The 101,365-nt window shown below is 45.4% G+C and overlaps 1 protein-coding gene across 1 annotated transcript; it reads left to right on the forward strand.

The window, feature by feature from the left end:
- Positions 1–7,494: 7,494 nt before the first annotated feature.
- EMILIN1 (elastin microfibril interfacer 1) lies at positions 7,495–83,555 on the forward strand. The gene is made up of 7 exons (XM_075849272.1): positions 7,495–7,617; positions 33,368–33,582; positions 36,261–38,435; positions 56,485–56,610; positions 57,169–57,186; positions 80,233–80,367; positions 81,976–83,555. The coding sequence occupies exons 1-7, from the start codon at positions 7,532–7,534 to the stop codon at positions 82,308–82,310; spliced, it is 3,090 nt and encodes a 1,029-aa protein (XP_075705387.1). The 5' UTR covers positions 7,495–7,531; the 3' UTR covers positions 82,311–83,555.
- Positions 83,556–101,365: the final 17,810 nt, after the last annotated feature.

Genomic DNA, 101,365 nt, shown 5'->3' on the forward strand with positions numbered 1-101,365 from the left:
TCACCTCTGATACATATGCTATAATCTCTCCTGATATCACCTCTGATACATATGATATAATCTCTCCTGATATCACCTCTGATACATATGCTATAATCTCTCCTGATATCACCTCTGATACATATGATATAATCTCTCCTGATATCACCAGATACATATGATATAATCTCTCCTGATATCACCTCTGAAACATATGATATAATCTCTCCTGATATCACCTCTGATACACATGATATAATCTCTCCTGATATCACCACTGATACATATGATATAATCTCTCCTGATATCACCTCTGATAGACATGATATAATCTCTCCTGATATCACCTCTGATACATATGATATAATCTCTCCTGATGTCACCTCTGATACACATGATATAATCTCTCCTGATATCACCTCTGATACATATGCTATAATCTCTCCTGATATCACCTCTGATACATATGCTATAATCTCTCCTGATATCACCTCTGATACATATGATATAATCTCTCCTGATATCACCTCTTATACACATGATATAATCTCTCCTGATATCACCTCTGATAGACATGATATAATCTCTCCTGATATCACCTCTGATACACATGATATAATCTCTCCTGATATCACCTCTTATACACATGGTATAATCTCTCCTGATATCACCTCTGATACACATGATATAATCTGATATCACCTCTGATAGACATGATATAATCTCTGCTGATATCACCTCTGATACATATGATATAATCTCTCCTGATATCACCTCTGATACACATGATATAATCTCTCCTGATATCACCTCTGATACATATGATATAATCTCTCCTGATATCACCTCTGATACACATGATATAATCTCTCCTGATATCCGCTCTGATACATATGATATAATCTCTCCTGATATCACCACTTATACACATGATATAATCTCTCCTGATATCACCTCTGATACATATGATATAATCTCTCCTGATATCACCTCTTATACACATGATATAATCTCTCCTGATATCACCTCTGATAGACATGATATAATCTCTCCTGATATCCGCTCTGATACATATGATATAATCTCTCCTGATATCACCTCTGATACATATGATATAATCTCTCCTGAAATCACCTCTGATACATATAATATAATTTCTCCTGATATCCTCTTATCTCTATACCAGTCCCTTCTATATCCTGAGTATCCTCCATTCTCCCCAGGACATATTATCTCTATGCCAGTCCCTTCTATATCCTGAGTATCCTCCATTCTCTCCCAGGACATGTTATTTCTATACCAGTCCCTTCTATATCCTGAGTGTCCTCCATTCTCTACTCCAGGACATGTTATCTCTATACCAGTCCCTTCTATATCCTGAGTATCCTCCATTCTCTCCTCCAGGACATGTTCTCTCTATACCAGTCCCTTCTATATCCTGAGTATCCTCCATTCTTTCCTCCATGACATGTTCTCTCTATACCAGTCCCTTCTATATCCTGAGTATCCTCCATTCTTTCCTACATGACATGTTATCTCTATACCAGTCCCTTCTATATCCTGAGTATCCCTCATTCTCTCCCCCAGGGCATGTTATCTCTATACCAGTCCCTCCTATATCCTGAGTATCCTCCATTCTCCCCCCAGGACATGTTATCTCTATACCAGTCCCTCCTATATCCTGAGTATCCTCCATTCTCTCCTCCAGTACATGTAATCTCTATACCAGTCCCTTTTATATCCTGAGTATCCTCCATTCTCCCCCCAGTACATGTTATCTCTATACCAGTCCCTTCTATATCCTGAGTATCCTCCATTCTCTCCTCCAGGATATGTTCTCTCTATACCAGTCCCTTCTATATCCTGAGTATACTCCATTCTCTCCTCCAGGACATGTTATCTCTATACCAGTCCCTTCTACATCCTGAGTATCCTCCATTCTCTCCTCCAGGACATGTTATCTCTATACCAGTCCCTTCTATATACTGAGTATCCTCCATTCTCTCCTCCAGAACATGTTATCCCTATACCAATCCCTTTAATATCCTGAGTGTCCTCCATTCTCTCCTCCAGGACATGTTATCTCTATACCAGTCCCTTCTATATACTGAGTATCCTCCATTCTCTCCTCCAGAACATGTTATCCCTATACCAATCCCTTTAATATCCTGAGTATCCTCCATTCTCTCCTCCAGGACATGTTCTCTCTATACCAGTCCCTTCTATATCCTGAGTATCCTCCATTCTCTCCTCCAGGACATGTTATCTCTATACCAGTCCCTTCTATATCCTGAGTATCCCTCATTCTCTCCTCCAGGACATGTTATCTCTATACCAGTCCCTTCTATATCCTGAGTATCCCTCATTCTCTCCTCCAGGACATGTTATCTCTATACCAGTCCCTTCTAAATCCTGAGTGTCCTCCATTCTCCCCCAGTAAATGTTATCTCTATACCAGTCCCTTCTATATCCTGAGTATCCCCCATTCTCCCTCCAGGACATGTTATCTCTATACCAGTCCCTTCTATATCCTGAGTATCCTCCATTCTCTTCCCCAGTACATGTTATCTCTATACCAGTCCCTTTTATATCCTGAGTATCCGCCATTCTCCCCCCAGGACATGTTATCTCTATACCAGTCCCTTCTATATCCTGAGTATCCTCCATTCTCTCCCCCAGGGCATGTTATCTCTATACCAGTCCCTCCTATATCCTGAGTATCCTCCATTCTCTCCCCCAGGGCATGTTATCTCTATACCAGTCCCTTCTATATCCTGAGTATCCTCCATTCTCCCCTCAGGACATGTTATCTCTATTCCAGTCCCTCCTATATCCTGAGTATCCTCCATTCTCTCCTCCAGGACATGTTATCTCTATACCAGTCCCTTCAATATCCTGAGTATCCTCCATTCTCTCCCCCAGGACATGTTATCTCTATACCAGTCCCTTCTATATCCTGAGTATCCTCCATTCTCCCCAGGACATATTATCTCTATGCCAGTCCCTTCTATATCCTGAGTATCCTCCATTCTCTCCCAGGACATGTTATTTCTATACCAGTCCCTTTTATATCCTGAGTATCCTCCATTCTCTCCTCCAGGACATGTTCTCTCTATACCAGTCCCTTCTATATCCTGTGTATCCTCCATTCTTTCCTCCATGACATGTTCTCTCTATACCAGTCCCTTCTATATCCTGAGTATCCCTCATTCTCTCCCCCAGGGCATGTTATCTCTATACCAGTCCCTCCTATATCCTGAGTATCCTCCATTCTCCCCCCAGGACATGTTATCTCTATACCAGTCCCTCCTATATCCTGAGTATCCTCCATTCTCTCCTCCAGAACATGTTATCCCTATACCAATCCCTTTAATATCCTGAGTGTCCTCCATTCTCTCCTCCAGGACATGTTATCTCTATACCACTCCATCTATATCCTGAGTATCCTCCATTCTTTCCTACATGACATGTTATCTCTATACCAGTCCCTTCTATATCCTGAGTATCCCTCATTCTCTCCCCCAGGGCATGTTATCTCTATACCAGTCCCTCCTATATCCTGAGTATCCTCCATTCTCCCCCCAGGACATGTTATCTCTATACCAGTCCCTCCTATATCCTGAGTATCCTCCATTCTCCCACCAGGACATGTTATCTCTATACCAGTCCCTTCTATATCCTGAGTATCCTCCATTCTCCCCCAGTACATATTATCTCTATACCAGTCCCTTCTATATCCTGAGTATCCTCCATTCTCCCCCAGTACATGTTATCTCTATACAAGTCCCTTCTATATCCTGAGTATCCTCCATTCTCCCCCCCAGGACATGTTATCTCTATACCAGTCCCTTTTATATCCTGAGTATCCTCCATTCTCCCCCCTGGACATGTTATCTCTATACCAGTCCCTTCTATATCCTGAGTATCCTCCATTCTCCCTCCTGGACATGTTATCTCTATACCAGTCCCTTCTATATCCAGAGTATCCTCCATTCCCCCCCCCCCAGGACATGTTATCTCTATACCAGTCCCTTCTATATCCTGAGTATCCTCCATTCTCGTCCCTGGACATGTTCTCTCTATACCAGTCCCGTCTATATCCTGAGTATCCTCCATTCTCCCCCCAGTACATATTATCTCTATACCAGTCCCTTCTATATCCTGAGTATCCTCCATTCTCCCCCCTGGACATGTTATCTCTATACCAGTCCCTTTTATATCCTGAGTATCCTCCATTCTCCTCCAGGACATGTTATCTCTATACCAGTCCCTTCTATATCCTGAGTGTCCTCCATTCTCTCCTCCAGGACATGTTATCTCTATACCAGTCCCTTCTATATCCTGAGTATCCTCCATTCTCCCCCAGGACATGTTATCTCTATACCAGTCCCTTCTATATCCTGAGTGTCCTCCATTCTCTCCTCCAGGACATGTTATTTCTATACCAGTCCCTTCTATATCCTGAGTGTCCTCCATTCTCTCCTCCAGGACATGTTATTTCTATACCAGTCCCTTCTATATCCTGAGTATCCTCCATTCTCTCCCCAGGACATGTTATCTCTATACCAGTCCCTTCTATATCCTGAGTATCCTCCATTCTCTCCTCCAGGACATGTTATCTCTATACCAGTCCCTTCTATATCCTGAGTGTCCTCCATTCTCCTCCAGGACATGTTATCTCTATACCAGTCCCTTCTATATCCTGAGTATCCTCCATTCTCTCCCCCAGGACATGTTATCTCTATACCAGTCCCTTCTATATCCTGAGTATCCTCCATTCTCCTCCAGGACATGTTATCTCTATACCAGTCCCTTCTATATCCTGAGTATCCACCATTCTCCCCACTGGACATGTTATCTCTATACCAGTCCCTTCTATATCCTGAGTATCCTCCATTCTCCCTCCTGGACATGTTATCTCTATACCAGTCCCTTCTATATCCTGAGTATCCTCCATTCCCCCCCCCCCCCAGGACATGTTATCTCTATACCAGTCCCTTCTATATCCTGAGTATCCTCCATTCTCGTCCCTGGACATGTTATCTCTATACCAGTCCCGTCTATATCCTGAGTATCCTCCATTCTCCCCCCAGTACATATTATCTCTATACCAGTCCCTTCTATATCCTGAGTATCCTCCATTCTCCCCCCTGGACATGTTATCTCTATACCAGTCCCTTTTATATCCTGAGTATCCTCCATTCTCCTCCAGGACATGTTCTCTCTATACCAGTCCCTTCTATATCCTGAGTATCCTCCATTCTCCCTCCAGGACATGTTATCTCTATACCAGTCCCTTCTATATCCTGAGTATCCTCCATTCTCTCCTCCAGGACATGTTATCTCTATACTAGTCCCTTTTATATCCTGAGTATCCTCCATTCTCCCTCCAGGACATGTTATCTCTATACCAGTCCCTTCTATATCCTGAGTATCCTCCATTCTCCCCCAGGACATGTTATCTCTATACCAGTCCCTTCTATATCCTGAGTGTCCTCCATTCTCTCCTCCAGGACATGTTATTTCTATACCAGTCCCTTCTATATCCTGAGTATCCTCCATTCTCTCCTCCAGGACATGTTATTTCTATACCAGTCCCTTCTATATCCTGAGTATCCTCCATTCTCCTCCAGGACATGTTATCTCTATACCAGTCCCTTCTATATCCTGAGTGTCCTCCATTCTCCCACCAGGACATGTTATCTCTATACCAGTCCCTTCTATATCCTGAGTATCCTCCATTCTCTCCCCCAGGACATGTTATCTCTATACCAGTCCCTTCTATATCCTGAGTATCCTCCATTCTCCTCCAGGACATGTTATTTCTATACCAGTCCCTTCTATATCCTGAGTATCCTCCATTCTCTCCCCCAGGACATGTTATCTCTATACCAGTCCCTTCTATATCCTGAGTATCCACCATTCTCCCACCAGGACATGTTATCTCTATACCAGTCCCTTCTATATCCTGAGTATCCTCCATTCTCTCCCCCAGGACATGTTATCTCTATACCAGTCCCTTCTATATCCTGAGTATCCTCCATTCTCCTCCAGGACATGTTATCTCTATACCAGTCCCTTCTATATCCTGAGTGTCCTCCATTCTCCCACCAGGACATGTTATCTCTATACCAGTCCCTTCTATATCCTGAGTATCCTCCATTCTCCTCCAGGACATGTTATCTCTATACCAGTCCCTTCTATATCCTGAGTATCCTCCATTCTCCTCCAGGACATGTTATCTCTATACCAGTCCCTTCTATATCCTGAGTATCCTCCATTCTCCTCCAGGACATGTTATCTCTATACCAGTCCCTTTTATATCCTGAGTATCCTCCATTCTCCCCCCAGTACATGTTATCTCTATACCAGTCCCTTCTATATCCTGAGTATCCTCCATTCTCTCCCCCACGACATGTTATCTCTATACCAGTCCCTTCTATATCCTGAGTGTCCTCCATTCTCTCCCCCAGGACATGTTATCTCTATACCAGTCCCTTCTATATCCTGAGTGTCCTCCATTCTCTCCCCCCAGGACATGTTATCTCTATACCAGTCCCTTCTATATCCTGAGTATCCTCCATTCTCTCCCCCACGACATGTTATCTCTATACCAGTCCCTTCTATATCCTGAGTATCCTCCATTCTCTCCCCCACGACATGTTATCTCTATACCAGTCCCTTCTATATCCTGAGTGTCCTCCATTCTCTCCCCCAGGACATGTTATCTCTATACCAGTCCCTTCTATATCCTGAGTATCCTCCATTCTCTCCCCCACGACATGTTATCTCTATACCAGTCCCTTCTATATCCTGAGTGTCCTCCATTCTCTCCCCCAGGACATGTTATCTCTATACCAGTCCCTTCTATATCCTGAGTATCCTCCATTCTCTCCCCCACGACATGTTATCTCTATACCAGTCCCTTCTATATCCTGAGTGTCCTCCATTCTCTCCCCCACGACATGTTATCTCTATACCAGTCCCTTCTATATCCTGAGTGTCCTCCATTCTCTCCCCCAGGACATGTTATCTCTATACCAGTCCCTTCTATATCCTGAGTGTCCTCCATTCTCTCCCCCCAGGACATGTTATCTCTATACCAGTCCCTTCTATATCCTGAGTGTCCTCCATTCTCTCCCCCAGGACATGTTATCTCTAAACCCATCCTTTCTATAGCACCCCCGGTGCTGAGGCCTTGTAGATGCTGGGCATGGACAGAGATGACATATTTCCCAGTGTGGGCGCTCTTCTTGATACCACCCCACAACCCTGCTCCTCAATGTCTTCCCGTTCTCTGTCCTCTGAGAATAGGGACATATTTGTCAATGTTTCCAGTTTGGGATGACTGGTTGTAGGACTGAAGTTTAGGGATGGGCTTTACTGCATCAGTGTTTGCTTTTTCCTTTCTTTGTACTATGGATTTGGCCCCATCTAGGGTCCAGTGTTTGTTATATTTTGGTCTTCTGCCCTGGTTTTTGTCGTGATATGATCCTTGTGTTTCATTTGCAGGAACTGGTGTGCATATGTTGTGACCCGGACGGTTTCCTGTATGGTGGAAGATGGAGTGGAGACCTACGTGAAGCCGGAATATCAGCCATGTGTCTGGGGTCAGATCCAGTGTCCTCGCACCGTCCTGTGAGTAGAAGGGACTTTAACGTTTTCTATTCCCCATATTCTGTCACTCTGAATGCTGCTAAACTTGTGGGACATGAGACGGTCTCGGCTGTAGACAGAACCCCCTGTCCCGCCAATACAGGGGACACCGGAGACTTCTAACAGGAACACTCCAGGCAAAAGAGGGCGGAGCAGGACATCTCACTTTGGTCCTTTATTGAAGGCTTGTGTCGTGCTCCGCCCCTCTGACTCGGCACAGTGTGTCAGTTTTGCCTGGAGTGCTCTTTTAAAGTCTTCTGATTGTTTTTTCTGACTGAAATTAGTTTATTGGACTCAAACAATTCATGACATGTCATTTGTGCATTTCAATAATTTCTCTTCAGATAATTTACAGCTGATGTTTTGAGGAATCATTTCAGGGATATCACGGGCGCCATTTAATATATAGATCTCACCCCCAAAATGGACAAAACCTCATGCCCTTGAGCCCTGAGAAATGCACATATAACGTATATGTATCCACAGGGTGTAGCGCTCTGCCGCAATGACATCACCCATGTTCTGCACAAATCTCTTATTTATAACAAACAAGTGTCAGACAAAGAGCCGCAAAGTTACTAGCAAAGAAGAGGTTAACTTCAAAGCTGCCACAGATGGTGGATGAAACTACTCTGCAACTAAAGCTTACACTCTACAGGAGAGGGGACCCCGCTGACCATAAGAGCTTACACTCTACAGGAGAGGACCCCGCTGACTATAAGAGCTTACACTCTACAGGAGAGAGGACACTGCTGACCATAAGAGCTTACACTCTACAGGAGAGAGGACCCCGCTGACCATAAGAGCTTACACTCTACAGGAGAGAGGACACTGCTGACCATAAGAGCTTACACTCTACAGGAGAGAGGACACTGCTGATCATAAGAGCTTACACTCTACAGGAGAGAGGACACCGCTGATCATAAGAGCTTACACTCTACAGGAGAGACACTGCTGACCATAAGAGCTTACACTCTACAGGAGAGGGGACCCCGCTGACCATAAGAGCTTACACTCTACAGGAGAGAGGACACTGCTGACCATAAGAGCTTACACTCTACAGGAGAGAGGACCCCGCTGACCATAAGAGCTTACACTCTACAGGAGAGAGGACACTGCTGACCATAAGAGCTTACACTCTACAGGAGAGAGGACACTGCTGATCATAAGAGCTTACACTCTACAGGAGAGAGGACCCCGCTGACCATAAGAGCTTACACTCTACAGGAGAGAGTGCTAACCATAAGAGCTTACACTCTACAGGAGAGGGGACCCCGCTGACCATAAGAGCTTACACTCTACAGGAGAGAGGACCCCGCTGACCATAAGAGCTTACACTCTACAGGAGAGAGGACCCCGCTGACCATAAGAGCTTACACTCTACAGGAGAGAGGACACTGCTGACCATAAGAGCTTACACTCTACAGGAGAGGGGACCCCGCTGACCATAAGAGCTTACACTCTACAGGAGAGACACTGCTGACCATAAGAGCTTACACTCTACAGGAGAGACACTGCTGACCATAAGAGCTTACACTCTACAGGAGAGAGGACCCTGCTGACCATAAGAGCTTACACTCTACAGGAGAGAGGACACTGCTGACCATAAGAGCTTACACTCTACAGGAGAGAGGACACTGCTGACCATAAGAGCTTACACTCTACAGGAGAGAGGACCCCGCTGACCATAAGAGCTTACACTCTACAGGAGAGAGGACCCTGCTGACCATAAGAGCTTACACTCTACAGGAGAGATACCGCTGACCATAAGAGCTTACACTCTACAGGAGAGAGGACTCCGCTGATCATTAGAGCTGACGGAGCAGCCTCGTGGAGAGCTTACTAATATAATTCCACAGAAAGCTGGTGGTCAGTGTTGTAAGTGGCAGAGAGCAGCGGCATTAGTAGATCTGCTAGACAGAACGATCACGTTGTCTGCAGCATTTGAGGTGGATTACAGTGGAGCCGGTCTGTTTAGTGGAATGCAAGTTAATAGCAAGTTTTCGTATTCGAGATGAGACACGATCGGGACTAGTAATGTAGCAGTGTCCTTCTCCTACTCCAGCCTCTGTTCTCCCCATCTTCCGCTCGCTGTTCTTTTCTTCCGCTCGCTGTTCTTTTCTTCTGGTCACTGTTCTCTCCCCCTTCAGTTTCTGTTCTCCTCCAGCTCCATTCGATATCAGGGACCTAGAACCTCCTGTGTCCCAGGCAGTAGAACTTCTCATTGAACTATCTGGGATGTTGGACAGCTCCACTGCTAAATCTATTGTCTATGTTTTCTTGAATTCTGATACTTAAGATTCCTTGCCTTGATTACCTCATCCGTCTTACCCTTTTGGCTTGCTATTAAAGCCTGGCCATTGCACTTATTCCTTGGAAGACTAATGAGCAACTGCCTCTAGTCTAGTTCATTGTTGCCTCATCGGCCTCCTCTGGTTGCCATTCCCCTCTTGCTCTCATCGCTGTTCTCCTCCTCCTCCTGCTGTTGTCACTTTTTTTCTCCAGCTCCAGTCGTTTTTCCCGTCCTTCTCTGGTCACCATTTTTCTCCTCCTGTCCAGTTGCTGTTCTCCTCCTCCTCCTCCTGCTCTCATCACTGTTCCCCTCCTAGTGTTGTCGCTGTTCTTCTCCTGCTCCAGTTGCTGTCCAGTTGCATTTTCTTTCTCCTCCTTTTTATCTCTGTTTTCCTCCGCCTTTTGCTCTGATCGCTGTTCTTCTCCTGATCTGGTGGCTGTTCTCGTCCTTCTCATGTCACCATTCTTCTCCTCCTGTCGGGCCGCTGTTCTCCTCCTCCTATGGTTGGTGTTCTATTCCTATTCTTGCTCCCATCGCAGTTCTCCTCCTCTTATTGTTGTCGCTGTTCTCGTCCTTCTCTGGTCACCATTCTTCTCCTCCTGTCCGGTTGCTGTTCTCCTCCTCGTGTTGATGTCGCTGTTCTCGTCCTTCTCTGGTTACTATTCTTATCTTCCTGTCCAGTTGCGGTTCTTCTCCTTCTCTGGTCACGATTCTTCTCCTCCTGTCCGGTTGCTGTCCTCCTCCTCCTGTTGTGGTTGCTGTACTCGTCCTTCTCTAGTCACTATTCTTTTCTTCCCGTCTGGTTTCTGTTCTTGTCCTTCTCTGGTCACTATTCTCCTCCTGTCTGGTTGCTGTTCTCTTCCTCCTCCTCCTCCTCCCCCTCTGGTTGCCATTCTCCTCCTCCCGCTCTCATTGTTGTTCTCCTTCTCCTCCTGCTCCACTCGCTGCTTATTATCATCCACCTTCCAGGTTGTTTCAACCACTGCACTCTGAATCTACTTCTAGACCTTGACAGAAAATTCTGGCCTCAATATGGAGTTCCCTGGAATAAGACCTTTGACAACTATGAGGCAACAAATTGCTTAACTTCAAGCATCTGGCACCACTTATCAAGAAAAATCTTTTCAGCTGCAAAATCTACAAAGAGAGATTATTGAATTGCAAAAATAACTTCATGATGTGCATTGCTCCGCCGCAGATCCAAGTTCACGCATACCACCACCATCATTTTCAGTGGTCATCATCGCATGCGGTCACCATTATTGAGGTTCCCTTAATCAATGCCTCATATATTTTCAATGCAACCTGCTCCATTTATCAAGGAAAGGAAGAAATAATTTATAATCAACTCCTGATCGATAAAGCTGCAGTGCAAGCGTCTCCTTGTGTAAAAAGAATAATAATCCTCTGGAAAGTTTGGACTCACTGCTATGAAAAAAGTTTCTGATGATCCTAATGGTTGTGCCACGGCTGGAGCCAAACGACATGATCTGTGACAAGGAAGATGATGGATACACAGCAGAACTCCACCGCTGGGCAGTAATACCACGTGGGATCTACCGGGCCAGAAGAACCAATTTTGGTGAGGGCTTTTAGTGCAAGTGGTGGATGAACTTCCCAGAGTGGAAACCAGAGGAGTTGAAGAACTTAACTTAGTTGTGCATTTGATTTGATCAGAGACTGAAACAAAGGAAAGACTGTGGGCAGTGGAAATAATCCTGTCTTCTCCTTCGGCCAATTAACACTAAAGACCCAGCAAAGTACTGAATCTCTATCTGAACCTATGCAAATTGATGTTATTCCAAAACCTCTTACTACAGCAGAAAAAGAGAGACAACAAACAGAAAATCTGTGCCATTATTGTGGGGGTTCAGGGCACTCTGCCGATTATTGCTGAAATAAGATCCCCAGGACGATCGCTGTCACTGATGTAAAAGAACGGATGAACCGGGAGACCTCTGATCTGTAAAAATACATGAAGTTTCTCCTCTGACGCAGGGTGAGAAGGTGTCGAGGGTTTGCACAATTTAGACAGCTGCGGACAAACACCAGAAAGAAACTTCTGCCTTTTATGTTGGGGAAAAAGTGTGGCTTTCCACACAAATGTAAAGCTGCAAGTACTTTCTCCAGAATTGGGCCAGAAATCTATTGGGCCATTTAACTTTCTGCTGAAATGAATGAGGTTACTCTTCGTGTACGACTCTCTGAGACTCTGATGATGCATCCGGGTTTTACTGCTCTTTCTTTAAGCCATTTCGGGTTAACCCTATTCCGCGCCGCCTTTTGCCTACTCCACCACCAGTGGTTGTTCAAGGTGAAGATAAAGATGTTACTGGAAATATTTTGGTCCCTAGAATCTATCAGAATAAGCAGCAGTGTTTGATCCAGTGGAAGAGATATGCTCCTAGGCTAAAAAAAGGAATCTGAAATATTCTAACAAGCCGGCCCCTTGGACATCTTGTAAGAGAAAGTTCTGTTAGGAGTCTGACCAAGAAATGACTGTGTCCCAGGCAGCAGATCTTCTCATAGAACTATCTGGGATGTTGGACGGCTCCAATGCTGAATCTATTGTCCAGTTTCTCTTGATTATTGCCTCCTAAAAATCATTGCCTTGCTTACCTAAGTAGTCTCATCCTCTACTTTCTATACTGTATCCAGGCCTTCGCTTTTTCTCCTTGCCAGGCTATTGAGCTTCCTGCCTCTAGTCTAGTTCATTGCTGCCTTACTCTGCAGACAACGGCTGCTTATTTGTGTATTAAATGTGGTTTATTTCCTGACCCGTCTCTGCATTACGTACAAACTGTTGCCACTTATCTGTGTACCGATCTTGAATTGCTTCCTTGCCACGTCTCTGCCTAATGCTTGAAAATTTTGCCACTTATCTTTGTGCTGAACCGGGACTGTTACTTCACTAATCCTGCTATTATCACACGCCTTCCAGGTTGTTTCAGCCACTTGACTCCTTGACATCCTCCTCCTGCTCTGGTCATTGTTCTTCTCCTCCTCCTCCTGCTGTGCCAGCTGCTGTACTCATTCTTCTCTGGTTGCTGTTCTCCTCTTTCTTCTGTAGTCACTGTTCTACTCCTCCTCTCATTGCTGTTCTGCTCTTTCCATGTCACTGTGCTTCTCCACCTCTTACACCAGTCCTTATTCTTCTCCTGCTCCAGTCCTTATTCTTCTCCTTCACTGGTCGCTGTTTTCCTATAGTCACCATTCTACTCGTACTCTGATTGCTATTCAGTACCGCTAGATTCACTGTTCTCCTTTACCTTCAGTTGCTGTTCTCCTATTCCTGTCGTTGTTCTCCTGTTCCTGTCATTGTTCTCTTGTTCTTGCCGTTGTTGTTCTCCTCCTCCTCCTCCTTCTGTCACTGTTCTCCTTTGGTTGATGGTTTCGTCCTGCTCCGGTTGCTGTTTATCTCCTACTCCTCCTCCGCCAGTCACTGTTGTCCTTCTACAGTTGCTGGTCTCCTCCTTTTATGGTCACTGTTCTCCTCCTCTGGTCGTGGTTCTCCTCCTGCTCCATTCCATGTTCTCCTTCTCCTCCTGCTGTGGTCATTGTTTTTCTCCGCCACCTGCTCCGGTCACTGTCCTTGTCCTGCTCTGGTCGCTGTTCTCCTCCTTCTGATCCAGTTGCTGCTCCAGTCGCTGTTTTGCTCATCCTTCTCCGGTCGCTATTCTCCTTCTACTATTGTCGCTGTTCTCCTCCAGTCACTGTTCTTCTCCTCATCCAGTCGCTGTTCTCCTAATCCATTCACTGTTATGCTCCTCCTCCTCTTCCAGTCACTGTTCTCCTCCAGTCGCTGCTCTCATCCTCCTCTTGCTTCCATCGTTGTTCTCATCTTTATGCTCTAGTTGCTATTTTCCACTTCCTGGTCTCATCGCTGTTCAACTCCTTTTCCTCCTCTGGTCGTTATTCTCATCCTCCTTCCTTCATTATTATTCTCCTCCTCCTGTTTTGGTTGCTGTTCTCCTACTCCTCCTGCTCTGGTCTCTGTTCTCCTCCTCCTCCTCCTGTTTTGGTTGCTGTTCTCCTACTCCTCCTGTTTTGGTTGCTGTTCTCCTCCTGCTCTTGTCACTGTTCTCCTCCTCCTGCTCTGGTCGCTGTTCTACTTCTCCTCCTGCTCTGGTCGCTGTTCTCCTCCTCCTCCTGCTCTGGTCGCTGTTCCCCTCCTCCTCTTGCTCTGGTCGCTGTTCTCCTCCTCCTCCTGCTCTGGTCACTGTTCTCCTTCTCCTCCTGCTCTGGTCGCTGTTCTCCTTCTCCTCCTGCTCTGGTCGCTGTTCTCCTTCTCCTCCTGCTCTGGTCGCTGTTCTCCTCCTCCTCCTGCTCTGGTCGCTGTTCTCCTCCTCCTCCTGCTCTGGTCGCTGTTCTCCTCCACCTCCTGCTCTGGTCGCTGTTCTCCTCCTCCTCCTGCTCTGGTCGCTGTTCTCCTCCTCCTCCTGCTCTGTTCGCTGTTCCCCTCTTCCTCTTGCTCTGGTCGCTGTTCTCCTCCTCCTCTTGCTGTGGTCGCTATTCTCCTCCTCCTCCTGCTCTGGTCGCTGTTCTTCTCCTCCTGCTCTGGTCACTGTTCTCCTCCTCCTGCTCTGGTCGCTGTTCTACTCCTCCTCCGGCTCTGGTCGCTGTTCTACTTCTCCTCCTGCTCTGGTCGCTGTTCTCCTCCTCCTCCTCCTGCTCTTGTCTCTGTGCTCCTCCTCCTCCTGCTCTGGTTGCTGTTCTCCTCCTCCTGCGCTAGTCGCTGTTCTCCTTCTACTCCCGCTCCGGTTGCTTTTCTTCCACTCCTCCTCCTTCTCTGGTCGCTGTTCTCCTCCTGCTCTGGTCGCTGTTCTCCGCCTCCTCCTGCTCTGGTCGCTGTTCTACTCCTCCTGCTCTTGTCTCTGTCCTCCTCCTCCTGCTCTAGTCGCTGTTCTCCTCCTCCTCCTGCTCTGGTCGCTGTTCTCCTACTCCTGCTCTGGTCGCTGTTCCCCTCCTCCTCTTGCTCTGGTCGCTGTTCTCCTCATCCTCTTGCTCTGGTCGCTGTTCTCCTCCTCCTGCTCTGGTCGCTGTTCTCCTACTCCTGCTCTGGTCGCTGTTCCCTTCCTCCTCTTGCCGTGGTTGCTGTTGTCCTCCTTCTGCTCTGGTCGCTGTTCTTCTCCTTCTGCTCTGGTCGCTGTTCTTTTCCTCCTTCTGCTCTTGTCGCTGTTTTCCTCCTTCTGCTCTTGTCGCTGTTCTCCTGCTCCTCCTGCTCTGGTCGCTGTTCTTCTCCTCCTGCTCTGGTCGCTGTTCTTCTCCTTCTGCTCTGGTCGCTGTTCTTTTCCTCCTTCTGCTCTTGTCGCTGTTTTCCTCCTTCTGCTCTGGTCGCTGTGCTCCTCCTCCTTCTGCTCTGGTCGCTGTGCTCCTCCTCCTCCTGCTCTGGTTGCTGTTCTCCTCCTTCTGCGCTGGTCGCTGTTCTCCTTCTACTCCCGCTCCAGTTGCTTTTCTTCCACTCCTCCTCCTTGTCTGGTCGCTGTTCTCCTCCTGCTCTGGTCGCTGTTCTCCGACTCCTCCTGCTCTGGTCGCTGTTCCCCTCCTCCTCCTGCTCTTGTCTCTGTGCTCCGCCTCCTCATGCTCTGGTCGCTGTGCTCCTCCTCCTCCTGCTCTGGTTGCTGTTCTCCTCCTCCTGCTCTGGTCGCTGTTCTCCTTCTACTCCCGCTCCGGTTGCTTTTCTTCCACTCCTCCTCCTTCTCTGGTCGCTGTTCTCCTCCTCCTCCTTCTCTGGTCGCTGTTCTCCTCCTCCTGCTCATGTCGCTGTTCTCCTCCTCCTGCTCTGGTCGCTGTTCTTCTCCTCCTCCTGCTCTGGTTGCTGTTCTCCTCCTCCTCCTGCTCTGGTTGCTGTTCTCCTCCTCCTCCTGCTCTAGTCGCTGTTCTCCTCCTCCTCCTGCTCTTGTTGCTGTTCTCCTCCTCTTCCAGCTCTAGTCGTTGTTCTCCTCCTCCTCCTGCTCTAGTCGCTGTTCTTCTTCTCCTCCTCCTCCTGCTCTGGTCGCTGTTCTCCTCCTTCTCCTGCTCTGGTCGCTGTTCTCCTCCTCCTCCTGCTCTGGTCGCTGTTCTCCTTCTCCTCCCGCTCCGGTCGCTGTTCTTCTCCTTCTCCTCCTGCTCTGGTCGCTGTTCTCCTCCTCCTACTACTCTGGTCGCTGTTCTCCTTCTCCTCCTCCTCCTGCTCTGGTCGCTGTTCTCCTCCTTCTCCTGCTCTGGTCGCTGTTCTCCTCCTGCTCTGGTCGCTGTTCTCCTTCTCCTCCTGCTCTGGTCGCTGTTCTCCTCCTCCTCCTGCTCTGGTCGCTGTTCTCCTCCTCCTCCTGCTCTGGTCGCTGTTCTCCTCCTCCTGCTCTGGTCGCTGTTCTCCTTCTCCTCCTGCTCTGGTCACTGTTCCCCTCCTCCTCCTGCTCTAGTCGCTGTTCTACTCCTCCTGCTCTGGTCGCTGTTCTTCTCCTTCTCCTCCTGCTCTGGTCGCTGTTCTCCTCCTCCTACTACTCTGGTCGCTGTTCTCCTTCTCCTCCTCCTCCTGCTCTGGTCGCTGTTCTCCTCCTTCTCCTGCTCTGGTCGCTGTTCTCCTCCTGCTCTGGTCGCTGTTCTCCTTCTCCTCCTGCTCTGGTCGCTGTTCTCCTCCTCCTCCTGCTCTGGTCGCTGTTCTCCTCCTCCTCCTGCTCTGGTCGCTGTTCTCCTCCTCCTGCTCTGGTCGCTGTTCTCCTTCTCCTCCTGCTCTGGTCACTGTTCCCCTCCTCCTCCTGCTCTAGTCGCTGTTCTACTCCTCCTGCTCTGGTCGCTGTTCTCCTCCTCCTCATGCTCTGGTCGCTGTGCTCCTCCTCCTCCTGCTCTTGTTGCTGTTCTCCTCCTCCTGCTCTGGTCGCTGTTCTCCTTCTACTCCCGCTCCGGTTGCTTTTCTTCCACTCCTCCTCCTTCTCTGGTCGCTGTTCTCCTCCTCCTCCTTCTCTGGTCGCTGTTCTCCTCCTCCTGCTCATGTCGCTGTTCTCCTCCTCCTGCTCTGGTCGCTGTTCTTCTCCTCCTCCTGCTCTGGTTGCTGTTCTCCTCCTCCTCCTTCTCTGGTTGCTGTTCTCCTCCTCCTCCTGCTCTGGTCGCTGTTCTCCTCCTCCTCCTGCTCTGGTCGCTGTTCTCCTGCTCTTCCTGCTCTGGTCACTGCTCTCCTCTTCCTGCTTTGGTCGCTGTTCTCCTCCTGCTTTGGTCGCTGTTCTCCTCCTGCTTTGGTCGCTGTTCTCCTCCTGCTCTGGTCGCTGTTCTCCTGCTCCTCCTGCTCTGGTCACTGATCTCCTCTTCCTGCTTTGGTCGCTGTTCTCCTCCTGCTTTGGTCGCTGTTCTCCTCCTGCTTTGGTCGCTGTTCTCCTCCTGCTCTGGTTGCTGTACTCCTCCTCCTGCTCTGGTCGCTGTTCTCCTCCTCCTGCTCTGGTTGCTGTTCTCCTCCTCTTCCTCCTGCTCTGATCGCTGTTCTCCTCCTCCTGCTCTTGTTGCTGTTCTCCTCTTCCAGCTCTAGTCGTTGTTCTCCTCCTCCTCCTGCTCTAGTCGCTGTTCTTCTTCTCCTCCTCCTCCTGCTCTGGTCGCTGTTCTCCTCCTTCTCCTGCTCTGGTCGCTGTTCTCCTCCTCCTCCTGCTCTGGTCGCTGTTCTCCTTCTGCTCTGGTCGCTGTTCTCCTTCTCCTTCTGCTCTGGTCACTGTTCTCCTCGTCCTCCTGCTCTGGTCGCTGTTCTCCTTCTCCTACTGCTCTGGTCGCTGTTCTCCTCCTCCTCCTGCTCTGGTCGCTGTTCTCCTCCTCCTCCTGCTCTGGTCGCTGTTCTCCTCCTCCCCCTGCTCTGGTCGCTGTTCTACTCCTCTTTCTGCTCTGGTCGCTGTTCTCCTCCTCCTGCTCTGGTCACTGTTCTGCTCCTTCTGCTCTGGTCGCTGTTCTTTTCCTCCTTCTGCTCTTGTCGCTATTTTCCTCCTTCTGCTCTGGTCGCTGTGCTCCTCCTCCTCCTCCTGCTCTGGTCGCTGTGCTCCTCCTCCTCCTGCTCTGGTTGCTGTTCTCCTCCTCCTGCGCTAGTCGCTGTTCTCCTTCTACTCCCGCTCCGGTTGCTTTTCTTCCACTCCTCCTCTGGTCGCTGTTCTCCTCCTGCTCTGGTCGCTGTTCTCCGCCTCCTCCTGCTCTGGTCGCTGTTCTCCTCCTCCTCCTGCTCTGGTCGCTGTTCTCCTCCTCCTCTTGCTCTGGTCGCTGTTCTCCTCATCCTCTTGCTCTGGTCGCTGTTCTCCTCATCCTCTTGCTCTGGTCGCTGTTCTCCTCATCCTCTTGCTCTGGTCGCTGTTCTCCTCCTCCTCCTGCTCTGGTCGCTGTTCCCCTCCTCCTCTTGCTCTGGTCGCTGTTCTCCTCCTCCTCTTGCTCTGGTCGCTGTTCTCCTCCTCCTCTTGCTCTGGTCGCTGTTCTCCTCCTCCTGCTCTGGTCGCTGTTCTCCTACTCCTGCTCTGGTCGCTGTTCCCTTTCTCCTACTCCTGCCCTGGTCGCTGTTCCCTTCCTCCTCTTGCTCTGGTCGCTGTTGTCCTCCTCCTGCTCTGGTCGCTGTTCTTCTCCTCCTGCTCTGGTCGCTGTTCTTTTCCTCCTTCTGCTCTTGTCGCTGTTTTCCTCCTTCTGCTCTGGTCGCTGTGCTCCTCCTCCTCCTGCTCTGGTCGCTGTGCTCCTCCTCCTCCTCCTGCTCTGGTTGCTGTTCTCCTCCTTCTGCGCTGGTCGCTGTTCTCCTTCTACTCCCGCTCCGGTTGCTTTTCTTCCACTCCTCCTCCTTGTCTGGTCGCTGTTCTCCTCCTGCTCTGGTCGCTGTTCTCCGACTCCTCCTGCTCTGGTCGCTGTTCTCCGACTCCTCCTGCTCTGGTCGCTGTTCCCCTCCTCCTCCTGCTCTGGTCGCTGTTCTTCTCCTCCTACTTCTCTAGTCGCTGTTCTACTCCTCCTGCTCTTGTCTCTGTGCTCCGCCTTCTCATGCTCTGGTCGCTGTGCTCCTCCTCCTCCTGCTCTGGTTGCTGTTCTCCTCCTCCTGCTCTGGTTGCTGTTCTCCTCCTCCTGCTCTGGTCGCTGTTCTCCTTCTACTCCCGCTCTGGTTGCTTTTCTTCCACTCCTCCTCCTTCTCTTGTCGCTGTTCTCCTCCTCCTCCTTCTCTGGTCGCTGTTCTCCTCCTCCTGCTCATGTCCCTGTTCTCCTCCTCCTGCTCTGGTCGCTGTTCTTCTCCTCCTCCTGCTCTGGTTGCCGGTTCTCCTCCTCCTCCTGCTCTGGTTGCTGTTCTCCTCCTCCTCCTGCTCTAGTCGCTGTTCTCCTCCTCCTCCTGCTCTAGTCGCTGTTCTCCTCCTCCTCCTGCTCTGGTCGCTGTTCTCCTCTTCCTGCTTTGGTCGCTGTTCTCCTCCTGCTTTGGTCGCTGTTCTCCTCCTGCTCTGGTTGCTGTACTCCTCCTCCTGCTCTGGTTGCTGTACTCCTCCTCCTGCTCTGGTCGCTGTTCTCCTCCTCCTGCTCTGGTCGCTGTTCTCCTCCTCCTGCTCTGGTTGCTGTTCTCCTCCTCTTCCTCCTGCTCTGATCGCTGTCTCCTCCTCCTGCTCTTGTTGCTGTTCTCCTCCTCTTCCAGCTCTAGTCGTTGTTCTCCTCCTCCTCATGCTCTAGTCGCTGTTCTTCTTCTCCTCCTCCTCCTCCTGCTCTGGTCGCTGTTCTCCTCCTTCTCCTGCTCTGGTCGCTGTTCTCCTCCTCCTCCTGCTCTGGTCGCTGTTCTCCTCCTCCTCCTGCTCTGGTCGCTGTTCTCCTCCTCCTACTACTCTGGTCGCTGTTCTCCTCCTTCTCCTCCTCCTCCTGCTCTGGTCGCTGTTCTCCTCCTTCTCCTGCTCTGGTCGCTGTTCTCCTCCTGCTCTGGTCGCTGTTCTCCTCCTCCTCCTGCTCTGGTCGCTGTTCTCCTCCTCCTCCTGCTCTGGTCGCTGTTCTCCTCCTCCTGCTCTGGTCGCTGTTCTTCTCCTCCTGCTCTGGTCGCTGTTCTTTTCCTCCTTCTGCTCTTGTCGCTGTTTTCCTCCTTCTCCTCTTGTCGCTGTTCTCCTGCTCCTCCTGCTCTGGTCGCTGTTCTTCTCCTCCTGCTCTTCGCTGTTCTTTTCCTTCTGCTCTGGTCGCTGTTCTTTTCCTCCTTCTGCTCTTGTCGCTGTTTTCCTCCTTCTGCTCTGGTCGCTGTGCTCCTCCTCCTCCTGCTCTGGTCGCTGTGCTCCTCCTCCTCCTGCTCTGGTTGCTGTTCTCCTCCTTCTGCGCTGGTCGCTGTTCTCCTTCTACTCCCGCTCCGGTTGCTTTTCTTCCACTCCTCTTCCTTGTCTGGTCGCTGTTCTCCTCCTGCTCTGGTCGCTGTTCTCCGACTCCTCCTGCTCTGGTCGCTGTTCTCCGACTCCTCCTGCTCTGGTCGCTGTTCCCCTCCTCCTCCTGCTCTGGTCGCTGTTCTCCTCCTCCTGCTCTGGTCGCTGTTCTCCTTCTCCTCCTGCTCTGGTCGCTGTTCTCCTTCTCCTCCTGCTCTGGTCGCTGTTCTCCTCCTCCTCATGCTCTGGTCGCTGTGCTCCTCCTCCTCCTGCTCTGGTTGCTGTTCTCCTCCTCATGCTCTGGTCGCTGTGCTCCTCCTCCTCCTGCTCTGGTCGCTGTTCTTCTCCTCCTGCTCTGGTCGCTGTTCTTTTCCTCCTTCTGCTCTTGTCGCTGTTTTCCTCCTTCTGCTCTGGTCGCTGTGCTCCTCCTCCTCCTGCTCTGGTCGCTGTGCTCCTCCTCCTCCTCCTGCTCTGGTTGCTGTTCTCCTCCTTCTGCGCTGGTCGCTGTTCTCCTTCTACTCCCGCTCCGGTTGCTTTTCTTCCACTCCTCCTCCTTGTCTGGTCGCTGTTCTCCTCCTGCTCTGGTCGCTGTTCTCCGACTCCTCCTGCTCTGGTCGCTGTTCTCCGACTCCTCCTGCTCTGGTCGCTGTTCCCCTCCTCCTCCTGCTCTGGTCGCTGTTCTTCTCCTCCTACTTCTCTAGTCGCTGTTCTACTCCTCCTGCTCTTGTCTCTGTGCTCCGCCTCCTCATGCTCTGGTCGCTGTGCTCCTCCTCCTCCTGCTCTGGTTGCTGTTCTCCTCCTCCTGCTCTGGTCGCTGTTCTCCTTCTACTCCCGCTCTGGTTGCTTTTCTTCCACTCCTCCTCCTTCTCTGGTCGCTGTTCTCCTCCTCCTCCTTCTCTGGTCGCTGTTCTCCTCCTCCTGCTCATGTCCCTGTTCTCCTCCTCCTGCTCTGGTCGCTGTTCTTCTCCTCCTCCTGCTCTGGTTGCCGGTTCTCCTCCTCCTCCTGCTCTGGTTGCTGTTCTCCTCCTCCTCCTGCTCTAGTCGCTGTTCTCCTCCTCCTCCTGCTCTAGTCGCTGTTCTCCTCCTCCTCCTGCTCTAGTCGCTGTTCTCCTCCTCCTCCTGCTCTGGTCGCTGTTCTCCTCTTCCTGCTTTGGTCGCTGTTCTCCTCCTGCTTTGGTCGCTGTTCTCCTCCTGCTCTGGTTGCTGTACTCCTCCTCCTGCTCTGGTCGCTGTTCTCCTCCTCCTGCTCTGGTTGCTGTTCTCCTCCTCTTCCTCCTGCTCTGATCGCTGTCTCCTCCTCCTGCTCTTGTTGCTGTTCTCCTCCTCTTCCAGCTCTAGTCGTTGTTCTCCTCCTCCTCATGCTCTAGTCGCTGTTCTTCTTCTCCTCCTCCTCCTCCTCCTGCTCTGGTCGCTGTTCTCCTCCTTCTCCTGCTCTGGTCGCTGTTCTCCTTCTCCTGCTCTGGTCGCTGTTCTCCTCCTCCTCCTGCTCTGGTCGCTGTTCTCCTCCTCCTCCTGCTCTGGTCGCTGTTCTACTTCTGCTCTGGTCGCTGTTCTCCTTCTCCTTCTGCTCTGGTCACTGTTCTCCTCGTCCTCCTGCTCTGGTCGCTGTTCTCCTTCTCCTACTGCTCTGGTCGCTGTTCTCCTCCTCCTCCTGCTCTGGTCGCTGTTCTCCTCCTCCTCCTGCTCTGGTCGCTGTTCTACTCCTACTGCTCTGGTCGCTGTTCTACTTCTCTTTCTGCTCTGGTCGCTGGTTCCCTCCTCCTGCCCTGGTCACTGTTCTTCTCCTACTGCTATGGTCACTGTTCTGTTCCTCCTGCTCTGGTCGCTGTTCTCCTTCTCCTCCCGCTCCGGTCGCTGTTCTTCTCCTTCTCCTCCTGCTCTGGTCGCTGTTCTCCTCCTCCTACTACTCTGGTCGCTGTTCTCCTCCTTCTCCTCCTCCTCCTGCTCTGGTCGCTGTTCTCCTCCTTCTCCTGCTCTGGTCGCTGTTCTCCTCCTGCTCTGGTCGCTGTTCTCCTCCTCCTCCTGCTCTGGTCGCTGTTCTCCTCCTCCTGCTCTGGTCGCTGTTCTTCTCCTCCTGCTCTGGTCGCTGTTCTTTTCCTCCTTCTGCTCTTGTCGCTGTTTTCCTCCTTCTGCTCTTGTCGCTGTTCTCCTGCTCCTCCTGCTCTGGTCGCTGTTCTTCTCCTCCTGCTCTTCGCTGTTCTTCTCCTTCTGCTCTGGTCGCTGTTCTTTTCCTCCTTCTGCTCTTGTCGCTGTTTTCCTCCTTCTGCTCTGGTCGCTGTGCTCCTCCTCCTCCTGCTCTGGTCGCTGTGCTCCTCCTCCTCCTGCTCTGGTTGCTGTTCTCCTCCTTCTGCGCTGGTCGCTGTTCTCCTTCTACTCCCGCTCCGGTTGCTTTTCTTCCACTCCTCCTCCTTCTCTGGTCGCTGTTCTCCTCCTGCTCTGGTCGCTGTTCTCCGACTCCTCCTGCTCTGGTCGCTGTTCTCCTTCTACTCCCGCTCCGGTTGCTTTTCTTCCACTCCTCTTCCTTGTCTGGTCGCTGTTCTCCTCCTGCTCTGGTCGCTGTTCTCCGACTCCTCCTGCTCTGGTCGCTGTTCTCCGACTCCTCCTGCTCTGGTCGCTGTTCCCCTCCTCCTCCTGCTCTGGTCGCTGTTCTCCTCCTCCTGCTCTGGTCGCTGTTCTCCTTCTCCTCCTGCTCTGGTCGCTGTTCTCCTTCTCCTCCTGCTCTGGTCGCTGTTCTCCTCCTCCTCATGCTCTGGTCGCTGTGCTCCTCCTCCTCCTGCTCTGGTTGCTGTTCTCCTCCTCCTCCTGCTCTGGTCGCTGTTCTCCTTCTACTCCCGCTCCGGTTGCTTTTCTTCCACTCCTCCTCCTTCTCTGGTCGCTGTTCTCCTCCTCCTCCTTCTCTGGTCGCTGTTCTCCTCCTCCTGCTCATGTCGCTGTTCTCCTCCTCCTGCTCTGGTCGCTGTTCTTCTCCTCCTCCTGCTCTGGTTGCTGTTCTCCTCCTCCTCCTGCTCTGGTTGCTGTTCTCCTCCTCCTCCTGCTCTGGTTGCTGTTCTCCTCCTCCTCCTCCTGCTCTGGTTGCTGTTCTCCTCCTGCTCTGGTTGCTGTTCTCCTCCTCCTCCTGCTCTGGTTGCTGTTCTCCTCCTCCTCCTGCTCTAGTCGCTGTTCTTCTCCTCCTCCTGCTCTGGTTGCTGTTCTCCTCCTCCTCCTGCTCTGGTTGCTGTTCTCCTCCTCCTCCTGCTCTGGTCGCTGTTCTCCTCCTCCTCCTGCTCTAGTCGCTGTTCTCCTCCTCCTCTGGTCACTGTTCTCCTTCTCCTCCCGCTCCGGTCGCTGTTCTTCTCCTTCTCCTCCTGCTCTGGTCGCTGTTCTCCTCCTCCTACTACTCTGGTCGCTGTTCTCCTTCTCCTCCTCCTCCTGCTCTGGTCGCTGTTCTCCTCCTTCTCCTGCTCTGGTCGCTGTTCTCCTCCTGCTCTGGTCGCTGTTCTCCTTCTCCTCCTGCTCTGGTCGCTGTTCTCCTCCTCCTCCTGCTCTGGACGCTGTTCTCCTCCTCCTGCTCTGGACGCTGTTCTCCTCCTCCTGCTCTGGACGCTGTTCTCCTCCTCCTCCTGCTCTGGACGCTGTTCTCCTCCTCCTGCTCTGGTTGCTGTTCTCCTCCTCCTCCTTCTCTGGTCGCTGTTCTCCTCCTCCTCCATCTCTGGTCGCTGTTCTCCTCCTCCTGCTCATGTCGCTGTTCTCCTCCTCCTGCTCTGGTCGCTGTTCTTCTCCTCCTGCTCTGGTTGCTGTTCTCCTCCTCCTCCTTCTCTGGTTGCTGTTCTCCTCCTCCTCCTTCTCTGGTCGCTGTTCTCCTACTCCTGCTCTGGTCGCTGTTCTCCTACTCCTGCTCTGGTTGCTGTTCTCCTCCTCCTGCTCATGTCGCTGTTCTCCTCCTCCTGCTCTGGTCGCTGTTCTTCTCCTCCTCCTGCTCTGGTTGCTGTTCTCCTCCTCCTCCTGCTCTGGTTGCTGTTCTCCTCCTCCTCCTGCTCTAGTCGCTGTTCTCCTCCTCCTCCTGCTCTAGTCGCTGTTCTCCTCCTCCTCCTGCTCTGGTCGCTGCTCTCCTCTTCCTGCTTTGGTCGCTGTTCTCCTCCTGCTTTGGTCGCTGTTCTCCTCCTGCTCTGGTTGCTGTACTCCTCCTCCTGCTCTGGTCGCTGTTCTCCTCCTCCTGCTCTGGTTGCTGTTCTCCTCCTCATCCTCCTGCTCTGATCGCTGTTCTCCTCCTCCTGCTCTTGTTGCTGTTCTCCTCCTCTTCCAGCTCTAGTCGTTGTTCTCCTCCTCCTCCTGCTCTAGTCGCTGTTCTTCTTCTCCTCCTCCTCCTGCTCTAGTCGCTGTTCTCCTCCTCCTCCTGCTCTGGTCGCTGTTCTCCTCCTCCTCCTGCTCTGGTCGCTGTTCTCCTTCTCCTCCCGCTCCGGTCGCTGTTCTTCTCCTTCTCCTCCTGCTCTGGTCGCTGTTCTCCTCCTCCTACTACTCTGGTCGCTGTTCTCCTTCTCCTCCTCCTCCTCCTGCTCTGGTCGCTGTTCTCCTCCTTCTCCTGCTCTGGTCGCTGTTCTCCTCCTGCTCTGGTCGCTGTTCTCCTTCTCCTCCTGCTCTGGTCGCTGTTCTCCTCCTCCTCCTGCTCTGGTCGCTGTTCTCCTCCTCCTCATGCTCTGGTCGCTGTTCTCCTCCTCCTCCTGCTCTGGTCGCTGTTCCCCTCCTCCTCCTGCTCTAGTCGCTGTTCTACTCCTCCTGCTCTGGTCGCTGTTCTCCTCCTCCTCATGCTCTGGTCGCTGTGCTCCTCCTCCTCCTGCTCTTGTTGCTGTTCTCCTCCTCCTGCTCTGGTCGCTGTTCTCCTTCTACTCCCGCTCCGGTTGCTTTTCTTCCACTCCTCCTCCTTCTCTGGTCGCTGTTCTCCTCCTCCTCCTTCTCTGGTCGCTGTTCTCTTCCTCCTGCTCATGTCGCTGTTCTTCTCCTCCTCCTGCTCTGGTTGCTGTTCTCCTCCTCCTCCTTCTCTGGTTGCTGTTCTCCTCCTCCTCCTGCTCTAGTCGCTGTTCTCCTCCTCCTCCTGCTCTGGTCGCTGTTCTCCTCCTCCTCCTGCTCTGGTCGCTGTTCTCCTTCTCCTCCTGCTCTGGTCGCTGTTCCCCTCCTCCTCCTGCTCTAGTCGCTGTTCTACTCCTCCTGCTCTGGTCGCTGTTCTCCTCCTCCTCATGCTCTGGTCGCTGTGCTCCTCCTCCTCCTGCTCTTGTTGCTGTTCTCCTCCTCCTGCTCTGGTCGCTGTTCTCCTTCTACTCCCGCTCCGGTTGCTTTTCTTCCACTCCTCCTCCTTCTCTGGTCGCTGTTCTCCTCCTCCTCCTTCTCTGGTCGCTGTTCTCCTCCTCCTGCTCATGTCGCTGTTCTCCTCCTCCTGCTCTGGTCGCTGTTCTTCTCCTCCTCCTGCTCTGGTTGCTGTTCTCCTCCTCCTCCTTCTCTGGTTGCTGTTCTCCTCCTCCTCCTGCTCTAGTCGCTGTTCTCCTCCTCCTCCTGCTCTGGTCGCTGATCTCCTGCTCTGGTCACTGCTCTCCTCTTCCTGCTTTGGTCGCTGTTCTCCTCCTTCTTTGGTCGCTGTTCTCCTCCTGCTTTGGTCGCTGTTCTCCTCCTGCTCTGGTCGCTGTTCTCCTGCTCCTCCTGCTCTGGTCACTGCTCTCCTCTTCCTGCTTTGGTCGCTGTTCTCCTCCTGCTTTGGTCGCTGTTCTCCTCCTGCTTTGGTCGCTGTTCTCCTCCTGCTCTGGTTGCTGTACTCCTCCTCCTGCTCTGGTCGCTGTTCTCCTCCTCCTGCTCTGGTCGCTGTTCTCCTACTCCTGCTCTGGTTGCTGTTCTCCTCCTCCTGCTCATGTCGCTGTTCTCCTCCTCCTGCTCTGGTCGCTGTTCTTCTCCTCCTCCTGCTCTGGTTGCTGTTCTCCTCCTCCTCCTGCTCTGGTTGCTGTTCTCCTCCTCCTCCTGCTCTAGTCGCTGTTCTCCTCCTCCTCCTGCTCTAGTCGCTGTTCTCCTCCTCCTCCTGCTCTGGTCGCTGCTCTCCTCTTCCTGCTTTGGTCGCTGTTCTCCTCCTGCTTTGGTCGCTGTTCTCCTCCTGCTCTGGTTGCTGTACTCCTCCTCCTGCTCTGGTCGCTGTTCTCCTCCTCCTGCTCTGGTTGCTGTTCTCCTCCTCTTCCTCCTGCTCTGATCGCTGTTCTCCTCCTCCTGCTCTTGTTGCTGTTCTCCTCCTCTTCCAGCTCTAGTCGTTGTTCTCCTCCTCCTCCTGCTCTAGTCGCTGTTCTTCTTCTCCTCCTCCTCCTGCTCTGGTCGCTGTTCTCCTCCTCCTCCTGCTCTGGTCGCTGTTCTCCTCCTCCTCCTGCTCTGGTCGCTGTTCTCCTTCTCCTCCCGCTCCGGTCGCTGTTCTTCTCCTTCTCCTCCTGCTCTGGTCGCTGTTCTCCTCCTCCTACTACTCTGGTCGCTGTTCTCCTTCTCCTCCTCCTCCTCCTGCTCTGGTCGCTGTTCTCCTCCTTCTCCTGCTCTGGTCGCTGTTCTCCTCCTGCTCTGGTCGCTGTTCTCCTTCTCCTCCTGCTCTGGTCGCTGTTCTCCTCCTCCTCCTGCTCTGGTCGCTGTTCTCCTCCTCCTCATGCTCTGGTCGCTGTTCTCCTCCTTCTCCTGCTCTGGTCGCTGTTCTCCTCCTGCTCTGGTCGCTGTTCTCCTTCTCCTCCTGCTCTGGTCGCTGTTCTCCTCCTCCTCCTGCTCTGGTCGCTGTTCTCCTCCTCCTCCTGCTCTGGTCGCTGTTCTCCTCCTCCTCATGCTCTGGTCGCTGTTCTCCTTCTCCTCCTGCTCTGGTCGCTGTTCTCCTCCTCCTCCTGCTCTGGTCGCTGTTCTCCTCCTCCTCATGCTCTGGTCACTGTTCTCCTCCTCCTCCTGCTCTAGTCGCTGTTCTACTCCTCCTGCTCTGGTCGCTGTTCTCCTCCTCCTCATGCTCTGGTCGCTGTGCTCCTCCTCCTCCTGCTCTTGTTGCTGTTCTCCTCCTCCTGCTCTGGTCGCTGTTCTCCTTCTACTCCCGCTCCGGTTGCTTTTCTTCCACTCCTCCTCCTTCTCTGGTCGCTGTTCTCCTCCTCCTCCTTCTCTGGTCGCTGTTCTCTTCCTCCTGCTCATGTCGCTGTTCTTCTCCTCCTCCTGCTCTGGTTGCTGTTCTCCTCCTCCTCCTTCTCTGGTTGCTGTTCTCCTCCTCCTCCTGCTCTAGTCGCTGTTCTCCTCCTCCTCCTGCTCTGGTCGCTGTTCTCCTCCTCCTCCTGCTCTGGTCGCTGTTCTCCTTCTCCTCCTGCTCTGGTCGCTGTTCCCCTCCTCCTCCTGCTCTAGTCGCTGTTCTACTCCTCCTGCTCTGGTCGCTGTTCTCCTCCTCCTCATGCTCTGGTCGCTGTGCTCCTCCTCCTCCTGCTCTTGTTGCTGTTCTCCTCCTCCTGCTCTGGTCGCTGTTCTCCTTCTACTCCCGCTCCGGTTGCTTTTCTTCCACTCCTCCTCCTTCTCTGGTCGCTGTTCTCCTCCTCCTCCTTCTCTGGTCGCTGTTCTCCTCCTCCTGCTCATGTCGCTGTTCTCCTCCTCCTGCTCTGGTCGCTGTTCTTCTCCTCCTCCTGCTCTGGTTGCTGTTCTCCTCCTCCTCCTTCTCTGGTTGCTGTTCTCCTCCTCCTCCTGCTCTAGTCGCTGTTCTCCTCCTCCTCCTGCTCTGGTCGCTGATCTCCTGCTCTGGTCACTGCTCTCCTCTTCCTGCTTTGGTCGCTGTTCTCCTCCTTCTTTGGTCGCTGTTCTCCTCCTGCTTTGGTCGCTGTTCTCCTCCTGCTCTGGTCGCTGTTCTCCTGCTCCTCCTGCTCTGGTCACTGCTCTCCTCTTCCTGCTTTGGTCGCTGTTCTCCTCCTGCTTTGGTCGCTGTTCTCCTCCTGCTTTGGTCGCTGTTCTCCTCCTGCTCTGGTTGCTGTACTCCTCCTCCTGCTCTGGTCGCTGTTCTCCTCCTCCTGCTCTGGTCGCTGTTCTCCTCCTCCTGCTCTGGTTGCTGTTCTCCTCCTCTTCCTCCTGCTCTGATCGCTGTTCTCCTCCTCCTGCTCTTGTTGCTGTTCTCCTCCTCTTCCAGCTCTAGTCGTTGTTCTCCTCCTCCTCCTGCTCTAGTCGCTGTTCTTCTTCTCCTCCTCCTCCTGCTCTGGTCGCTGTTCTCCTCCTCCTCCTGCTCTGGTCGCTGTTCTCCTTCTCCTCTGGTCGCTGTTCTCCTTCTCCTTCTGCTCTGGTCACTGTTCTCCTCGTCCTCCTGCTCTGGTCGCTGTTCTCCTTCTCCTACTGCTCTGGTCGCTGTTCTCCTCCTCCTCCTGCTCTGGTCGCTGTTCTCCTCCTCCTCCTGCTCTGGTCGCTGTTCTCCTCCTCCCCCTGCTCTGGTCGCTGTTCTACTCCTCTTTCTGCTCTGGTCGCTGTTCTCCTCCTCCTGCCCTGGTCACTGTTCTTTTCCTACTGCTCTGGTCACTGTTCTGCTCCTCCTGCTCTGGTCGCTGTTCTTCTCCTTCTCCTCCTGCTCTGGTCGCTGTTCTCCTCCTCCTACTACTCTGGTCGCTGTTCTCCTCCTTCTTCTGTCGCTGTTCTCCTCCTGCTCTGTTCGCTGTTCTCCTTCTCCTCCTGCTCTGGTCGCTGTTCTCCTCCTCCTCCTGCTCTGGTCGCTGTTCTCCTCCTCCTGCTCTGGTCGCTGTGCTCCTCCTCCTCCTGCTCTGGTCGCTGTGCTCCTCCTCCTCCTGCTCTGGTTGCTGTTCTCCTCCTCCTGCGCTAGTCGCTGTACTCCTTCTACTCCCGCTCCGGTTGCTTTTCTTCCACTCCTCCTCCTTCTCTGGTCGCTGTTCTCCTCCTGCTCTGGTCGCTGTTCTCCGCCTCCTCCTGCTCTGGTCGCTGTTCTTCTCCTCCTCCTGCTCTGGTCGCTGTTCTTCTCCTCCTCCTGCTCTGGTCGCTGTTCTCCTCCTCCTCCTGCTCTGGTCGCTGTTCTCCTCCTCCTCTTGCTCTGGTCGCTGTTCTCCTCATCCTCTTGCTCTGGTCGCTGTTCTCCTCATCCTCTTGCTCTGGTCGCTGTTCTCCTCATCCTCTTGCTCTGGTCGCTGTTCTCCTCCTCCTCCTGCTCTGGTCGCTGTTCCCCTCCTCCTCTTGCTCTGGTCGCTGTTCTCCTCCTCCTGCTCTGGTCGCTGTTCTCCTCCTCCTGCTCTGGTCGCTGTTCTCCTTCTCCTCTTGCTCTGGTCGCTGTTCTCCTCCTCCTCTTGCCCTGGTTGCTGTTGTCCTCCTTCTGCTCTGGTCGCTGTTCTTCTCCTCCTGCTCTGGTCGCTGTTCTTTTCCTCCTTCTGCTCTTGTCGCTGTTTTCCTCCTTCTGCTCTTGTCGCTGTTCTCCTCCTCCTCCTGCTCTGGTCGCTGTGCTCCTCCTCCTCCTCCTGCTCTGGTCGCTGTTCTTCTCCACCTGCTCTGGTCGCTGTTCTTCTCCTTCTGCTCTGGTCACTGTTCTTTTCCTCCTTCTGCTCTTGTCGCTGTTTTCCTCCTTCTGCTCTGGTCGCTGTGCTCCTCCTCCTCCTGCTCTGGTCGCTGTGCTCCTCCTCCTCCTCCTGCTCTGGTTGCTGTTCTCCTCCTTCTGTGCTGGTCGCTGTTCTCCTTCTACTCCCGCTCCGGTTGCTTTTCTTCCACTCCTCCTCCTTGTCTGGTCGCTGTTCTCCTCCTGCTCTGGTCGCTGTTCTCCGACTCCTCCTGCTCTGGTCGCTGTTCTCCGACTCCTCCTGCTCTGGTCGCTGTTCCCCTCCTCCTCCTGCTCTGGTCGCTGTTCTTCTCCTCCTACTTCTCTAGTCGCTGTTCTACTCCTCCTGCTCTTGTCTCTGTGCTCCGCCTCCTCATGCTCTGGTCGCTGTGCTCCTCCTCCTCCTGCTCTGGTTGCTGTTCTCCTCCTCCTGCTCTGGTCGCTGTTCTCCTTCTACTCCCGCTCTGGTTGCTTTTCTTCCACTCCTCCTCCTTCTCTGGTCGCTGTTCTCCTCCTCCTCCTTCTCTGGTCGCTGTTCTCCTCCTCCTGCTCATGTCCCTGTTCTCCTCCTCCTCCTTCTCTGGTCGCTGTTCTTCTCCTCCTCCTGCTCTGGTTGCCGGTTCTCCTCCTCCTCCTGCTCTGGTTGCTGTTCTCCTCCTCCTCCTGCTCTAGTCGCTGTTCTCCTCCTCCTCCTGCTCTAGTCGCTGTTCTCCTCCTCCTCCTGCTCTAGTCGCTGTTCTCCTCCTCCTCCTGCTCTGGTCGCTGTTCTCCTCTTCCTGCTTTGGTCGCTGTTCTCCTCCTCTTCCAGCTCTAGTCGTTGTTCTCCTCCTCCTCATGCTCTAGTCGCTGTTCTTCTTCTCCTCCTCCTCCTCCTGCTCTGGTCGCTGTTTTCCTTCTCCTGCTCTGGTCGCTGTTCTCCTCCTTCTCCTGCTCTGGTCGCTGTTCTCCTCCTCCTCCTGCTCTGGTCGCTGTTCTCCTCCTCCTGCTCTGGTCGCTGTTCTACTTCTGCTCTGGTCGCTGTTCTCCTCCTCCTCCTGCTCTGGTCGCTGTTCTCCTCCTCCTCCTGCTCTGGTCGCTGTTCTACTCCTACTGCTCTGGTCGCTGTTCTACTCCTCTTTCTGCTCTGGTCGCTGGTTCCCTCCTCCTGCCCTGGTCACTGTTCTTCTCCTACTGCTATGGTCACTGTTCTGTTCCTCCTGCTCTGGTCGCTGTTCTCCTTCTCCTCCCGCTCCGGTCGCTGTTCTTCTCCTTCTCCTCCTGCTCTGGTCGCTGTTCTCCTCCTCCTACTACTCTGGTCGCTGTTCTCCTCCTTCTCCTCCTCCTCCTTCTCTGGTCGCTGTTCTCCTCCTTCTCCTGCTCTGGTCGCTGTTCTCCTCCTGCTCTGGTCGCTGTTCTCCTCCTCCTCCTGCTCTGGTCGCTGTTCTCCTCCTCCTGCTCTGGTCGCTGTTCTTCTCCTCCTGCTCTGGTCGCTGTTCTTTTCCTCCTTCTGCTCTTGTCGCTGTTTTCCTCCTTCTGCTCTTGTCGCTGTTCTCCTGCTCCTCCTGCTCTGGTGGCTGTTCTTCTCCTCCTGCTCTTCGCTGTTCTTCTCCTTCTGCTCTGGTCGCTGTTCTTTTCCTCCTTCTGCTCTGGTCGCTGTTCTTTTGCTCCTTCTGCTCTTGTCGCTGTTTTCCTCCTTCTGCTCTGGTCGCTGTGCTCCTCCTCCTCCTGCTCTGGTCGCTGTGCTCCTCCTCCTCCTGCTCTGGTTGCTGTTCTCCTCCTTCTGCGCTGGTCGCTGTTCTCCTTCTACTCCCGCTCCGGTTGCTTTTCTTCCACTCCTCTTCCTTGTCTGGTCGCTATTCTCCTCCTGCTCTGGTCGCTGTTCTCCGACTCCTCCTGCTCTGGTCGCTGTTCTCCGACTCCTCCTGCTCTTGTCGCTGTTCCCCTCCTCCTCCTGCTCTGGTCGCTGTTCTCCTCCTCCTGCTCTGGTCGCTGTTCTCCTTCTCCTCCTGCTCTGGTCGCTGTTCTCCTTCTCCTCCTGCTCTGGTCGTTGTTCTCCTCCTCCTCATGCTCTGGTCGCTGTGCTCCTCCTCCTCCTGCTCTGGTTGCTGTTCTCCTCCTCCTGCTCTGGTCGCTGTTCTCCTTCTACTCCCGCTCCGGTTGCTTTTCTTCCACTCCTCCTCCTTCTCTGGTCGCTGTTCTCCTCCTCCTCCTTCTCTGGTCGCTGTTCTCCTCCTCCTGCTCTGGTCGCTGTTCTCCTCCTCCTCCTCCTGCTCTGGTCACTGTTCTCCTCCTCCTCCTCCTGCTCTGGTCGCTGTTCTCCTCCTCCTCCTCCTCCTCCTGCTCTGGTCACTGTTCTCCTCCTCCTCTGGTCACTGTTCTCCTCCTCCTCCTGCTCTGGTCACTGTTCTCCTCCTCCTCCTGCTCTGGTCACTGTTCTCCTCCTCCTCCTGCTCTGGTCACTGTTCTCCTCCTCCTCCTGCTCTGGTCACTGTTCTCCTCCTCCTCCTGCTCTGGTCACTGTTCTCCTCCTCCTCCTCCTGCTCTGGTCACTGTTCTCCTCCTCCTCCTCCTGCTCTGGTCACTGTTCTCCTCCTCCTCCTCCTGCTCTGGTCGCTGTTCTCCTCCTCCTCCTGCTCTGGTCGCTGTTCTCCTCCTCCTCCTGCTCTGGTCACTGTTCTCCTCCTCCTCCTGCTCTGGTCACTGTTCTCCTCCTCCTGCTCTGGTCACTGTTCTCCTCCTCCTCCTGCTCTGGTCACTGTTCTCCTCCTCCTGCTCTGGTCGCTGTTCTCCTCCTCCTCCTGCTCTGATCGCTGTTCTCCTCCTCCTCCTGCTCTGGTCACTGCTCTCCTCCTCCTGCTCTGGTCACTGTTCTCCTCCTCCTCCTGCTCTGGTCACTGTTCTCCTCCTCCTCCTGCTCTGGTCACTGTTCTCCTCCTCCTCCTCCTGCTCTGGTCACTGTTCTCCTCCTCCTCCTCCTGCTCTGGTCACTGTTCTCCTCCTCCTCCTCCTGCTCTGGTCGCTGTTCTCCTCCTCCTCCTGCTCTGGTCGCTATTCTCCTTCTCCTCCTGCTCTGGTCGCTGTTCTCCTACTTCAAGTTCCACTGACCTCCATAACAGTCTGAAAAAACATCTGTCATTCTAGGATTAAAAAAAAAAAAAATCATGTTGGCAACCTTTCTGCTTGCACCTACTGTCTGTGGTCATCTTGGTGTGGTTTTTCATTTAGCTCTGTCCTGTGGTCCATGTATAGACAGTATGTATACACAACCCTGTGCATCGCCACCTAGTGGATGATCTGGAAACTGACCAATCTCCTCCAGTGCAGAGGACAAGGTTTACTCTTCTGAGAGTTGAAGGCCTTCCCTTTGCAGGAATCTCCTGGACATTCTGGCAGAGTAGACATCTACGTGAGCACATATAATGAGATTCTGGTCATAAACTTCTATAGTAACTTCCATGTCACCAGTTTCTGATAATCTTCCACCATAACTACCCATAACTACCCATAACTACCTGCTTCCACAAGGTGATGTGGTCTCAGCACAAGGGTCCTGCTAGGAGCTGTACTATTTCATTAGAAGCATCCATTATTCTTTATAGTTATTATTGGCTTTGACCACAAAACCCATAGACTGCTCTCTTATTTTAGGTACCGCAGCTTCATGAGACCCCGATACAAAGTAGCCTACAAGACCCTGTCGGACATGGAATGGAAGTGTTGTCATGGATATTCAGGAGATGACTGCATGGAGGGACCAGCAAATGGAGCTCAGGTCACAACCAGTAGACCTAGGCCAAGGCCTGTAAGACCCAACATTTCTGGATCCAGTGGAGGAAGTCATCTTAGTGGCTCTGGAGGTGAGGGTAAGTCTAACTCTGCTGTGTCCACGCAGTATGTGGGCAGCACTACTAACAGGCTTAACAAAGTCAAGAAACAACATAGGGGGACATCAGAGAAGTTCCTCCTTTTGTGCTCCCCTGAACCCCCCTGCACTCCCCTGACTCCCCCCCTGCACTTTCCTCAGACCCCTACTGTGTTCCCCTGGCTCCCCCCTGCACTCCACTGACCCCCCCTGTGCTCCCCTGACTCTCCCTTCTGCACTCCCCTGACTCCCCCTTCTGTGCTCCCATGACTCCCCCTTCTGTGCTCCCCTGACTCCCCCTTCTGTGCTCCCTTTACTCGCCCTTCTGTGCTCCCCTGATTCCCCTTATGTGCTCCCCTGACTCCTCCTTTGGTACTTCCCTGACTTCTCCTTCTGCGCTCCGCTGAACCCCCCCCCCCTGTGCTTCCCTGATTCCTCCTTCTGTGCTCCTCCTTCTGTGCTCCCCCTTCTGCGCTCCCCTGACTCCCCCTTCTGCGCTCCCCTGACTCCCCCTTCTGCGCTCCCCTGACTCCCCCTTCTGCGCTTCCCTGACTCCTCCTTCTGTGCTTCCCTGACTCCTCCTTCTGTGCTTCCCTGACTCCTCCTTTGTGCTTCCCTGACTCCTCCTTTTGTGCTTCCCTGACTCGCGCCTTCACTCCCCTGACTCACCCCCTTCGCTCCCTTGACTCCTCCTTCTTGCTCCCCTGACTCCTCCTCCTTCTGTGCTCCGCTGACTCCTCCCCATTCTGTGCTCTCCTGACTCTTCCTCCTTCTGTTCTCCCCTGACTGGGCCCCGACTCTCCTCCTTCTGTGCTCCCCTGACTCTCCTCCTTCTGTGCTCCCCTGACTCCTCCTCCTTCTGTGCTCCCCTGACTCCTCCTCCTTCTGTGCTCCCCTGACTCCTCCTCCATCTGTGCTCCCCTGACTCCTCCTCCTTCTCTGCTCCCCTGACTCCTCCTCCTCCTTCTGTGCTCCCCTGACTCCTCCTCCTCCTTCTGTGCTCCCCTGACTCCTCCTCCTCCTTCTGTGCTCCCCTGACTCCTCCTCCTCCTTCTGTGCTCCCCTGACTCCTCCTCCTTCTGTGCTTCCCTGACTCCTCCTTTTGTGCTTCCCTGACTTGCCCCTTCACTCCCCTGACTCGCCCCCTTCGCTCCCCTGACTCCTCCTCCTTCTGTGCTCCGCTGACTCCTCCCCATTCTGTGCTCTCCTGACTCTTCCTCCTTCTGTGCTCTCCTGACTCGCCCCCGACTCTCCTCCTTCTGTGCTCCCCTGACTCTCCTCCTTCTGTGCTCCCCTGACTCCTCCTCCTTCTGTGCTCCCCTGACTCCTCCTTCTTCTGTGCTCCCCTGACTCCTCCTCCTTCTGTGCTCCCCTGACTCCTCCTCCTTCTGTGCTCCCCTGACTCCTCCTCCTTCTGTGCTACCCTGACTCCTCCTCCTTCTGTGCTACCCTGACTCCTCCTCCTTCTGTGCTCCCCTGACTCCTCCTCCTTCTGTGCTCACCTGACTCCTCCTCCTTCTGTGCTCACCTGACTCCTCCTCCTTCTGTGCTCACCTGACTCCTCCTCCTTCTGTGCTCACCTGACTCCTCCTCCTTCTGTGCTCACCTGACTCCTCCTCCTTCTGTGCTACCCTGACTCCTCCTCCTTCTGTGCTCCCTGACTCCTCCTCCTTCTGTGCTCCCCTGACTCCTCCTCCTCCTTCTGTGCTCCCCTGACTCCTCCTCCTTCTGTGCTCCCCTGACTCCTCCTCCTCCTTCTGTGCTCCCCTGACTCCTCCTCCTCCTTCTGTGCCCCCTGACTCCTCCTCCTTCTGTGCTCCCCTGACTCCTCCTCCTTTTGTGCTCCCCTGACTCCTCCTCCTTCTGTGCTCCCCTGACTCCTCCTCCTTCTGTGCTCCCCTGACTCCTCCTCCTTCTGTGCTCCCCTGACTCCTCCTCCTTCTGTGCTCCCCTGACTCCTCCTCCTTCTGTGCTCACCTGACTCTCTTCCTTCTGTGCTCCCCTGACTCCTCCTCCTTCTGTGCTCCCCTGACTCCTCCTCCTTCTGTGCTCACCTGACTCCTCCTCATTCTGTGCTCCCCTGACTCGCCCCAGCGCTCCCATGACTCTCTTCTGTACATCCCTGACTACTTATTTCCATTGTAAATCTAGTCAGTAATTTAATTGCTATTGGAAACTACCCCTAAGGCTGTTGCGACATCTGAGGACCGCTGTTGTGATTCTCTTCTGACAATAGGGTTTTTCTTTCATCTGTACATTATATATATATATATATATATGATATGAGCACATTGCCTCACAGCTTCGGACAGATGAGCTTCTCGGACCCTTTCTACTCATTCTCGACTGTCCCCCGCCCCCCTGTTTCCTGGCCCCTCATCCGTGTACTGAATTCTCCACCTGTCTACATGTTCCAATCCTTGTTCTTCTGCCTGATCTGTGGTTCCTTACAGTTCACTTTCTGATTTCCCTCTCACTGCAGCTTCTCTCTGGGTTCTGTCTTCTCATCAAGCTTCCAATCCTCCCAAATCTCATGTTGTCATCAGACCATCAGACACAAGACAATATGAGGTATTACCAGGTCTCACTCTCTCACTGTCGGGGGTGCCTGATGTGTAAGTTGCTGTCCATGTAGTAATACTCTCTACAGGCCTAATAAACTCTTGTGGTTTCTGTCAGGTCAAGGAGACTCTGAGAAAGTGAAGCAACTGGAGGACAAGGTGCAACGTCTGACCAAAGATCTTCAGACCTTACAGTCCACATTGCAAGGGATGAATGAGAAATTCCAGTCTGAGATTCGTCTGACTGTGGAAAATGTGTTGAACGGGAAGCAGCCAGCAGATTCTGCCTCCGGCCAATCTGACATGTCTGAAAAACTGAATGACATCCAAACTCTACTAACAAACCTGGACAAAAAGGTGAAGGACCATGACCAAGAGCTTGGACACCTGAACAACGCAAACGGCAAGCAGCCTGGAAGCTCTGATATCATTATAGACCTGAAAGGAGACATCCTACAAGAAGTGGACAGAAGGATGCAGCATTCCTGTTCTGCGTGCCTCACCGGAGTGGAGGGCTTCCGGAATCAGCAGAATGAGGACAGAGACCGCATGCGTGGGCTGGAGAAACTCATCAACTCTGTGGACCAGAGAAACAGGGAAGCCGTGCAGAACATTCAGTCTCATGTGGTGGAGCTGACATCACGTCGGCCTAAGGATTGCTGCGTGGAAGTTGCTGATCTGCGCAAAAGAGTAGGTGAGGCCGAAAGGAGAGCAGACACCTTGTCAGGATCTGTTGTTGCCCTGACCGTCCGTCTAGACAGGGAACTAGGGGAAGGGGACAACAATGAGATCAGCCAAGTGGGCACTAACCTGAATAGCCGCCTGTCAGACATTGAGGGGCGCATGAACACCACTACAAGGACCTTGGAGGAGCATTATTACCACTACAGAGATGAGATGACAAATCATTTCCAGGATGAGATAGATAAACTCAAAGATGATTTGAAGAATCGTATTCAAGGCAATGACTACAAAATTACCATCCTTCTATCAGAACTCGGCAACAGCTCGGGCTTCCGAGATGTAACGGAGCAGAAAATGGTTGATTTCTCTCACGATATTAACACCCTGAAAGATCGGGTTGGAAAAAATGAAGATCACATTAAAAAGGTCGGTGAAGATGTCCAGGTCCTCAGACACCAGGTGACCAGCACCGTCCAGCATTGCAGGGATCAGTGCAGCAAGCAGAGCTCAGACGTCACAGAAACGGTCTCTGATTTAGAAAACAGGGTGAAGCAGAACTCCGATCAGATCCAGATGGTCTATTCTGATATCACCGAACTAAGAGTGTCCGGCGGCAAGGTGCAAGGAACACTCAACGGCTTAGACAATCAGATGACCAATGTCAAAGCCGCCGTGGATGCCAGAGGAGAGTCCTTCACAAAGTTATTCAATGACCTAAAAGAGGCTCAGGACAGATTTACATCTACCATCTTATATGATCTGGACAGGTTTGATGCCAACATTGCTCAGTATCAGAATGACACCAACGGGAAGATGCTAGATATGGAAAATGATATCGCATCCCTTACAAAGATGATCCAGTTTGACTATAGGAGCTGTGGGCAGGTGTGCTCCAACCTGCAAGAGGAAGTGGGCAAGTTAAAGGAGCAGGTGGAGGAATGCACGGCCACCTGCCAGGCGATCCACAGGAAAGCAGAGGAGGGCCTGAGTGGCTCCAACAAACCTCTGGACGGCTTTACAGTCTTTGGAGGAAGCTCTAGTGGAGAACTGAAGCAGTTACAGGGAGAACTTTCCAACATCATTGTGACATTTACTTCTTTAAACGACAGTGTCAAGGACCTGCAAGAAAGTTTCGAGAAACACGAAACCGACATCCATGATCTGGGGACAACCAAGCACAAACTAATCTCTGAGATTAATAAACTTCAGGAGGAGGTGACTGAGCACATCAAGGACAACACGGAAAAGTTTGATCTCTTCCACAAGGAAATCAACAGTTTTGGCAGCATGGTGATAGAGGAGACCCAGGAGTGCAGACGTTCTTCTGGAGGACTGGAGGACAGAGTCTCGAAGCTGGAGAACATCTGCCTCAAGCTCGATACAGTCTCAGGCAGCCTGCACAAGATAAAGGAGAACCTGAACCAGCATGTGTCCGGCCTGTGGAACTGTGTGCAGGAGATGAACAGCACCGTCAGGACTCACACCGCCTGGTTTGAGAAACTTCACACTAACCAGCTCAATGGCATCAATGGCAGATTAAACACTCTGAACAACTCCATGCTGATCCTGTCCTCCGAGGTCCAGAACTTCACTCTTCAGGACTTTGTGGGTAAGACACAGGAGTTCATTATAAGAACAGGCCCAATGGAGGCGGTGGAAATGTCAACCCCATAAAGCCCTCCATCACATACTCATACTAGAGAGAATATTGTATAATACTCATGTAATACTCATACAATACTCATGTAATACTCATACTAGAGAGAACATTATATAATACTCATGTAATACTCATGTAATACTCATACTAGAGAGAACATTGTATAATACTCATGTAATACTCATACTAGAGAGAACATTATATAATACTCATGTAATACTCATACTAGAGAGAATATTGTATAATACTCATTTAATACTCATACTAGAGAGAACATTATATAATACTCATGTAATACTCATGTAATACTCATACTAGAGAGAACATTATATAATACTCATGTAATACTCATGTAATACTCATACTAGAGAGAACATTATATAATACTCATGTAATACTCATACTAGAGAGAACATTATATAATACTCATGTAATACTCATACTAGAGAGAACATTGTATAATACTCATGTAATACTCATACTAGAGAGAACATTATATAATACTCATGTAATACTCATGTAATACTCATACTAGAGAGAACATTATATAATACTCATGTAATACTCATACTAGAGAGAACCTTGTATAATACTCATGTAATACTCATACTAGAGAGAACATTGTATAATACTCATGTAATACTCATACTAGAGAGAACATTATATAATACTCATGTAATACTCATACTAGAGAGAACATTATATAATACTCATGTAATACTCATAGAATACTCATACAATACTCATGTAATACTCATACAATACTCATGTAATACTCATACTAGAGAGAACATTGTATAATACTCATGTAATACTCATACTAGAGAAAACATTGTATAATACTCATGTAATACTCATACTAGAGAGAACATTATATAATACTCATGTAATACTCATACTAGAGAGAACATTGTATAATACTCATGTAATACTCATACTAGAGAGAACATTATATAATACTCATGTAATACTCATACTAGAGAGAACATTATATAATACTCATGTAATACTCATACTAGAGAGAACATTGTATAATACTCATGTAATACTCATACTAGAGAGAACATTGTATAATACTCATGTAATACTCATACTAGAGAGAACATTGTATAATACTCATGTAATACTCATACTAGAGAGAACATTGTATAATACTCATGTAATACTCATACTAGAGAGAACATTGTATAATACTCATGTAATACTCATGTAATACTCATACTAGAGAGAACATTGTATAATACTCATGTAATACTCATACTAGAGAGAACATTGTATAATACTCATGTAATACTCATACTAGAGAGAACATTGTATAATACTCATGTAATACTCATACTAGAGAGAACATTATATAATACTCATGTAATACTCATACTAGAGAGAACATTATATAATACTCATGTAATACTCATACTAGAGAGAACATTATATAATACTCATGTAATACTCATACTAGAGAGAACATTGTATAATACTCATGTAATACTCATGTAATACTCATACTAGAGAGAACATTGTATAATACTCATGTAATACACATGTAATACTCATACTAGAGAGAACATTATATAATACTCATGTAATACTCATACTAGAGAGAACATTGTATAATACTCATGTAATACTCATACTAGAGAGAACATTGTATAATACTCATGTAATACTCATACTAGAGAGAACATTATATAATACTCATGTAATACTCATACTAGAGAGAACATTATATAATACTCATGTAATACTCATACTAGAGAGAACATTATATAATACTCATGTAATACTCATACTAGAGAGAACATTATATAATACTCATGTAATACTCATACTAGAGAGAACATTGTATAATACTCATGTAATACTCATACTAGAGAGAACATTGTATAATACTCATGTAATACTCATACTAGAGAGAACATTGTATAATACTCATGTAATACTCATACTAGAGAGAACATTGTATAATACTCATGTAATACTCATACTAGAGAGAACATTGTATAATACTCATGTAATACTCATACTAGAGAGAACATTATATAATACTCATGTAATACTCATACTAGAGAGAACATTATATAATACTCATGTAATACTCATACTAGAGAGAACATTATATAATACTCATGTAATACTCATACTAGAGAGAACATTGTTTAATACTCATGTAATACTCATACTAGAGAGAACATTATATAATACTCATGTAATACTCATACTAGAGAGAACATTATATAATACTCATGTAATACTCATACTAGAGAGAACATTGTATAATACTCATGTAATACTCATACTAGAGAGAACATTATATAATACTCATGTAATACTCATGTAATACTCATACTAGAGAGAACATTGTATAATACTCATGTAATACTCATACTAGAGAGAACATTATATAATACTCATGTAATACTCATACTAGAGAGAATATTGTATAATACTCATGTAATACTCATACTAGAGAGAACATTATATAATACTCATGTAATACTCATGTAATACTCATACTAGAGAGAACATTATATAATACTCATGTAATACTCATGTAATACTCATACTAGAGAGAACATTATATAATACTCATGTAATACTCATACTAGAGAGAACATTATATAATACTCATGTAATACTCATACTAGAGAGAACATTGTATAATACTCATGTAATACTCATACTAGAGAGAACATTATATAATACTCATGTAATACTCATGTAATACTCATACTAGAGAGAACATTATATAATACTCATGTAATACTCATACTAGAGAGAACCTTGTATAATACTCATGTAATACTCATACTAGAGAGAACATTGTATAATACTCATGTAATACTCATACTAGAGAGAACATTATATAATACTCATGTAATACTCATACTAGAGAGAACATTATATAATACTCATGTAATACTCATAGAATACTCATACAATACTCATGTAATACTCATACAATACTCATGTAATACTCATACTAGAGAGAACATTGTATAATACTCATGTAATACTCATACTAGAGAAAACATTGTATAATACTCATGTAATACTCATACTAGAGAGAACATTGTATAATACTCATGTAATACTCATACTAGAGAGAACATTATATAATACTCATGTAATACTCATACTAGAGAGAACATTGTATAATACTCATGTAATACTCATACTAGAGAGAACATTATATAATACTCATGTAATACTCATACTAGAGAGAACATTATATAATACTCATGTAATACTCATACTAGAGAGAACATTGTATAATACTCATGTAATACTCATACTAGAGAGAACATTGTATAATACTCATGTAATACTCATACTAGAGAGAACATTGTATAATACTCATGTAATACTCATACTAGAGAGAACATTGTATAATACTCATGTAATACTCATACTAGAGAGAACATTGTATAATACTCATGTAATACTCATGTAATACTCATACTAGAGAGAACATTGTATAATACTCATGTAATACTCATACTAGAGAGAACATTGTATAATACTCATGTAATACTCATACTAGAGAGAACATTGTATAATACTCATGTAATACTCATACTAGAGAGAACATTATATAATACTCATGTAATACTCATACTAGAGAGAACATTATATAATACTCATGTAATACTCATACTAGAGAGAACATTATATAATACTCATGTAATACTCATACTAGAGAGAACATTGTATAATACTCATGTAATACTCATGTAATACTCATACTAGAGAGAACATTGTATAATACTCATGTAATACACATGTAATACTCATACTAGAGAGAACATTATATAATACTCATGTAATACTCATACTAGAGAGAACATTGTATAATACTCATGTAATACTCATACTAGAGAGAACATTGTATAATACTCATGTAATACTCATACTAGAGAGAACATTATATAATACTCATGTAATACTCATACTAGAGAGAACATTATATAATACTCATGTAATACTCATACTAGAGAGAACATTATATAATACTCATGTAATACTCATACTAGAGAGAACATTATATAATACTCATGTAATACTCATACTAGAGAGAACATTGTATAATACTCATGTAATACTCATACTAGAGAGAACATTGTATAATACTCATGTAATACTCATACTAGAGAGAACATTGTATAATACTCATGTAATACTCATACTAGAGAGAACATTGTATAATACTCATGTAATACTCATACTAGAGAGAACATTGTATAATACTCATGTAATACTCATACTAGAGAGAACATTATATAATACTCATGTAATACTCATACTAGAGAGAACATTATATAATACTCATGTAATACTCATACTAGAGAGAACATTATATAATACTCATGTAATACTCATACTAGAGAGAACATTGTTTAATACTCATGTAATACTCATACTAGAGAGAACATTATATAATACTCATGTAATACTCATACTAGAGAGAACATTATATAATACTCATGTAATACTCATACTAGAGAGAACATTGTATAATACTCATGTAATACTCATGTAATACTCATACTAGAGAGAACATTATATAATACTCATGTAATACTCATACTAGAGAGAACATTGTATAATACTCATGTAATACTCATACTAGAGAGAACATTGTATAATACTCATGTAATACTCATACTAGAGAGAACATTATATAATACTCATGTAATACTCATACTAGAGAGAACATTATATAATACTCATGTAATACTCATACTAGAGAGAACATTATATAATACTCATGTAATACTCATACTAGAGAGAACATTATATAATACTCATGTAATACTCATACTAGAGAGAACATTGTATAATACTCATGTAATACTCATACTAGAGAGAACATTGTATAATACTCATGTAATACTCATACTAGAGAGAACATTGTATAATACTCATGTAATACTCATACTAAAGAGAACATTGTATAATACTCATGTAATACTCATACTAGAGAGAACATTGTATAATACTCATGTAATACTCATACTAGAGAGAACATTATATAATACTCATGTAATACTCATACTAGAGAGAACATTATATAATACTCATGTAATACTCATACTAGAGAGAACATTATATAATACTCATGTAATACTCATACTAGAGAGAACATTGTTTAATACTCATGTAATACTCATACTAGAGAGAACATTATATAATACTCATGTAATACTCATACTAGAGAGAACATTATATAATACTCATGTAATACTCATACAATACTCATACAATACTCATGTAATACTCATACTAGAGAGAACATTGTATAATACTCATGTAATACTCATACTAGAGAGAATATTGTATAATACTCATGTAATACTCATGTAATACTCATACTAGAGAGAACCTTGTATAATACTCATGTAATACTCATACAATACTCATACAATACTCATACAATACTCATGTAATACTCATACTAGAGAGAACATTGTATAATACTCATGTAATACTCATACTAGAGAGAACATTATATAATACTCATGTAATACTCATACTAGAGAGAACATTGTATAATACTCATGTAATACTCATACTAGAGAGAACATTGTATAATACTCATGTAATACTCATGTAATACTCATGTAATACTCATACTAGAGAGAACATTGTATAATACTCATGTAATACTCATGTAATACTCATGTAATACTCATACTAGAGAGAACATTATATAATACTCATGTAATACTCATAGAATACTCATACAATACTCATGTAATACTCATACTAGAGAGAACATTGTATAATACTCATGTAATACTCATACTAGAGAGAACATTGTATAATACTCATGTAATACTCATACTAGAGAGAACATTATATAATACTCATGTAATACTCATGTAATACTCATACTAGAGAGATCATTATATAATACTCATGTAATACTCATAGAATACTCATACAATACTCATACAATACTCATACAATACTCATGTAATACTCATACTAGAGAGAACATTGTATAATACTCATGTAATACTCATAGAATACTCATGTAATACTCATACTAGAGAGAACATTGTATAATACTCATGTAATACTCATACTAGAGAGAATATTGTATAATACTCATGTAATACTCATACTAGAGAGAACATTATATAATACTCATGTAATACTCATACTAGAGAGAACATTATATAATACTTATGTAATACTCATACTAGAGAGAATATTGTATAATACTCATTTAAAACCCATACAATACTCATGTAATACGCAGGTCTTTGATGCTGGGAGAGCATGGTGTGTTGTTGTTTGGCATAGCAAGCAGGGTAGCCCGCTCTATGAACTATCAAGGCGTCACAAATAGGCTTCTAACATTGTATAATACTCATGTAATACTCATACTAGAGAGAACATTGTATAATACTCATGTAATACTCATACTAGAGAGAACATTGTATAATACTCGTGTAATACTCATACTAGAGAGAACATTGTATAATACTCATGTAATACTCATGTAATACTCATACTAGAGAGAACATTATATAATACTCATGTAATACTCATGTAATACTCATACAATACTCATACAATACTCATGTAATACTCATACTAGAGAGAACATTGTATAATACTCATGTAATACTCATACTAGAGAGAACATTATATAATACTCATGTAATACTCATACTAGAGAGAACATTATATAATACTCATGTAATACTCATACTAGAGAGAACATTGTATAATACTCATGTAATACTCATACTAGAGAGAACATTATATAATACTCATGTAATTCTCATGTAATACTCATACTAGAGAGAACATTATATAATACTCATGTAATACTCATACTAGAGAGAACATTATATAATACTCATGTAATACTCATACTAGAGAGAAAATTGTATAATACTCATTTAAAACCCATACAATACTCATGTAATACGCAGGTCTTTGATGCTGGGAGAGCATGGTGTGTTGTTGTTTGGCATAGCAAGCAGGGTAGCCGCTCTATGAACTATCAAGGCGTCACAAATAGGCTTCTACCTGGCTATACACGTTGTGCCTCATGACTTACACACTATCCCTCCATGTTTCACACACTTGCACCCCATTATCCATGTATTTCTATTGAGGCACTTCACTCATTACTGCCCCCTATATTTCACTTATATAATAGAGAACATTATATAATACTCATGTAATACTCATACTAGAGAGAACATTGTATAATACTCATGTAATACTCATACAATACTCATACAATACTCATACAATACTCATGTAATACTCATACTAGAGAGAACATTGTATAATACTCATGTAATACTCATACTAGAGAGAACATTATATAATACTCATGTAATACTCATACTAGAGAGAACATTGTATAATACTCATGTAATACTCATACTAGAGAGAACATTGTATAATACTCATGTAATACTCATGTAATACTCATGTAATACTCATACTAGAGAGAACATTGTATAATACTCATGTAATACTCATGTAATACTCATACTAGAGAGAACATTATATAATACTCATGTAATACTCATAGAATACTCATACAATACTCATGTAATACTCATACTAGAGAGAACATTGTATAATACTCATGTAATACTCATAGAATACTCATGTAATACTCATACTAGAGAGAACATTGTATAATACTCATGTAATACTCATACTAGAGAGAACATTATATAATACTCATGTAATACTCATACTAGAGAGAACATTGTATAATACTCATGTAATACTCATGTAATACTCATACTAGAGAGAACATTGTATAATACTCATGTAATACTCATAGAATACTCATGTAATACTCATACTAGAGAGAACATTGTATAATACTCATGTAATACTCATACTAGAGAGAACATTGTATAATACTCATGTAATACTCATACTAGAGAGAACATTATATAATACTCATGTAATACTCATGTAATACTCATGTAATACTCATACTAGAGAGAACATTATATAATACTCATGTAATACTCATAGAATACTCCTACAATACTCATACAATACTCATACAATACTCATGTAATACTCATACTAGAGAGAACATTGTATAATACTCATGTAATACTCATAGAATACTCATGTAATACTCATACTAGAGAGAACATTGTATAATACTCATGTAATACTCATACAATACTCATGTAATACCCATACTAGAGAGAACATTATATAATACTCATGTAATACTCATACTAGAGAGAACATTATATAATACTTATGTAATACTCATACTAGAGAGAATATTGTATAATACTCATTTAAAACCCATACAATACTCATGTAATACGCAGGTCTTTGATGCTGGGAGAGCATGGTGTGTTGTTGTTTGGCATAGCAAGCAGGGTAGCCCGCTCTATGAACTATCAAGGCGTCACAAATAGGCTTCTAACATTGTATAATACTCATGTAATACTCATACTAGAGAGAACATTGTATAATACTCATGTAATACTCATACTAGAGAGAACATTGTATAATACTCATGTAATACTCATACTAGAGAGAACATTGTATAATACTCATGTAATACTCATACTAGAGAGAACATTGTATAATACTCATGTAATACTCATGTAATACTCATACTAGAGAGAACATTGTATAATACTCATGTAATACTCATGTAATACTCATACTAGAGAGAACATTATATAATACTCATGTAATACTCATACAATACTCATACAATACTCATGTAATACTCATACTAGAGAGAACATTGTATAATACTCATGTAATACTCATACTAGAGAGAATATTGTATAATACTCATGTAATACTCATACTAGAGAGAACATTATATAATACTCATGTAATACTCATACTAGAGAGAATATTGTATAATACTCATGTAATACTCATACTAGAGAGAACATTGTATAATACTCATGTAATACTCATACTAGAGAGAACATTGTATAATACTCATGTAATACTCATACTAGAGAGAACATTATATAATACTCATGTAATACTCATACTAGAGAGAACATTGTATAATACTCATGTAATACTCATACTAGAGAGAACATTATATAATACTCATGTAATACTCATACTAGAGAGAACATTGTATAATACTCATGTAATACTCATACTAGAGAGAACATTATATAATACTCATGTAATACTCATACTAGAGAGAACATTATATAATACTCATGTAATACTCATGTAATACTCATACTAGAGAGAACATTATATAATACTCATGTAATACTCATACTAGAGAGAACATTATATAATACTCATGTAATACTCATACTAGAGAGAACATTGTATAATACTCATGTAATACTCATACTAGAGAGAACATTATATAATACTTATGTAATACTCATGTAATACTCATACTAGAGAGAACATTATATAATACTCATGTAATACTCATACTAGAGAGAACATTGTATAATACTCATGTAATACTCATACTAGAGAGAACATTATATAATACTCATGTAATACTCATGTAATACTCATACTAGAGAGAACATTATATAATACTCATGTAATACTCATACTAGAGAGAACATTGTATAATACTCATTTAAAACCCATACAATACTCATGTAATACGCAGGTCTTTGATGCTGGGAGAGCATGGTGTGTTGTTGTTTGGCATAGCAAGCAGGGTAGCCCGCTCTATGAACTATCAAGGCGTCACAAATAGGCTTCTACCTGGCTATACACGTTGTGCCTCATGACGTACACACTATCCCCCCATGTCTCACACACTTGCACCCCATTATCCATTTATTTCTATTGAGGCACTTCACTCATTACTGCCCCCTATATTTCACTTATAGTATTACACTTGCACACACACTATTCATTTATTATTTCTTACTACACATCCCATGCACCACACACCACTCCCCTCAAGACCAGTGGGAGTGGCTATTATTTTTTACTACACATCCCATGCACCACATGCCCCTCCCCTCAAGACCAGTGGGAGTGGCCATTATTATTTAAAGCACCTGCTCACTCCTTCATCAGCGTTTCTGACCTGGCTGTGTCCATTTGTAAGTATGGCCTTTTTCGGTGTTTTTATTTAATACTCATGTAATACTCATACTAGAGAGAACATTGTATAATACTCATGTAATACCCATGTAATAGTCATGTTATACGCATACAATACTCACGTTATGCTCATACAATACTGATGTAACACTCATATAATACTCATGTAATACCATTATATTCAGTGGAAATCTCTTATCAATAGACAGTGGCAAGGGAAGGAGCACAGTCCATTGTTCCCATGTGACTTTAGGGTCATCTTGGATAGAGTGTAAGTAGAAAGAGGCAGATTAAGGATCCCATTGGCTCTTTAGGAATTGTGGATCTTCTACAGCCCACAATTTGTATTACTCAGACATACACCCACCCTGGCACTGCATTATTCATCCATAAACCCACCCTGGCACTGCATTATTCATCCATACACCCACCCTGGCACTGCATTATTCATCCATACACCCACCCTGGCACTGCATTATTCAGACATACACCCACCCTGGCACTGCATTATTCATCTATACACCCACCCTGGCACTGCATTATTCATCCATACACCCACCCTGGCACTGCATTATTCATCCATACACCCACCCTGGCACTGCATTATTCATCCATACACCCACCCTGGCACTGCATTATTCGTCCATACACCCACCCTGGCACTGCTTTATTCATCCATACACCCACCCTGGCACTGCATTATTCATCCATACACCCACCCTGGCACTGCATTATTCAGACATACACCCACCCTGGCACTGCATTATTCAGACATACACCCACCCTGGCACTGCATTATTCATCCATACACCCATCCTGGCACTGCATTATTCATCCATACACCCACCCTGGCACTGCATTATTCATCCATACACCCACCCTGGCACTGCATTATTCGTCCATACACCCACCCTGGCACTGCTTTATTCATCCATACACCCACCCTGCCACTGCTTTATTCATCCATACACCAACACTGGCACTGCTTTATTCATCCATACACCTACCCTGGCACTGCATTATTCATCCATACACCCACCCTGGCACTGCATTATTCATCCATACACCCTCCCTGGCACTGCATTATTCATCCATACACCCTCCCTGGCACTGCATTATTCAGACATACACCCACCCTGGCACTGCTTTATTCATCCATACACCCACCCTGGCACTGCATTATTCATCCATACACCCACCCTGGCACTGCATTATTCATCCATACACCCTCCCTGGCACTGCTTTGTTCATCCATACACCTACCCTGGCACTGCTTTATTCATCCATACACCTACCCTGGCACTGCATTATTCATCCATACACCCACCCTGGCACTGCTTTATTCATCCATACACCCACCGTGCCACTGCTTTATTCATCCATACACCAACACTGGCACTACTTTATTCATCCATACACCTACCCTGGCACTGCATTATTCATCCATACACCCATCCTGGCACTGCATTATTCATCCATACACCCTCCCTGGCACTGCATTATTCATCCATACACCCACCCTGGCACTGCTTTATTCAGACATACACCCACCCTGGCACTGCTTTATTCATCCATACACCCACCCTGGCACTGCATTTTTCATCCATACACCCTCCCTGGCACTGCATTATTCATCCATACACCAACACTGGCACTGCTTTGTTCATCCATACACCCACCCTGGCACTGCATTATTCATCCATACACCTACCCTGGCACTGCATTATTCAGCCATACACCCTCCCTGGCACTGCATTATTCATCCATACACCAACACTGGCACTGCATTATTCAACCATACACCTACCCTGGCACTGCATTATTCAGCCATACACCCTCCCTGGCACTGCTTTATTCATCCATACACCTACCCTGGCACTGCTTTATTCATCCATACACCTACCCTGGCACTGCATTATTCATCCATACACCCACCCTGACACTGCTTTATCCATCCATACACCCACCCTGGCACTGCTTTATTCATCCATACACCAACACTGGCACTACTTTATTCATCCATACACCTACCCTGGCACTGCATTATTCATCCATACACCTACCCTGGCACTGCATTATTCATCCATACACCCACCCTGGCACTGCATTATTCATCCATACACCTACCCTGGCACTGCATTATTCATCCATACACCCTCCCTGGCACTGCATTATTCATCCATACACCCTCCCTGGCACTGCATTATTCATCCATACACCCTCCCTGGCACTGCATTATTCATCCATACACCTACCCTGGCACTGCATTATTCATCCATGCACCCTCCCTGGCACTGCTTTATTCATCCATACACCCACCCTGGCACTGCATTATTCATCCATACACCCACCCTGGCACTGCATTATTCATCCATACACCTACCCTGGCACTGCATTATTCATCCATACACCTACCCTGGCACTGCATTATTCATCCATACACCTACCCTGGCACTGCATTATTCATCCATACACCAACACTGGCACTGCTTTATTCAGCCATACACCAACACTGGCACTGCTTTATTCAGCCATACACCCACCCTGGCACTGCTTTATTAAGCCATACACCCACCCTGGCACTGCTTTATTCATCAATACACCCACCCTGGCACTGCTTTATTCAGCCATACACCCACCCTGGCACTGCTTTATTCAGCCGTACACCAACACTGGCACTACTTTATTCATCCATACACCTACCCTGGCACTGCATTATTCAGCCATACACCAACACTGGCACTGCTTTATTCATCCATACTCCCACCCTGGCACTGCATTATTCATCCATACACCCACCCTGGCACTGCATTATTCATCCATACACCCACCCTGGCACTGCATTATTCATCCATACACCAACGCTGGCACTGCTTTATTCATCCATACACCTACTCTGGCACTGCATTATTCATCCATACACCCACCCTGGCACTGTATTATTCATCCATACACCCTCCCTGGCACTGCATTATTCATCCATACACCCTCCCTGGCACTACATTATTCATCCATACACCCTCCCTGGCACTGCATTATTCATCCATACTCCCACCCTGGCACTGCATTATTCATCCATACACCCACCCTGGCACTGCATTATTCATCCATACACCCACCCTGGCACTGCATTATTCAGCCATACACCCACCCTGGCACTGCATTATTCAGCCATACACCAACACTGGCACTGCTTTATTCATCCATACTCCCACCCTGGCACTGCATTATTCATCCATACACCCACCCTGGCACTGCATTATTCATCCATACACCCACCCTGGCACTGCATTATTCATCCATACACCAACACTGGCACTGCTTTATTCATCCATACACCTACTCTGGCACTGCATTATTCATCCATACACCCACCCTGGCACTGTATTATTCATCCATACACCCTCCCTGGCACTGCATTATTCATCCATACACCCTCCCTGGCACTACATTATTCATCCATACACCCTCCCTGGCACTGCATTATTCATCCATACTCCCACCCTGGCACTGCATTATTCATCCATACACCCACCCTGGCACTGCATTATTCATCCATACACCCACCCTGGCACTGCATTATTCATCCATACACCAACACTGGCACTGCTTTACTCATCCATACACCTACTCTGGCACTGCATTATTCATCCATACACCCACCCTGGCACTGCATTATTCATCCATACACCCTCCCTGGCACTGCATTATTCATCCATACACCCTCCCTGGCACTACATTATTCATCCATACACCCTCCCTGGCACTGCATTATTCATCCATACACCCTCCCTGGCACTGCATTATTCATCCATACACCCTCCCTGGCACTACATTATTCATCCATACACCCTCCCTGGCACTGCATTATTCATCCATACTCCCACCCTGGCACTGCATTATTCATCCATACACCCACCCTGGCACTGCATTATTCATCCATACACCCACCCTGGCACTGCATTATTCATCCATACACCAACACTGGCACTGCTTTATTCATCCATACACCTACTCTGGCACTGCATTATTCATCCATACACCCACCCTGGCACTGCATTATTCATCCATACACCCTCCCTGGCACTGCATTATTCATCCATACACCCTCCCTGGCACTACATTATTCATCCATACACCCTCCCTGGCACTGCATTATTCATCCATACACCCACCCTGGCACTGCATTATTCATCCATACACCAACACTGGCACTACTTTATTCATCCATACACCTACCATGGCACTGCATTATTCATCCATACACCCACCCTGGCACTGCATTATTCATCCATACACCCACCCTGGCACTGCATTATTCATCCATACACCAACACTGGCACTGCTTTATTCATCCAAACACCTACCCTGGCACTGCATTATTCATCCATACACCCACCCTGGCAATGCTTTATTCATCCATACACCCACCCTGGCACTGCATTATTCATCCATACACCCACCCTGGCACTGCATTATTCATCCATACACCAACACTGGCACTACTTTATTCATCCATACACCTACCGTGGCACTGCATTATTCATCCATACACCCACCGTGGCACTGCTTTATTCATCCATACACCCTCCCTGGCACTGCTTTATTCAGACATACACCAACACTGGCACTGCTTTATTCAGCCATACACCCACCCTGGCACTGCATTATTCATCCATACACCCACCGTGGCACTGCATTATTCATCCATACACCTACCCTGGCACTGCATTATTCATCAATACACCCACCGTGGCACTGCATTATTCATCCATACACCTACCCTGGCACTGCTTTATTCATCAATACACCCACCCTGGCACTGCATTATTCATCCATACACCTACCCTGGCACTGCTTTATTCATCCATACACCTACCCTGGCACTGCATTATTCATCCATACACCTACCCTGGCAATGCTTTATTTATCCATGCACCTACCCTGGCACTGCTTTATTCAGCCATACACCAACACTGGCACTGCTTTATTCAGCCATACACCCACCCTGGCACTGCTTTATTCAGCCATACACCCACGCTGGCACTGCATTATTCATCCATACACCTACCCTGGCACTGCATTATTCATCCATACACCTACCCTGGCACTGCATTATTCAGCCATACACCTACCCTGGCAATGCTTTATTCATCCATACACCAACACTGGCACTGCTTTATTCAGCCATACACCAACACTGGCACTGCTTTATTCAGCCATACACCCACCCTGGCACTGCTTTATTCAGCCATACACCCACCCTGGCACTGCATTATTCATCCATACACCCACCCTGGCACTGCTTTATTCAGCCATACACCCACCCTGGCACTGCTTTATTCAGCCGTACACCAACACTGGCACTACTTTATTCATCCATACACCTACCCTGGTACTGCATTATTCATCCATACACCTACCCTGGCACTGCATTATTCATCCATACACCCACCCTGGCACTGCTTTATTCAGACATACACCAACACTGGCACTGCTTTATTCAGCCATACACCCACCCTGGCACTGCATTATTCATCCATACACCCACCGTGGCACTGCATTATTCATCCATACACCCTCCCTGGCACTGCATTATTCATCCATACACCCTCCCTGGCACTGCATTATTCAGCCATACACCCACCCTGGCACTGCATTATTCATCCATACACCCACCGTGGCACTGCATTATTCATCCATACACCCTCCCTGGCACTGCTTTATTCATCCATACACCTACCCTGGCACTGCATTATTCATCCATACACCCACCGTGGCACTGCTTTATTCATCCATACACCAGCACTGGCACTGCTTTATTCAGACATACACCAACACTGGCACTGCTTTATTCAGCCATACACCCACCCTGGCACTGCATTATTCATCCATACACCCACCGTGGCACTGCATTATTCATCCATACACCTACCCTGGCACTGCATTATTCATCCATACACCCACCGTGGCACTGCATTATTCATCTATACACCTACCCTGGCACTGCTTTATTCATCCATACACCCACCCTGGCACTGCTTTATTCATCTATACACCTACCCTGGCAATGCTTTATTCATCCATACACCCACCCTGGCACTGCTTTATTAAGCCATACACCAACACTGGCACTGCTTTATTCAGCCATACACCCTCCCTGGCACTGCATTATTCATCTATACACCTACCCTGGCAATGCTTTATTCATCCATACACCCACCCTGGCACTGCTTTATTAAGCCATACACCAACACTGGCACTGCTTTAATCAGCCATACACCCTCCCTGGCACTGCTTTATTCAGACATACACCCACCCTGGCACTGCTTTATTCAGCCATACACCCTCCCTGGCACTGCTTTATTCATCAATACACCCACCCTGGCACTGCTTTATTCAGCCATACACCCACCCTGGCACTGCTTTATTAAGCCATACACCAACACTGGCACTGCTTTATTCAGCCATACACCCACCCTGGCACTGCTTTATTCATCAATACACCCTCCCTGGCACTGCTTTATTCAGCCATACACCCACCCTGGCACTGCTTTATCCAGCCATACACCCACCCTGGCACTGCTTTATTCAGCCATACACCCTCCATGGCACTGCTTTATCCAGCCATACACCCTCCCTGGCACTGCTTTATTCAGCCATACACCCTCCCTGGCACTGCTTTATTCAGCCATACACCCTCCCTGGCACTGCTTTATTTAGCCATACACCCACCCTGGCACTGCTTTATTCATCCATACACCCACCCTGGCACTGCTTTATTCAGCCATACACCAAAACTGGCACTGCTTTATTCAGCCATACACCAACACTGGCACTGCTTTATTCAGCCATACATCCACCCTGGCACTGCTTTATTCAGCCATACACCAACACTGGCACTACTTTATTCATCCATACACCAACACTGGCACTGCTTTATTCATCCATACACCCACCCTGGCACTGCTTTATTCAGCCATACACCAACACTGGCACTGCTTTATTCAGCCATACACCCACCCTGGCACTGCTTTATTCAGCCATACACCCACCCTGGCACTGCTTTATTCAGCCATACACCCACCCTGGCACTGCTTTATTCAGCCATACACCAACACTGGCACTACTTTATTCAGCCATACACCCTCCCTGGCACTGCTTTATTCATCCATACACCTACCCTGGCACTGCTTTATTCATCCATACACCCTCCCTGGCACTGCATTATTCATCCATACACCAACACTGGCACTGCTTTATTCAGCCATACACCCACCCTGGCACTGCTTTATTCATCCATACACCAACACTGGCACTGCTTTATTCAGCCATACACCCTCCCTGGCACTGCTTTATTCATCCATACACCCTCCCTGGCACTGCATTATTCATCCATACACCAACACTGGCACTGCTTTATTCAGCCATACACCAACACTGGCACTGCTTTATTCAGCCATACACCCACCCTGGCACTGCTTTATTCAGCCATACACCCACCCTGGCACTGCTTTATTCAGCCATACACCAACACTGGCACTGCTTTATTCAGCCATACACCCACCCTGGCACTGCTTTATTCAGCCATACACCCTCCCTGGCACTGCTTTATTCAGCCATACACCCTCCCTGGCACTGCTTTATTCAGCCATACACCCACCCTGGCACTGCTTTATTCAGCCATACACCCACCCTGGCACTGCTTTATTCAGCATACTACTGCCCTTTGATTAAATAACTGGGCAATTTCTTTATTGATGCCCTACAGGTTTATGCCCTACACAACTGCCCATTTAGCCCGTCATATAATTCTTGGTAGTTTTGGAATAGAACATTATATAGTAAATCCAAGGAATCAACTTGAAGCAAAGAAGTTAGGAGGGAATATTGTCTACTGGTTTAAATTAACCAGATTCTTCTATATTAGGACCCCCAGGTTTACCAGGTCCTCCTGGGCCAATTGGAAGAACAGGGCCACAAGGACCACCAGGGCCACATGGACCACCTGGGAAAAATGGAGTTCCTGGAAAGGAAGGACCTATAGGACCACCAGGTGAGGTTTCTATATCCCCGCCTTATGGGACATCTACGAGAACAATGTATGTGGTGAGGTCTGCATGGAGTAGGGGGGATATACCTTATGATATGGTCATGGGGTAGAGTAGTCATGTTTTCCTGTGACAGGAATGAATAAGATCTATGCTCTTGATGTATTTAGTCAGGTTATATATTGTCTAGTCCAGTTAAATAAGAATTCCCCATTACATTCAGCAACATGTAGAGACAATGTGGATCTCCAACTTTACTGACGTTTTCATGTTTAGGAGCAGATTGTGTAAGATTTTGATTTAGCCCCAACACTGGCTATAGGGGAATATTTTATAAATGAAATGACCCCCAATACAATCACGTGAGCTATATAAAATGATATGAACCGTGTGGTAAAATGTACCATATAAATAGATAGCACCATAAACCGCCGCGGGCCTCAAGATACAAACACGCTAAAGAAAGAAGATAATAGGAATGAACGTGCGCCCATCACATGGTCTGTCTGTCAGGATTTATTCTATGCTTGATACATGTGTTTTTTATGTATTTTTGTTAATAGGACTGCAAGGAGAACAAGGTGAGACTGATTTACCAAGGAATATAAAGTCTGTAAAGTATGAGAAAGGTTTAGAGATTGAAACATACATAGATGAAGGAAAAAGAGATATCATCACTAGATCATTACATACATGGACAGGAGAACATCAGATATCACCACTAGATCATTACATACATGGACAGGAGAACATCAGATATCACCACTAGATCATTACATACATGGACAGGAGAACATCAGATATCACCACTAGATCATTACATACATGACAGGAGAACATCAGATATCACCACTAGATCATTACATACATGGACAGGAGAACATCAGATATCATCACTAGATCATTACATACATGGACAGGAGAACATCAGATATCATCACTAGATCATTACATACATGGACAGGAGAACATCAGATATCACCACTAGATCATTACATACATGTACAGGAGGACATCAGATATCACCACTAGATCATTACATACATGGACAGGAGAACATCAGATATCACCACTAGATCATTACATACATGGACAGGAGAACATCAGATATCACCACTAGATCATTACATACATGGACAGGAGAACATCAGATATCACCACTAGATCATTACATACATGACAGGAGAACACCAGATATCATCACTAGATCATTACATACATGGACAGGAGAACATCAGATATCACCACTAGATCATTACATACATGACAGGAGAACATCAGATATCACCACTAGATCATTACATACATGACAGGAGAACATCAGATATCATCACTAGATCATTACATACATGGACAGGAGAACATCAGATATCACCACTAGATCATTACATACATGGACAGGAGAACATCAGATATCATCACTAGATCATTACATACATGGACAGGAGAACATCAGATATCATCACTAGATCATTACATACATGGACAGGAGAACATCAGATATCATCACTAGATCATTACATACATGGACAGGAGAACATCAGATATCATCACTAGATCATTACATACATGGACAGGAGGACATCAGATATCACCACTAGATCATTACATACATGGACAGGAGAACATCAGATATCACCACTAGATCATTACATACATGTACAGGAGGACATCAGATATCACCACTAGATCATTACATACATGGACAGGAGAACATCAGATATCACCACTAGATCATTACATACATGGACAGGAGAACATCAGATATCACCACTAGATCATTACATACATGACAGGAGAACATCAGATATCACCACTAGATCATTACATACATGGACAGGAGAACATCAGATATCATCACTAGATCATTACATACATGGACAGGAGAACATCAGATATCATCACTAGATCATTACATACATGGACAGGAGAACATCAGATATCACCACTAGATCATTACATACATGTACAGGAGGACATCAGATATCACCACTAGATCATTACATACATGGACAGGGGAACATCAGATATCATCACTAGATCATTACATACATGGACAGGAGAACATCAGATATCACCACTAGATCATTACACACATGGACAGGAGAACATCAGATATCACCACTAGATCATTACATACATGTACAGGAGAACATCAGATATCACCACTAGATCATTACATACATGGACAGGGGAACATCAGATATCATCACTAGATCATTATATACATGGACAGGAGAACATCAGATATCACCACTAGATCATTACATACATGGACAGGAGAACATCAGATATCACTACTAGATCATTACATACATGACAGGAGAACATCAGATATCACCACTAGATCATTACATACATGGACAGGAGAACATCAGATATCATCACTAGATCATTACATACATGGACAGGAGAACATCAGATATCACCACTAGATCATTACATACATGGACAGGAGAACATCAGATATCATCACTAGATCATTACATACATGACAGGGGAACATCAGATATCACCACTAGATCATTACATACATGGACAGGAGAACATCAGATATCATCACTAGATCATTACATACATGACAGGGGAACATCAGATATCACCACTAGATCATTACATACATGGACAGGAGAACATCAGATATCATCACTAGATCATTACATACATGACAGGAGAACATCAGATATCATCACTAGATCATTACATACATGACAGGAGAACATCAGATATCACCACTAGATCATTACATACATGGACAGGAGAACATCAGACATCATCACTAGATCATTACATACATGACAGGAGAACATCAGATATCATCACTAGATCATTACATTCATGACAGGAGAACATCAGATATCACCACTAGATCATTACATACATGGACAGGAGAACATCAGATATCACCACTAGATCATTACATACATGGACAGGAGAACATCAGATATCACCACTAGATCATTACATACATGGACAGGAGAACATCAGATATCACCACTAGATCATTACATACATGGACAGGAGAACATCAGATATCATCACTAGATCATTACATACATGACAGGAGAACATCAGATATCACCACTAGATCATTACATACATGACAGGAGAACATCAGATGTCACCACTAGATCATTACATACATGACAGGAGAACATCAGATATCATCACTAGATCATTACATACATGGACAGGAGAACATCAGATATCATCACTAGATCATTACATACATGACAGGAGAACATCAGATATCACCACTAGATCATTACATACATGGACAGGAGAACATCAGATATCATCACTAGATCATTACATACATGGACAGGAGAACATCAGATATCACCACTAGATCATTACATACATGGACAGGAGAACATCAGATATCATCACTAGATCATTACATACATGACAGGAGAACATCAGATATCACCACTAGATCATTACATACATGTACAGGAGGACATCAGATATCACCACTAGATCATTACATACATGGACAGGAGAACATCAGATATCACTAGATCATTACATACATGGACAGGAGAACATCAGATATCATCACTAGATCATTACATACATGGACAGGAGAACATCAGATATCACCACTAGATCATTACATACATGGACAGGAGAACATCAGATATCATCACTAGATCATTACATACATGGACAGGAGAACATCAGATATCACCACTAGATCATTACATACATGGACAGGAGAACATCAGATATCATCACTAGATCATTACATACATGTACAGGAGAACATCAGATATCACCACTAGATCATTACATACATGACAGGAGAACATCAGATATCACCACTAGATCATTACATACATGACAGGAGAACATCAGATATCACCACTAGATCATTACATACATGGACAGGGGAACATCAGATATCATCACTAGATCATTACATACATGGACAGGAGAACATCAGATATCACCACTAGATCATTACACACATGGACAGGAGAACATCAGATATCACCACTAGATCATTACATACATGTACAGGAGAACATCAGATATCACCACTAGATCATTACATACATGGACAGGGGAACATCAGATATCACCACTAGATCATTACATACATGTACAGGAGAACATCAGATATCATCACTAGATCATTACATACATGAACAGGAGAACATCAGATATCATCACTAGATCATTACATACATGGACAGGGGAACATCAGATATCATCACTAGATCATTACATACATGGACGGGAGAACATCAGATATCATCACTAGATCATTACATACATGGACAGGAGAACATCAGATATCACCACTAGATCATTACATACATGTACAGGAGAACATCAGATATCATCACTAGATCATTACATACATGGACAGGAGAAAATCAGATATCACCACTAGATCATTACATACATGTACAGGAGAACATCAGATATCATCACTAGATCATTACATACATGACAGGAGAACATCAGATATCACCACTAGATCATTACATACATGACAGGAGAACATCAGATATCATCACTAGATCATTACATACATGGACAGGAGAACATCAGATATCATCACTAGATCATTACATACATGGACAGGAGAACATCAGATATCATCACTAGATCATTACATACATGACAGGGGAACATCAGATATCATCACTAGATCATTACATACATGACAGGAGAACATCAGATATCACCACTAGATCATTACATACATGCACAGGAGAACATCAGATATCACCACTAGATCATTACATACATGGACAGGAGAACATCAGATATCACCACTAGATCATTACATACATGACAGGAGAACATCAGATATCACCACTAGATCATTACATACATGGACAGGAGAACATCAGATATCATCACTAGATCATTACATACATGTACAGGAGAACATCAGATATCATCACTAGATCATTACATACATGGACAGGAGAAAATCAGATATCACCACTAGATCATTACATACATGTACAGGAGAACATCAGATATCATCACTAGATCATTACATACATGACAGGAGAACATCAGATATCACCACTAGATCATTACATACATGACAGGAGAACATCAGATATCACCACTAGATCATTACATACATGACAGGGGAACATCAGATATCATCACTAGATCATTACATACATGGACAGGAGAACATCAGATATCACCACTAGATCATTACATACATGGACAGGAGAACATCAGATATCACCACTAGATCATTACATACATGACAGGAGAACATCAGATATCATCACTAGATCATTACATACATGACAGGAGAACATCAGATATCACCACTAGATCATTACATACATGGACAGGAGAACATCAGATATCACCACTAGATCATTACATACATGGACAGGAGAACATCAGATATCATCACTAGATCATTACATACATGGACAGGAGAACATCAGATATCACCACTAGATCATTACACGCATGTACAGGAGAACATCAGATATCACCACTAGATCATTACATACATGGACAGGAGAACATCAGATATCATCACTAGATCATTACATACATGGACAGGAGAACATCAGATATCATCACTAGATCATTACATACATGGACAGGAGAACATCAGATATCATCACTAGATCATTACATACATGACAGGAGAACATCAGATATCATCACTAGATCATTACATACATGACAGGAGAAAATCAGATATCATCACTAGATCATTACATACATGGACAGGGGAACATCAGATATCATCACTAGATCATTACACGCATGTACAGGAGAACATCAGATATCACCACTAGATCATTACATACATGGACAGGAGAACATCAGATATCACCACTAGATCATTACATACATGACAGGAGAACGTCAGATATCACCACTAGATCATTACATACATGGACAGGAGAACATCAGATATCATCACTAGATCATTACATACATGGACAGGAGAACATCAGATATCACCACTAGATCATTACATACATGGACAGGAGAGCATCAGATATCACCACTAGATCATTACATACATGACAGGAGAACATCAGATATCATCACTAGATCATTACATACATGTACAGGAGAACATCAGATATCACCACTAGATCATTACATACATGGACAGGAGAACATCAGATATCACCACTAGATCATTACATACATGACAGGAGAACATCAGATATCACCACTAGATCATTACATACATGACGGGAGAACATCAGATATCACCACTAGATCATTACATACATGGACAGGAGAACATCAGATATCACCACTAGATCATTACATACATGACAGGGGAACATCAGATATCACCACTAGATCATTACATACATGGACAGGAGAACATCAGATATCATCACTAGATCATTACATACATGGACAGGAGAACATCAGATATCATCACTAGATCATTACATACATGGACAGGAGAACATCAGATATCATCACTAGATCATTACATACATGACAGGGGAACATCAGATATCACCACTAGATCATTACATACATGGACAGGAGAACATCAGATATCATCACTAGATCATTACATACATGGACAGGGGAACATCAGATATCATCACTAGATCATTACATACATGTACAGGAGGACATCAGATATCACCACTAGATCATTACATACATGACAGGAGAACATCAGATATCACCACTAGATCATTACATACATGTACAGGAGAACATCAGATATCACCACTAGATCATTACATACATGTACAGGAGAACATCAGATATCACCACTAGATCATTACATACATGGACAGGAGAACATCAGATATCATCACTATATCATTACATACATGGACAGGAGAACATCAGATATCATCACTAGATCATTACATACATGGACAGGAGAACATCAGATATCACCACTAGATCATTACATACATGACAGGGGAACATCAGATATCACCACTAGATCATTACATACATGGACAGGAGAACATCAGATATCATCACTAGATCATTACATACATGGACAGGAGAACATCAGATATCATCACTAGATCATTACATACATGGACAGGAGAACATCAGATATCATCACTAGATCATTACATACATGGACAGGAGAACATCAGATATCACCACTAGATCATTACATACATGACAGGAGAACATCAGATGTCACCACTAGATCATTACATACATGACAGGAGAACATCAGATATCACCACTAGATCATTACATACATGACAGGAGAACATCAGATATCACCACTAGATCATTACATACATGACAGGAGAACATCCGATATCACCACTAGATCATTACATACATGACAGGAGAACATCAGATATCACCACTAGATCATTACATACATGACAGGAGAACATCAGATATCATCACTAGATCATTACATACATGGACAGGAGAACATCAGATATCACCACTAGATCATTACATACATGGACAGGAGAACATCAGATATCACCACTAGATCATTACATACATGGACAGGAGAACATCAGATATCACCACTAAATCATTACATACATGGACAGGAGAACATCAGATATCACCACTAGATCATTACATACATGGACAGGAGAACATCAGATATCACCACTAGATCATTACATACATGACAGGAGAACACCAGATATCATCACTAGATCATTACATACATGGACAGGAGAACATCAGATATCACCACTAGATCATTACATACATGACAGGAGAACATCAGATATCACCACTAGATCATTACATACATGACAGGAGAACATCAGATATCATCACTAGATCATTACATACATGGACAGGAGAACATCAGATATCACCACTAGATCATTACATACATGGACAGGAGAACATCAGATATCATCACTAGATCATTACATACATGGACAGGAGAACATCAGATATCATCACTAGATCATTACATACATGGACAGGAGAACATCAGATATCATCACTAGATCATTACATACATGGACAGGAGAACATCAGATATCATCACTAGATCATTACATACATGGACAGGAGGACATCAGATATCACCACTAGATCATTACATACATGGACAGGAGAACATCAGATATCACCACTAGATCATTACATACATGTACAGGAGGACATCAGATATCACCACTAGATCATTACATACATGGACAGGAGAACATCAGATATCACCACTAGATCATTACATACATGGACAGGAGAACATCAGATATCACCACTAGATCATTACATACATGACAGGAGAACATCAGATATCACCACTAGATCATTACATACATGGACAGGAGAACATCAGATATCATCACTAGATCATTACATACATGGACAGGAGAACATCAGATATCACCACTAGATCATTACATACATGTACAGGAGGACATCAGATATCACCACTAGATCATTACATACATGGACAGGAGAACATCAGATATCACCACTAGATCATTACATACATGGACAGGAGAACATCAGATATCATCACTAGATCATTACATACATGGACAGGAGAACATCAGATATCATCACTAGATCATTATATACATGGACAGGAGAACATCAGATATCACCACTAGATCATTACATACATGGACAGGAGAACATCAGATATCACTACTAGATCATTACATACATGACAGGAGAACATCAGATATCACCACTAGATCATTACATACATGGACAGGAGAACATCAGATATCATCACTAGATCATTACATACATGGACAGGAGAACATCAGATATCACCACTAGATCATTACATACATGGACAGGAGAACATCAGATATCATCACTAGATCATTACATACATGACAGGGGAACATCAGATATCACCACTAGATCATTACATACATGGACAGGAGAACATCAGATATCATCACTAGATCATTACATACATGACAGGGGAACATCAGATATCACCACTAGATCATTACATACATGGACAGGAGAACATCAGATATCATCACTAGATCATTACATACATGACAGGAGAACATCAGATATCATCACTAGATCATTACATACATGACAGGAGAACATCAGATATCACCACTAGATCATTACATACATGGACAGGAGAACATCAGACATCATCACTAGATCATTACATACATGACAGGAGAACATCAGATATCATCACTAGATCATTACATTCATGACAGGAGAACATCAGATATCACCACTAGATCATTACATACATGGACAGGAGAACATCAGATATCACCACTAGATCATTACATACATGGACAGGAGAACATCAGATATCACCACTAGATCATTACATACATGGACAGGAGAACATCAGATATCACCACTAGATCATTACATACATGGACAGGAGAACATCAGATATCATCACTAGATCATTACATACATGACAGGAGAACATCAGATATCACCACTAGATCATTACATACATGACAGGAGAACATCAGATGTCACCACTAGATCATTACATACATGACAGGAGAACATCAGATATCATCACTAGATCATTACATACATGGACAGGAGAACATCAGATATCATCACTAGATCATTACATACATGACAGGAGAACATCAGATATCACCACTAGATCATTACATACATGGACAGGAGAACATCAGATATCATCACTAGATCATTACATACATGGACAGGAGAACATCAGATATCACCACTAGATCATTACATACATGGACAGGAGAACATCAGATATCATCACTAGATCATTACATACATGACAGGAGAACATCAGATATCACCACTAGATCATTACATACATGTACAGGAGGACATCAGATATCACCACTAGATCATTACATACATGGACAGGAGAACATCAGATATCACTAGATCATTACATACATGGACAGGAGAACATCAGATATCATCACTAGATCATTACATACATGGACAGGAGAACATCAGATATCACCACTAGATCATTACATACATGGACAGGAGAACATCAGATATCATCACTAGATCATTACATACATGGACAGGAGAACATCAGATATCACCACTAGATCATTACATACATGGACAGGAGAACATCAGATATCACCACTAGATCATTACATACATGACAGGAGAACATCAGATATCACCACTAGATCATTACATACATGGACAGGGGAACATCAGATATCATCACTAGATCATTACATACATGGACAGGAGAACATCAGATATCACCACTAGATCATTACACACATGGACAGGAGAACATCAGATATCACCACTAGATCATTACATACATGTACAGGAGAACATCAGATATCACCACTAGATCATTACATACATGGACAGGGGAACATCAGATATCACCACTAGATCATTACATACATGTACAGGAGAACATCAGATATCATCACTAGATCATTACATACATGAACAGGAGAACATCAGATATCATCACTAGATCATTACATACATGGACAGGGGAACATCAGATATCATCACTAGATCATTACATACATGGACGGGAGAACATCAGATATCATCACTAGATCATTACATACATGGACAGGAGAACATCAGATATCACCACTAGATCATTACATACATGTACAGGAGAACATCAGATATCATCACTAGATCATTACATACATGGACAGGAGAAAATCAGATATCACCACTAGATCATTACATACATGTACAGGAGAACATCAGATATCATCACTAGATCATTACATACATGACAGGAGAACATCAGATATCACCACTAGATCATTACATACATGACAGGAGAACATCAGATATCATCACTAGATCATTACATACATGGACAGGAGAACATCAGATATCATCACTAGATCATTACATACATGGACAGGAGAACATCAGATATCATCACTAGATCATTACATACATGACAGGGGAACATCAGATATCATCACTAGATCATTACATACATGACAGGAGAACATCAGATATCACCACTAGATCATTACATACATGCACAGGAGAACATCAGATATCACCACTAGATCATTACATACATGGACAGGAGAACATCAGATATCACCACTAGATCATTACATACATGACAGGAGAACATCAGATATCACCACTAGATCATTACATACATGGACAGGAGAACATCAGATATCATCACTAGATCATTACATACATGTACAGGAGAACATCAGATATCATCACTAGATCATTACATACATGGACAGGAGAAAATCAGATATCACCACTAGATCATTACATACATGTACAGGAGAACATCAGATATCATCACTAGATCATTACATACATGACAGGAGAACATCAGATATCACCACTAGATCATTACATACATGACAGGAGAACATCAGATATCACCACTAGATCATTACATACATGACAGGGGAACATCAGATATCATCACTAGATCATTACATACATGGACAGGAGAACATCAGATATCACCACTAGATCATTACATACATGGACAGGAGAACATCAGATATCACCACTAGATCATTACATACATGACAGGAGAACATCAGATATCATCACTAGATCATTACATACATGACAGGAGAACATCAGATATCACCACTAGATCATTACATACATGGACAGGAGAACATCAGATATCACCACTAGATCATTACATACATGGACAGGAGAACATCAGATATCATCACTAGATCATTACATACATGGACAGGAGAACATCAGATATCACCACTAGATCATTACACGCATGTACAGGAGAACATCAGATATCACCACTAGATCATTACATACATGGACAGGAGAACATCAGATATCATCACTAGATCATTACATACATGGACAGGAGAACATCAGATATCATCACTAGATCATTACATACATGGACAGGAGAACATCAGATATCATCACTAGATCATTACATACATGACAGGAGAACATCAGATATCATCACTAGATCATTACATACATGACAGGAGAACATCAGATATCATCACTAGATCATTACATACATGGACAGGGGAACATCAGATATCATCACTAGATCATTACACGCATGTACAGGAGAACATCAGATATCACCACTAGATCATTACATACATGGACAGGAGAACATCAGATATCACCACTAGATCATTACATACATGACAGGAGAACGTCAGATATCACCACTAGATCATTACATACATGGACAGGAGAACATCAGATATCATCACTAGATCATTACATACATGGACAGGAGAACATCAGATATCACCACTAGATCATTACATACATGGACAGGAGAGCATCAGATATCACCACTAGATCATTACATACATGACAGGAGAACATCAGATATCATCACTAGATCATTACATACATGTACAGGAGAACATCAGATATCACCACTAGATCATTACATACATGGACAGGAGAACATCAGATATCACCACTAGATCATTACATACATGGACAGGAGAACATCAGATATCACCACTAGATCATTACATACATGACAGGAGAACATCAGATATCATCACTAGATCATTACATACATGACAGGAGAACATCAGATATCACCACTAGATCATTACATACATGGACAGGAGAACATCAGATATCATCACTAGATCATTACATACATGGACAGGAGAACATCAGATATCACCACTAGATCATTACACGCATGTACAGGAGAACATCAGATATCACCACTAGATCATTACATACATGGACAGGAGAACATCAGATATCATCACTAGATCATTACATACATGGACAGGAGAACATCAGATATCATCACTAGATCATTACATACATGGACAGGAGAACATCAGATATCATCACTAGATCATTACATACATGACAGGAGAACATCAGATATCATCACTAGATCATTACATACATGACAGGAGAACATCAGATATCATCACTAGATCATTACATACATGGACAGGGGAACATCAGATATCATCACTAGATCATTACACGCATGTACAGGAGAACATCAGATATCACCACTAGATCATTACATACATGGACAGGAGAACATCAGATATCACCACTAGATCATTACATACATGACAGGAGAACGTCAGATATCACCACTAGATCATTACATACATGGACAGGAGAACATCAGATATCATCACTAGATCATTACATACATGGACAGGAGAACATCAGATATCACCACTAGATCATTACATACATGGACAGGAGAGCATCAGATATCACCACTAGATCATTACATACATGACAGGAGAACATCAGATATCATCACTAGATCATTACATACATGTACAGGAGAACATCAGATATCACCACTAGATCATTACATACATGGACAGGAGAACATCAGATATCACCACTAGATCATTACATACATGACAGGAGAACATCAGATATCACCACTAGATCATTACATACATGACGGGAGAACATCAGATATCACCACTAGATCATTACATACATGGACAGGAGAACATCAGATATCACCACTAGATCATTACATACATGACAGGGGAACATCAGATATCACCACTAGATCATTACATACATGGACAGGAGAACATCAGATATCATCACTAGATCATTACATACATGGACAGGAGAACATCAGATATCATCACTAGATCATTACATACATGGACAGGAGAACATCAGATATCATCACTAGATCATTACATACATGACAGGGGAACATCAGATATCACCACTAGATCATTACATACATGGACAGGAGAACATCAGATATCATCACTAGATCATTACATACATGGACAGGGGAACATCAGATATCATCACTAGATCATTACATACATGTACAGGAGGACATCAGATATCACCACTAGATCATTACATACATGACAGGAGAACATCAGATATCACCACTAGATCATTACATACATGTACAGGAGAACATCAGATATCACCACTAGATCATTACATACATGTACAGGAGAACATCAGATATCACCACTAGATCATTACATACATGGACAGGAGAACATCAGATATCATCACTATATCATTACATACATGGACAGGAGAACATCAGATATCATCACTAGATCATTACATACATGGACAGGAGAACATCAGATATCACCACTAGATCATTACATACATGACAGGGGAACATCAGATATCACCACTAGATCATTACATACATGGACAGGAGAACATCAGATATCATCACTAGATCATTACATACATGGACAGGAGAACATCAGATATCATCACTAGATCATTACATACATGGACAGGAGAACATCAGATATCATCACTAGATCATTACATACATGGACAGGAGAACATCAGATATCACCACTAGATCATTACATACATGACAGGAGAACATCAGATGTCACCACTAGATCATTACATACATGACAGGAGAACATCAGATATCACCACTAGATCATTACATACATGACAGGAGAACATCAGATATCACCACTAGATCATTACATACATGACAGGAGAACATCCGATATCACCACTAGATCATTACATACATGACAGGAGAACATCAGATATCACCACTAGATCATTACATACATGACAGGAGAACATCAGATATCATCACTAGATCATTACATACATGGACAGGAGAACATCAGATATCACCACTAGATCATTACATACATGGACAGGAGAACATCAGATATCACCACTAGATCATTACATACATGGACAGGAGAACATCAGATATCACCACTAAATCATTACATACATGGACAGGAGAACATCAGATATCACCACTAGATCATTACATACATGTACAGGAGAACATCAGATATCATCACTAGATCATTACATACATGACAGGAGAACATCAGATATCATCACTAGATCATTACATACATGGACAGGAGAACATCAGATATCATCACTAGATCATTACACACATGGACAGGAGAACATCAGATATCATCACTAGATCATTACATACATGATAGGAGAACATCAGATATCATCACTAGATCATTACATACATGGACAGGAGAACATCAGATATCATCACTAGATCATTACATACATGGACAGGAGAACATCAGATATCATCACTAGATCATTACATACATGGACAGGAGAACATCAGATATCATCACTAGATCATTACATACATGGACAGGGGAACATCAGATATCACCACTAGATCATTACATACATGGAGAGGAGAACATCAGATATCATCACTAGATCATTACATACATGGACAGGAGAACATCAGATATCATCACTAGATCATTACATACATGTACAGGAGAACATCAGATATCACCACTAGATCATTACATACATGGACAGGAGAACATCAGATATCATCACTAGATCATTACATACATGGACAGGAGAACATCAGATATCACTAGATCATTACATACATGGACAGGAGAACATCAGATATCACCACTAGATCATTACATACATGACAGGAGAACATCAGATATCACCACTAGATCATTACACACATGGACAGGAGAACATCAGATATCACCACTAGATCATTACATACATGGACAGGAGAACATCAGATATCATCACTAGATCATTACATACATGGACAGGAGAACATCAGATATCACCACTAGATCATTACATACATGGACAGGAGAACATCAGATATCACCACTAGATCATTACATACATGACGGGAGAACATCAGATATCATCAATAGATCATTACATACATGGACAGGAGAACATCAGATATCATCACTAGATCATTACATACATGACAGGAGAACATCAGATATCATCACTAGATCATTACATACATGGACAGGAGAACATCAGATATCACCACTAGATCATTACATACATGGACAGGAGAACATCAGATATCATCACTAGATCATTACATACATGGACAGGAGAACATCAGATATCACCACTAGATCATTACATACATGACAGGGGAACATCAGATATCACCACTAGATCATTACATACATGGACAGGAGAACATCAGATATCATCACTAGATCATTACATACATGACGGGAGAACATCAGATATCACCACTAGATCATTACATACATGAACAGGAGAACATCAGATATCACCACTAGATCATTACATACATGAACAGGAGAACATCAGATATCACCACTAGATCATTACATACATGGACAGGAGAACATCAGATATCATCACTAGATCATTACATACATGTACAGGAGAACATCAGATATCACCACTAGATCATTACATACATGACAGGAGAACATCAGATATCACCACTAGATCATTACATACATGACAGGAGAACATCAGATGTCACCACTAGATCATTACATACATGGACAGGAGAACATCAGATATCATCACTAGATCATTACATACATGGACAGGAGAACATCAGATATCATCACTAGATCATTACATACATGGACAGGGGAACATCAGATATCATCACTAGATCATTACATACATGGACAGGAGAACATCAGATATCATCACTAGATCATTACATACATGGACAGGAGAACATCAGATATCATCACTAGATCATTACATACATGGAGAGGAGAACATCAGATATCACCACTAGATCATTACATACATGGACAGGAGAACATCAGATATCACCACTAGATCATTACATACATGGAGAGGAGAACATCAGATATCATCACTAGATCATTACATACATGACAGGAGAACATCAGATATCACCACTAGATCATTACATACATGGACAGGAGTACATCAGATATCACCACTAGATCATTACATACATGGACAGGAGAACATCAGATATCATCACTAGATCATTACATACATGAACAGGAGAACATCAGATATCATCACTAGATCATTACATACATGGACAGGAGAACATCAGATATCATCACTAGATCATTACATACATGACAGGAGAACATCAGATGTCACCACTAGATCATTACATACATGACAGGAGAACATCAGATGTCACCACTAGATCATTACATACATGTACAGGAGAACATCAGATATCATCACTAGATCATTACATACATGGACAGGGGAACATCAGATATCACCACTAGATCATTACATACATGGACAGGAGAACATCAGATATCATCACTAGATTATTACATACATGGACAGGGGAACATCAGATATCACCACTAGATCATTACATACATGGACAGGTGAACATCAGATATCACCACTAGATCATTACACGCATGTACAGGAGAACATCAGATATCATCACTAGATCATTACACGCATGGACAGGAGAACATCAGATATCACCACTAGATCATTACATACATGGACAGGAGAACATCAGATATCACCACTAGATCATTACATACATGACAGGAGAACATCAGATATCACCACTAGATCATTACATACATGGACAGGAGAACATCAGATATCACCACTAGATCATTACATACATGACAGGAGAACACCAGATATCATCACTAGATCATTACATACATGGACAGGAGGACATCAGATATCACCACTAGATCATTACATACATGTACAGGAGAACATCAGATATCATCACTAGATCATTACATACATGGACAGGAGAACATCAGATATCATCACTAGATCATTACATACATGGACAGGGGAACATCAGATATCATCACTAGATCATTACATACATGGACAGGAGAACATCAGATATCACCACTAGATCATTACATACATGGACAGGAGAACATCAGATATCACCACTAGATCATTACATACATGGACAGGAGAACATCAGATATCACTACTAGATCATTACATACATGGACAGGAGAACATCAGATATCATCACTAGATCATTACATACATGGACAGGAGAACATCAGATATCACCACTAGATCATTACATACATGGTCAGGAGAACATCAGATATCACCACTAGATCATTACATACATGGACAGGAGAACATCAGATATCACCACTAGATCATTACATACATGACAGGGGAACATCAGATATCACCACTAGATCATTACATACATGTACAGGAGGACATCAGATATCACCACTAGATCATTACATACATGGACAGGGGAACATCAGATATCACCACTAGATCATTACATACATGGACAGGAGAACATCAGATATCACCACTAGATCATTACATACATGGACAGGAGAACATCAGATATCATCACTAGATCATTACATACATGGACAGGAGAACATCAGATATCACCACTAGATCATTACATACATGGACAGGAGAACATCAGATATCATCACTAGATCATTACATACATGGACAGGAGAACATCAGATATCATCACTAGATCATTACATACATGACAGGAGAACATCAGATATCATCACTAGATCATTACACACATGGACAGGAGAACATCAGATATCATCACTAGATCATTACATACATGACAGGAGAACATCAGATATCATCCCTAGATCATTACATACATGGACAGGAGGACATCCGATATCTTCACTAGATCATTACACACATGGACAGGAGAACATCAGATATCATCACTAGATCATTACATACATGACAGGAGAACATCAGATATCATCACTAGATCATTACATACATGGACAGGAGGACATCAGATATCATCACTAGATCATTACACACATGGACAGGAGAACATCAGATATCATCACTAGATCATTACATACATGATAGGAGAACATCAGATATCATCACTAGATCATTACATACATGGACAGGAGAACATCAGATATCATCACTAGATCATTACATACATGACAGGAGAACATCAGATATCATCACTAGATCATTACATACATGGACAGGAGAACATCAGATATCATCACTAGATCATTACATACATGGACAGGAGAACATCAGATATCATCACTAGATCATTACATACATGGACAGGAGAACATCAGATATCATCACTAGATCATTACATACATGACAGGAGAACATCAGATATCACCACTAGATCATTACATACATGGACAGGAGAACATCAGATATCACCACTAGATCATTACATACATGGACAGGAGAACATCAGATGTCACCACTAGATCATTACATACATGACAGGAGAACACCAGATATCATCACTAGATCATTACATACATGGACAAGAGGACATCAGATATCACCACTAGATCATTACATACATGTACAGGAGAACATCAGATATCATCACTAGATCATTACATACATGGACAGGAGAACATCAGATATCATCACTAGATCATTACATACATGGACAGGGGAACATCAGATATCATCACTAGATCATTACATACATGGACAGGAGAACATCAGATATCACCACTAGATCATTACATACATGATCTAGTGGTGATATCTGATGTTCTCCTGTCCATTACATACATGACAGGAGAACATCAGATATCATCACTAGATCATTACATACATGACAGGAGAACATCAGATATCACCACTAGATCATTACATACATGGACAGGAGAACATCAGATATCACCACTAGATCATTACATACATGGACAGGAGAACATCAGATATCACCACTAGATCATTACATACATGGACAGGAGAACATCAGATATCATCACTAGATCATTACATACATGGACAGGAGAACATCAGATATCACCACTAGATCATTACATACATGGACAGGAGAACATCAGATATCATCACTAGATCATTACATACATGGACAGGAGAACATCAGATATCATCACTAGATCATTACATACATGGACAGGAGAACATCAGATATCATCACTAGATCATTACATACATGGACAGGAGAACATCAGATATCATCACTAGATCATTACATACATGGACAGGAGAACATCAGATATCATCACTAGATCATTACATACATGACAGGAGAACATCAGATATCATCACTAGATCATTACATACATGGACAGGAGAACATCAGATATCATCACTAGATCATTACATACATGGACAGGAGAACATCAGATATCATCACTAGATCATTACATACATGGACAGGAGAACATCAGATATCATCACTAGATCATTACATACATGGACAGGAGAACATCAGATATCACCACTAGATCATTACATACATGGACAGGAGAACATCAGATATCACCACTAGATCATTACATACATGGACAGGAGAACATCAGATATCATCACTAGATCATTACATACATGACAGGAGAACATCAGATATCATCACTAGATCATTACACACATGGACAGGAGAACATCAGATATCATCACTAGATCATTACATACATGACAGGAGAACATCAGATATCATCACTAGATCATTACATAAATGGACAGGAGAACATCAGATATCATCACTAGATCATTACATACATGGACAGGAGAACATCAGATATCATCACTAGATCATTACATACATGACAGGAGAACATCAGATATCATCACTAGATCATTACATACATGGACAGGAGAACATCAGATATCACCACTAGATCATTACATACATGACAGGAGGACATCAGATATCACCACTAGATCATTACATACATGACAGGAGAACATCAGATGTCACCACTAGATCATTACATACATGTACAGGAGAACATCAGATATCATCACTAGATCATTACATACATGGACAGGGGAACATCAGATATCACTAGATCATTACATACATGGACAGGAGAACATCAGATATCACCACTAGATCATTACATACATGGACAGGAGAACATCAGATATCACCACTAGATCATTACATACATGGACAGGAGAACATCAGATATCACCACTAGATCATTACATACATGACAGGAGAACATCAGATATCATCACTAGATCATTACACGCATGTACAGGAGAACATCAGATATCATCACTAGATCATTACATACATGTACAGGAGAACATCAGATATCACCACTAGATCATTACATACATGTACAGGAGAACATCAGATATCATCACTAGATCATTACATACATGGACAGGAGAACATCAGATATCACCACTAGATCATTACACGCATGTACAGGAGAACATCAGATATCACCACTAGATCATTACATACATGGACAGGAGAACATCAGATATCACCACTAGATCATTACATACATGGACAGGAGAACATCAGATATCACCACTAGATCATTACATACATGGACAGGAGAACATCAGATATCATCACTAGATCATTACATACATGGACAGGAGAACATCAGATATCATCACTAGATCATTACATACATGGACAGGAGAACATCAGATATCATCACTAGATCATTACATACATGGACAGGAGAACATCAGATATCATCACTAGATCATTACATACATGACAGGAGAACATCAGATATCACCACTAGATCATTACATACATGACAGGAGAACATCAGATATCACCACTAGATCATTACATACATGGACAGGAGAACATCAGATATCACCACTAGATAATTACATACATGGACAGGAGAACATCAGATATCACTAGATCATTACATACATGGACAGGAGAACATCAGATATCACTAGATCATTACATACATGTACAGGGGAACATCAGATATCATCACTAGATCATTACACACATGACAGGAGAACATCAGATATCACCACTAGATCATTACATACATGGACAGGAGAACATCAGATATCACCACTAGATCATTACATACATGGACAGGAGAACATCAGATATCACCACTAGATCTTTACATACATGGACAGGAGAACATCAGATATCATCACTAGATCATTACATACATGTACAGGAGAACCTCAGATATCATCACTAGATCATTACATACATGACAGGAGAACATCAGATATCACCACTAGATCATTACATACATGGACAGTAGAACATCAGATATCATCACTAGATCATTACATACATGGACAGTAGAACATCAGATATCACCACTAGATCATTACATACATGGAGAGGAGAACATCAGATATCATCACTAGATCATTACATACATGGACAGGAGAACATCAGATATCATCACTAGATCATTACATACATGGACAGGAGAACATCAGATATCATCACTAGATCATTACATACATGGACAGGAGAACATCAGATATCATCACTAGATCATTACATACATGGACAGGAGAACATCAGATATCACTAGATCATTACATACATGGACAGGAGAACATCAGATATCACCACTAGATCATTACATACATGACAGGAGAACATCAGATATCACCACTAGATCATTACACACATGGACAGGAGAACATCAGATATCACCACTAGATCATTACATACATGTACAGGAGAACATCAAATATCACCACTAGATCATTACATACATGACAGGAGAACATCAGATATCACCACTAGATCATTACATACATGGGCAGGAGAACATCAGATATCACCACTAGATCATTACATACATGACAGGAGCACATCAGATATCACCACTAGATCATTACATACATGACAGGAGAACATCAGATATCACCACTAGATCATTACATACATGGACAGGAGAACATCAGATATCATCACTAGATCATTACATACATGTACAGGAGAACATCAGATATCACCACTAGATCATTACATACATGACAGGAGAACATCAGATATCACCACTAGATCATTACATACATGGACAGGAGAACATCAGATATCACCACTAGATCATTACATACATGACAGGAGAACATCAGATATCACCACTAGATCATTACATACATGGACAGGAGAACATCAGATATCACCACTAGATCATTACATACATGACAGGAGAACATCAGATATCACCACTAGATCATTACATACATGGACAGGAGAACATCAGATATCATCACTAGATCATTACATACATGACGGGAGAACATCAGATATCATCAATAGATCATTACATACATGGACAGGAGAACATCAGATATCACTAGATCATTACATACATGACAGGAGAACATCAGATATCATCACTAGATCATTACATACATGGACAGGAGAACATCAGATATCACCACTAGATCATTACATACATGGACAGGAGGACATCAGATATCATCACTAGATCATTACATACATGGACAGGAGAACATCAGATATCATCACTAGATCATTACATACATGGACAGGAGAACATCAGATATCATCACTAGATCATTACATACATGGACAGGAGAACATCAGATATCACCACTAGATCATTACATACATGGACAGGAGAACATCAGATATCACCACTAGATCATTACATACATGACAGGAGAACATCAGATATCACCACTAGATCATTACATACATGGACAGGAGAACATCAGATATCATCACTAGATCATTACATACATGGACAGGAGAACATCAGATATCATCACTAGATCATTACATACATGGACAGGAGAACATCAGATATCACCACTAGATCATGCAATACATGACAGGAGAACATCAGATATCACCACTAGATCATTACATACATGGACAGGAGAAAATCAGATATCACCACTAGATCATTACATACATGGACAGGAGAACATCAGATATCACTAGATCATTACATACATGGACAGAAGATCTTGGATTTGTTTGGTTCTTTTACAATGTCCCACCATCTAACAGGTAAGACAATTATTCGTTATTCTGAATGGTCCACATAGTGGGGTGTTTAGACTGGGTGCATTGGGAGAACCTTCGGTATTATAAGATGATGACCACTGAACATTCTACGTCTTCCTCGAGCTTCCCCGTGTCTCCGCTTCATACATCATGGGGAAATAACTCGGTTTCCATTCTGTGTCCCGTAAAACATCTACATTTCTGATTTTAGGTCTCATTGGATTGTCCCCTGAAGCTGCTCACATCTCCTTCTCAGCAGCTCTCACTTACCCACTCACAGATTATGGAACAATTGGATTCGACAAACTTTTGGTAAATGATGGGAACGCCTACGATGCATCAACAGGTGAGCAGAAGCTTCCTCTCTTATTCCTGCGTCCACCTTAGAAGAAGTCAGGGCTCCGTGTCCAGTTCTAACCATCGATACTATAGTTGTCCTCACAGGACTTCAATCAAAATAGGTACCTTTACATACATAAACTTTCCTCCTGCAGCTGGGGGAGGGGAGTACCCGGCAGATCTTTTTGTCTCTTTCTTCCCTATTCTGGTTCCTGTGGGTGTCTCCTCTGCAACCACCTGATGAGCGTTGTGGAGCTTTGGGGTTGTGGTTCTTTTACTGGAATCTTCTGGGCAGAAAAGTAAAAACAGGTTCTCATTCATCAGGCAACACTTGTACTGGACTAGGTCTAATAGGTTATTAGGGAATCCACCCGTAAAGGGGCACTCCCAACTCCCCCAATTATGGCATATTTACAGGATACCTATGTGGAAAACTGTATCCTCCAACCACCATCCCACCTGGAGGAGAATGAAGGGGAAGGCGGCCACGTAGATGGGCAACTCTCTCCATTCAGTTCCATGGGAGTTACGTAAACAGCCGTACAGACGAGGTGGGACCCGCACCTATCACACATTTATTGCTTATCCTGAGGATATGACATAAATGTGTGAGTTGAGAATACAACTTTTTGAAATTGACCCTAATGGCAAGTGATTGACTCTCCACCCAATGGGGTTGTATTCTGCTCGACCTTTGGGGCTCATTATTTTGTCAGAGACTAAGCTCACCGGAGGATCTTCTGGTATTTTGGTGGGCCAATCCCACCGAGTTCCACATCATCAGAGAGGTGGCTTATAGATCCTAATTTTATTCTGTAGCTATAAAATGACCTCAAACACATGGCCAAAGTGATAAAGAGGGAGATGTACAGCAGATGTTATGATCTCCACACAGCCATGACCACATCATGAGGACTCCTGGGACGATCAGCAGAAGAGAGATCACCAGCAGTTCACCATAGTGAGCCGAAGAGAACCGATGGAATTATAAGGGAAAACATCAGCGGGAGGAAGATTAGTGAGATTTCGCCATTTCATGGCTTTTTATAGTAGTTTTTGATGATGTTACTTTTGAAGGCATCTTCACCTCAGGCCTTGTGTCTATGTGTCTTCTGTCTCGTAGTTATACCAGTAATGGTGATACCATACACATTCATGGAGGTTCCAATGCTATGACCACTGCTAATGAGTAGACCGGGGAAGAAAGTCGGTGAGCTCAGACCCTGAACGTCATAGCCACCGCCTGATACTACGAGCCAAGTGTTGTGGGGTAGAAGTTCTCACCATGTTTGGGTAATGCGGGTTATATGCGAAGCCTGCTGTGAAGAGGGATCCGCATCCCCGCTCAGCTACACTGATGACAAATTGACCTCCAACCATTCATATTTTTAGTGACGGGACTTGTAACAAAAAAAAACTTATGGTGGACGACGAGGCTCCGTGATATTAGTCTGAACCTCATAGCAGTGAGTAGAATCCCTCATGATCCATTTCATTAATAACATTTCCTCCAAAAAACGGGACTGGCGTTTCCTGCTGTGAAAGGCTTCATAGGACAGTGATATTAACCATCTAAGATCCTTCCAGTAACAAGGCTTGTTTTTTGTCTCGGCAGGTATATTCACGGCACCACTGGCAGGGCGATACTACTTCAGCGCCATTTTGACTGGCTACAAGGATGAGAAGATTGAAGCTGTCCTCTCCAAGTCAAACATAGGCATTGCTCGTGTGGATTCAGCGGGCTACCAGCCTGAGGGCCTTGAGAAGAAGCCCCTGGTGGAGAATAAGACGCCCCCTGGCTCACTGGCAGTCTTCAATATTATTCTGCAGCTGAATGCTGGGGACACCATCTGTATAGACCTGGTGACGGGGCGCCTGGCGTATTCTGATGAGCCTTTGACAATCTTTAATGGAATACTCTTATATGAGGGGGAAGCTGACTTCGAATAGACCACACTGGTTCAGTCCTTCTGAGGAGATCATTCTATATATAAGCAAAAGAAGAAGGGCACCAAGCATTCATGACCAGTTTAAAAACTTTCAGCTGTGACAACTGTAGGGACTCAAGAGAAGAATATGAGGAGCCCCTGTACCCTCAGCTACTGAGCCCTGGAGACCACTGCAGAACATCAGCTACACCGAGCCCGTGCTATCAAGTATTAACACCACAATGTACCTCACTCGTTCCGTAATCCCCATGATAAAACCACTTATAGATGTTATCCCAAGCACAAAGACCCCCAGCTCTGAGAGGCGGCGATGGGCCCTCCATGTATGCACAGTCCTGCCACATTCACTCATGGAGCCGTAGCCACCTTAACCTCCTGTCATGATGACACCTGGTGAGGAGGTAACAACCTTCAGCAACCCAAAAGAAGTCTCACAATGGGGGGGGGGGGGTGACGGACAGGGATTCTGCTGCAGTCAATGTTCTGGTACATACACAGGCAGACCTCTGATAGTAAAGGGGTTCTCTAATGACAGATATTATAGCATGTCCATCAGATGTCTCCTAAAGTCAAATCATTGATCGCTGGCAGCTAGTGTCCCCTGCTGATCTGGAGAACACACTTAGGTTTCCATTCACTTCATGTGTGCCCACCACTCTGGTTAGTACCAAGAAGGGGACCCCTCAGTCTCGAGATCAGAAGAGTTCTCAGCTCCCGGCCCTTTAGAGTGACATTTCCTTGAGGTCTGTCATCAGAAAACGTCTTTACACCCAAATACTAACAATACAGAAGAGCGAATACTCCTAGTAACACGGATTGTCTCACATGTGTCAGACAGCGAGGACATGAGCCCCCCGATGACCCCACATGAAATGAATGGACAGCATGTACTATGCCCTCCATCTTGTTACACCAGTTATGAGTTACAGACGAGACCCCTGCGCTGCCCCTTCTACTCTGCATATTTATGACTGAATATCTGGGACCTATGAGAAGGACTCTATGGTGGAGACCACATGGAACGTGACCTGAGGAGAGCTGAAGACATAATATCTGCTCTCGACATCAGAGATACGTCCATGAATGTTCCCCCGCAGACCACGCCTACTTATTTATATATTTATGAAGAAGAATGAGCCCTTTCCCCTCTGCTTTACCGTGGATAAATAATGGTCACCTGTATCCCATCTACTGGGCTCAGAGTCTGAACTTGTCTCATTAGTGGAAGTGAATGATGGGGGGGTGAATGATGGGGGGTGAATGATGGGGAGGCGAATGATGGGGGGTGAACGATGCGGGGGTGAATGATGAGGGGTGAATGATGAGGGGTGAATGATGAGGGGTGAATGATGCGGGGGTGAATGATGAGGGGTGAATGATGGGGGGTGAATGATGAGGGATGAATGAAGAGGGGTGAATGATGGGGAGGCGAATGATGAGGGGTGAATGATGGGGGGTGAACGATGCGGGGGTGAAAGATGGGGGGTGAATGATGATGGGTGAATGAAGAGGGATGAATGATGAGGGGTGAATGATGAGGGGTGAATGATGGGGAGGCGAATGATGGGAGGTGAATGATGGGGGCGTGAATGATGGGGGGTGAATGATGCAGGGGTGAATGATGCTGGGGATGAGTGATGCAGGGGGGAATGATGGAGGGGTGAGTGATGTGGGGGTGAATGAGGCGGGGGTGAATGATGGGGGGGTGAATGATGGGGGGTGAATGATGGGGGGTGAATGATGGGGGGTGAATGATGGGGGGGTGAGTGATGGGGGGGTGAATGATGCTTGGTGAATGATGGGGGGGTGAATGATGGGGGGTGAATGATGCTTGGTGAATGATGGGGGGTGAATGATGCGGGGTTGAATGATGGGGGGGTGAGTGATGGGGGGTGAATGATGCGGGGGTGAATGATGGGGGGTGAGTGATGGGGGGTGAATGATGCTTGGTGAATGATGGGGGGGTGAATGATGCTTGGTGAATGATGGGGGGTGAATGATGCCGGGGTGAATGATGGGGGGGTGAGTGATGGGGGGTGAATGATGCTTGGTGAATGATGGGGAGGTGAATGATGCGGGGTGAATGATGCGGGGGTGAATGATGGGGGGGTGAGTGATGGGGGGGGGTGAATGATGCTTGGTGAATGATGGGGGGGTGAATGATGCTTGGTGAATGATGCTTGGTGAATGATGGGGGGTGAATGATGCCGGGGTGAATGATGGGGGGGTGAGTGATGCCGGGGTGAATGATGGGGGGTGAATGATGGGGGGGTGAATGATGCTTGGTGAATGATGGGGGGGTGTATGATGCGGGGGTGAATGATGGGGGGTGAATAATGTGGGGGTGACCCCCCTCTTCTTCTCTTCAGTCTCATACATGAGCCTTCTATTCAGCCGTCTGATTTATCCGTTATTTCCAGGCAGAGCAGAGATATAATCCGAGGCCCTGGGCTCCCTCCTGGCACCTGCCATTTATAATACTGGTGTCTTCTTATGTGGCAGGGGGCCGCATGGCTCTGTAGTGACTGCACTCCTATAGCCACGCCCCTGAGGATGAGAGAAACGGGTGAGTTGGTTCTGGGCATGTGCAGAGAGGAGGAAACGATCACCCTATGATCACTAGTGTCAATAAGAAGTAAGTTCCTTCCATCCACCAGGACTCCAGCCGTAATCTCTACAGAACGGGCGCCGAGCACATCAAGCGCTAAGACGGCATTCATGAAAACCGTCCAGCCAATCACAGCCCAGCTTCCTTCCAGAGCTCGGGAATGATGAGAGCAGCTCTGACGTGAGGAGACGTCCTCCTGAAGGTCAAGATCGATGGGATCTGCTCACTGCTCCTAAGTCCACGTTAATTACCGAACGCAGCATGGCCGTCAGTATAATTGGGGGACGGCTCTACCCGCGAAGGCTCAGACATTTCCTGAGTGTCCTTTTCTTTTTACCTCATATCTTATGATGTGACGTCGCCACCTGTCTGGCACATAAGTGAGAAGTCGCGGTTCTGCTGACAATAAAACGTCTGTCGTCATCATTCACACCCCCTCATCTGTCCAAGTCACAAAGCACAGCCAAGAACTGACGGCAGCGTTCCCTCGTAACAACCACGGGCGGCCGCCAGCAGAACTGCCTGGATGTCATCTCCTGTTACCCCCAGAATCCGGTACCACAACGCTGGCTGAGCCAGAACCCACTATAGCCGGATTATAAGCCGGACGTGGTGCAGCTGAGCCACACTCGTATTATTCTTATCTTTTGTTGTATAGTTTTTCAATTTCAATAAAGTTTATTGTTTAAAAAAAAACAAAACAAAATGAGTAAAATCGTCTATAAAATGATGAGGTCAAAGATACAAAAAGAAAAGGTTCAGGAATAACACGAAGGCCGACTCTTCTATCACACCCACCGCACGTCCTCATTCAAGATCAACCACTACGACTCAGCCCCGGCCAAACAGCTATAAATACCGCACCTTTCATGAAGTTCCATCCAGTGCCCAAATATTACGTCCTACAGCTGCCGAAAATCACTGCCCAACCACAGCCTAGGGGTGTAGGTCCTACATGTGCAGCGGCCTTTCTAAAGGAATAGGATTGGGGTGGAACTTTAGGTCCTAAGGATAACAAGGAGAGTAGCGCCCCCTTCAGTATTAACAGGTGATGCACCCTGTCTGACCAGAAAAACAAACACGAAAGCTGGAACTGGCCCAAACTTTACCCCCAACTCTTCATATTAGACAAAGAAGATTAAAGATCTCGTACCACCATTTCCCGCCAGTCCTAAGGAATTTTTGGAGGACTGCAAGGACCCATTATCCACTTTACCTGCCCAGGACCTTAACCATCCTTCTTTGAATTAACACACCAACACCTTCTTTATGCAAATGTGGAAGTGGCCACAGCTTTATTATTATTTACAACCATCGGCATGAAGACATATATATATTTATTTATTTCCTCTCCTCCTGAAATGCCGATGCTCCCTGTCTCCATCAGGCATGTAGGGTGCTACCTCCGTCTTCATCTGCCGTACTTTCCGCCAGCTGTGACATCTACGAAAAAACCAGAAAAACGCCAGAACAAGAATATAACCGTAGAAAATTTTTTAAAAAACAAAACCAAAACCACCAGGGGAGGGAGGGCGGGTGTTTCTTCCACTGCAGCTTGAAGGTAAGAGGGCTTCCTGCTCCAAACCTCTGCCTTATATCTTCTTAACCACGCCCCTCTTACCCCTTGTTGACCAATCCTGATCCTGGGCATTATTTTAAACCGTTCCATCCTTTCTTAACCCCTTGCAGTCCCTGACACTCTCCCTAGGCGCTTCAGTGTCTACAAATCTTTGCTCCACCACATGGCAATACTCGGGGGTATCTCCACCATATCGTAGTGAGCGCTAGAGGTGATGTCTCCACTATGTCCTCTCTATAGAGGTGATGTCTCCACTATGTCCTCTCTATAGAGGTGATGTCTCCACTATGTCCTCTCTATAGAGGTGATGTCTCCACTATGTCCTCTCTATAGGGGTGATGTCTCCACTATGTCCTCTCTATAGAGGTGATGTCTCCACTATGTCCTCTCTATAGAGGTGATATCTCCGCTATGTGCTCTCTATAGAGGTGATGTCTCCACTGTGTCCTCTCTATAGAGGTGATGTCTCCACTATGTCCTCTCTATAGAGGTGATGTCTCCACTATGTCCTCTCTATAGAGGCGATATCTCCGCTATGTGCTCTCTATAGAGGCGATGTCTCCACTGTGTCCTCTCTATAGAGGTGATGTCTCCACTATGTCCTCTCTATAGAGGTGAGGTCTCCACTATGTCCTCTCTATAGAGGTGATGTCTCCACTGTGTCCTCTCTATAGAGATGATGTCTCCACTATGTCCTCTCTATAGAGGTGATGTCTCCACTATGTCCTCTCTATAGAGGTGATGTCTCCACTATGTCCTCTCTATAGAGGTGATGTCTCCACTATGTCCTCTCTATAGAGGTGATGTCTCCACTATGTCCTCTCTATAGAGGTGATGTCTCCGCTATGTCCTCTCTATAGAGGTGATGTCTCCGCTATGTCCTCTCTACAGAGGTGATGTCTCCGCTATGTCCTCTCTACAGAGGTGATGTCTCCGCTATGTCCTCTCTACAGAGGTGATGTCTCCGCTATGTCCTCTCTATAGAGGTGATGTCTCCGCTATGTCCTCTCTATAGAGGTGATGTCTCCGCTATGTCCTCTCTATAGAGGTGATGTCTCCGCTATGTCCTGTCTATAGAGGTGATGTCTCCACTATGTCCTCTCTATAGATGTGATGTCTCCACCATATCGTAGTGAGCGCTAGAGGTGATGTCTCCACTATGTCCTCTCTATAGAGGTGATGTCTCCACTATGTCCTCTCTATAGAGGTGATGTCTCCACTATGTCCTCTCTATAGAGGTGATGTCTCCACTATGTCCTCTCTATAGAGGTGATGTCTCCACTATGTCCTCTCTATAGAGGTGATGTCTCCACTATGTCCTCTCTATAGAGGTGATGTCTCCACCATATCGTAGTGAGCGCTAGAGGTGATGTCTCCACTATGTCCTCTCTATAGAGGTGAGGTCTCCACTATGTCCTCTCTATAGAGGTGATGTCTCCGCTATGTCCTCTCTATAGAGGTGATGTCTCCGCTATGTCCTCTCTATAGAGGTGATGTCTCCACTATGTCCTCTCTATAGAGGTGATGTCTCCACTATGTCCTCTCTATAGAGGTGATGTCTCCACTATGTACTCTCTATAGAGGCGATGTCTCCACTATGTCCTATCTATAGAGGTGATGTCTCCACTATGTCCTCTCTATAGAGGTGATGTCTCCTCTATGTCCTCTCTATAGAGGTGATGTCTCCACTATGTCCTCTCTATAGAGGTGATGTCTCCACTATGTCCTCTCTATAGAGGTGATGTCTCCACTATGTACTCTCTATAGAGGTGAGGTCTCCACTATGTCCTCTCTATAGAGGTGATGTCTCCACTATGTCCTCTCTATAGAGGTGAGGTCTCCACTATGTCCTCTCTATAGAGGTGATGTCTCCACTATGTCCTCTCTATAGAGGTGATGTCTCCACTATGTCCTCTCTATAGAGGTGATGTCTCCACTATGTCCTCTCTATAGAGGTGATGTCTCCACTATGTCCTCTCTATAGAGGTGATGTCTCCACTATGTCCTCTCTATAGAGGTGATGTCTCCACTATGTCCTCTCTATAGATGTGATGTCTCCACCATATCGTAGTGAGCGCTAGAGGTGATGTCTCCACTATGTCCTCTCTATAGAGGTGATGTCTCCACTATGTCCTCTCTATAGAGGTGATGTCTCCGCTATGTCCTCTCTATAGAGGTGATGTCTCCACTATGTCCTCTCTATAGAGGTGATGTCTCCGCTATGTCCTCTCTATAGAGGTGATGTCTCCGCTATGTCCTCTCTATAGAGGTGATGTCTCCGCTATGTCCTCTCTATAGAGGTGATGTCTCCGCTATGTCCTCTCTATAGAGGTGATGTCTCCGCTATGTCCTCTCTATAGAGGTGAGGTCTCCACTATGTCCTCTCTATAGAGGTGATGTCTCCACTATGTCCTCTCTATAGAGGTGAGGTCTCCACTATGTCCTCTCTATAGAGGTGATGTCTCCACTATGTCCTCTCTATAGAGGTGATGTCTCCACTATGTCCTCTCTATAGAGTTGATGTCTCCACTATGTCCTCTCTATAGAGGTGATGTCTCCACTATGTCCTCTCTATAGAGGTGATGTCTCCACTATGTCCTCTCTATAGAGGTGATGTCTCCACTATGTCCTCTCTATAGATGTGATGTCTCCACTATGTCCTCTCTATAGAGGTGATGTCTCCACTATGTCTTCTCTATAGAGGTGAGGTCTCCACTATGTCCTCTCTATAGAGGTGATGTCTCCACTATGTCCTCTCTATAGAGGTGATGTCTCCACTATGTCCTCTCTATAGAAGTGATGTCTCCACTATGTCCTCTCTATAGAGGTGATGTCTCCACTATGTCCTCTCTATAGAGGTGATGTCTCCACTATGTCCTCTTTATAGAGGTGATGTCTCCACTATGTCCTCTCTATAGAGGTGATGTCTCCACTATGTCCTCTCTATAGAGGTGATGTCTCCACTATGTCCTCTCTATAGAGGTGATGTCTCCACTATGTCCTCTCTATAGATGTGATGTCTCCACTATGTCCTCTCTATAGAGGTGATGTCTCCACTATGTCCTCTCTATAGAGGTGATGTCTCCACTGTGTCCTCTCTATAGAGGTGATGTCTCCACTATGTCCTCTCTATAGAGGTGATGTCTCCACTGTGTCCTCTCTATAGAGGTGATGTCTCCACTATGTCCTCTCTATAGAGGTGATGTCTCCACTATGTCCTCTCTATAGAGGTGATGTCTCCACTATGTCCTCTCTATAGAGGTGATGTCTCCACTATGTCCTCTCTATAGATGTGATGTCTCCACCATATCGTAGTGAGCGCTAGAGGTGATGTCTCCACTATGTCCTCTCTATAGAGGTGATGTCTCCACTATGTCCTCTCTATAGACGTGATGTCTCCACTATGTCCTCTCTATAGAGGTGATGTCTCCACTATGTCCTCTCTATAGAGGTGATGTCTCCACTATGTCCTCTCTATAGAGGTGATGTCTCCACTATGTCCTCTCTATAGAGGTGATGTCTCCACTATGTCCTCTCTATAGAGGTGATGTCTCCACTGTGTCCTCTCTATAGAGGTGATGTCTCCACTATGTCCTCTCTATAGAGGTGATGTCTCCACTATGTCCTCTCTATAGAGGTGATGTCTCCACTATGTCCTCTCTATAGAGGTGATGTCTCCACTATGTCCTCTCTATAGATGTGATATCTCCACTATGTCCTCTCTATAGAGGTGATGTCTCCTCTATGTCCTCTCTATAGAGGTGATGTCTCCACTATGTCCTCTCTATAGAGGTGATGTCTCCACTATGTCCTCTCTATAGAGGTGATGTCTCCACTATGTCCTCTCTATAGATGTGATGTCTCCACCATATCGTAGTGAGCGCTAGAGGTGATGTCTCCACTATGTCCTCTCTATAGAGGTGATGTCTCCACTATGTCCTCTCTATAGACGTGATGTCTCCACTATATCCTCTCTATAGAGGTGAGGTCTCCACTATGTCCTCTCTATAGAGGTGATGTCTCCACTATGTCCTCTCTATAGAGGTGAGGTCTCCACTATGTCCTCTCTATAGAGGTGATGTCTCCACTATGTCCTCTCTATAGAGGTGATGTCTCCACTATGTCCTCTCTATAGAGTTGATGTCTCCACTATGTCCTCTCTATAGAGGTGATGTCTCCACTATGTCCTCTCTATAGAGGTGATGTCTCCACTATGTCCTCTCTATAGAGGTGATGTCTCCACTATGTCCTCTCTATAGATGTGATGTCTCCACTATGTCCTCTCTATAGAGGTGATGTCTCCACTATGTCTTCTCTATAGAGGTGAGGTCTCCACTATGTCCTCTCTATAGAGGTGATGTCTCCACTATGTCCTCTCTATAGAGGTGATGTCTCCGCTATGTCCTCTCTATAGAGGTGATGTCTCCGCTATGTCCTCTCTATAGAGGTGATGTCTCCGCTATGTCCTCTCTATAGAGGTGATGTCTCCGCTATGTCCTCTCTATAGAGGTGATGTCTCCGCTATGTCCTCTCTATAGAGGTGATGTCTCCGCTATGTCCTCTCTATAGAGGTGAGGTCTCCGCTATGTCCTCTCTATAGAGGTGATGTCTCCACTATGTCCTCTCTATAGAGGTGATGTCTCCACTATGTCCTCTCTATAGAGGTGATGTCTCCACTATGTCCTCTCTATAGAGGTGATGTCTCCACTATGTCCTCTCTATAGAGGTGATGTCTCCACTATGTCTTCTCTATAGAGGTGAGGTCTCCACTATGTCCTCTCTATAGAGGTGAGGTCTCCACTATGTCTTCTCTATAGAGGTGATGTCTCCACTATGTCCTCTCTATAGAGGTGATGTCTCCACTATGTCCTCTCTATAGAGGTGATGTCTCCACTATGTCCTCTCTATAGATGCGATGTCTCCACTATGTCCTCTCTATAGAGGCGATGTCTCCACTATGTCCTCTCTATAGAGGTGATGTCTCCACTATGTCCTCTCTATAGAGGCGATGTCTCCACTATGTCCTCTCTATAGAGGTGATGTCTCCACTATGTCCTCTCTATAGAGGTGATGTCTCCACTATGTCCTCTCTATAGAGGTGATGTCTCCACTGTGTCCTCTCTATAGAGGTGATGTCTCCACTGTGTGCTCTCTATAGAGGTGATGTCTCCACTATGTCCTCTCTATAGAGGTGATGTCTCCACTATGTCCTCTCTATAGAGGTGATGTCTCCACTATGTCCTCTCTATAGAGGTGATGTCTCCACTATGTCTTCTCTATAGAGGTGATGTCTCCACTATGTCCTCTCTATAGAGGTGATGTCTCCACTATGTCCTCTCTATAGAGGTGATGTCTCCACTATGTCCTCTCTATAGAGGTGATGTCTCCACTATGTCCTCTCTATAGAGGTGATGTCTCCACTATGTCCTCTCTATAGATGTGATGTCTCCACCATATCGTAGTGAGCGCTAGAGGTGATGTCTCCACTATGTCCTCTCTATAGAGGTGATGTCTCCACTATGTCCTCTCTATAGACGTGATGTCTCCACTATGTCCTCTCTATAGAGGTGATGTCTCCACTATGTCCTCTCTATAGAGGTGATGTCTCCACTATGTCCTCTCTATAGAGGTGATGTCTCCACTATGTCCTCTCTATAGAGGTGATGTCTCCACTATGTCCTCTCTATAGAGGTGATGTCTCCACTGTGTCCTCTCTATAGAGGTGATGTCTCCACTATGTCCTCTCTATAGAGGTGATGTCTCCACTATGTCCTCTCTATAGAGGTGATGTCTCCACTATGTCCTCTCTATAGAGGTGATGTCTCCACTATGTCCTCTCTATAGATGTGATATCTCCACTATGTCCTCTCTATAGAGGTGATGTCTCCTCTATGTCCTCTCTATAGAGGTGATGTCTCCACTATGTCCTCTCTATAGAGGTGATGTCTCCACTATGTCCTCTCTATAGAGGTGATGTCTCCACTATGTCCTCTCTATAGATGTGATGTCTCCACCATATCGTAGTGAGCGCTAGAGGTGATGTCTCCACTATGTCCTCTCTATAGAGGTGATGTCTCCACTATGTCCTCTCTATAGACGTGATGTCTCCACTATGTCCTCTCTATAGAGGTGAGGTCTCCACTATGTCCTCTCTATAGAGGTGATGTCTCCACTATGTCCTCTCTATAGAGGTGAGGTCTCCACTATGTCCTCTCTATAGAGGTGATGTCTCCACTATGTCCTCTCTATAGAGGTGATGTCTCCACTATGTCCTCTCTATAGAGTTGATGTCTCCACTATGTCCTCTCTATAGAGGTGATGTCTCCACTATGTCCTCTCTATAGAGGTGATGTCTCCACTATGTCCTCTCTATAGAGGTGATGTCTCCACTATGTCCTCTCTATAGATGTGATGTCTCCACTATGTCCTCTCTATAGAGGTGATGTCTCCACTATGTCTTCTCTATAGGGGTGAGGTCTCCACTATGTCCTCTCTATAGAGGTGATGTCTCCACTATGTCCTCTCTATAGAGGTGATGTCTCCGCTATGTCCTCTCTATAGAGGTGATGTCTCCGCTATGTCCTCTCTATAGAGGTGATGTCTCCGCTATGTCCTCTCTATAGAGGTGATGTCTCCGCTATGTCCTCTCTATAGAGGTGATGTCTCCGCTATGTCCTCTCTATAGAGGTGAGGTCTCCGCTATGTCCTCTCTATAGAGGTGATGTCTCCACTATGTCCTCTCTATAGAGGTGATGTCTCCACTATGTCCTCTCTATAGAGGTGATGTCTCCACTATGTCCTCTCTATAGAGGTGATGTCTCCACTATGTCCTCTCTATAGAGGTGATGTCTCCACTATGTCTTCTCTATAGAGGTGAGGTCTCCACTATGTCCTCTCTATAGAGGTGAGGTCTCCACTATGTCTTCTCTATAGAGGTGATGTCTCCACTATGTCCTCTCTATAGAGGTGATGTCTCCACTATGTCCTCTCTATAGAGGTGATGTCTCCACTGTGTCCTCTCTATAGAGGTGATGTCTCCACTGTGTCCTCTCTATAGAGGTGACGTCTCCGCTATGTCCTCTCTATAGAGGGGATGTCTCCACTATGTCCTCTCTATAGAGGTGATGTCTCCACTATGTCCTCTCTATAGATGCGATGTCTCCACTATGTCCTCTCTATAGAGGCGATGTCTCCACTATGTCCTCTCTATAGATGCGATGTCTCCACTATGTCCTCTCTATAGAGGCGATGTCTCCACTATGTCCTCTCTATAGAGGTGATGTCTCCACTATGTCCTCTCTATAGAGGCGATGTCTCCACTGTGTGCTCTCTATAGAGGTGATGTCTCCACTATGTCCTCTCTATAGAGGTGATGTCTCCACTATGTCCTCTCTATAGAGGTGATGTCTCCACTATGTCCTCTCTATAGAGGTGATGTCTCCACTATGTCTTCTCTATAGAGGTGATGTCTCCACTATGTCCTCTCTATAGAGGTGATGTCTCCACTATGTCCTCTCTATAGAGGTGATGTCTCCACTATGTCCTCTCTATAGAGGTGATGTCTCCACTATGTCCTCTCTATAGAGGTGATGTCTCCACTATGTCCTCTCTATAGAGGTGATGTCTCCGCTATGTCCTCTCTATAGAGGTGATGTCTCCGCTATGTCCTCTCTATAGAGGTGATGTCTCCGCTATGTCCTCTCTATAGAGGTGATGTCTCCACTGTGTCCTCTCTATAGAGGTGATGTCTCCACTATGCAGAGCGCTGCACTCAGGTCCACAGTTTAATTATTAGTCGTCAGCAAGGACTTGGATTTAAAATTCCAGAAAGAGCCCGCCCGACATGTTTCGCTACGGATGTAGCGACTTCAGGGGTATCGGGGCCAATGACCAGTGCTGACTACTAATAATTAAACTGTGGACCTGAGTGCGATGCTCTGCAGCCGCTGGCACTCTGTATTGAGTTGTCAACATTGCACTATGCTGATCGGCGTCCGCTTTGGACCGGATTCTTTTCATTTCTATGTAGTCTGTTTTTTGCTATAATTGCACAATAAAACGTTGTTATTTGAATTCATTGTTAGTCGGGCTTCTGTCGCCGGCAGGCATCTCTTGTATTGATTACAATCTATACATAACCAAATTATACAAAAGAAACCTACATCTACTTTGTGTGGCTGCAGCTCCACCTCACCTGCCATTAATCAGGTGCCTCCTATATAAACCCAGCAGCCGCCCTGTCCAGGTGTGGTGACATGCAGGTAAGATGCAGGTAAGGCCGTGTGGAAGTGGGGAATGCGCAATCCGTTTGTCTGGAGAAATAATAGTGGACAGAGACAAAGGGTTTGCTGGGCGGCCGGTGAGAGAGACGTAGACCAGCTTATTCACTATCCACCCCTCCACAGTTCTTATACTCCTATGATGGGGCAGAACATTGAAAAATCGAAACTTAAAGCGAAGCTAAACGTTTGACAAACTTCTGACATCTCATAGTGACATGTCTTTAGTTTGGATTGGTGGGGCTCTGAGCACGGAGACCCCACCAATCGCTAGAACGAAGCAACAGACGTGCTCATGTGACCGCTCAGCCGCTTAGTTTCTGTTCGACATTTTCCGGAAAGCCGATGTACCGGAGTACGGGCGCATAGACTTTCTACTGAGTCCGGTCACCAATACATTTATATCCGGAAATAACCGAATAGACACGAAGCGGCGGAGCGGTCACACGAGTGCTCGGACCCCCACCAATGCTTGGACCCCCACCAATCCAAACTAAAGACATGTCTAGCGATTGGTGGGGGTCTCAGTGCTCGGACCCCCACCAATCCAAACTAAAGACATGCCACTATGAGATGTCAGAAGTTTGTCAAACGTTTAGCTGCACTTTAACTTCAAATCTGCCTGATGAAGAGACGTAATCAACTACTGAGGACAATTGTTATCTTCTCTATACACTGACTAAGGCCGTGTTCACACGAGCTTGTTTGGTCCGTTATATAAAGATCGTATGCTGGCAGTATTTCCCAGACCAAACACAGTGCAGGGAGCTGGGCTCCTAGCGTTCATTATGTATGACGCTAGAAGTCCCTGCCTCGCTGTAGAAAACATTTAAAAAAATACAATGTCCCATGTTAAGAGTGCCCCAAATAATGCCCCCTGTAGAAAGTATCACATACAGTGCCCCCTGTACAGCACGCCACACACAGTGCCCCCTGTACAGCACGCCACACACAGTGCTCCCTGTACAGCACGTCATGCAGTGCCCCCTGTACAGCGCGTCACACACAGTGCCCCCTGTACAGCGCGTCACACACAGTGCCCCCTGTACAGCGCGTCACACACAGTGCCCCCTGTACAGCGCGTCACACACAGTGCCCCCTGTACAGCACGTCATGCAGTGCCCCCTGTACAGCGCGTCACACACAGTGCCCCCTGTAAAGCATGCCACACACAGTGCCCCCTGTAAAGCATGCCACACACAGTGCCCCCTGTACAGCACGTCATGCACATTGCCCCCTGTACAGCGTGCCACACACAGTGCCCCCTGTACAGCGCGTCACACACAGTGCCCCCTGTACAGCGCGTCACACACAGTGCCCCCTGAACAGCGCGTCACACACAGTGCCCCCTGTAAAGCATGCCACACACAGTGCCCCCTGTACAGCACGTCATGCACAGTGCCCCCTGTACAGCGTGCCACACACAGTGCCCCCTGTACAGCGCGTCACACACAGTGCCCCCTGTACAGCGCGTCACACACAGTGCCCCCTGAACAGCGCGTCACACACAGTGCCCCCTGTAAAGCATGCCACACACAGTGCCCCCTGTACAGCACGTCATGCACAGTGCCCCCTGTACAGCGTGCCACACACAGTGCCCCCTGTACAGCGCGTCACACACAGTGCCCCCTGTAAAGCATGCCACACACAGTGCCCCCTGTACAGCACGTCATGCACAGTGCCCCCTGTACAGCTTGCCACACACAGTGCCCCCTGTACAGCGCGTCACACACAGAGCCCCCTGTACAGTGCGTCACACACAGTGCCCCCTGAACAGCGCGTCACACACAGTGCCCCCTGTAAAGCATGCCACACACAGTGCCCCCTGTACAGCACGTCATGCACAGTGCCCCCTGTACAGCACGCCACACACAGTGCCCCCTGTACAGCGCGTCACACACTGTGTACCCATTCAGTAATATAAACAAATAATAGAACTTATATTCACCTAGCCCGTTCCCAAACTGAACTGCACAACAAGCGTCCTCAGACATGTAAGGCCTGCAGCCTATGAGATGCTGAGACGGGACCCTCGCGTGGGCCATCAGGGATCCTGTGCCAGAGTCTCACGGGCTGCAGGCCTAATGTGGCCTGTGGCCTACAGAATGGCGGAGCAGCGAGCTGACAGTTCCCCGCTCTGCCATAATATTCAATTGTATCTGCATCCAGAGGAGTCAGAAACCGTTAAAGTTGTGGTGGTGTAAGGGGGGCCTGGTAGGGGCCCCTGAGCCCCTAAACATTTGTGTGGTTTGCTTTATGGTAAAGATTCCCATTGTATGTAGTGAGGGACTCGGATTAAACCTCTACAAAAAGCTGCTCCTCCTCTAGCAGATTAACCTCTTCACGCACCTGGAAGTAACTGCACCTCCTGGTGCAGGGGGTTATGTATGGAGCGGGCTAACGCGTTGAGCACGCTCCATACGCTGCGGGTGTGAGCTGTGTATTACAGCTGACACCCGGGACTAACGGACAGGAACAGTGATCGCTATGTTCCTGGCCGTTTAACCACTTAGATGCTGCGGTCAATAGTGACCGTGGTATTTGAGCCTTTTAAAAGAGGTAGGCGGCCCTCTCCAATATCGAATCGCCCCTCCGCAAGACGCAATCCCGGGGTGCTGATGGTTGTCATGGCAGCCCAGGGGCCTAATGAAGGGCCCCAGGTCTGCCTTCACTCTGCCTCTGGTAAGTCCTGCCGGTAAAAATGACAATAAACTGCAGCTTATTGAACCAGCGGCCTGAAGATCGCTGGTTCCCGCCCCCTAGGGGGAGTAATAAAACATGTAAAAAAAAAGTGAAATAAAGTTTTCAGTAGTGATAAAAAAAATATTAAAAGTTTAAAAAAAACTTTTCCCATTTGTCCTCTGAAGTAATGTAAAAAATAAACAGAATTGGCATCGCCATGTCCGAAAAAGTCTGAAGTATTACAATATACCGATATTTAACCCGCACGGTGAACGCCGTAAAAAAATGAAAACACCGGAATCGTTGGTTTTTTTTGTCACCTTAATGCTAAAAAAATTTGTATGTCCCAAGAAAAAGCTCAGCTCGTCCCGCAAAAATGATCCCTCACACCGCCCAATCCACGGAAAAATAAAAAGGTCCGACTCTCGTGAAGCAAAACTGTTTTTCTTTTAACAAATCGTTTTTCCCTCTAAACTTATCACCGTAATCCCGCACGGTGGACGAATCACAGTCCCTATTCCCCCCCCCCCCCGCACAGAGTTCCCCGGCACGTTATGTGGTACATTAAATGGTGCCAATAGAAAGTACAACTCGTCCCGCAGAAAATGATCCCTCACACCGCGCCACTGACGGAAAATGATCCCTCACACCGCGCCACTGACGGAAAATGATCCCTCACACCGCGCCACTGACGGAAAATGATCCCTCACACCGCGCCACTGACGGAAAATGATCCCTCACACCGCGCCACTGACGGAAAATGATCCCTCACACCGCGCCACTGACGGAAAATGATCCCTCACACCGCGCCACTGACGGAAAATGATCCCTCACACCGCGCCACTGACGGAAAATGATCCCTCACACCGCGCCACTGACGGAAAATGATCCCTCACACCGCGCCACTGACGGAAAATGATCCCTCACACCGCGCCACTGACGGAAAATGATCCCTCACACCGCGCCACTGACGGAAAATGATCCCTCACACCGCGCCACTGACGGAAAATGATCCCTCACACCGCGCCACTGACGGAAAATGAGAAAAGTGATGGAAGGCAAAATATGCCTCAGTCCTGGAAGGGTTAACCGTCTCCTCCTCCAGCAGATTAACTCTTTACAAGCCGCCGTCCCTTCTCCTCTCATATAGTGGGGTCTATGTGCTACTACTGACCGCCAAGCTCCACCCCTACAGGCAGGGGGTGGGGCAGTTGTCATAGTGATGATCATGTGACAGAAACAGGAAGTGCACTGCCGAAAATCTCACATGTAAGTGACAGAGAGACAGATCCAGAGACTGCCGGAGAAAGAGACAGCAAACTTAGAGAGACAGATCCAGAGACTGCCGGAGAGAGAGACAGCAAACTTAGAGAGACAGATCCAGAGACTGCCGGAGAGAGAGACAGCAAACTTAGAGAGACAGATCCAGAGACTGCCGGAGAAAGAGACAGCAAACTTAGAGAGACAGATCCAGAGACTGCCGGAGAGAGAGACAGCAAACTTAGAGAGACAGATCCAGAGACTGCCGGAGAAAGAGACAGCAAACTTAGAGAGACAGATCCAGAGACTGCCGGAGAGAGAGACAGCAAACTTAGAGAGACAGATCCAGAGACTGCCGGAGAGAGAGACAGCAAACTTAGAGAGACAGATCCAGAGACTGCCGGAGAAAGAGACAGCAAACTTAGAGAGACAGATCCAGAGACTGCCGGAGAAAGAGACAGCAAACTTAGAGAGACAGATCCAGAGACTGCCGGAGAGAGAGACAGCAAACTTAGAGAGACAGATCCAGAGACTGCCGGAGAAAGAGACAGCAAACTTAGAGAGACAGATCCAGAGACTGCCGGAGAGAGAGACAGCAAACAGAGAGACAGATCCAGAGACTGCCGGAGAGAGACAGCAAACTTAGAGAGACAGATCCAGAGACTGCCGGAGAGAGAGACAGCAAACTTAGAGAGACAGATCCAGAGACTGCCGGAGAAAGAGACAGCAAACTTAGAGAGACAGATCCAGAGACTGCCGGAGAGAGAGACAGCAAACTTAGAGAGACAGATCCAGAGACTGCCGGAGAAAGAGACAGCAAACTTAGAGAGACAGATCCAGAGACTGCCGGAGAGAGACAGCAAACTTAGAGAGACAGATCCAGAGACTGCCGGAGAGAGACAGCAAACTTAGAGAGACAGATCCAGAGACTGCCGGAGAAAGAGACAGCAAACTTAGAGAGACAGATCCAAAGACTGCCGGAGAGAGAGACAGCAAAGTTAGAGAGACAGATCCAGAGACTGCAGGAGAGAGAGACAACACAGGATCCAGAGAGATTACAGAAAACCGTGGGAGAGACCACAGGATCTAGAGAGAGAGAGAGATCACAGTTTAAGAGACAATAGGGTCCACAGGGAGAGCACAGACAAAGAGACAATAGGATCTAGAGAGAGAGAGAGCGAGATCACAGGATCTAGAGGGAGATCATATGATCCAGAGAGCGAGCACATATAATGAGACAATAGGATCAAGAGAAAGCGTGATCACAGGATCTAGAGAGAGAGATCACAGATCAAGAGACCATCGGGTCCACAGGGATAGACCACAGGGAGAGCACAGACAAAGAGACAATAGGATCTAGAGAGAGAGAGAGAGAGCGAGATCACAGGATCTAGAGGGAGATCATATGATCCAGAGAGCGAGCACATATAATGAGACAATAGGATCTAGAGAGAGAGCGAGATCACAGGATCTAGAGAGAGATCATAGGATCCAGAGAGAGATCACAGATCAAGAGACAATAGAATCTAGAGAGAGATCACAGGATCAAGAGAGAGATCACAGGATCAAGAGAGAGATCACAGGATCTAGAGCGAGATCACAGGATCTAGAGAGAGAGAGAACACAGACAAAGAGACAATAGGATCTAGAGAGAGAGATCACAGGATCGAGAGAGAGATCACAGACAAAGAGACAATAGGATCTAGAAAGAGATCACAGGTCCGTCCCAGAGAGAGAGAGAGAGAAAAAAAGAGAGAGACCACAGGATCCAGAGAGAGAGAGACCAAATGAGGATCTAGAGAAAGAGATCACAGACAAAGAGACAATAGGATCTAGAAAGGGCAAGACCACAGGATCTAGAGAGAGAGAGAGAGAGAGAGAGACAGACAACAGGATCGAGAAAGAGAGAGAGAGACCACAGACAAAGACAATAGGATCTACAGACAGAGACCTCAGGATCCAGAGAGAGAGAGAGAGCTCACAGGATTTAGAGAGAGAGATCACAGGATCTAGGGAGAGAGCTCACATGATCTGCGGAGAGAGATCACAGTATCTAGAGAGAGAGCTCACAGGATCTAGAGAGAGATCACAGGATCTAGACAGAGAGACAACACAGGATCCAGAGAGATCACAGAAAACTGCGGGAGAGACCACAGAATCTAGGGAGAGAGAGCGAGATCACAGGATATATAGAGAGAGAGAGAACACACAGACAAAGAGACAATAGGATCTAGAGAGAGAGAGATCACAGGATCGAGAGAGAGATCACAGACAAAGAGACAATAGGATCGAGAGAGAGATCACAAGACCCAGAGAGAGAGAGAAAAAAGAGAGACCGCAGGATCCAGAGAGAGAGAGACCACAAGAGTAAGAAAGAGACTGACTACAGAATCCAGACAAAGAGATACTACAGAGAGAGAGAGATCACAAAATTTAGAAAGAGATTGAGATCACAGGATAAGGAGAGAGAGACTACAGGATCCAGTGCGGGAGAGATCACAGGATTTAGACAGAAAGAGAACACAAGATCCAGAGAGAGAGGGAAAGAGCAGACCAGTTCTAGAGAGAAAGAGTGAGACTACAGAAAAGAGGGAACAAGATCACAAGATACAGAATGAGAGAGATCACAGGATCTACACAGAAACAGA

This window comes from Rhinoderma darwinii, unplaced genomic scaffold (genome assembly GCF_050947455.1).
Source record: "Rhinoderma darwinii isolate aRhiDar2 unplaced genomic scaffold, aRhiDar2.hap1 Scaffold_728, whole genome shotgun sequence".
NCBI lineage: Eukaryota > Metazoa > Chordata > Amphibia > Anura > Rhinodermatidae > Rhinoderma > Rhinoderma darwinii.

Bases quoted from the DNA above. Each gene is read 5' to 3' on its own strand.
- EMILIN1 (XM_075849272.1), top strand. From the start codon at position 7,532: ATGGTGGAAGATGGAGTGGAGACCTACGTGAAGCCGGAATATCAGCCA. The intron at 33,583-36,260 runs GTAAGTCTAACT...GGTTTCTGTCAG, and splicing joins TAGTGGCTCTGGAGGTGAGG to GTCAAGGAGACTCTGAGAAA. The intron at 80,368-81,975 runs GTGAGCAGAAGC...TTGTCTCGGCAG, and splicing joins CGCCTACGATGCATCAACAG to GTATATTCACGGCACCACTG.